This window comes from Vanellus vanellus, assembly GCF_965231255.1.
Source record: "Vanellus vanellus genome assembly, chromosome: 1".
Taxonomy (NCBI): domain Eukaryota; kingdom Metazoa; phylum Chordata; class Aves; order Charadriiformes; family Charadriidae; genus Vanellus; species Vanellus vanellus.
This window is the reverse complement of record NC_138905.1, coordinates 28,610,428-28,754,606: the sequence shown is the minus strand read 5'-3', so window position 1 is coordinate 28,754,606 and position 144,179 is coordinate 28,610,428. Positions and strand designations below refer to the sequence as shown.

The 144,179-nt window shown below is 39.0% G+C and overlaps 1 protein-coding gene across 1 annotated transcript; it reads right to left on the bottom strand.

The window, feature by feature from the left end:
• Window positions 1-34,090: 34,090 nt before the first annotated feature.
• Window positions 34,091-106,154, bottom strand: TFEC (transcription factor EC; the record flags this gene model as incomplete). The annotated part of the gene is given in 10 exon segments (XM_082484660.1): window positions 34,091-34,471; window positions 35,410-35,557; window positions 44,088-44,163; window positions 48,475-48,531; window positions 49,402-49,516; window positions 67,914-68,009; window positions 70,282-70,533; window positions 106,062-106,096; window positions 106,099-106,126; window positions 106,128-106,154. Coding segments are annotated over 10 exon segments (1,215 nt in total).
• Window positions 106,155-144,179: the final 38,025 nt, after the last annotated feature.

Here is a 144,179-nt window from a genome sequence, read left to right as displayed (position 1 = left end):
GATGAGGATCTCGCTCCAAAACACCCAGATGCCAAATTCTTCTTTGTGAGTTGTTTTTATGACCTTCTTCAAATTTTAAAAACAAATAAAGGATTAGCATTGGAGCTAACTTGTTTGCTTTAAGCTATAAATTCTCTGAGCCACAGTAGTCCTTGTGTTTTCAACTTCTCGTGCTTTTCAATCAGTGGATGAGTGTAGTTGGCTTGTTTCATCCATCCAAAAATATTTCAGGGGAGTAACACTGTGGACGATTGTTTATTTGAACTGGTAGTGAATAATCTGCAAACTCTGGGGCTACATGGTGCTTTTCCCTAATAAAGTAGAAAACCTGTATTCACTTGTTTTCTGTATTTACTCTGTCACTGTCAAAAGCAAATCGGAGAAGTACAGGCTGTTTAGGATTATGTCAGCTCATAGGGTGGAAATCCTTCAAGCTAATATGACTGAAAACTATGCACTCTCTCCTGATTTTAGTAACACCTATAATTTCACTGATTATTTCCAAATTCCCAAATGAATTAAAATACCACAAGATGGTTCCCAAAATCACAGCCAATATTTCTAATTTCATCCTGGAAAGACCTTCCCTTCCCTTCCCTTCCCTTCCCTTCCCTTCCCTTCCCTTCCCTTCCCTTCCCTTCCCTTCCCTTCCCTTCCCTTCCCTTCCCTTCCCTTCCCTTCCCTTCCCTTCCCTTCCCTTCCCTTCCCTTCCCTTCCCTTCCCTTCCCTTCCCTTCCCTTCCCTTCCCTTCCCTTCCCTTCCCTTCCCTTCCCTTCCCTTCCCTTCCCTTCCCTTCCCTTCCCTTCCCTTCCCTTCCCTTCCCTTCCCTTCCTTCTTTTCTATTTGGAGGAGAAAAAAAAAAATACTCATGCTAAAATCAGAAAACAGATCTTTTGCCAGTATATTCCATACATTTCACAACACCGCAATGTGAAACTCTATGGAAATTTCATAGGGTAGAGATCAGGTAGAAAAGTAATGAAAAACAGGCTAACAATTTAGACTCTTTTTCAGTTCACCACTCTTCTTCACTGATTCCAATACCTACGATGTTTTTCCTCAGCATTAAAACGCTGCATAAAAATTGTGTTACTTTAATCTTGAGTAACTTCCTACAGACCCCACTAGGTAGGGCTGGAGTGAGTCAGGGAATTGTGATTTTCAGGAATGGGCTAAGTCCCTGTAGACCAGTACTCACGCTGGTGGTACCTGGGACGCCGTGGCCCTTGGCGCTGCATCAAGCACTAGCCCACGGTACTGTAGAAGCAGATCTTCACCCAGTTACTCTACAGCTCCAGAGAGTTAACATGAATAAACCAACTGAGTGGAAAAGAGGGAAGAGTTACCTTCTGCTGAGTGTCGTAGCACAGCCCTTCACAGGGCTTTGCTATCACAGCCCTTCACAGGGGTTTGCTATCTCCATACCAAAATGATAAACAAGACAATCAAAAGGCCACAGTCCCAAAACTCTACAGAATTTGCCATCGTGGTGTTTCTATCAGATCATTTCCCAGGTAAAGGAGGTCTCTTCTCTCTCCTCTCCCCTTTGCTACAGAGCAAGCAGCGGGCTGTCCCAGTGACCCTCCAGAGCCAGCTGGCAGCGTGGACCTGTCTACGGAGATAGGGGATCCTCCATTGTGGCTCTGGGACATCTGCAGCTTCTCTGCTTGGCACATCTCCTCTGCCTCTGGGTCTCTCTGCACTTCAGCAGAGCAGCTCTGCACAAGGGGTACTTCACCCTTCATGTCCCTTTCTGTTATAGAACATCCCATCCTCCCCGAAACTGCAGTAAATGCTGCTGAGCTCTGGACTGAGTCTTTCTTCTGTTGCACAGTTACAGCTAAAAAGCCGATCTGCCATCATCTGCCAATCTACTTCAGTGTCAAGCCCAGAGAAAGGGAAGAAATATTCTGAAATATGTGCTTGCAAGGAAATATGTTTGTGAATACAATTCCAATATGATCTATTTTTTGAATTTGGTGTACTTTTTGAATATGATAGACTTTACTCTTCATTTCAGACCTCTGAGGAAAAGGGGAGAGGTGAGCTTCTCCTGGAGGCCTGAAGACATTTGGGATGTTTATGTGCATAAGATGCTAACCCCTGGGTGGCTTAGCATGTCTGCCCAGGAGTACTTATTACAACATGATACACTAGTCTCTGTTTCTAAACCACTAAGTATGATTGTAATACCACAGCACGTATCTTCACTTTTAATGGATATGCCCCATATATTTCAGCACGGTTTAGAGAATTTCCTCTTTCTCTGTGACTGAAAAATGAACTTGGTTCACTCTTCTGCTAGAAGAAAATAATACAGGACCTCAGTAATTAAGTGTCTGACCTAGTGAATTCCTTTTTCTTTCGTGTTTTGTCCACAGTCCATGAAAAATTGATGCTCTCTCAGGTAACATGCTTCTTTTTATCTACATGCAACACATTGATCCCCTTCCAATTTGGAGTTAGCTTGTTCATTCCACTATCATTCCCGAGGTAACAAATGATATTTTCATAGGCATGGTTAGTAATCAATATACACAAGCTACTGTCATTGATCTGAGTAAGACCCTTGATCTAGAAAATCACCAATTATAGCTATTTAAAAGAGATTCAGCTGGGTTAGCCTGAACCCAGAGAAAAACATTGTCTGGGCATTTTGCATAACGGTGTTAAAACTAAGGTGAAGTCATTTAATTAGATGACATTTACATAGTGAACTTTAGGCTTTTACCATCTTTAAAAAAGAGCTCTCTGAACAGTATGATATATGTCTTGAATTTTACTTATATATGTACAATTATTGTAGCCAGACACAGAAGCCTACACAGAATGCAGTCTAAATTCGTTCCTAACATTTTCAATTTCTACCTAGTACCAATAATTTAATTTAAATGTTGATACAATTTGGTACATTACAACCTCCTATACTGACAAGTGCGAGCTTTTGTTTCAAGCTTGAGCCTCTCACACCCCACTGCATTCTGCGTATTCTAGCTGCAGCTATCGGGCAAACACATCAGTTCCTTAGACCTGCACAGCTCAGGAAAATAAGACTAGACAACATGTATTTCCATAACCCTACACAGCAACACAAGTTATGATAAATCAGCTGCAAGTATTTAACCATATAATTCACACTCACTTTAAAGACCCTTTGCCCTGCCAAAGATGTTTAAAGGGGCTTTACTACAGCAGTGAATCAAGCCCGGTGACCAGCTGTAGCTTGGTATTTCCAAGCTTTTATCAGTTTTCACCACGGCTTTCATGTTATTTTTAGCAACCGGCTGGAATCAGAACTCTAGCCTGAAGTCTGGGTTTGCAGGGACTGATTTGGCTCCGTTCGCATCGTGGTTGCAACTAATGTGCCTCTGATTCTGCTCAGGCATCCGTCCTATCATTCTCATCTCTCGTGGCATTCTGTACCCACGGACTTGGTTCCAGAAAGGTTAATGGTCCCTGTTTCATTCACCACTTACAGAAGCCACTTTCTCCTGTTTAGCCGACAAACGACTGCAAGTTTGGACGCCGCCTCTGTGATCTGGATAGATTTATACAGCTGGAACATCCACACACGGTATCCCTTGCATGTGTTCCAATACAAAAGAAAGGTGCTTCTAGATTTCAGGGGTATAAAGGGACCACACAAAACACACAGCACCTTGCAAGACCGCGAAGGCTCTCTCTGCAAAGAGGGAGAGGGAAGTTGCAGGGGAACAGGCAAGTAGTTTTGCAGACTGAACCACAGGAAAGGAAATGTTTTCCTCTCTCAGTATTGCAACAAAAATTCCTACACAAAGCCCGGCCATAGGGGCTTTTTGCAAGTACGGGAATTTACCTATTCTCTCCCTTGAGCATTAAGTAATTCCTTAATAGGGAGTGGCCACTGCTGACCACGAGAGTAGTGGCCTCACTGTGAAGCGTGACCAAGGGAACAAGGAGGGTGTAAGAGTCTGAGAACTACCGTTCCCATGAGACACTCAAAACATGAAGCAGATTGATGTTGCCCGAAACAAACATTTGTTTCCGGCTGACAAACTAGAAACGGTATTTCAGATCAAAAATGTCAAAATACTTCAGTCAAAAAGCTGATAATTTAGGCAAATCTTTTTCTGCTGAAAGTTATTTATATATATATATATATTTCCGTGGGATTATTTTGAAAGAAAGCAAGAAAAAATAGCAGAAATTATTTTAGATCCTTTAGATCCTTTCAGCTATCTTAGATTGTCTAATAACAGATGCTTCCTCTCTCGTATTCTTTACCTGTCTTATAGTCTTAAACTGTTACAGATACAACAGCACAACAGAGAAAGTTAAACTCAACTTCTTGACTTAGACACAGGTGCAAAATCTAAATTGGGCTGAACAAGGTCCATCCCAAGTTTCCATCAAATTTCTATCCCAAAGCACAATGTGGGGACTGAGAAAGCAAGAGGTATACTTGGACCGCATGTGGAAATGACATGCACATCATGGAGATGATGTTGAACACTTATACAGGGCAAAAATACTTCCTGGGAAAATCTGCTTAAGCATCATCCCAAGTATTTTTACTAATTTAGTCTCACCATATCTGAATGAATTAAATGTAACCACCAATTAATTCAAAACTCATGAGTTAACCTATCTCTAGAGGTTTTCTGCAGCATGTCAGACTTAATTGTTTAGGGACGTTGCTACCCAAACAGCCCGGTCTCCAAGATGTTGACTTTCACTTTCTTCATTTCGAAGCTGTTGATAGGTGCATTTGTTCTACTAAAAATCACCATCATGTGTTTGATCTGCCTCTACTATTAGTGAGTTTATTAACGTCACCTGTGGTTTCGTTGCCACCAATGCACGTCCATTAGCAGCGGGCAGGAGGTGTGAGTGGGCAGCCAGCGGATTGGCATCCCTCTCTGCCACAGCCGGATCATGCTGAGGTTAAAGCACTAAGCTGAAATATGCTAACGCTCCCGATTGCTATTTAGGTTGGTTGGGATTTCACTGGTGTGAGTGGGTAATTAAAGGAAATTTTAGAAGGCAATTTTAACAAAAATGCCGGTGCGCAAAAGGCCTTGGCCTCTGGCTCCGAAGCGGGATATTAGCATTACCAATCAAGATCTCCAAAGTTTTACTGCATTGCAGTCTGCTTAGGCAGAAGATCTAATCTCTGAGTTTCCTTGACCTTGTGATCTTTTACCTCAAGTGAAAGTCTGTGTTCCATTTTAGAAATGTAAACATTATTAGTGCATATATGAAAGACCACCTCTGCTCTACAATGGAAGATAAATAAATCCAGAAGAAAAGACCAAGGCCTAGGCTGAATCAGCTGCATGTGGTGTGAGAAACCAAGTTACCAGAAAGAAAAAAGAATTGCCTTTGTTGGGTTATATGAAAACAAAGGATGGAGAGAGTTAAATTAAGAACATTGAATAGTTCAAAAATGTTTTATAAACTTTAGCCTAGATACTGCTTTCAAAAACCTCAACTGCTGACTTCACATATAAATAAGTGTACAAATTCTACGTGTTTTATACATACATATATATAAAATACCGGGTTTGGCCTGTCCCACGTTAATAAATTTATTGGTATTTCTTACTGCTTTGTGGCCCATCAATACATTACCACTAATGTAGGTGGGAAGTACATATATGTGCATTTGCATCTATTTAGCTATCTAGCTGACTGCTTACTGTAATGTAAATCTAATGATTGACCTGTTTTTCTAATAGCTTTTATTTCTTTACTCCTAAATGCATAACAGTGTACAAATTCTGCTCAACTCTGCCTAAAATAAATAAATAAATAAATAATTCTTAAATAATATCTAGGTCCCCAAACTGTGGGAAAGCACAGTCTCTCATGAACTGAGTCATGGGGGTATGGGGTCCTCACAGAGGCCACTCACAGAGAGCAGCTCTCCCTGGCATCCTACACCCGGAAGGAGATGTTTGAGGTGAAAACCAAATGTGTCTCATCTCCCTTCACTTCCATACAGGCAGCACAGTTCCATCTGTGCAACGCAGACATGTCAGCATTGCATTGTGGCTTTCTTCTCGTCCACATGTATCTCCCATCCCCAGAGGTCTGAAGGAGTTTGTGTGAGGTGGTGAAACAGGTCCTTGACCGGAGAACCTGCTGTGCTGTCCGTACCCCTTCCCATCACAGTTGAGGAGTCCTCACTGTGCACAGCACTGCAGCTCTTACGCTGGTGGTGGCTGTCATCTCTGAGCTCAGCTCTGCCAGCCCAGAGGGATAGTCCGGATTTAAGCCAGAAATAAAAGAGTAATGGAAGTATCCATGATTTTTCACATGCAACAACTCTTCCTAAGGACTTTTTATTCCTCATTTTTCTGATGCTCGTTTCCAGTTGCATTGCACTTACAGTATTCACTGACTTTTGAGTAATGGTGGAATGACTTCGAGCCATCAAGTTAAAAAATAACTGTATTTTTATACCATACTCATCACCATAACTGTATGGTGACAGTATCCCAAATCACAGTGTTTTCTACCAGTTTGCCCAAACTCAGCTTGGATTTATGGCAGCGGTTTGTAATGAATTTACAGGATGTTTCTTCAGTTATGCTGGGAAACACTGGGAAACATGCAAAATACTATAAATACTAAGTACGCACTAAGGCACCTAAGGTGACTGACCCACTGCAGATAGTATACATACCGTACAGACCTTGCTCGTTGCCGCTTAATACATTTCTGAATGTATCATTCTGATGTTACCTCAATTTCTGTAAGAATTGTTTAGGTTCAAGTAGCATTTGTATATTTAATTATGTCACATATCCTTGGTGCTTTTAGATTCAAAACTAATTAGACAACATATTTCACCAGTGTATCTTTCTTCCACCATACAAAGCTCTGCTAATAAAAGGCATCAGCTTGGGAACCTGAGAATGGAAAAATTGTTTTGGATTGAGTTTCTAACTTTTTTTCACTTGAGAAATGTTAGCAAATTGCCAGCTGAAGTATGGATTTGAAGAACAGGAAAACTGACACGGTGGCTATCCTACCTTATTTATTGGTTTCAGCTCCGTTGTGGAGGAGGAAAAAATAGCAATGCTGCTGTGTAAATGCCAAAGTTTGCCAGCCAGGTAAAGACAGAGCATTTCTATATCCAAAAAGGTTAATTTCATAAAATGTTTTGCTCTTCCAAGTGTTCTCTGGTCACTGGCAAAACCCAGAAATGTTGCGTCTCTCGCATGTCGTATTAATGAAGCCGAAAGCTTTGTGTGTCGAGCGGTGCGGGCTCTGAAATAGTTTGAAAGCTAAGCCCCGGTACCCCATGGTGCCAATTCAAACTGGGGGGAGGAAAGGCAGGCCACTCTCCCGTTTTCAAACCTGGAAATGTTTTCCTGAAGCAATGAACGGAATAAACTACTTACAATAAATGACTGCAGTGCTGCGGGAGTTTTCACTGATAGAGGAATGTGTGTAAGACACCCTGACATAAAAAATAAATCAGCTTTGGCTTCAATTATTAAGTGCTGAAAGTAAAATTCTCAGATGGAAAAGGGTGGGTTTCCTGCTTTTTAATGATAAATACGGATGAAAAAAAGAAGTGTCGCCATGGAAACCAAAGTCTTGCCATAGTTTTTCATACAGGCAAATGTTATAACAGCAACTTGCGTTCGTTGCAAAAACAAACAGCTCGAGACTGAGTCAAAGGTAGTGTTACAGCATTGTCAGCTTTGTCAGCTTGAGCCCCTTTGCAGTTCATTTTCTTTTATCCAAGTCTTCCTGTGTTTCCCATCTGGATTACACTGTCATACTTCAACCTGCTGTCTAGGTGAAAAGTTTAATATTTTTCCAGTTCAATAAAAGAAAAACTTTAATAAAGATGAAAGGAAGATAAGTATCCAAAAATGCTTCTCTTCACCTGTATTTAATCATAATGACAAAGACTACTTAAATCAATTTTAAATATTAAACAAACAACAAAAAAGGAAGTGAAATTAAGGGACTAATCCTACAGGCACAGTTCTTTGTGAGTTTAAACTCATGAATAACTTTACTGTTGTGACTAGTGTCTTTGTTATCAAGGAGATGTTTGTGCGAGTGTTCATTAGCGAGCTCAGGACTTGAATGTATGAGTATAGAAAATACATAGAAGCTCACAGATGTCATTAACTAACATAATATACCAAGAAGGAGAAAATATAAGCAAATGGGACTGTTAACATACAAAACCCACATTCCAAAATGCTGGCAAGGACTATGACCTCCTGTTTGGTACATTTGTCCCACTGAAGAAAGACAGGCTCTTCGGTAAACAGAGATGATAAAGCATGTGCTAATTTGGAAGCGGTGCTCTGGAGCAGATGCCTTTCAGCAGGTCTCATTTGCCAAGGCTATATGCCAATTTGCCAAAACACTTTGCCACAGCTGGGCAGCGCAACCTTGCTGCATCTCGCTTTCTTGGAGTCAGATCAGGAACGCATTGCCCACAGGCAAGAAACGCTATTCTCCCAAGGAGTCCCTTTGGCTTTAACAGAACTCATTGTGTGAATGAATAACCACAGAGGAATGTGAGCGAGAGGCTCAAAACCTGGCTGCCGAATCTCCTCTCTGCAAGCCAAGTGGACAGCCTGGGTAAGAAAGGGCCACTGCTGTCCGTGGCATCATTCCCCACCCTACGAACTCGCATGCTACAGGGCTCTCTAAGTATCTTTATGGTAACCTGGCTGACTTTCTATTACCAACTATTCTATTTCTTCTATACAGCATAAGAGTTCTTTGAATTATTATGGGCTATTATTTAAATGCATATTTAAATTCCTGTAGACAGGAGATTTTTAACCTCAATAGACTACAACTGCTCCATTAAATCTGTTTCAGCATTTCATGTCTATTTGGCTGCTGCACATACAGAGCAATCTGTGAGCAGTTATGAAATTTATTATTTTTAAAATTAGGTTGTGGGTGTATGTGTGTATGAATGACCAGTTAGAAAAAATATTAGTTATCTGGCATTTTCAAAATAGCCTTCAACACTTGACTGCCTTTTAAAGACTAATGACCTGCAAAATTTAATTTAAAAATATTTTTTTTAAGTTTCATAAGCTAAAAAAGGTATCTAATATCACACCATTCCAATATCTTTCATTTATGTGACATAACAACAGCTGAAACAATTTGCTTCCATTTTTTTCTTAGGATCAGCTGCATTTGACCTAAGATCCTATAGTTTCATCCCAGAAACTTCAGCCTTGGATGTATACAACATGCCCAACCTTAATTTTATGTGCTGGTTTGTCCCATTGCAGCTAGCAGGACTACTGAAACAGAGAAAGCCACCGTATTGCATTTACAGCCACGCTTAACTTCGCTATCAGGACGACTCTCAGCAGTCAAGTTAAGCATATGTATATGTGTGTTTCCAGGACCCGGGTCTAAGTCTTTTTTACAGGACTGGACTCCTAATGGTTTCATCATAAAAATCTGAATCGAGGAGTTATAAATGAAAAATACGACATAAATGTACCCGGAGTGGCACAAATGGCATCATCATAGTAATCACACTAGAGACTTTCAGGGAGCAAAACAATATAAAATAATTCAAATCTTTCTACTGAGGAAAGAAAAAAAAGAGTTAATTGAATAAAGTACTTCAGAGGATTGTAGCCCACTTATGTTTTCATTTAAATACACATTAAGATTTTTCTAAAAAGGCCAAAGACAGTTTTTGTAACGCCACATATGGATGTCGGCAGCATCTGTAAAATGGAGAGAGAACAGTTCATTCTCGTTAGGTTTAGTGCCATATTTTTCTAGGTAAGATCAGCTGTAATAGTGGTATTTCATTGTGATTTTGAACCATTAATTTGCTCAATAAAAAGTGCTGGATTTTTAATAAATGGAAACCTCAGAATACATGCGTGTTCATGGTCAAGTGCCAAGCATGATTTAAAGAAGGCTATTGTAAGTCTACCTTTATTGTTCTTCATAGACCACCAGGATCAAATAGTGTGTGGCCTACAAAGCAATTAGGCGTTTACAAAGGATTTGCTGCTGGAATAACATGCTCAGAAACAAAAGAAAATCCGATTTGTAAACAGCAAATACTTAAGGCAGGAATCTGTGCTACAATTCTGTGCTCATAGTCCGTAAAAATAGATGAAGATTTATCATATGAAAATGAGAGTGGTTATTGAAATTTTCTTCAGGTCGCATAACAGTGGAAATTGTGTACTTGATTACATTATTTTGTCTAGTGATGAATGCCTCGTCCTTGTGCCAGCTGATGACAGCGGGAAAGTTTCACCTCCCTTCTTCGCACTTCTCTCCAAGTTCCAACATCAGGCAAACCAATCTGAAGCCCAAATGCCGCTTTCCTCCGGTTGACCTGGGTGGCTGTACAGAGGAATACATGCTGCTTCTCCAAAGCCCGAACTAGTACACGTCATTCACTTTGTCACCCCTGGATTTGATGGTCTTGGCTCTCCCTGTTCAGCAGTTGACACATGGCCAGAGCAGGTACTGCGGACGTCTCTCGTCCATTTTCCCTGCACGTCTTTACCAGTGGCAGGGATGCTCCACAGCCGGGCTGCAGCCTCGCTGCACCTCTTAGGAGAACAGCCCCTGCCTGAACCAAGGGCCACATCCTTCTGGTGGTGCAGGCAGCAAATAAGGCCTTTAACATAGACTCTAAAGGGCCATCAAAAACTACTGTAGACAGACGTTACCTCAGGCACTGCTGGTAGTAAGCCCTTATTCCTTGTCACTGTCCCCAGCAGTGCTAAAGACACAATCTTGTCTCAATGGAGGAATTTCCCTATACAGTGTTCTCATTAACAGCAATGCAAGGGACATCCAGGTAAACCCATATACTCCCAACACCTTGTCAGGGGCAGTGTTAAGGTGACAGCTGAGGGCTGTACAGAAGAAACAAACCTTCATGAGAACTTGGGCAGCTCATGCTTCCTATTACTCTCAGTTAAATAAAGGAACTTTACTGTTTCTTGTAAACAGAGACTTGGAAATATAAAGTTAAATTAACAGCAATTCAAATCAAACAGCCAGTCCATCCAGTTGAGGACCTGCTCCAGTGTACACATTCTTTGAAGGCATACCCACCTTCAGGTTGAAAGGGCTGTTAGGGTCAGAATACATGTTATTAAGGTACCTTAGTCTGATATATGGAATCAAAGATGAAAATACATGTGGCTTTAAATTATTTATTTATATTCCTCCAAATTTAACAGAAACTAAGAATTTAACAGGCAGAATTATAGCTGGTATAAATATGTACAGCTTCACTGAGTGTTTTGATTTATATCAACTGGGGGATCTGGCCCACACTATTGCTCTGTCAAGGAAAAGATTTTGTGTTTGCTTCATCACTGGTACACAAAGTATTTTTTTATTATTTAAAACCAAAAATATCCCTTCCCGTCCCTTCCCTTCCCTTCCCTTCCCTTCCCTTCCCTTTCCCTTCCCTTCCCTTCCCTTCCCTTCCCTTCCCTTCCCTTCCCTTCCCTTCCCTTCCCTTCCCTTCCCTCCCTTCCCTTCCCTTCCCCTTCCCTTCCCTTCCTTCCCTTCCCTTCCCTTCCCTTCCCTTCCCTTCCCTTCCCTTCCCTTCCCTTTCCCTTCCCTTCCTTCCCTTCCTTCCCTCCCTTCCCTCCCTTCCCTTCCCTTCCCTCCCTCCCCTCCCCTCCCTCCCCTCCTCTCCTCCTCCCCTCCTCCCCTCCTCCCTCTCTCTCCTCTCCTCTCCTCTCCTCTCCTCTCCTCTCTCTCTCTCCTCTCCTCTCCTCTCCTCTCCTCTCTCTCCTCTCTCTCTCTCCTCTCCTCTCCTCTCCTCTCCTCTCCTCTCCCTCTCCTCTCCTCTCCTCTCCTCTCCTCCTTCCTCTCCTCTCCTCTCCTGTTGAAAATTTCCAGAAAGACAAAATGCAACTTGTAAATAATTTTTGGCTTGGCAAGCTCGCATGTGCACTAATGGTTTACATATTGTTCTGATTAGGCAAGCTAAACATGGTACTAAATATGCAGACGTGTTTCAACTCATGATGACAGCTTGTGTATGATTTACAGCAGTGGCTGCTAAAGGCAATTGTTCTGGTTCAATATCCCTATTTATTTATGCAGCGTTTTGCTGTAAACAAAGCCATTTATGTATCAGATGGCTACTGACAAAGAGTTTTTTGAAAGCTCAGTCCCAACAAATGCACAGATGTATATCCACACTTTAAATAAGTATGCTGGTATTCTTTATACTTTTTTGGGGTTGAAATCAAGCTCGAGAGAAATGTTTCTATGGTAATTCAGAGATTGGTTTTGTCTGATTCTCTTTCCTCATAAACAGAAATGTAATGCCAGCCCAACAGAGTGGTAATATCCCAAACATGAAAACAATGCAAATGAGAGGGCTGAAGAGTCTCCATAGTACAGTTCTTACAGGAAAGGAGCCGTCTCCAAATATTTCCCTTAAGTCAGAATTAATATTATCATGAGAATTTTGTTTCCTTAGACTCACAGTGGACCTCAGCTATAATATTATTCTCTTAGTAACTATGCAGACCTATACATAAACTGACTGATAGTTGATATGTCCTAGTGAAGTTACAAAGTTCAAAAGGCTTATAAGCTGCTGCAAAATATGTAAACTATGGGACCAGAAGGGGATATTCTGGTTCGCATAGGCCAGAATGAGTTTTTTCCGTTAACAATGAACAGCAATGAAAAATCTACCTTAGTGAGAAAATCTCTGTTACTTTCAGCAGAAGGGATGAAAATAGACTCTATCTCTCTCTTTTTTTTTTTTTCTTTCTTTTTTCTCTCTCTTGTTTTCCATGGGTATTGGACCTTTGGTGGCTACACAAGAGCTATTACACCTAGTGTTTCCCAGGCAAAGGAGTTACTATGTACATAGGCTTTTCCCTTTTCTAGGCTGGCAGTTGTAAAGCTTAACCCATATTTCAATAAGAAATTTGCCTACTCTGGGTAAAATGACCTTCTAGTGGTGCATACTGCCCTTCTCCACAGAAGCCATCCTTGGCCACTGGATTTTCAGACAATTGCGACCTTCCCCAGAAATCTCCACTAAAGCCATTGTGGGGTCTAACATGCAGAGAAACATCTTGCTGAAGAAGTAACATAAGATGGCAATTTGGCAAGTGCTGGTGCTAAAGAACATCGCCTATAAACCGCCCACACTGACCATGTATTTTTTGTCCTATGTGAATGTGAAAAAAACCCCACCAACAACAAAAAAACCCTACAAACCCTGCAAATCACAGGAGCAGGCTAATTGAAAGCTGTAGCTACTACTGACACCAGGTGAGGGGTCTGCAGAACAAGGACACTTCCAGAGATAATACAATCCTTTCTCATTTTCCTAATTTATAGTAATAGCCAAGCCAGAGTCCAGGAAAAGATGAACTAAAAATATTGGGGTCATGGGTCTATTTAATGCAGCAGTTAGCAGCAATGGATTTACGGGAGAAACTAAGGGGCACATACTCTGGGTCATGAGCTGAAGAAAATGCTGCTCTCTCTGTATCGCCATTACAGCCGTATCCAGCTCCAGCTAAGGACGTGGCAGCCCTTCCCCATCACTTACCAGGCTGGGATGTTTCTCCAAACAGGCGAGGCAAGGGCTCTCAGCCTTGGCTGTGACTTTGCAGTCCCTACTCCAAAGCAGTGCTGGGGGGCTGCTCTGCCCCAGGAGATAGGTAGGAGCTACACAGCTTATTGGACAGACACTTGTACTTAATGCATTTCTTACCCCTGACGCATGCCAAAGGCAGCATAGCCCAGTGGATGCAACGTGAATCGGGAAAACTGGGTTCAGTGTATGACCACTCTGTCTCTCTGGATTCACTCCCTCTCCCTTCAGAACAAATGAATAATGAATCTGGTCTTTCTTTCCCCTTCTGTAAGCCCTAGCAGTAATGACAGCCCTCAGGCTACAACGATCCGTGTGGAGCTACTGTAAAGCATGGAGAAATTAACTGCATTGAACGTCTACTAGGATTTCAAACAAAAATGGCCTCCTCAGGCAGAAGGAGAGGATGAAGAAGGTTTCTTACCTCCACCTTCCTCCTACATAATGGAAAGACATTTGCAGCCACTGGGGTCAGAGAACTGTGCAGCTTTCTCAGCCTCCCACGATTTACACCGGTCTGGGAAGGGGGAACTTCCCTCACCACACTGAGTCGGGGAGATGCTACCTGCTTGCAGGGAACCTCCGGGTTCAGTCATCTCGCTCTCCTACAGGCTACTGGTTTTACCCTAGCATTGTCCTCTCTGACTTCAAAAACCAGCTTCTTTCTTCACTTTGACAACAGAATTTAAACACGCAAGTTGGTGGCTACGCAATCGCCTTTGCCCTCTGCAGAGGTAAAACACGGGTGTCCCATCAGGTGCCAGCAGCTTCAGTAAAGTAGGCCAATAGTCCCGTAATACGTATAAGCCTACCTTCGTGTACTCAGGACGTCTGGCTCCACCTAAGTCATGTAGTAGTAGTATCGTGGTCCAAAGTTTGGTCTATTAAACATTTAAACAACATAATTATACTAAGCATTATAACTGCATGGTTTTCTGCTACCTAGCACCTGCATAGCTTTATGTGCTTAGGCAAAAAGGGTGCCAAGAGGCAAAACTGGGGAGGTAGCATTCTACACCCCCTCTGGAAAGGTGGGAACAGCGAGGCAGATGGAAATGGAAAATCACGCCCTTTAAAATCTTTAGGCGAAAGGGTTTTTTTTTGTTACTGAACAAGTAATTTGGAATCATAAAAGGAATACCGAGAATGTCCTTGCTTTTTAAGTGTGATCTCACAGGACTGTTAATAAGCAGTAACTCCACCGAGATTTCCAGCTGCACAACAGTGAACGTAGTGCAAGTGAAACCAGAATCTGGACCTACACTACCATTTTAACAATCCCAATATGATATTGTGGGGAGTGTGTATTCGTACTGTAACTCCACTTCACAGTTTGTTAGTGGGAAATAGGCTTCAGCTTGAATTCTTCCAGCAGAGCCTAAATGGTGTGATTATGGCCCCATAATATTCCCTTACGGTGCTTTCTTGCTCAATTTACAGTAATTTTTGCTACAGTGTCTTTTTTTCCGTAACTTTCTGGCTTTTTTTCATCTCCTAATTTTGGCCAGGTTGTATCGCTCTACTGCTATTAATTCAAACCCCTTTGTTTTCCCCCACTGTTGCACAGCGCCTACCTCTCCATTTAACAGGAGAACCTCTTCCTTCAGCATGGTACTGGCCTTGATTTGCTGGAGCATGTTCTTCTTTACCTCCTACTTGCATCTCCCTGTGCCAAAGAGATGGTCTCCATCCGCCTTCCTCCATCATCCTTGGAAAGTGGAAAATTCTTTCTATCCCATAGATACTTATAGTGCCTTCTAACTGGTATCAATGTGCCAAGCTTGCCATACTTTCTTCAAACAGTTTGCCTTGTTTATGAGGATGGGGTTCTGTTCGCATTTCGTTCATGTCCTTTGCCTTTATTAATCAGAAGAACGCAACTTTATACAAGTTGAATGATGTGTTTCATCTGTGTAGCAGTGTAAGGGAAGCAACACCCTACAAGACTTTAGAGCAGCAAGAACACGATAAACAAAGAAGTTTGATGGGGTGGTTTTTTTCATACTAATGTTACAATAAAAAAGGTTACTACCACACTTAATATCCCATGTTTTATTTAAAGAAAAATGCATGAAAAAGTGGAAGTAGTTATACACCAGGACTTTACTGTCAACTCATATGGGAAAATATGCCTTTTTTTTTTTTTTTTTTTTTTTTTTTTACCAAGAAGAAATAGAAATGAATGTAAAAGAGTTCACGTTTGCAATTATGGGATCTAAGTATGTACCAGATCCTAGGTGTCCTCAGGAGAGTTTGAAGTATAATGCCGTCTGTCTCTCAGTAGTAAGGCACTTTTTACTGTAGCATATTGTTTTATCTGGTCAAATTTTCAACCTTTTGGAAGCCAAGGTGAAAGCTCAAACTTCTTTGCGAGAGTATATCCATTGTGTATTAAAATATCCAGGATGATTCATTCAGTCAACCCAACATCTACTCATCAGCAGGAGAACAAGCTAAGGAGGCATTATATCTTTCTCTAGCACGCCACTTAAAGTGAGGCATTCCAATCTAAAAGGCAGAATTGTTCCTTTGAGTAAAATAATTAACGAGCGCGGGAGCGGCAAAGCTGTAACGAGAGAGACCTCTAGTGGCGTCAGCGCCGCGCCCTGCCCGGCAAAGGACCTTATTGTCCCCGCACCGCCACCCCGCCGCCCCTCCGCGCCCCTCCGCGCCCCTCCGCGCCCGGCGCTGGGCGGAGGGCGGGCTGCGGGGCAGGGGCCGGGGGTGGGGGGGGGGTTGGGGGGCGAAGGCGAAGGGACCGCGCTTCCCTGTGGGGATGCCCGCCGGCATCTTGCTGCTGTCGGGGGGACGGTTCGGAGAAAGAGGCAAAAAACCGCTCCGTTGCAGGCTTTAATTTACCGCGTTACGCAGCTGTGCGCTGGGGGACGCGGTAGTAAAAACTAAAATGTCGCTATAACTCCCAAGTGACTTCTTTTTTAAAAATATAACATATTTCAAGGTAGAGAAAATTGGGTCTGTTTTACTGCAACTGTCCTCTTTTACTTACTTAGGCGAGTAATTTGGAAAAACATAGGATTCGGTGATGCAATTGATGTTCTTACTCACCAACAAGAACCCACCCTCTGCTGTCACACCTCAATAATTTGGTATCTTAATGTCCTCTTACTTTATGGGAGGGGTCCTGTTTATTTTGTGTAGTTCTATGTCTAGTTCTCCTTAGCAGCGCAAATGGCAACTATTTGTCTCAAGTCATTTGCAGCTGCAATCACCATTTAAAGCCTCAGCTCACAAAGTCTTCTTTCTTCCTGGATGTAACGTTACTGCAAGTGGTCCCGTTGGTATCACGGCTGTTAGCACAGCGTCGTGTCCATGGGACGGCTCAACCGTCGTGCCCAAGGCAAAGAGTTTGCACAATTAGGCCCAAAGTGTGTGAAATCTAGCACAAAAAAATAGTAATAATCAGGGCTATTTTTTATATTAATAAGCAGATTCAAAATATGCAGGGGCAGAGAGAGGGGAGACATGCAGTGTGTATTAAGTGCAGGTTATCAAAAAGAAACTGTCTCTGGATTATGTACAGTTTCACTTGACTGAAGCTTCATGGAAGATTAAGCTTCTTTTGTTCTCTGTGCTGTTTCACATAGATCAGTTGATGATGTGCAGAATAATTTTAACCACATATTAAACAGTGGTTAATCTAAGATAAGGAGATGAGTAAATATGAATAGTGAATAGTGTTTTTAGTGTTAATTCTAATTAGGGATGGAGCAAGCAGTTCATCGGGAATTTAAACTCTTTGTGCAGGATTCTCAGAAATGTATGTACAAAGAGAAGGCCTGTTTACTATCACAATGTTTACCAGCCAGTCTCCTGTGTGGTACACATAATTTATAAAGGAATCAATCACCCCTCTCTGATTTATGGAGAATAATAGCGCTGGGGTGACTGACTTCTGGAACTGCTGCAGACATGGAAAATAAAATAGGCAGAAAGTGTTAAAATCCAGGACACTGTGTCAAAGAGTTGTGAGTATTAAGCTAGCTGGGTAGCATTTTTAACGGGAAAGGGAGGTGGAGTTGTGGGGTTCTGCAGCACATAAAAATAACACATTGTATTCTCCTTAAATTATGGCATTTCCAAAATATTACACTTCAGACTTTTGCTGGCCCCACAGGAGATCTTTTCAGTGCCTTTTCTCTTGTAAAGATTTAATTGATCTCTTTTGAGGCTAGGAAAGATCTAATATTTTGCAGATCTATTTTTATTTTCAGCTTTTGCCTTAATCCCCTTCATACACCTTTAATTTCTTCATTTGAATTAATTAAGCTCTCCTCAGATATGTGAAGATGATGAGATTTCTCGACCCCATTCATCACGCAGGTTATTCACAGTTCTTTCAGGAATTTTACCACCAGTTCTCAGCAATTTGCTGAAGAAACCTGTTTGTTACTTGTATGTAAGTAATTCAGCAAGCCCATGAATTGGACAACCGGCACTTTGGAATTTGTAGTGAAAGCATTTATCTTTTTCAATAGACTGTAATAGCATAAAATTTGTTCATATAGCTTTGTTTTCTAGGTGACAATAGGACAGCACTGGGGAAAGGAATAAGTACATAGTAGTTTAAGTAAGCAATGACATTACTAAAAAAGGAAGAAAAAAACTGATTCCTTCTTTCTGAATTTGCCTTTTTTCTTCTTTTTACCTTTTTTTACTTCTTGCTTTCTTTTTCTGTTTGGAAGACAATAGGTGAGTTAACGGTGCAGTTTATATGCTGTATTATCTCTTCTGAGCCACCCACTTTTGTGCTCCAATCACATTCACTCTTACATGGTGAATCTTCATTTTTCCTTCCTCATCCTTCAGACATCTATTGCATGAAAACAAGCCTTATCAATCGGTTTGTTGAATATATTGCTGATGGCAGAAGAACTGTGGGGACTACTTTAGTGAAGAACATCAACTTTGCCTCTTCATCTCTCATCAGATAGGTGCCTGGGCTATTTTTCCCCTGTAGGTGGACTCCTCTCTAAACATTATTTAGACTATTGCTGGAGGTGGTCTGCTGCAGAAATGTATTTGGCACTGCAAACTTTGTGCATAAAATAAGCGCTGATCTTTCAAATACGAAAAGATTCATTGCTAGTCCTGCAAAAAGGTAAAAAAGTTGAAGTGTACCGTATTAGGAACAAGTAGGAAGAAAATGGTTAACCAAACGTAATTTACCCATCATTCCTATAAAGAGAGACACATGGTTTCAATTTTCCTATTGAAATTGAATTATTGGTTTAGGACAGGTTGGCAGAGTAAAACCATTTTGCATACAGCCGCCCAATACACACTCCCTTTCTTTTTAATCTCCTGAATACATCTGGCAACTTCAGAGATTGTTTTCAAGAGTCAAGGTATCTCAAATTACAGAATCTTCTCACTGTGGTATTTTTTTCTCACTTTTTACTTTTCATTTTCTTATAATACAAACAAGTAGGACTTTCTAAGCTTAAGATTTCAGAGAAGCCTTTTCCCTACTTTTTGAGTACATCTGTACAGGCAAACAAACTCTATTCCTATATCCTTCACAGGAGAGAAATATGTTTAGGAGTATACTTTTTGTTGGGAATTAGGATAACCACGTACATCATCATTACTTGAATTATCAGGGAAAATAACTAGGAAATATTTTTTATCCTTTTTATCACTATTACAAGCCACCAGACACAAATATTCCAGTGTAAATGTGAAAGAATATCTCAGTAATCATTGAATTTATGTTAGTCTTACTGGACACCTAAATTTCTCTTTTAACATCTGGGCAACATTTTGTGGCATTCACAAACCTCTGCTCACCTGTCTCCCAGGTCTGCACATGCTTGCACCATAGTAGTGAGATGTTTGCTTGCAAGATATATGTAGCTGCTCCGTTTTTGAGGCTGATGTCACTCACCTGCAATACAGCCTCTTCAGCATTTCACTCCAGAGAACCTGGTTTTCCTTGCAGTGGAGTCCACCATCGGAGAGTCCCATTACGAAATCTGAAAGACGACAACCGATGACTAGGTTGCATCTCACATTGCTGTAGCCACTTTGCAAGCAAGGTTATGCCTACACACAGTTTCTTTTCATGAACATACACAAAACTACCAAAGTCTTGGTGGTCCTCAGTCTCTCAGAGCATCAGACCCTGTTAAAACCCATCTAGCAATCTCCATGTATTTGCCCCCCTCCAGTTAATCCACCAGTGCCAAATATCGTTAGTGCACATCAAAGCTGCACCAGGTGCACTTGGACAAGAAGACCATACACAGTAATTCAAAGAGCAGTGCTCTGAGGGTTCTTGTGGGATGGCTGAACCCCTAATGCCACTTGATTTGAAAGAGGAGCCTGATCTGAGGTCTTTCATTGTCAAAGAAGGTAGGCTGCTCCTACTACTAGACTATTATCTACAGTTGAGATTTTTTAATAACTTCTGCTGATCGAAGCAGTTCCATGCCCTATTAAAAAACAAAACAAAACAAAACAAAACAAAACAAAACAAAACAAAGCAAAGCAAAACAAAACAAAACCAAGCAAAACAAAACAAATAACAACAAAAAACACAACCCCCCAAATCAATTGGGAAGAGACCAATGCCTTATTTAAAGTGCTCATCGGTGACATGGATGAAAAAAGTGCTAAGCCTGACATTAAACAAGGCAAAACAAGTATTTCAAAGCCAGGTCTCTTACACTAGGGTTATTGTCTAAGCCACTCTTTTGCTGAGGAAGGCTTGGTGATTAGATCTTGTTCTGACTTTTCATCTAAATGCCGCTAATGCCTCAAGGAAAAATTAATGGCTACAACAGGAACAAAATAAATTGCATCACTCGGGCACAGAGAAAAAAAAAGTGGAAGTTCTGCCTTTTTTCTGGTAGGTTCCTTTGGTGTTGGTCAGTTGGTTCCTGATTCCCTACCCTGAGGTGCTTAATTCCCCCTCGTCTTGTTAGAGTGAGTTTGAGCTGGAGGCCCTGCGGACATCGTTGCAAAGCCCTGTGCTGGGTTCCAAGCCCAGAGGTGCCCCAGTCTGCTGGGGAGGGAATAAACGCCATGGGGAGGCAAGCTGAAAGCTCCCAGAGAAAGAGGAGAAAGGACATTGAGTGAGAATGAACAAATAGTGACAACTGATAAAGACTTCCCAGTTGGGGTCAACGTATCCCATAAAAGGAAAAGATCTGGCAAACTTACTAATGCACAGGGGTGCAGTGAGCACCATAGCTTTATTCCTTTACTCTCTTGACTTATTATGACAAATGACATGACAGAGCTGGTGTCTGAGCTCCAGAATACAAAAATAGACTTTTTTATGAAAATAAACAGAATAGAGCCAGGAGGAAAACAAGATTGGGCTCACAAGCATTAGATCAAAGTGTGAAGAGCTATGTTTTTCAAATGGGCTTCTTCATTAATGTCATTCCTTAATATCAATATGAATAGCTTTTTGTGCATAAACCAGGGAGTTACTGATTAATAACTTTCACTAATTCAATCTGGGAGCAGGAACAGCATCATTATATCTTGGCAAACAACCATCGCCATGAAAGAAATGCTGTACAGGTGAGGTAAAATGTGTGTGAATGGACAATTGGCTGAAATATGTTCTAATAATCCATATAAAACTTGGGAATTACAAATACGTCTGCAGAAACCAGGACTGTGAAATAATTCCCAAATGAACAAAAGCTGGGAACACATTTGTGACCAATTAAGCTATGTGGTTGGTTCTAATATATATTATCATTTTCCCAGGTAGCTTTAAAAGTATGAAAAGATGAACAAAATGACCGTTTCATAATAACATACTTCCTTAGCATGATGGATACCATTTATTATTTATTTCATCAAATACTTCATTAACTCAATGAATGCTTCCAAGTTCCAAAAATAACATTTCTCAGGGTTAAAGTCTTTTAGACAAAGGATCTGAGAACAAAAAGTGAGAGCAAGTACATTGAAAGTAGGAGAGAAAGTCGAAGAAGGGAGGGGTGGTGAATACGAGCCATACCACAGGATGCTCTCCCACAGCGGGTCCTGCTGCTTCTCTGAGCTGTTGCCATCACCCTAATGCTTTACCTGCCAGGCAGTCCCTGCGGGGATTTCTGGGTGCGAGGGTGCAGACATGCCTTGCGGTGCGCTCCTCTTAATTTTTTGCAGTATTAGAAAGTATTTTTTGCCTTAGCTAGAAGACTGTATTTCTAGGGAACTCTGTCAACGTTTGTTGTTTCTTTTGATTTCTCTAGACTTTTGGAAATACTGGAGAATTCATAGGTTGTTTATAGAGGTCTATTTAAAAATTCATATATTTTTCTGAATTATAAAGCATCCCCTGGAGTAGCAGAAAACAAAATTATTTGTAAAAACAAGTTATAGTGTATATTTTCAGTGAAACTTAGAAACCTAGATCATATATACTTTCAAAATCTTTAAGAGGATATTTTCCCTAAATGTCGAAGGAGTATTTCTTATTTTAACTGAATGTATTTACTGTAACAGTTTCTAAATTTAAATACGCTTTATAATCCGTTTGAACTATGATGAGCATAAGTCTAAGTAGAATTTGTTCTCATAAACAATTCCGTTTAGTTCATAAACAGTCCTGTTCATGAAGAGGATGACACAGACAAATAAATGCTGTTTTTGAAGCATGAGCAATTCAAAATCTGCTTTCCAGATTGACCCACAGAAACAAAAGTTCTGCTCTAAGACCCTTAGAGGGAAAATGGCCACTTGTTATATTACAGTCATGAGTATTTCTTATTTCCAGCCATTACTGAGAATGTTTAAGATACTCATGAGCTGTTTTGGCAGATACTTATTGATGCATTTTAAGTCTTTTGTTAGCTATAGTCTTTAGTCATTTTCGTACATTGAGAACTAATCTCCAAGTCTGTCAGTCCCATTTTGCATTACAAATCATTTGTAGTTTTATAACTGTCATTTCCAAGGACATCTGGAAAAGATGGATTTATGAAAGGTTATCGTGCATTGTAAGGAGGCCGGGAATTAGCATGACTTTGTAAAGGTTCTTGTAAATTGAGCAGCAGCCATCACTGGCAATAAGCTGTTTTCTGCTCTAGTCAAGTATCTTTATTTAAATATTAAGGAAGAGGTATGACCTTTGGCCTCAAAGATCACTATGATACAGCAATAGCACAATCTATTAGCTGTCAATGAAGTATTATGGCCCTGGCTCTCTCAAGACACCTATTTGTGGACAGTGTTATAATAACCCTTCCATTAGGCATCCCCAAGGCAAATAACCTTGGCTTTAACACAGTCAGTTTAAAATTCCTTGGAGTAACATTAAGAGAATATCTGGTTTGTGTCAGTTTAGGATCAACTACCAGCATTAGTCCCCTTCTGTAAATTGTAAGTAGCTGTGGATTTATTAGAATTATTTTATACATGCCCACAGGTAAATATTAAATACAAAGGATGTGAAAACTCATATTGCTTTCTACTTGCTACACGGAATATATATAGATATATAGATTAATGGACACCTGACAAGTCTGAGCATTTTAAAACAGGATCCATTTTCTACTGTATACATTTCATTTCCTTTGTTGATGGAAATTACACAGTGCCACTGGAATTAAATTGTGCAAAAAAAAAAAAAAGAAAAGAAAGAAATAAAATAAAACAGTAAATGCAATAAAAGGTAGTCTAGATAACATTCCTACGAGTTGGTATGTTGTCCTATATAAATAGGTACAGCTACGATAGGATTAGGGGACTATCTAAAAAGCCGAGAAATTCTCACATGTTGTGTCTTGTTTGTCTCCACTGCTCTTCAGGTATCAGTATGCTTAATACTCAAAGTTAAGTCCAAGACCGAGCATTTTTTAAACTTTTGGGATGTTCAGAACAAGTCTTTTCTTCAAGTCTCCTCTGTTGTTTAGAGAAAATAAGTCTGACTACTCTCCCTTAACATCAGCTGAAATGCTTCCAAGAATTTCCCTACGTATATAAAACCAGCTAAGGTTGTTTTTTGCACCTCCTGCAAGAGAACAGCTCTAAAGCCACCATCCTTCAGAGGTAACAATCAAGGTCAAACTCCATTTAAATACTTTGAAAAATCAGAGATGTCTGCAAGTATTAAAAATAAACTACTAAAAATCCTATTAACGTTTCAAGTATTTTGGCCAGTATACTGGTCATAGTGTTTCTTCTGAATCCAGCTTTAATATGTTATACAAATGGCTTTTGTTGCTGAAACACAGCAAACAATTGAATTGAATGTTGTGAAATCAGAAGTTTAGCTGGTTCTGCAAGCACAGCTTCTATACAGCTTTATCTTCTGTTGATTTTTAGCAGTAGTAGATCATTCCTTAGGCAAGAATAAAAACATTTGCGTGACGGGAAACTACACGAGCTGTCCCCCAGCGAGGTTCAGTGCCTCCACGTTGCCTCCCTGTCCCCAGAAGGGCTTTGATGGAGCCAAGACAGTGATGGATCCCCTCCAGCCACTGCCCCCAGGACTCCTCTGCTCAAGGAAGGTTTACACATTGCAGAGGAAGAAAGCACCTGAATTAAAATAACTCAGTACTAAATTGGCCGGTTCTCTCTGCTTAGTTTTCAAGAGTCCCCTTTCCAGCCCCTCACCACCTGCAGTTCTTGACCTCCTTAGAGGGTTTTATAGGAGGAAGAGGAACAAAGAGAAAAAAGCTGTGGAGGCAACAGTCTACTATGCTGTGATCCACCTCCTAATGGGTGCGTTGGGATTTGTCCCCTTGCCTAACGAAGGCAGAAGAGACAACTTCTACCTGGTTCAGGACTGGAAATATTTAAAACTCCGGTGCAGATTCATGCTACAGCCAAGAGTATTTGGCTCCTGTACAAATGCCATCACTACCCTGGGCAACGTGGGCTTCAGGACCAATCTTTTCAGCCAGGGAGCAGGTCCTGGCATGACATCCAGCTGCTGACGAGAGAAAGAAGCTCCTGAGTCAGACTGGGCAATGCCAAGATTTTGCAGCAGCTATTTTGGCCCCGACGGGGCTGTGGGTCCAAAAAGTACAGCGCAATGAAAGATGGCCTCACCTTTCTTGTGACCCTGACAGGCTTATTTCAAACCAGTGCTAGGAAACTCCACATAGTTTCAAAGCAAACAATTAAGTTAAGGATTACAGCAGTTGTTTTCAAGTGTTCAGTTCTCCCATATTGCACACTGTGAAGGCAATATTCGCTGTCAATAAAGGGCACTTGACTTCTGGTTCATTCTCCCTTTAGCACTCCTCTTACAGGGATATTGGATACAAAGCCATTTTCTTTCATAGGGCAATACATGCCAGAATCTAGGATGTAATTTAAGGGGCTCTATTGATATCATAAATTACAAGAAGTCTGCTGAAGCAGTTTATGAATGGCAGTAAAAGCCTGAAACTGAATTACATCATTAGAATCATGCACCACATACATGTATTATTATTTATAATACAGATCTAAGTATCCCTATATTTTATAGACAAGAAAGACACCACAGGACCTTGTGCTAGACAGGAATAGGACTTCCACAACCTCTTGCTAGCAGATGTGCTCCAATAACGGAATAAAAAAGCAATGTTTATGAAGTTACTTCATAAAGGAGGCAAGAAACCCAGGTCTCTAAGCCCAGGAAAGCGCAATATCAGTGCAATGCTTTCCACAAGATCATTTCCTTGTGCCACTCTCTAAGTAACATCTTTGCTCCACATACCAGAACTGAATTTGAGCAGGAGACTGAGGATCTTAATTATTTCAGTACACAGAATCTGTGTCCGTATTTCAGAGTACATATATAAATCTGATTTGGGCAAAAGCTGTCAATCAAATCACTGTCTCTGCTTTCAAATTCTCTGGCTGGTCCCATGGTCTAGCACAAGCACTTTAAAAATACAGTTACGTGAAGACAGAATGAATAATAAGAAAGCTGTAGTCTCACAGAAACTGTCTGTGAACTGTCTCAAATCACTTGCTCTCAATTTAGTTCCCCAAAACAGAGTAATGCATGACCTGTATTGAGACTCCAGACATCTGCTTCAGAAAGTGGGCTTTGAAGGGGAAAGAACACATAGGCACATTTTTGCAAATATTTTAATGTGAGATATACTTCTCTGCCTTGCTACACTGGCAAATTAGGACATCAGGCTGATAGCTCCAGTAATAAGCACGTTTTTATAGACCTATCAAAAAGATAATTTTGTAAACTCAAGCATAAGACCCCTTATTTAGAAGAAAGTCCTCAGTAAAGCCAATGGGTCCTTGATGTAAAGTCTGCTCCCACCAGCAAAGTTATCAAGGGCAAGCCACGTGCACCTCCTGGTGACGCTGAAGGTGCCTGGAGCCAGTAACCATCCAGTTTGGGATTTCACAGGCCTAAGAGAACCAAACATCTATTTAATACTGTATTTCAATATACTGAGCATCAAAACTAACTTAGTTCCTCTGAAATGGCAAGGTTTAAAGAGCAAATAAGTTTATTTTATTCCCATGCTTGGTAACACTGAGGATCAAGATATGTAGAAAAACATTTCTGGCCTTTTAAATAATCGTGTAATTACTCGTCATCAGTAGTGCATTGGCATTGTTTCACAGCTACCAACCTGTTTAACCACTGACTGATCTGCCAGGTTCAGCCGAGGCTGCAGCTGGTCTCTGACAAACAAGAGGAGCTGATGCTCCTCACGCTTGCACCAGCCTTCGGAGGAGGAAGAGCAGTAAGGAAGGGAGGGAAGAATATTTGTGTTTTATCCTCCAAAATTTGGCACAGTTTGAAAAGGGAGAGAATGATGTGAGAGGGTGGGTGAGGCGAGGTACTCATAACTTACCCCACCAGTAGCTACAAATACCCTGAAATAAGTTCCTTTCTTTTCCTGCAGGAAGGGACAGAGCCCAGCCCAGTACTCCTCTGCCTGCTTTTTAGGCTGACATCTGCCCTTGAGCAGAGATCTTCCTTCGGGTGTGCCAGATCCCATTTGTGACATTTTGGCATCAAGAATGTACCTTCTTTTGTTCTCCATGCTCCTCAACTTCAGTTGTCTCAGGCTTTTCTTTCACTTGCCCAAAGGGTGCTCTGCCCGCTGCAAAAGAGCGGGTCAGATTTAGTGTAATTTCGAGTGTAAATTCCTAAGTGGAGACAATGCCCCTCGAGTGTTTATTGCAGAAGTCGGTTCTCTGGTCCGTGCTTACGGTTGACCATGCTTACTTTACTTTGCTGTAAGACTAAATTGCTCTGTGTCGGTTTGTTTCTACAGCAAGCTGGCTGTGTATATTAGCTGTCCTGCAGTAGAAACTGTTTTCCAATGGAAACGATGGAATGGGATTTCTGCAACGACTTTGGGTATTCACTTTACTTTCCCAATGGCTCTGTAGCAAGGCAGGATTTTTTTCTTGGTGAGGTGGTGTCAACACCACGGATCAACTAATTGATAAAAAGATATTATATTAAGAATTTTTAATGCTGTCATCTTTTGTTTTAAAAAAAAACCACATTTCCTTTAACTCAGCCTACTCCTGGGATAGTATGTAAAATACTTAGCTAACAGATTTTTTTTCCAAATTCTGTATATTAAACATATTATTTAGAATCATTCGGTAACAGAAGGCAAGTCCATCACAAGTAAATACAACGTACAAACACATGTTTATGTAAAATGTTTAACCCCCTCCAAAAAAAAACCTTCCTGTCAACCACCATTCACAAAATCAATGTTCTCACGGGGTTTGTAGTGGGGAGAGCTCTTCGCCCCCACTGGGCTTTGGCTGCCTCCTTGTTCAAGCCCACCTCAGGCCCGGTGGGAGGAAGCCTGGGAGGTCTGCAGAGGAGCTCAAGCCCATTGCCAAATCCTTGCTTGCTATCATGGGCAACCAAATTGTGTAACCTCAGATTCGTACTGACGGGTTTTGAACCTGTTAGGTGTTAGCACGGTTGCTAACAGACCTGCTCTGGATTTGAGGCAGGATGATTAGGAGACCTGTGCCGGCTCCGAGGAAGATATCGGGTAGAAGGTGAGGCTGGGGAGAGGTGTCCCTCCCTGGAGAGATGGGAGGATGGTGGTGACCAGAGGCTTCGGCCATTTGACTTCTGCCGGAGGTGGGACTGGTTGCAAAAAAGAGCAATTGCCGTCACTGCTGTCTGTGTTGCACAGACACGCGGTCCTGGGACATCCCTGGCGTATTGTTGGGGGGCAGCTTAGGGCACATAAATGTTACATGCTTGAACTCCAGAGGCCTAAAAGAGAAAGTAAATTTCTAATCCAAGGAGTAAGTTTTTAAAATGCCAAAGCACTTTGGGAGAGCCATTACTCTTTGAATGGTTCCTCTTTTGCAAACTCAACGCCCGCCTATGTTTTGATTCCAGAAAATTAACAGATATAGTATCACTTGAATCAAGGCACTTCAAAGAAAACACTGTTTATTGCCTCCTTTCACACAGCAGGAAGTTTCCAACATTAATGTATCTGCTAATCGCAGCAATCTGTGAAGTAGCTTTCTGGATAACCTAGCACCAAAAAAAAATATTTTTTTAATAAGTAAAAATTAACATCTTAAGACCCACCTAGAAATGAAAGATCTTAAGTCTAGGATCTAGGTGCTGATGCAAGGACTGCTAGGTTTTCCAAGGAAGTAAGAAGATTAGGACAACGGCCCGTGGAAATATTTTGAGATCTACCCTGCCATACCCTGATATACTGCTGTAAAATAGGGGAGTAAAAAAAAGAGTCATGAAATTTTCTGAGGAAACTACATGGCTGGTAGGGATGCCAACATACTAAAGTGCATGAATGAAATGAATGTAGCCATGATCTTAGCATTAAGTGCATATACTTAGGTGAAGGGAACTTGTTTGGGGGAAAAATGCAGTTTGCAAAGTAATCGAGATGACATATCTGAATGACATTTGAAAAAAAATATTGGTTATTTCTTATGATTTGGGGCATTTCCCCTTCTTATACAAAGTGTTGTCTGTCAAACTCATAAGCATATGAATCTCTTTGACTATACTATTGTTCAATCTGCCTGTTCATAACTCAGCCTCTTATTCCATTATAATGCTTGAATGATTCACATGCAATGTTTCCAATCCACTTTTCCTATCTTGTGAAACTTTTTAACGAAATGTTAGCATTTGCAGGCACCAGATGTTTTGACATAAGGAGAAGCAATATGTAAATTTTAATCCATGCTAGGAACAATAGCCTGGAGGCACCTTTTTCTTATTACATGAATCATATACTTAACCACAATGTGGTGGATTATATCAAAATCATCACCACCCTGAATATAGAACATTTGTCTTGTGGTTGCCAATTAATGAAACTGATATATATTTAACTTGATGGGTACCGGTGATTTAACCAATAAGCCTTAGCATACTTCACTGCCGCAGCCTCCTTTATAATTAGACTTTTGGTCTGATTATTATCACAACTTCATACATTTTCCTCTAATCTCCCATTGGTTGTCAGCACAAATGATGCTGACATTAATTCTGTTTGTCTGTCAATTGCAAATATCACTACTTTTAATCAAGCAGTGTATTACATAGTGCTTTTCTAATCTCTGAAATAACTTGATTTTATGTTCTGATGCTGTTTATTTAATCGTTAAGTGTCTGAGTCTGCAACAGGCTGAGCATTGCCTTTCTTCAAAGTGAACTGAGGGCTCTCAGTCCCTCACAAAGGAGCTGAGTACCTTTTATGATCAAATCCTAAGTGCATAATAAATATGTAAAAAAGCAAAGCTTCTTTCCATGGCTAATCATTGAACTCTAAATAATATCTATAATAATATTCTGGTTTAATACTGATAGGGGTGTCTTAATGATTTGATGAAATAAAGAGCCTGGAGAACATCTTTATTACAAATAGAATGTTTATCTGATGTACACAAACAGTGAGCACTATTTTACATGAAACAACGAACTATTACAAAACTATAGCTGAAATATATATTACTGCTCAACGACTTTTGCATCATTTCATGTACAGAAAGCACCAAATATCTTCTAAAGAAAGCAGCACTTTTGATATTAGGAATTCAAAATGCAATACGAATCCTTACTTAATTCATTAAGTAAGAGTATCTTTTAGTGCCAAATGCTACCTAATTATCAGCTTTAAAAAACTGGTTTACGTCTTAAAATACAATATTCTGTTTATCCTAGATTGTCTGGGGAACATCTAGTACATTAAAAGGTTTTTGTAGAGCTTCTTAGTGATTTAACTGATATCATCATGCCTGCTAGCAATTTTGCAACATTCTGAAAACACTTTCCATAAATCAAAGCCTTAGCAGCAGGAATAAGCAGATGGCAGGAGACCGTATTAAAGAATGTATCAATTATTTTTATTAATGGGAGGCTACTGGATCATGATGTATCATAATGGACTAAATGTTTAGCAGTTGTGAAGTGTTTTGTCTGTTAGGTATCTCAGATGTTCTTAGCGGATGTTATTATACTGTCTTGTGATGGCATTCTTTGAGGGACCGGATAGTGAAGTTTCACAAGGGACATATAGAGATGTTTTAATTTCAGTCCTTTAATTGTGTTCATATAATAAACATAAAATACCGGCATGTATAAAATGTAATTTTAAAAAGATTGCATGTACAGTGTGTAATAAAGTACATTCTGTCTGCATACATTGACTTAGAAAACAAGATACTATGCGGTTAACAATGAAAAATAGCAATTATTATAAAAATATTCTACAGTCTCATAATAGTAATGTAAATGCCTTTACTTATCTAAGAGACTTAACATAATTTTAAATTACAATAATTTTACATCCTCCATTCATATATACAGCCCTATTAAAGTCAAAAGGTATTATAATAACAATGTTCTTATTAAGATTAAATGACTGAATTATATTTAGTTATTTTACTGTATAAAGCCGCTGTGTTCCTGTTTGTTAAGACTGTTTGCACTTACTGTAGCTTTTCACGCTATCCACGCTATGCACAACGAAATAATTTATGTTTCTGTTCTTAGTATAGTATCTATATCCATTTCATGAATTAAACAGGATGTTAATATTTCAACTCCCTTCCCTTTTGTGTAATTATCAGTCCGCTGTTTTGTGTATTCTGTAGGAATATGTCCACCAGCTTTGAACGGCTGCTACTGAAAACAAGCAAGAACCCCTCATTTAATACATCTTGACAAAAATAGCCAGTTGCCCTCACCCCCTGCCCTGCTTGAGGCCAAAGTCTGTAAGTCTTTAAACTGTTTTATAGGCGCAGAGCCACAGACATATTATGCATCTCTTTCGCGAGATTTCATTAAACAGATCTCTGCAGAAAATAGCTAAAAAGAGTATTTTGCTCGCACCACGTTTTAGTCCAATAAAACTCGCATGGACAGCGAGGGAATTCTGCCTGAGGAAGGGTGTCAGGATTTGTCCCTGTAGTCATGAAATCCCTTTCCTCTGCGCTAGCCAGTAGGACCGCGCTCTGCTCTGCGCAGTTCTAACAGTCCTCTCGGCTTCGCAGCAGCCTCACCAAACCTGGGGTGGGAGAGGGAGTGCTCACTCCAGAAAGTCTGGGCTATGGTTACCAGCACACACATCTCCTAAATGCCTTCAGTACCACCTATTCTTCCCCTGACTGTCCTAGCTTACTGCTTCTTGCACCCTGTATCACCACTTAATTTCAAGGGTGATGCTGTAATACAGGTTCTAGTCACTAGCTAAAATAGTAATTAAGATGACTTCCTACTAGAAAAAAAAAAAAAGAATTATGGTAGTGAAACAACATTGCCATAATATACACCTACAGGTATGGATACTTTTAGTGTTTTGGGCAAGGGGGTTGGGGGTCTTGTGTGAATGAAGACAGCTTGAATGTGTTTAATGAAAGATGCAACACAGTATATTTCAAAAGGAGCATTCACTATCTTCTGTTAAGTCTCTCACGCAGGAAAAAAAAAAATCTGGTGCTTCAGACTGAAGCAATTGTCAGAAGAATGAAAATCAACTTTAAAAAATTTAATGGATGCACTATAATGTTTTTTTTAGAACAGTGCTTATAAAAGTGATGAAATTCAGGATGTTATTTAAAGTCAATATAGTTCAGAAGTATGGTCTAACTCCTGTGTAAAAGTTCAATGGGAAAATCATGTAATACATTCATATTTAATTTCTTTTTCTCCATTATGAGCAATCCACACTGGTGTATTTAAAACTAATGTAGTAGAAACTACAGTACAAGGACAAATGCCATTTGATATCAACCAAGTATCCCTCCTTTCATCAGCTGAAATGGACAACACACATCCTACGCTAGACATAATGTGGGCATAAATGCTACTTTTAATTCATCATATTTTGTATTCAAATGTCAATATTAGCTAGTTTTTGGCAAAACTATGACAAAGTGGTTCCTCTTCTAATCAGCTTAATTTATAAAAGCACTCCAATTAAAATGGTGATCAATTCTATGTTCATTTACCTTTGGTTAATACTGATTTGTCTTTCCATTCCTTTCTTCCATGCTAAAAAAATAAAAAAAAATAAAAAAAAATTACCAGTTGACTGTTTGTTGTTATTATTTTTAACCATGCAGTGGAAGCATATCAGCTTCTTCTGGGGGTCAAGTGTGTGCTGGGCTGTCTGGGACCCCGTGCATATGCAACACAATCAGTTCTGCTCTGTTCAGCTTACATCCAAGTAGTTTGCTTAGGCTCATATAAATCCTTGGGTTTCCTAAAAACATGAATATTATTGTGAGATTGGATACTCCATCATCTTTCATAGCCAGCCGCACATAATTTATTATCCCCCTGCTCAGTTTCCAATTAAGAATCTATCGTGACACTATCTGGGTTGGTCAGGAATGGGCTACCGCCCTGGAGGAACACAAACCCCACGAGGACTGTGAGGAGGACCCAGGTACCAATAATAGAAGAGGCAATAAGATGAAATAATTGTTCTGTTCTTGGATAGTATGTTTAAATACATTGAAAACATTCGAGCAAACAACAATTCATCGTAACTCTTCTTACTGTTTCCGATCCTGTGACAGCTCTGGCGTTAGAGGCAGCCTCAGTGACAGCAAAACTAACGTACACTTTTGAAACATATTTTAAATAGAGAACTCCCTAATGTGATCTTTTAGCTCTGGTTGAGGAAGAACTACGAAGGACCTGTGCCAGCTTATTTTCCCATGTATGAATATTATAATTAGAACGATTGCAATTAACATCCTCCAGAAATATACATCACTCTCCCGAATTTCACTGTTTATAGAAATTACATGCCTTCTACCTGCCCTCTAACTGCCAAGCCTTTACTGAGTCATCAAAAACCATTTTCTGAACGCCCCTTCCTAGCAAACTAATTATGAGAAGCAATACATCACATCAACACTTCTGAATATCCCCTTTGGTTTGAAAAGTCTTCCTTCACAGCTTTTCTGTAGTGAATCCAAAGCCAAATTTGAAATTAAATTCTCTTTGTTTCAAGTGTATGCAATGGGTATCTTGTGATTTCTCTCCATTTCCAAATGGATCAAAGGCATGCGTATGGATAAAATCCCTTTGGAAAAACCTTGCTGTGCTGCCAAAGGACACTGAAAGCATTGTCCAGAAGCACACTGTTGTGTGTCTGAATTCTGATCTCTTCCACACAAAAAAGGACACAGTTCGAATATTCTTGGAATAAGCAGCTGACATAGCACTGTTACCAATAGTGCTTTTTTTAAATTGTGCTAATTGTAACACGGAGAATCTTTGTTGAGTCTGGTACAACCACACAGTCTTTCTGCTGAAATGTCATATCTTTTTCTGTCTGAGTTCGTTTGAGTCTCTGTCATTATGTTAGTTTCCATTTTTCTTATGTATCATCAAAACATATATTAAAAGTCTGCTCTTTTTCTACAAATGAAATTTTTAAAAAAAAGGGATTCCACGAAAAGCTTAATGGATTTTCTCCTTTTAAAAAGAAGCCTACACAGTTTAAATTTCATGCTCACTTCACTTGTGCGAAAGCATTACCATCTGTTTTTTCAGATTTTAAAACCTGTAACATCTCTACAATTCCCAGCTTAAATAGTTCCCTGTTGCTTCACGTTTTGTAGAATTTTTAGTTATATAAGAAAAAAGAGAAATTAAAAAATTACTAAAATTCATGTTGATAGCCGAGAATAGTGAATACAGACTGAAGAGGAGTTTCAATACATTTGTGTAACATGGGTATTGCTTTAGTGGTAACCATTTTGATAGTGCTGTAAAAAGTCATGGAACAATAGTAAAAACATTCCCAGTGAAGAAAGGTTTGTGCAAATGTCAGCTGTGAACAGAGGGTGTGAATCTGGGGCAAAGTCATATGAGTTCATGTCCATCTGACTTTCCTGTGAAGTAAGGGCTGACTCGAACCCTTGTCATGTAGTAACTTATCTGCACAGTGGCTCTCCTTATTTGTATTTAAAATAAGCACAAACACCATGCTTACGTTCAACTTAGTCTTTTAGCAAGCGATTGAGAGAAGTGTGAGGCCCTTTCTGCTTTTACAAATCATCTCCGTCATCTGTGCTAAAGCTGCTTCTCCTGCTGCTCTCTTTCGATGCGGCCGGGGACGTGGAGGACAAGAGGGGGTCTGTTCCAAATGGCGACACCGTGTCATCCAGTAAAATTTCCTCTAGCCGTTGCTCTTCTTTTAAAGCCGCGCTGAAGGACAAATCCGTGAAGTGTGAAAGTGGATCAGAAAAGGCTGTAGACCCATCGCAAACGTCAGAATTTGGTCCATGTGCCAGAGGCATTTGTTGAGAGTAGTCTACAGAGTTCTCCTCTGCATAAGACTGTTGCTTGATGACCTGTGCAGCTAAATCGACAGCACTGAGTGAAGACATGACTGGAAGGCCGTGTGCACGTGCCTGGATCTCTAGTTCCTAAAATTTCAAACAAAACCAGTTAGATAATGACTTTGAAAGACAGAACAGTGTCTTCAGAACTATTGCAGTAAGCATACAGACAGTACATGCAAATGAATTAGGCCTTTAGTCCAGCTGTGAGACTGCATTTTAAAATATGGAATTGTTAAGCTACGATAATTTGCCACTCGAGTGTTTTTCTTTTTGTTTCCCCTCCTGTCCTTAAGCAACTGTCCTACTGGAACATAAGAGGTAGGACAGACAGCCTCTCTATAGCCATTGCGTACCGAACCCAACAAAGGGGACAGAAAAACGTTGCAACTTTCTAGTTCGCTATCCACAGCTATCAAGAGAAACAGAAGACATTTTACTTATTGATGTTTATGATATACAGATATATGTGTAAATCATCATATATAAGATGATTGATTTTATGTCTGTCTGTCTGTCTGCCTATCCATCTGTCCATCTTCTCACCTTCATATGTGTCTGTATTCAAATCTCGCCTTTGCAGAGCCATATTCTGCTGCTTCATGTCACAAGCAGATGTAATGTGGCACGCTATACCCAAGGAAGTGTAACGTGTGAAATGGTTACAAAGGGAAAATGAAAATATCGAAGGGAATTTTGGGTCCAGTATTGATTTTTGGCTGCAGAGATATACTTTTTTGCTTCTTTTTTTGTCTTTCTCTGTCTCTAATACATAAATAAGGAAACTGTTTGTACAAATACTTTATTAACTTTCCATGTATTCCTCTATGTAAGGTCTTATTATAAAAGGAATTCCCTAGAAATCTAAAAAATACTCCCTCACCAATATACACAGCAATAAATAGGGAAAGCCAATTCAGTTTTAATAAATGCCATTTGGGGAAAAGTGATATAGATGAATAAAATTTGGTGAGGGATAAGTACTGAGAAAGCTTTGTAGTTCATGGCGAGGCTCTTACACACACCTGAATTCGGAGTAGAAGTCTTCTGTTAGCATGCTCTAATTTCTTCTGCCTGTGTTCTAATTCTCTGGCTCTCTGTTGTTCTTTTTGTAGCCACTTGATGTACTCCACTGATGCTTTTAAAATAGTTCCTTTGTTCCAGCGCATATCACTGCAGAATGTAGAGATAACCTTTTCACAATTGTGCATGTCAGCAGAATTCATAAGAACTTACAAAATCTTTTACATTAATATGAAATAATGATTTACATGACTATTATTCACTCTTAGATATTATTGCTTCTGAATGGAAATTTTAATAGAATAGTTAAGAAGCCCTTATATAGTAAAATTAATCCCAGAATGAAAATAAGTGTCAAAAGAAAGTAATAAAGTGACTTTTTGTGGGAGAGCTAAATGCAATATCATGATTCTACCATTACAGTTTTTATATTTTTAGTGAAAATTGCTTTTATTATTAACTCTAAGATTAAAATCTATGTGCAGTATTTCTGCATTAATGAACTAGGAAATATACATTACTGAGGACTTAAGCCTAAATTTTTAAAGATCATTTTGAATATACTACTCCTTTTACCTGACTTACTAATGAGGTTGCTTTTATGCTTGTTGAGAAAAAAATGGTCTGTGCTGAATGCCACTCCTCATTGATGATAGATCAGACAAATCACACTTTGGTAACCATAATGGCTATGCAAAGACAAAAATCCCATTCAAAAATCTTGAAACAATATAGACCAAGTTAAAATCCGCAGCTACATACGGATCCCAATTCAAAATAAAAGCTTTGCAAAAAAAAAAAAAAAAAATTAAACATGTCCATCATTCAGGAAATTATGGTTTAACTTCCATCTTACAGACAGTCTTACTAACAACAATACACTTGGCCAAATGCATCTGTTTGAGGATTTACATGTACCCATTTATCAGCTTTCCATGTATACCTTTATGTAAGGTCTTGGAGGCCCTGTAACACAAATGAAATTTGTTGAAAATGTTTAATTTCTAATAAAGTTCAGTGTTTTATGATACAGGATAGGCCCACTGCATTAAAAATACAGACAGAAGAGTTTATCCAAACTATCCAGTTCACTGCAAGGTGGCTTAGACCGAGCAGAAGATTGGCAGAGGTTCTGGTCCTATAAAGCAACCCTGAGAAGGAAAAAGCTATTTAAACCAGTAAGAATCTGAGGTTGGGAGTGACAAGTAACCACCTTAGCAGGTTTTTTCAGTACCTGTTCCAAATACTTATACGCTGGCATTTATAGAGTCAAAAAGAAATATAAATTATACTCCAGCCAATCATCACTTTCCATTACTCCTTGGTTCTTTTAGTTAATGAGCTTTGCTTCTACTCACATGCTCACTTATGGTGAGTAAAACTGTGATCTGGAGTGGATTTAGTGCAGCAGTGTCTGTGCTTTACATTCAGTCTCTCAGGGCAAGTGCCTAAGAAACCTTGCACCTTACTCCAAGCTCAGCCCCCTTAGAGATTCCACCGAGGCAGTTGTCTTTCTACTGAATGTACAGGGCAAAAGCCACACTGGTACAGGATTTAGGGACCCAGACTACCCGGACTTTCCTGACGCACTGTACTAGGGATAAAACCTTACGGAGCTGATAGCTTTAAAGACGCTCAGAAGAATATGCAAAATAATTATTTCTGATAAAGCATCACAGTGCTTAACCATATCCCAGATTTTAGATCATTTGCTGGAGATTTGGGAGAACCAGCTTTTTGATGGGAAAGGGCTCGAATTCACATCCCTGTAGTCTGGGCAGCACACAAACAGCACTGCTCCAGCGCACTGGGACCTCCCCTGGTCTCAGTGAGGTGGGCCAGGAATGCTCAGCTTTTTGGGATTAGTTGAGGTGGTCAGAGAGAAAATAATTATTGTCTCAGACCCTACTGTCTGCAAAGCCAAAACATCAGAAGCTGCTCGCTGAAGGGGGTATGTATCCTCATCTAGAAGTTTCCTGGTCAAAAAAACTAAAGCAGAGGTGGGACTGGGAGCCACCAGCAGAACCTGTCTCCCTCACGACAGCTGAATCACCTCTCTCCAGTCCCTCTGCCTCCTCCTTCCTCTCCCCGTACTTCTTACCCAGGTGGGAGGACAGAACATTTTCCTGCCAGCATCCCATGGACTGACTCCCTCCTAGGAGAGGACTTTCTCCTCACATGTGGGAAGCCTATGCTCAAACTGTAAAGGTTAAGGAAGTTTTTAGTACACGTGATGCTGATTTTCTGGACAAATTTTTGACTGCCATCACCACATTATAATCTTGTTTTCTTCAGACCTTGCTAGAAAGTTAGGGAAATACTGAGAGGTCCCTATTTATAAATGAATTGCAATGGGGTTTAAAGGCAATGAGTCACCTGTCTGTCTACACCAGAGCACTCCTGAATAAATAGGAGCAGAGAAGTTATAAGGACAACAACATTTCAAACTGGGAATCTCCACTGCCGTCTCAGGTATGAACTACATGTGCCATATATAGCTCAGAATCACAGTAGGTTTTTGTTCAATTTCAAGTGAAAAAGACTGATTTAGGACATTTTTTAGAGACTTTATAGATTTTAAAGACTTTTTTAGGACATTTTAGCTGGGGAAGGACTTTTTACTAGGGCATGTAGCAATAGGACAAGGGGGAATGGCTTTAAACTGGAAGAGGGCAGGTTCAGATTGAACATTAGGAAGAAGTTTTTCACTTTGAGGGTGGTAAGGCACTGGAACAGGTTGCCCAGAGAGGTTGTGGATGCCCCATCCCTGGAGGTGTTCGAGGCCAGGCTGGACGTGGCCTTGGGCAACCTGGTCTAGTGGGAGATGTCCCTGCCAATGGCAGGGGGGTTGGAACTCAATGATCTTCAAGGTCCTTTCCAACCTAAACCATTCTATGATTCAGTGATTCTATGATTTTCATGGCAACTTTGAAAAGTGCTACAGGAATGAGAAAACCTATAGCATAAACCCTGGAGAAACACAATCTGCCTAGGGAAAGGGGGTCAGCTCTTCCTAGCATGTAATCAAGACAAAACTAAGCCAGTTTTGGACTGGTGGTCTGAACATAAAAATGTATCCTTATGAAATTAGAATTAATCCGTGACTGGTGAAATGGAAATAATTAAGATATGTAGCAGCAGGAGAAAAATATGCATATATCACATATTTGGCAAATATTTAATAGTGATTTCACAGATAATTTCATGTCAGTTATAAAATGTTATGAATTCAAAATCAAATTCAGACAAAAATACTTTTTTGGTTAATTTTTCTGATTGACGTATGAATAAGCCATACATTTATGACTGTATTTGGAATCTTTTTGTGATGCAATGCATTCATGTCGCACATAATTGACAACCGTTGTGATATTGCTCACTTTTATGTTTATGTTGCCTTAATAGTTCAATTTTTTACATATATGGCAATGATATTTTTTCTCATAGGTTGAAATAAATCTTCACAGGAGGACTAATTCCTGGATTCAGACTGTGAAAGAGATGGCTCTGGTCAGCTTCTGCATGAGGTACATATGGATAGATATCTCTTGTGGTAACAATTACAAACTTGAGAGGCAAAACTATCATGGAGGTCTAGGATGAAAATGCTGTGGTTATTATTATCATTTAAGAGACTTATTTTATGTGTGTGTGTCTTTGTGGATGCGTGTGTATCCCACATACTTTCTACATCTCCACTCATATACACATATACTGGTTGGTGTCTTATTAAATGGGGAATGTTGACGTTAAATATTCCAACGTCTGAAGGAAACACAACAGAGGATCGGCTGGTGACCTTAGAAGCCAACATGTCTTTCATTCTATGTCTCTATTTATACCAGGAGCAAAACAAAATCCTGAAGATGTCTGTGTTGCTTCTGCATCGTGCTCTCCATCCATTCTAACCCTGAGCACCATACAGCAGTCACAGGACAGTGCTATGGAGAAACAGAGGCTCTGTGCAGATGTGCAGGGCTGGAAGAGCAGCGATATAACTTGTGAGGAGGAAGGCAAATGGGGGGAATAGCACATGGGAGGTGCCCATATAACAATAGTCTGCAATGCATCTAGCTCTGCTTAGCAGGCAGGCAAGCAGATTCAACTATGATAGGAAGGAAAAAAACATCTCAGCATTTGAAGATGGTTTAAATCCAAGCACAGCATAAGAAGACCATATGAAGAATTCTGAAATTCTCTGATCAGTTATTGGTTTTCTATATTTCTCTGAAAATGCTGAATTCCAAATTGGGTGCAAATAAAGTTATCTGAAAAATTATAAAAGTGGCACTAGGAAACTGTGGGTTTTGCTTTTTAGGCATTTATATGTTGTGCTTGCTCACTATATACTAGAGATAAAATTTGAAATGATGAGGCCTACAGCCATATTTGAGAACCTTTAAAAACTGAGCAGCTACTGACAGTTGTCAGTCATTTTATTGGGAACTGCTGTATAAAACCAGACAAAACAGTTGCATTTGTAACTGATTTGAACCTACAAAATTTTATATAGATCAACTTGTCTTTGCAGATGGCAGGAATTCTTTTTTTTCATTTTACTCTTTCCCTGCCTATTAATTCCTTTCTCCCCCCCCCCCCCCCCCCCTTATTCTTCATTTTTATTGTGTTTATGTAAGGCTCCATCTTGTAAACACTGAAACACATGGGAAACTCTACACATGAAACAAGTCAGTTGAGTGCAGTAAGAAGTTTTGCAGGTCTTTCACATCAGCAACAACTTCTGCAAAAGAGGATTGTGTGTGCATGTGGTACAATAATGTGAAATTTTTAGCAAGATATGCACATGTTATCTAATTTAATTAACAGAAGTCTACCCCACTTCACATGATTTGCATGGAAAAGTAGCAAATAAGTACAAAACACATTATATGTTGTTGGTCTCAGAACTCTAGCTCCTCCCAACTCTAACAGCTGAATCTCTACAAATCTCAAATGCCCAGACCAAAATACGTAACTCTCGCCTCAGAGAGTTTCTCATTTAGGAGAAAAGAAACATAGCCATGAGACTGATCTTCAGCTCATTTCCATTGAGGTAACTTTGTTGAAGTCAAAGGAGCTCCACTAGTTTACACGAGTTCAACTCTTGCAGGAAGGACAAGAGCACCTGACCATCTAAGATTAAAACTACTTAACAAAAACAGAGTTTGGAAGAGGGTGATAGTCACAGAGTTTGGCAGCCACAGAGCAGTTACTAATAACAAATCATTTGTATGGTTGAAACCTTTTGCAGACCATTTCTTTCCCTGTTTCTGAGAAATTATCTTTAAGCTATCCTTGTTCAAAGAGATACTTTGAAGGACTTTGTACTTGTTTTGATGACCTACACAATTACAAAGTGTATTCTTCTGAAAGGGGCAGCAAGTTTGTATTTTATAATAGCACGAGTGTACACAAGGTTTTTCCTTTACAAGAAACGGGGCAGTGTTGGCCGTTAGAGGGCCTGTCCACAGACAACAGACAGAAGGTCAGGCACAGGCAGATGCAAAGGGAGAGTGAGAGCAACCCACTACTTCTGCCCAAATCCTCAATGGTTCTCTTAACATCCCGGTTCTGTAAAATGACTGGAATTCTTAAAGGAAAGATTTTATTTTTTCTTAGTATTTCTGGCAGTTCTTGTCGGCTACCATGAAACAGTTCTTGCGTAGGCATTTCTGGACTCTACCGCAACGTGAAGTCCTGTTAATCCCCTAAAACTGGGTTCTGAAAGGCTGTACACAGAGGAACCATGAAGGGAAAGGTAGGCATATTTAAATGTGCAGGTTATGAGTTTTTCAGCAAAATATGACTGGGTATTTTGGGCCTTTTTATATTCTATTTTTGAATTATTCTGTATAACTGTTTTGCATTTCTGAATCATCTACTGCTTGGATATCTAAGCATTGAAAATTAAACAAAAGAGTCAAAGTTCTTTGCAACTTCTACTTATCTCCATTTTCTAAGGCTGATGAAGTGAACTTAAAACACCCATTCATTTAAGCAATGTAATCCACACTTTTCATCATTAAATTAAAAAAAAAAAAAAAGTGAAAAGAATAGGGGTTTAAGCCAGTCAAAAGAAAGTCCCTGCAGAAGCTCTGCAGGAGCCAAACAAGTTCACTATATAACTAACAAAACAAAAGTGAAATAAAACCCCCACACAGCACTTCTAAGAAATATAAATCATAAAAGGTTTCCAAATAGCATCAAAAATGTCCTTTTCTGTTCCTGAGTCTGAATGTAATCTTCTTGAAGCAAGCCATCTGGGACAGGCATGCTAACCACAATGGCTTAGTTATAGTAGTATTTGCTCTTCAATGCAAAGGCTGATTTGTTTCACTGTCATTAGTCCAAGCATTAGTGAGGTTTCTCCTTTTACAGCTAAGTTCCCACTATAAGAATCTTCTAAAATCAATATATGAGGTGAAAATGCTGTGCGTGATAAAATGTTACAGATAGATAAAGTATTGTAAGAGATGATACATCTCATTCTTTCAAAGGAGAAGAGGGCAGATTGGGGGCACAGCAAGGTGTTATGAAGGAAAAGGCAAGAACTGAAACAGAGGGTAAGGACACTGAGTTATGATTTGGCAACACAGGACCATACCAGAAAGAAATAATAATTTTGATCTGCTCAGCCAACAAAACAAGATGGTCAAACTAATGTGTTTCTACCCTCAGATGTTAAAAAAAAAAAAATGTTTACTCTTCTTTGGATTAATTTAACCTGGCACCAAGCTATACCAAAGCTACGTTATAACCTAGTTTTTCAAAAGTGTCCTGCACCTTTTGATGCCTCTTTTTTTCTTAAGATTAACTTGAAAGTTGTTAAATAGGCCTGTTTTCAGAAGGAGTACTGAATACCAGCCTTTTGAAGACAGCAGTTGTCAGAATGTGAGACGCATAAGTTCACCTCATGCTTTTGTAAACATAAGCCACTCGGTGGCTGTAACTGTTGAACTCAATCATGAGTTCGCAGACTAAAACAGGAAAAGGGGATGTCTTCAGGATCTATACCGGAAACTTTTTAATCAGGCAACAACACAAAAATCTGTGGGTAAAATCCATCATCCACTTGCTGGAGCAAAATTACAGGCTCAGATCATTCATTTTAAGAAGAGCTTAAGTGATTGCTCTAGGTATTAATGTTTTGAATACATTCATAAACTAAAACTGAATCCAGACCAAAACATGTAACTGAAACACCTCTGCAGGCAATCAAAAATCACAACTGGAATTTGTACCTCGTGCCCATTTCTAATTGCTGTGTAACTTCCTTCCATTATTGCTTTATAGCTGCAAACCAACAGTGCCATCCACTGTTTTTCTGAGAAATCTTTCAATTACTTGCCCAAATGGTCTTGAATACTGAAAGATGCACCAGCAAAATTAAAATTCTTCTACCCGTCTGTGCTTGCAGCAGATCACATGTGGCCAAAACTTTATTTAGGTACTTAAAGTGCTTCTCATTTTAACTCAACTGTAACACATAGTTCTATATTAATTACAGTAACATGCCAATTTAGCTAATCTTGAGTGGATGCTGTAGAAGGAACCGAGTTTGTGAATTCTCTAAAATGGATGCGGTATGTTAACTTTCCCTCTGGTGATATCGCTCCAAGTGGCTTGTTATGCCAACCTTGTACTTATGTAAGGCTCACACAGCTTTCTATTGTTACAGGAATCCTTAATATAATCAAGAGTTTCTTAGTCCTAAGGAAAAAAAAAAAGAAAAGGCTGAAATATCAATAGGAGTTTTCATTTGAAGTATTATGCAGGTCTGTATTGACATGCAAATGATAAAGACAAAATCTCAGTAATCAATTTCATGCGAGTCACAATCATGCTAGTGCATAGTCTTAAGGCTTCCCCGAGTGACATGAGAAATCTAAGGCTGAAGTTCAGCATTAAATATCACACTGAACTGTTATTGCTAATCCTGCAATAGGCTTTCCTACAGAGATGGCTTTTTTCATATTGATGACAAATATAAGCTTTAAGGGAATGCAGTTATAGTTTAAGGAATATGGATTTTTTGTTACTGTAGGTATATGCATTAGAATAAAATGCTATTATTATAGCAATTATAGCAATTATTATTTTTATCCTTGCATTTTAGGATTTTTTTTTTCCTGTGCTGAGTGGAGGACTTCGGAAAAATGCTCAGTCTACAGACTCTTAACCTGATTTTTTTTTCTTAGGGAAAGGGCAGAGAGTGACAACATGCATTTTGTTTTATCCCACTAGAGGGCCCGTGGCAAGGGCTGAAAGCATCCCTCCTTCCTTCTCCAGAGACGCCACACAATTGCTCCCAGGGAGAGAGAACTGGACTTGCTGCTGTTTGGCTTATCTTCTTTTTTTCTTCTTTTTGATTTTGTTTGTTGTTTTGTTTTTGGTTTGTTGTTTTGGTTTGTTTGTTTGTTTGTTTTTTCCCTGATGTGGAAGTCTCCTTAAACACCCCGGAATTGCTTTCATTTTATTATCCTTTCACATAAGTTTTCCCAACAGGCACTAATAATCTGTCAAAGGTTTGTTACTTTAACAGCCTGATCTGAGCCAGTGACCTGACATGGAAGATTTTGTATCCCATTACTCAATCCTATAGGCAGTATATACAACTGGCTTTTTTTTCCCCCTGTATTTAAACTATAAACATTATTATAGGAAAGACTGTTGAACTCACGGATCATTAGACTTGGGGATGAGTGTGCCAAGCTCCTTGATTCGGTAATTAATATTATACCTTCTTCTTCTCTCAACTGTTAAAAAGAAACAATTACTATTTTTATGGTGAAATATTCTTGGAGACATTCAACATAACACATTTTAATTAGTTAAAAACAAGTCAGACAATGCACAGAAAATTTCTTCCTCAAATAGAAGTCCCAACGTGATCTCTTACCTGTCTCTGACTTACTCTCAGGACAAACTCCATGATTAGTACTACCTCTGTATGTTACCCTACCTGCAGGTTTTCCGCCCATTTACAACTAGAGTCCCGGAGAATGAAGTAGTCACACATCCTCTCCATGTGAGCTAACACTTCTTTTTTTTTCTGATGTTTGTGTATCCTTTCTCCGCCCTGCTCCCGCACAACAGAGTTTTCAGCTTACTGGAGTTTTGCTGATGACTTCAACAGGGGCACAAGACAACTCATCCAGCATTTCATATTTTGGCACAACTGCTACACAACACAGTTAACAGCTTTGCTATCTCTTATCAGCTGTTATCAGCGTTGCAAACCACAGAGAGGACATATCTGCAACCACATCCCTTCACTGAAACTGAGAAAGGCTGCCTACCAGAAATATTTCATCCCCAGCACTTCGGTTTCCTTCGATGATACAGCACAAGCGTATTTACAATAACTTTTAAAATACACAGAAAATTTTCTGTATTTAAATTTATGCTCCTCCTAAGACAAAATATGTATGGTATCTTTGTTTACTTGCAGTTAAGCTAGAAAGGAAAGAGAGAAGATAAGCCTCTTAAAATTAGTTCCCCCTCTCCGTGCTTTCAGTCCACTTCATCAGCACTGGACTGGTATCCAGGCTGGAGAGTATGCCCCTTCTCTGTGCTTCCCATTTCACAAACAATTAGAGACAATTCTCCTCTGCTTCCTCACCAATTTTTCTCCAGCTACTTTTTCATGCAGAAACCTCACATTTTCTAGTGGATATGCCCAAAGGACATCTCATCTCTTTGGGGTGTTTCTTGTATGTAATTGTGACACAGATAGTATATGCCGTGAGAACGTAGTCCCGGTGTGGCACTGCTAGCTGTCAAAGACCATCACTCATGGTCTACTGGTGTGAGCTCGCTCTCTTGTCCACGCCCTCCACGTTGCAATTTGACTCAATCTAAACCTCCTGAATTCAGGACAGGATTCAGCTTTGGTCCATCACTAGCATTGCATTGAGCTGTTTCTGTTATCTGTTTCTTCTTGGAATACCTTACCTTGGGCTCAATATGCTAATGATGCTATACCCTGTCAGACCAGAGCTGACCCATGCAGGCCAGCCTGGAACATAGGCAGAAGGGACACATGCTCCTCTCATCCGTATATACAGGTGTCCACTTAAAGTTTGACGTCCTGATTTTTAACGCAAGTACAAAAAGCCTCTTAGAGCCTGGTAGTGCTAAATTAGAAGTGTGCAGTGGAGGGAGGTGTAGTGGGTCTTCCTACGCTGCCTTCAACCTTCTCACAGTCATACAAGCGTAGTACTTTCAGTCTCAGCCCCACCACATAGACCAAGTTTAGTTCTTTACTTCCTCCAATACATAAAGGTGTTTTTTCTTCCCATCTGTGCGAGGCTCTTAGCTTTGTGCAGCAGTCAGTTATTTCCTCAGTGATTCCAGCTCAGGGAACTCCCTAGGTGTTATTTACCCTGGCGAAGTGCTCTGCTTTGGTGAGATGTGTTATCTTGTCTTACTGTCTCTAGAAACAGGAATTTCACTCAACAGATGAAAGCGTCTCAGGTTTTGTAGTCGTATTCAGGAGACAGGTTTATAATCCTCCTGAGTGTGCTGTTAAGTGACCCCTTGCATCCCATTGGCATGAATCTCTTCGGAGAACAGAGTGTACCCGAGCACAGAGCAACTGAGCAATTTGAAAGATGTATTTCAGCTATGTTGGCAAAATAATAGCAAAGCAAACAGAGTTAAAGAATGTGCATTAACACTATGGTCTTATGGCATAATAGTTGTTTAATTAATATTTACAGTGTGGAAAAGCTCTGCAAGATGCTCATCAAAAAGTATTGAACTGAACATTGCCTATAAAACAAGGCAAAGGAAAATATTTCTTTACAAGTTAACACTAGAATTTCCTTACAAGTAGACAACAGAATTCTTTTTATTTCTGGGTTTTTTTTTTTTTCCAGTTTTTCCTGAAAAGAAACTTCCAATGGTTATGTTAGTGAACTAGGTGGGAAATTTTGAAGCTTGGAAACACATTTCAATAAAGCTTTGCTGATTTATGTCTGTTACAGTTTCATTGGTATCCTGAGTTATCAATAATATTTCAAATATGAAATCATACCAAAGCCAGACCAGAAAATGATTTTTTTTAAAAAAAACAACCAACCAACCAACCAAACAAACAAACAAAACCCAAACCAAAACAACAACAACAAAAAAAAGCAACAAAATACATTTAGGAATGGTTTAAACTCTTCCTGTTACACGAAGAAGGGGTTCCATTTCTCAGACCTAAATCGTTTTTCATGGATTCGTTGAGGACTTAACCTTTCAAAAGGAACTTTTTTCTAGTTCCTTCTTGGTATGAGGAGGTACAAGATCATTTCTGTAATATGTGGATCTTAGTTTAACCTGAAACATGAATGTATAATTCTGATCAACTTCCAAAACCTGATTTTTCAGACAATCTCTAAAAAGGTGATACTCATAAAAGAGTAAATCACACTAATAAAGCCTTTATATGTAATACATTAATATGTCCACACCATCAGATAGTAGAGCTAACTCCAGAGAGACCTTGAACTCCGAAGTATGCACCTGGAGCCAAATGGGAAGAGATGTTACATGTCTGTGCGCTATCATTACGGCATACAGCCCTCAGCTCAGATGCCAGTGGTGAGGGACAATTCTCAGACATGTCTTCTGTGTTCAGGAAGGATGATCTCAGAGCCAAAATAAAGACCTGGCATCCCTAGTGTATGCTTGCTCCCATCTTTCTTCTTCTCACCGTTCCTGACAACTCCCACCCACCACCTTTCCTAGTCCAGCAAAAACTCCTCGTTCCTGCCCAAATGAGATGGGCAGAAGCAGCATTGGCACTTCAGAGAAGATGTGTTAGCAGCAAGCCTAAATATCTACATGGTCTGGCTGTAATCCACAAAAATGTACAGGCAGAAATAACGACGCCTTCTGGAAAGTCTTAGCAGAAAGTTGTCCACGGTGGTTGCTAGCACACCATTCCAGTGGATTTATACTTCCAGGTACATCATTTCATACAAGTAAAGCCATAAATGGCTCTAAGATTACGGAACAGCCAGAGAACAAAGAAGTAAATAAGAGAAGAAAAATATAAATAGTGGCTATTAAATAATTACCAATTTAAGTTTAAATTCACAGACTATTTCTGCTGGAAAAAATGTGGAAAGGAGAACTGGAAGATATAATTTCTTTATTCAACAATTTCCTTATTCAACAATTTCCAAAGAGAATGCTTCAGATTTTTTGTTTCAAATTACTCTTTAGAGGGAAAAAAAACACCTAATTTTACAGACAATCTCTTTTCAGAAATAAAAATTATTTGCTTTCTATTCTGGATAAACCAAATTTTTTTTTTTTAGCTTAACTTTTTTTTTTTTTAAGTTTAACATTTAGACACCGAACTATGAATTTCCTTATGTTCTAAGCCTAAACTAAAGACTTTTCCTTTAGAACTGAAATGCTTAACATCTGTAAGTGGCTCCACTGTTCTTCATAAAGGGAACAGAAGTGCATCCCACCCTACAGAGGTCGGGGGGGTTGTGTATCAGAGCAGAGTCAGAGCACCGTGTGTCTCACCCAGTCCTGCCCTGATCTCCTTTCGTGACATATGATTTCCACAACTTTAAGTTTGGAAGTTATCTGATATCCTCTGTAAATGATTTTTTTCCTTCCCATCATCCATAGAGAGATACAGTCTCTCACTTGGATGCTTCAGCAAGTAAGGTGTGAGGAGGCTGGATCTTTGCTGCTGTTTTTTTCATGATCAGCCTCCTTTCTTGTCTGATTTTCACTATAATTCTTAAAGACAACATCAAATAAAATGGAATAGTGTAGGATACATGTAAAACTAGAATAAAAATATAGGAGCAGGAGATGATATATAAAGAAATTCATTAAAATATGCAAAGTATTTTGAAAGAAAAAATAAAGACAGAAATTAATTTCAGGGAAGAAAGCTGCATGGTTGGCTGTATTTGCAAACTGAGTTCAATTTGATTACCCTGGTAAGACGCTGATCTAGAAAAAGAATAGAGACATGGTAGCTCACGTATATTATTTTTGCATTCCTCATACATTCTGTTTAATGAGATGAAAGAGGAACATATACTTACTGAGATTGTGGTTATCCTTTTTCTGTCTCTCCTTTGCCATTGCTCGTGTATCTGCTTCTGACAGAAAGTAACATTTATTAAAACAGTCCTTTAAGTTGCAATTCCAGTATTTCTTTCACCTTTTCAATATGGCCTCTTGTCACAAAGAGCAGGCTTCTAGTCTTTTTACTTCATTACTCTTTTTATTATTAAACAAGATCATAAGCAAATCTATATTCTACAAGTACTGAATTTTTGAGCAAGTCTGGCTGGTTTCTTAAGATATTTTTATTGCACATTTTTTTATTTAAGAACATAGAAATGCTACAGAGGGGTATTTTTCGCCAGTTTGCTGTATTTTACATCAGGATAAAACTTACAATACGCTAATGTGAATATGGATTTGTATATCCCATAATGCAAGAGTTAATCAGATTTGTAAGATATTGAACAAACTCACTGTTTCCTCTGAGTGACACTAATAAACTGTACACGGTTGTTAGCATTCTTTGGATTAATTGAATGTAACTTTTAAAGTTGTTAATCCACTAATATAGATTTACCTTGAATAGCCTTATTGTAAGCTTTTAAAAGAACCATTTGTTCTACTCTGGAACAAATTTAATGGATGATAATTTATTTATACCGTTGATCAGGAGCCAATATGTGGAAGAATCCACTATGTTTCCTAAAATAATTAGGTTTATTAGAAGCATGATATTCATAAAAACCAGGGGGAAACGTGGTTTCGGAATTTCTAAAGAGGAGAACAGAAATAAAATATTTCTCCTTGGTTGTTGTTCTTTTCCCTAAATGAAACTACAAACTTTAAAATTCTTAGGAAAATAATTACGGAGATCTGTTTAACAGGTAAGATTTATTCAACTTTTAAAAGAAACATCGTCACTTCTGAAATTACGAAATACTAAAATCTCGGATTTCTTTTACCTGTGAGTTCCCTTTTTACTGGTAGATTAGCTGGGCAAGAAGCATTTGTGAGACCCATGTTAGCTGGTGCCATTCCCTGGTCACTGTTATATATATCCAAAATGCTGCTAGATAGCTGGATGGGTAGGGGGAGGAAAGAAGAATAAGAAGAAAAAAAAAAAAAGTTAAAGACTTAAAAGATGAAAAAAATCATAAATACGAAGAGCTAACTTCTTTGATTATGAGCCTGTGCATACGTGCCTAAAGGGAAAGTTTGCCTTTACGTGCTATTAAGTAAAACTGAAAGTGAAGGGTCACAGCCTGCCACTGTTCTACAAGCAGCTTTCTAAGTGCCGTTCGTGTGGGTTTCAGGTCCAGAGCGATGGCAGGATACGGCCCCCAGTGGCTGTTTTCTAGTTACTTCTATACCGTGTTTTCCAATAACAGGATTACCACAGCTGCACTTCAAACCTGAATTAGGTTGAAGGTAAAAATAACCTTGCTGGTTTTGATCCACGCCCCTGTGATTTTTTTAACCACTTCACTAAATTCTGAATTGGTACTTTATAGTGTGCCCAGTTTAGCAGCATAAAGATTCAGTGACCCAGTTAGATGCCATAGTTAAAATCAGAGTGGACGGAACACCAAAGTGTACGTTTTAAGGAAAGAAACCGTGGTGTTGTCAGGATAGACCGGATAACCTAACGGTTTTAACAAGCATAATGTATATGATCATGTATATGATCGTTATCCTTATTACCTTCCAAAATGTAATACAACTTTTTTAAAATAAAGCTATAGAATACACTTAAAGAGAAGTAAGGCTAAAGTATGTTTCTATGGATTCCACATAATTACAAATTCCAAATATTACTTTTACTTGAATAATTTTACATATGAAATAACTGTAAAATACATAGAAGTTTAGTAAAGAACAGTTTGGGCTTTGTTTAGTTGCTACAACCATATAACCAACCTTTCAGCATTCAGCATTATCTTATATATTTCTGTATGTTCATGTGAAAACAGCTGTACAAAAAGAGTCCAAGTCCAGGTTCACAAAAAATATTTACATTCCCGTTGCCTTCTATGGCAATAAGAGCAATTTATTTTTTTTTTTCATTTTATCATGCATATAACGTTTATGCAGATATTTTTTTTTTCTTTTTTCTGTGGACAACATACAAGGACTCAGACATTGAGTTTAGGCCCACCTGGGCAAGAAACAAAAAGGAGGAAAAAGCGAGTGAAAAATGTGAGGAAAATTGTGAGTGAAATGACTGACTTGAGACAGAAAAGCATGGAAGGAAATTAGGAGTTATTTAAGAAAATTATTTTTCATAGACAAGAAAACATGTTTTTACAGATCTGCCCTGCACCCGTGGATCCTGAAACACCCTGGAATTTTTCAGGCAGGTAGCTGAGACACCAGCCACAGGTCTGCTGGGAACCAGCTTTTGTTCAGACGGATCATTTCTCTTGTAGAGACTGTGAGCTTCACAAGTTATTTTGAATGGAGACCCTTTCCCAATGACCCGCTCAGTGTGAAATTTTTCCATGCCAGTACTTGCTATACTTTTATATTAAATCTGAAATTGTAAATAAGTTTTATTTTTAAATAATAGTTTTACTAAATTAGCTAATAACTTCACTAAATCCTCTGAGCACCTAGTTTGTGTTAAATTCTCCTAGTTGTATAACCCCCAAGGAGATGAAGCAATCAGGAATCTTTTTGAATACACGTAAATAACACGCTCATTTTTAAAGTAATTTGCAGAGGTTTATTACTTAGGAGAACTGATAATTCTTAAATACCATTAGAAATCACAACACCAAGTCAGTTTTGAAAATCTTCTTACATACTTGATCTCTCAATGAAAATACTTTTTTAAAGAATGTTTGGAATTCAGTTGAGTATTACTCAAGAACAAGCTATGTTTAATATGCAGGATTTGAATGCTAAGCGCATTCACACGTTAAGCACCTTTGTTTCATTCCAGAGTGGTAAACTGACAAGTATTACAGAATTCACTGCAGCTTTACCTTTGCATTTCTTTGTTCCAGGGACAGTATAACTATATTACAAGAGTGAACTCATATTAGCTCTAGACACATATTTTATGACTTCCTACATTCATGTAAATGAAATTGAAATGATATGAAAACAGAATTTTCATATTCAGTGCTGATATAAAAAAATGAGAGTCAGTGTGATTCCTACACTTATTCTAGCAGACTTTGGATAAGGCTGTTATGTGGTTTAAGGTACCATTTTTGTGAAATATTAGGAAATAGTAACCACTGAAAATCATATAATAACTAATCTAACAAATGAGAAATGCATATAATCTATCATATTTTACATATTTCCCACAGCTGTGCATGTAAGTTCAATAGCTTGCATGAATCTGATGTAATCTTTTTAATTTATAAGATTATCAATACCACTAACAAAAAAATCAGAACTGTAAACATCTAAACAAACTGTAAACAGTTTGAGACAAACACATGAGATATACATCAAAGACTACTTCTCATTTTCAAGCAGCAATTCATCTTTATCCTCGAAATATAGTTAAATTTCTATAGTCTGTTCACAAAGGTGTGAATTCAAAGAACAAGTCCCAAATCCAAGAGAAAAGGTCATGAATGGCCAACTTATCCGGTAATGAAAAAATAATGCTAACACATGTGAAAGTTCAGAAGAGGATGAGTAAACTCAACTTAAAGCCAAAGGTAGGCATTTCAGCTGAATTTGGTTACACAGTTGATGAAGGTCCTTCCATCTACCTCAGTTGCCACTGTCTGGAGTGATAAGAGTTCGTATGCCTCCTTCCACCAGCAGAACTGCTGGGGCAGTGTTATCCCACACAGCCAGGGCTGCAAGCGAGTATCTCTCCATGGTCTATGTCTGGCTGCACAAATGCTTCCGTCGAGCAGCAAAAGGCATGAAATATTTCCTCAAATGCCCCGTATCATCTTTGTTTCACACAGATGGTCTCCAGTATTTTTCCCCTCATTATTTGGCAATTTTTATCAGTAATTAGGAAAGCAGAGTCATAACTCCCGTGTGGAGATGATGAAAATGAAACTCAAACCCAAGTCATTCATCTACTGATGGCTACAATCCTATAACCTCACGAATTAGAATGATTCACACATGTGTTAATCACTAAGTGTCAAAACCAGCGTTCTGTCACGCCATTAAAGAGAAACTTTGATTTAATGTTAACTGTCCTAAATTATTCTCCAGAACATGGACATCAGAGAATAACCCTGTTGAACAGCACTGCCACAGAAAGCCTACAAAATTATCACTCATTTACCTATCTGAAAGCACTAATTTCTGGGCCTCAGCCTCTGTCATTCCGACCAAATCATTCACAGGCGTGTAAAATAAAACCATTTTTAACAACCCACAAGTACGTTACTTTTTGGGAATAGAAAATGGTAGGTTTGGCCTTCCTTAAGTCTGCCATCATCTCACTCAGTGTGCTGAAGGATTAGATAACAAACAGCTTACTCATCTGGCCATGAAAAGGACACGCACAAAAAAGGTTCTTTTCTTCATACCTGCACCCCATCCAGACTGAGGTTTGCTGTGTCCCTTCAACATTTGTCTGGGTGACCCTGCTCAGCACAAAAGCAGTTGTGCCAATCACACTATCAACTGCCTCTTTCTTCCTGTGCATTTAGTAGAAATCTCAAGTACATTGTATTGGCCACTATGATGGATAAGTGACTTCTTTGCGGATAGAACCACTGATGATCTCCCTTTGACACACTTCCTTCATTCTCAGTTAACCAGCACAGCATTTTTACACTTAAAGTAGGGCAAAGTGGGTACAAAGCACCAGTAAATTAGAGTACCTTTGACAGTTGCTTTGTTCCTACAGAAATGGTGACACATGGAAAAATCTGATATGAACTAGTGTGTGAGGAATAACTCTCAATGTCAGGATTCAGGATCAGAAGAAGAAATAGGGGGCGATTAATCTGGCCCTTCTTGGACACTTAAAGTGAACTGAATCACCTCTGTTTCTTCTTATTGACTCTAAAGAAAGCCGGGGGTGACTGTTGCAGACTTTCCATATGTACCTCTCTTGAAACCTCACTGTGCTCCTAATGCAAAAATTTCCAAATAAACTCTTATTTTAAAAGTCACATTAGAACAACAAAGCAAACCAGACTGGATCTTTCTTGATAAATATCCGCATTTCTGATTATGGGGGAGTTTTAAAAATACAAATCAAAAATGCATCAAAGTATTCTGTTGAAACTCTTTACCCAAATTTGCCCTGCATTGATATCAAGCATGGAAAATCCCAAGGAATTTCCTTGCTGACGTTACTGAACACTGAGAAAAATCTTAAAATAGAAATTGGCCAATTTTGATATAACATGATCAAAGATAGGGTTTTTTTTTGTCCATCAGAGTAGGAAGCTCTTTTAGAAATTTAAACACCTGGGAAAAAAACTGATTTTTAAATTACAAAATCAAAATTAAAATACATAGCACAATATATTATAGAAATTGTGTGTCAAAATACATCTAGTTGTTCGGATATGCTCTAAAACTCCATACACCATAATGCAATTTATTTCTTTATGTCGTGCAAGCAGGGAAAGTTTTTTCAGTACTGAGGCTTCAAATAGCTTCCAGTTCTACATTACAAGATAAATCTATACATTGACATAATCTTACAAAAATCCAATGCAATCTTACTAAAAGTACAAATCATTTGCAATGGCATAATTACATGGTATGTGTACAATGATGATCTTACAATTACATAGCACTGTCAAATCTGATGAATCCCAAAGCACTTTAAAACTCCAGCTGATTACACTGCATCAAAAGCATCTTCTTCCTTTCGGTTTAGAGAGGTGGAAACACAGACATTTGGGTATGAAAATTCATAAGTCCCAGGAAAGGATCTATTTATCCTGCAGGTGTCATGAGCTATATCGTTTCACACCTGTGTGGTTCTGAGAAGTCCTGGTAAGTCACAGAATTTCCAACCTTTCCATTCATGATACACGTATTTATGCATGTGTGTCTGAGAATTTAGATGCAAGTGCCTCGTAAGGGGTGAGCATACACATAGTAAAAATAGCAGTATATAATTAGCCATTTTTCCTGCTTCTAAAATGCAGCCAGCTTTGGACAAAAGATTAACAACCTTTAACACAGCAAATGGTTAAGTGGGAATAACCAGTGACAATGTGGTACAGGAAGAGAATAATACCATATCTAATTAAAACTGCAAGGAGAATTAAAGAAAGCAGACTGTAATTAATGAAGCTAGCATTTGGCAAGGACATTGGGGTTAACGTTCTTCCTTTTGTGTAAAGTGTCATGGGATCTTCAATGCCTGTGTGCGAAGACTGGAACATGAGAATTTCCATTCACGGGGCTCAGTCCTGAAAGATGCTCAACTTTGAAGCTTAGACCAATTATAAAAGCAAACTTCAGCTGAAGCACCTGAGCGAGTGCCTGGCTTGAGCACAGCCGCACCTCACAGGAGCCTGTGACCTCGTGCTTGCTGGCAGTGTCCAGGACAAGTACTGTAAAGGCCTCATCCAGAGGAGCTTGTTATAGTCAATACTTGGGTCTGAACTGCTATGCAGGCAGGATTGTGTGGCAAATATTAAGTGTCCGTTACCCACATGGATGTTTAGCAGTGGACAGCTGTGATCACAATGTGCAGTCTCTAATACCAAATCATGTTTCTTTTTAAAGGAAAACATTCCTAAGCCAGGAAAAACTTCACCTCATTAAGGGAAGTGATGTGGTGTTCCAAATCCTAGAGCATGGCAGCTATTGGCTAATGTCATGTAATTTCAAGGAAGACTTAAACCAAACATTTCCATATCTTCCATTAACCAAAGAGAAGGATTCTTAATATGGTAATAAAATACGTGGGTAAGGGTTGTCTGTGCCTGTTCACCGGTAGTCCCTAAACAGCTCTATGTCACGATAGAGTTCCCCTACATGACTACATGCTATTTAAGTATTTTTCCACTTTGGCTAATCTTTGCATGCTGTATTTGTATTACACTAACATTCAAGTCTGTAAGGATCATGGCTCTATCACAGTCAGTGTTGCACAGCTAGAAAATAATAGCTCAACCCTGTTGCAAAGTCAACAAGATTTTTCTTCGTTTAAAAATTCTGCTGAATGTGGTGATGCCCAGACACAGAGACCCTGGACTAGAAAGCATTTCCTGGATATTGGGCTCATTTAACATATCATCACATAATCCATTTCATAAACCAATAATGTTCTGTCTTAAAATCAAATAAGTTTCACATCTCCAGTATTTCTATTTGGAGTGTGTTCCAAAGGTTGAATGATTGCAAACTATTGTTAAAAAGCTTTCTTTTTATTTCTATTCCTAGACAAATTTTATTTTGGTTTTGGGTTCCTTTAATGTATAAAGTTCATTCTTTAACTTCTCCATGTAATTACTGTGAGTGACCATAGCTTTCTTAAGCCTTTGGTTTGCGAAGTTGAACAGGCCATGCTTTTTTAGCCAGACTTCCTATGTTATGATTTGTCCTAACAGGCCTCTCTCTACCTTTCCTGCTTTGAATTAGTGTTTCTGATGGGTGGACAACTTTATTTACCCGCAACATTCTCAAAGTTTTGTAACCAGTGAATTCCACAGCGGATATTTCCTTGCATCTCTTGGAAATCTCTCTCGTGATGGATCCTGAGATCATATTTATCTCCTTTTTGAAGTCCCATCATTTTGATGGCTTATAGTCTTCCTCTGAGCAACTAATGTAACCAGATCTTTCTCTGTCATCTTCAGTTAATGAGCTCTCAGCTTACTGCAGACATTCCTGTTATTAGTATTTAAATGAATGACCTTGCACTCAGTACTATTACATTCCTTCCATTTATACTATTCTGTCATCACAGTCATATAATTCTTCCTCTACAATATCCTCATCTTCCTTTGTATTGGCAATACTTTCTACTTTTGCTACCTCAGTAAATTTCATCAGCATAAACGTATTTTTTGTACCAAGGTCACTAAAGAAAATATTAAATAAACTGAGACTGAGGGTTGATTCTTGAAGACCTTCATTAATATCTTCTTTTTTAACAAAATCTTTGTCATCTCTTTAGCTTGCCCCTTAAGCTGAAAAGAATCCTGTTCAGTTTCTTTCTATACAATCTGTATCGCATTTTACTAATATGCATTCATAAAAGAAGGCTACAATCAACAAACCCTGGATATGCAGGACTAGCTAGAAAGACTAACTACAGTAGCAAAGAGCTCTCCATACATCCAAAAGGATGTCACTAATCATGGAAGTGACAGAGGGTATGTACATTTTTACAGAGCAGAAACCTTACATGTTCTAGTACCTAAAAAGGCTAAATCCTAGGATAGCAAGAACTTTTCACCAAAGGCACCTGGACTGTCCTGACAGGTCAGAACAATGCATCAGGTAGCGAGCTTTCCCTTGAGGGACCTGAGAACAGGCATCAGGATGGACTGCCCTGTTGGTGGAGGCTTATTTCCAGCTGCCATTTCTCCCAGGGTCTTAGTTCCCCAGTCACATTCACGAGCCCAAATGTATGACCAGAAAATGTTCCCAGAAAATACCGGGGTCCGGATCAGACTGCCTCTGCCAGAGGTCTTCATTCTGCACCAGTTGGAAGAGTCTATGAAAAGAGGGCAAGCGGGAAGGAAGCTGCAGGGATAGTCCTGCTAGCGGAAACTTCCTTTGCTATCCTCTTTTCCAGGGTTAATAATTGCAGACACGCAACTTGCCAAGTTTGTCTACATGCCTATATTTCCTGCAGTAATAGAAGTATGGCACACATCCAGAGTAGCTGATGTGCAGTAGAGACCATTCTGAGGATCGTCACTGGCCCTATTACACATGGTCAGATTGCTTGTACTGCACCTACAGACTTGGCAAACTCAATAATAATAGGGAAGCAGAGCACGAGCTGCTTTATTTGTCACAAGAAGAAACTATATAGAACCTGAAAGGTCGGGTACTACATCTGCAAAAGCAAATTTCTTTTGGTGCTTAGTAAAAATTAGTACCCGCACAGACTGCATCTAGATTAAAGTGTTCACATATGAAATATTAGTACAATACTTCATTCTTTCCCACCCCTAAATATAACCCACTTAAATAATGCTCTCATGAACCTAATTGATAGCATCACTTCAAAGAACAGTTTTGTAAAATGAGGGTACTTCTCCCTCTTAGACACAAAAAATATGTTAGCACCCATCCATTTCAATGTGGCTTTTCCTTATTCATTTTAATTAAAAAATCAAAGCAGGGGTTTTACAACGTTTTTATACCAATATCATATGCATCCCAAATGTAGGAATCTATGTTTGGAACTGTGTCCACAGTTCATTTTACATATCAAGTAAAATTCAGTTTGTTCAGTATTTGTATTACTGGGATACAAAAAAATAAAAACCACATTCTTATTTCCATGTCATTCCTTTCCTGTTTATTCAGGTAAACAAAATTATTTTGCAGTCTTTGAAGTTCACAGGTGAACTCCAAAATGTGCATTGAATTTGGCCAACTAGGGAGTTGATCAATAAGTGTATCATAACCCCAAACCATTTTCTACATTGTAATATCAAGTATTTCCAATTTTTGACAAAGGGAAAACTGAGTTAATTCTTGCGTCTTCAATGCATGTTTTAGTGAATTGGGACTTTTCATCTAGTTCACAGGTATTGCAGACAGGATGACTAATCTTGTGGGTCAATACAAGTCCTGTACTCAGAAGACACGGGTTCAACCTCTGGCTTTCTTTTACAATTGCTGTGTTGCTTGAAGAAAAGTGAACAGCAGAAACCACGATATCCTTTTTCTTTGTAAAGATGTGTTTATACCGTCAACTATCAAAAAAGCTGTAGTATACTGTTTTCAGAGTCTAGAACAAGAAGATCCCATTCACAGCGAAATGTTTTAGGTCCTTTTGTAATTGCAATGCAAAATACCCGTGTTTGAAAATAGATGGTCTTTAGTAACAACTAACACCCAAATGTTCCACTTCATCTTTTTATAATCTAAAGAGAACAAGAGCAAAGCAAATGCTTCCCTTTTCAGACTTGTTTTCCTTAGAACAAATTGTATCTCCTTCTATATTTATCTTTAACATGGTTCATAATTACACACTGCTCAACCAGGGACTTAATGTTCAGATATATTATAATACATATTATATATTATGCATGAAAACTGGTTCATTTTTTATCTTCAAATAATGATCATCAAGCTGGTTCATTATTCATCAGAGAAAAATGAACTCTGTTCATATCCCCAGTTACAGTACATTCCTGCCCTGATCATATACATAGAAGTCCATTGTCTAGATAAATGTCTGATCAAATATGACCAAGCAAACGAATTTTCTGGAGAATCAGCCTTTTGCTGACGAGTTCTGTTCTTTCAGTTATCATCTCTTAACTATACATTTTTATCTTTTCTTGGTTTGTTTTTTTTTTTTTTTTTTTTCTGGTTGCAAAACTAACATAACAGACACAGACCAAAAGCAAAGTGCTGTCGTGATACTGTCATTATCCAACCGGCAGCTGGAAATCAAATGTCACAAGAGTACTGCCCCACTAATCTCCAGGGTCTGAAACGCAGAGATGACAATTACATGACAACACTGTTAGCAGTTTTACTAAGATTATTTCACTAGTAACACAGGCTAATGCACTAATTCCTGCTTCCATCCAACAACTTGTGTTTCTCTGGCTACCACCTGTAAATGTGTATACCAAATAATTAAAACCCTTCCTCTAAAAACAATGAACAAATGACAGCACAAAAACATAAGAAAAGTGAAAAGCTGAGGCTGAGAGACAAATGAAAACTAGACCTTTTTTCAGGATTGAAGTATGGGAATTTTTTTCTTAAATATAGATGCTAACATTACTATTACCAGTATTTATATTATGTACTTTATATATATTATATACTTTATATCATATCCTTGTATATTCCATGTATTACCTAAGTATCTGAATACATTACAGCAAGCTATTTAACTATTCGTGTGACCTAGCGTATTAAGATTTATTGACATGTCCCACACAGAGTTTCATTTTGGTTGTAATTCCTTTCTGTAGTGGTTGATTTCTGCTATATTCAGGAGTGTTTACTTATATAAATGCATAGTAAACCACTGTACACATATAGTAAAGGTCACAGAAGGCCTTGGCTGATGGAGAAGGAGGTGCTAAGAAAAGCAATTGTATCTTTCAGGAGTTTATTTCTCAAAATGGCCTTCAAGAAATCTTTGTGTTTTCCAGAAGTTAGCTTTATCTTGCAGTAAGAAGCTTGACTGTGCCTGGAAAACAAAGTAAGCGGCCTCTGTTGTTCCCTCTGAGCTCACAAGTCTTTTATTCTACCTATGTAAATGCCATTGACAGAAATTCATAAAGTTTAGCTCCAGAAGTGATCATAACCTATACGTTACAGACCCAAAGGAGCTTAATGTAAGCTTCTCTATTATCTGTCATCTGTTACGGACTTCAGGTCTTGCATTGCTTCATACATACAACAACACAAGACATGCGGCAGAGGCTGGGCACCAGGGCTTTGGGCTAAGACAGAATCTTCCTGGTGGCCCCAAAGAGCTGGAATTTACTTGCAGATCCTGCTGCACAGGAGCATAGGATTAGCGAGGAGTGCTCAGACATTAAAAAAATTTATTACCCATCAACAAAAGCAAACTGTAATATGACAACACACATTCAGAATTCTTTGCTTTGTCCACCACTTCAGGATCTACTCCAAAATGCTGATTTTTATATCCTTAGGTACTGTGATTTCTTGAGGAAACTGAGGTTACCTATAGTGAAGAAGACAGAAACCTCTGTTTTGTGTTCAAGAAGGGAAATATAGGCTTCTTCGGTGCTACTCATTCCATACTAAATGTTACCTCTAAAATCAGTGAGATAAATTGCAGGCTGGAGTTGCCTCTGTATAGTAACCGAGACAAGAGTTGAGGCGTTCAGCTGCAGAAGAGTCAACTGAATGTGAGTGGGTTAGGTGAGATGAATTCATCCTCATTTGTTGGACTACCAGTTAATAATGAGATAAAGTTAATCAAATGTTGATAAATCATTGATTTCTGTAAGAGTAACAGATCCTAGGTTTGTATTTCTGCAATAAAATATCGCTGCCACGTTTCCTCGGGCCCAGCTAGTTCTTTCAATGAGGGAGCACATAAGCCAATATTGATGTCAAAGTTAGTGTAATGCTAAAGAGCATTAAAATTTGCTTATGAGTTGTTTTCAATGTGGAGAGTCTACAAAGGCTTTCAGAGATATTCAGGGTATCTAAAAGATCAGGATATGTTATCAAAGGACATTCTTACTAAAAATAAATGAGCATTTTAGGAGAATTAGAAACGTGTTTTATCTATCCTTTTCTCCTACCTCTGTTCAACATGTGTTAAGCTCTGAGATGAAGACCATGTTTGTAAGAGGTACTGACTGTATATTCTACAATATACAAATAACTGTATATTAGAGAATAATATTTCCATTTATGTCTATGTACCTTTCCAAGAGAGAAAATCAAAGAGGAAAAAAGGAATCTTTCCTTCGTTTCATAATTATGAAAAAATTTACTCCAGTTGCATGAAGCCTGAGAGGTCTACCTTCAAAATAGAGAAGGGTTGTTAGACATTGTGCAGTCGCAGTGTTAGAGACAGAGCTGAGCCATCTGGGCTTTTTGCACAGCTTTTGAGTGCTGCAGCTGTCTAAAAGTGGACCAAAGTTCTGCTGACCCAAAGTATTGCATGCTCTGTGCTATGAAGTCCTTTTCTACAGCATGAGGTAAATTGCAAACACTCATATACAGTCTATATGGAGTACTTAGAGCACACTAGAGAGCTGTACACTGCCCATTTCAGCCTCAAACTACTATTTTGTGTGAAATACTGATAACAAACCTTCATCTGGCGTCTGTATGATCCAAAACGGCAGCAGCAGTGATACCAAAAGACACCTCCAGCTGCAGAAAACAGACCTGAGGAGTTCTCAGTTTGTGCATTTCATTGTTAGCTCTCTGCAACTGAAAGACACAATTTCCTATCTAGTACCTTTATGCTATCGAAGAAAGACAAAGAAAATATTTGCTCACCAGTTTTATTTTTGAGGAGTCTATTATTTCCTCAATAGCTACCGACTGTTCTTTCTCCTTCATTTTTCTTTTTCGTTAAACTTGGAAATGATACCAGGGAGTGCTAGACAGAAGTTTATATACTTAGGTGAACTTTGATTCTTCCTTGGACTTTAAGACTAATCTAGTGTAGAATGTGATTGACGAAGCATTTTCATTGATGTTATGCAGCCTTTTCAAGTTACCCAACCTAAGCAAATGAGGTGGTTAATGTTTACTCTGGCCCTTTCTCTAAAATGGTTTTGAACTTTAGCAGATTTTATAAACTTATGAAGGTTGCCAAATGGCATTGGTATTCACTAAATAAAAAATGCTTATGATTATGCAGCAGGGGGCTGCCTAGATCAGCAATACTATATGCACCTCTAATGGAAACCTGGTTTTACTTCATGATTGAATAATCACAGCAATTATTGAATAAAATACTTTGGAGGATACCTATTGAATTTCTTTTTTCTGTATGATTTCTGGGAATGGGGCAGACAGCAGTTTTTGTAATCCATCCAGATGGTAGCCATCAGTATTTGACAAATAATTAATACAAATACAAATTATTAATGCCATGATGAGAAACTGTGACCTCAAAGACCTTGTAATAGCAGTGAGATTTCGCAGACAGACTGCACTGTGCTTTTATCAATAAATAGTGTCTCCATGAAATCAAATGCAGAGTTAACAGATTTAATCAGAACTTTATACCAGCTGTAGTTAACAGAATCATAAAGATTAGAGAAGGAAAACATCTATCCTGTCCTGTCCTGATCTAACCTCTAGTCCATGCCTGTAAAACACAAGGTTTTTTTCAAATGTCAAAGGAGCCAACTGAATAAAAGTGAACCACAGGGAACAGGATTTTCTCCATAAGCTGTTTTCCTGCAAGAGTGACAGAAGTGGAGCAATCCCAATGGAATTGACTCCAAAGTGGACTGGAAGCAGGCCGTAGCTCCCAATCTTAGTGACATAGTGCGCTGTGAAGATCTGAAACGAAGCGATGCAACTGAAGTGGCGAGGTCTTGTGGGACCCCTCGAGAGGTGCCCACCAGCTCAGCCCTGACATCGAGCACCCCACAAAGGCCCTGCCTTTCAGCACGCCCAGCTGCTTTTGCTTCCCCTCTCCGTTAGCAACACCTCTCTCTCCCCCCCAGTCTTTACACCCAGCCAGTTACAGAGGCCTTTTAATGATTTCACTACAGAGGCCCCTTTATCTTACAGACGGCCACTTGAGTTCTTGGAGAGGGAGCAAAGTAGATGCGAAAGCTGAGACGAATCTCTGTACACCTTGCCTTGTTACAGTGGTGGGCAACAGGGAGCTCCTTAGCATGCAGAGGAAAAGAGTGGCTGTCTGGGATTCAGAGTTGTATGGATTCAGCCCAGCAAACCAACAAACCACGACAGGTAGTTCATTCTTTCTTTTTACCATTATTCAAACCCAGAAGTACAAGACAAGCCAGACCTCTGCTGTTCTGTTTCTTCCTACGGCACCCAACGAGGAGATGACTAGCAATGGGATCTGGGTGATCTGCTGCCCCTTAGCTATCGCTTCTAATCAGAACAAATAATAAAAGATTATTATCCAATATAATGTTTTAACGTTATGTAATTATTCTCTGATCATCTGATAATTAAACCAAGTTTCAAGTGAGGTGCAGTACCATTTCATTAAAAAGGTACAAACAACAATAACGTTTAGTTTGTTGTTTTAATTTTTCTTTTTCCCAGCATATAAATACCAGGTACATCAAGTCACATTCAAAGGACTGAAGAAATTTGGTTGGATTTACAATAGAGAAAGTTCCCAACAGCAGATTCATTGCATGTGACAGCTCTAAATCTCTGAGGTGATGTGAACTTCAAAGCGCCAATGACACCATAATGATTTCAGCATGCAGTTAGAGCTGGAGCTGCTGAAGGAACTAATGCTGTTTCAAAACTTTAAAGCGCAGAACAGTTTTGGAAAATGCTTTGCAGATATTTTTTTTAAATAACTTGTTTTAACAGCTATTTTTTCCAGCTTCATCTAGGACTACCAAGGCTATTCTATTCCCTGAGTGAGAATAATTCTTCAGATCACGCTTAGGGTACATCTACCCATATATAATAATAAAACCTGTGCTTTCCATTGGTTAGAAGCCATTGCTTTCAGGAAATTTTCCTGCTGGCAAGCTCATTCAGGGAAATAATTGAAGAAAACGTTTCTTAAATATTATGAATAAATCAACATAGAAACATTTTTTCTTGGCTCTGTTTATTACTGGACATGGTAAAAAAAACAATTAATAGGTTTTCCATAGAGAAGCGTTACATTTTCTCCCAAGCAATCTGAAAGTAACTGCTCCATTGTGTTTTGTCATTCCGTACCTACTACTCCAGTGACAGCGAGCCCACCTGATTCAACAGATCACCAGTTGGGCCACTGCAGTGGATTTTTTGAAGTCCAGTTTTATGGTAGTGGTCTGTCCCAAGCATTACTCGGCACTACCCCTTAGTTCTCACCACTGGCCATCTAGCGGCTACAGAGCTTCTCTCCCAGGGTTTCTTCAAGAATATTTCTGAAAGGTTCTCTTTTCTTTTGCTCCAGAACAAAAGACAACATAGAATCTTTGGAAATGTTTACAAAATCAAATTATTTTCTGGCCTGTCCCAGCCAGCACGGTGCAAGAGAAGCCTGTGCCCTTGCCGAACAGTAATATCCTCTCATTTTATTCTCATTCCAAGCCAGTCAATCTCCTAATGCTTTTGATGTAAGTTTTAGTGGACTGCATGTCAAGCAGAGGACATTATCCCAGTAGCTGTACAGTGATTATCTGGACTACAGCAGTTATTTCTGAATGAAAGTACTGGTAAAATGCCAAGTGTTTTCACAGAGATCGCTGTTGTGCTTGCTAAATTACTGGGTTTTCTGGTGAGTCCTAGGGCTGTATACATATATTAGCAAAACAAAACAACATTCAGTAGCAAGCAGAGGTTCACTAGGTCACACAATGTCAAATCCAACCCTGAAAAGCACAGAGATTCTATTCTTTAACTCTGTTTTTTTCTGGTTGTCTTCACTGTGACTAATGTTCTCCACATCTCCCTTAATACAGCATGTTTCTTAAACTCCATTTTCTCACATATTAAAAGGAACATAGACCATAGCTTTTCAGAACTTGCCCCAAACTGTTAATGTTGGTGTCATATACGCTTTATATTAACAGACCTGCACATCTACATTTCCTATGTTCTGAGCACTTGGAAGTTAATAAACTTTAAATTCATTACAGAAGGCTACATAGACTCTGAGGATTTTGAATAAGAATGAAAGTCTGATAAAAATTAAAAATGTTTACTTTTCAAATGTCTGTCACTGTATCTGACATACCTAGCATTATTTAGCTCATATTCACTCATATATTTGTTTCATTTTTTCAATGTTTCCTATAAGGTCAGAAAAAAACCTGTCACTCCTGATATATTCAGAGAAGAAACTGATTTCTTGCAATACAGATAAATATGTTGCTCTCTGTTAATAAAGAGTTTCATAAGACTAAATTATTGTGATGAGGAAAAATTACTTTAAATTGGTGTCATCTTCAAGTTTTCTATATTAAATCCTACCTTCTTCATTGTGAACCAACAATTTTCATCAAGTGATAGTTCATAAGAATAATTATGATTTGATTTCAGCTATGCTTTCTGGACAAATATATAACTGAGTTTAAAAATACTTTCAAAAGAATCAAGACATCTTGCATATAGGGAGGACCCAGTCTTAAATTTTAACTCAACTTCTAAAAACTAATTATAATAAGTAGGTTTCTACAATTATGGTACTGTTAAGAGCAACAGAAACGCAGCCAGAGAATTTTCTTCTTTGAGTAATGCTTAAGTTGCCACCCAAAACCAGAGAGTTTTGTAAAATTATGAATTTGGGGCCAAACACACAAAAAGACAGACAATCCACTCTTCAGAACCTGTAATAATTTTAATGAGAGATGGAGAGATGTTCTTGTTTTCACTTCTCTGATTCTACTAATACATTACTGTAATTCATTAATTCAGGGTCAGACAATGAGCCTCTGAGCAATTATTCACATGAGTAGTCTCACAGAATTCAATGTCCTCAATTAATGTGCCATTAAAATGGTACATGGGTGCATCTAACTAAAGCAAACATTAATTCACTGCAACACACAACAGGTAGCCCTGTAAAGTCTCTAATCTCAGCCACTATCTATTGAGAAAAATGAGAAAAGAAAATGGCCTCATGAATTTGGCTTGTTCAAGAAAAGATTTTGCTGAAAAACCTCCAAGCCTTATACTCTATTCAGAAAAACAGGAGACTCAGATTTTTTTCAGAATTTTAGAGAGACAACTTTGCACACTTTGGACAAATTCCAGGCAATGCCAAGAAGGGAAAAATCTAACATTCAATCCTAAAAATACTTAAGCATTACACTGGAGAAGTGTAAGGAGGAAGCAAACACCAAGTCAGCCAGGCACACGGGCAACTCAGACCCATTTGGGATCTCACTTACTCTATGTTAATGGTGGCCACCATAGCCAGGCACCTTGTGCAGAAGTACATGAGAAGGAATATGAATCTCCATTTAAGTATAGCAAAACCCCAATTCCTCTTCTCAGGGGAATTAGATGTTCTCTCATTCCTGATCATGTCTCCTAGCGCAACACTGTTGCAATATACACATTTTAAACTCAGATAAATCAAATATCATTACGTTTAATGTGATGACAAAAAACTGGATCTAAAGAACATATTTTCTACCTGCCTTTCTATCTTTCTCTATCGCACAGTTTATGGCCAAAATTTTGCAGGCAGGTTTAGGATGTTGCTTGAAAAATGCCATAACCCCGAGTCACAAGTTACATGCCTGAGATCACCCCCACCTGCCTATTTCTTTCATATATTTTTGGAGTACACATTGCCAAAAGAGAAGAGGGAAGAGACAGAGACACTGCTTGATTGCTTCCACGCTGGCACAGTTCGCATGCCTCGTTGAAGGCAGGCTTCATTTTGCCATAGTAACACACTGAGAGATTTGGAAATACGTGCTGTTCCCTGGCTTACCTAGCAGCCTGGTGATTTCCTCAGAACAAACAAAAATCTAAATACAATTACCTGGCCCACAGGCCTTGCAGGAGTCTCAGGTCTTTGCAAGTAAGACACCAGCTAGGCCTAAAAGTCACTACATATTTCCATGCTTGCCAGGGTATTCAATACATTTTAGAGAGATATGTCCTTCATGGCTGAAGATAAAGGCTAATGAGGCTGGAATTAGCATAGATTAACATCATCCAGTTTTAAAAGGTGTTGAGGGAGTGTGAGCCTAATCCAAAACCCAGAATTCATGCCTCTCATCGCCATCCCACGGTACCACGTCTGAAAGGATCCTCCCCTGCCTCCTGCTAATTTGAGCCAAAATATTAATTCACTCCCCAGGGAGCATTTCTTTGCTATGTTCTGTACTGAGATATGTATAAATCAGACTGACGGTATCAGTTCTGTAGCTGGCACGCAAATGCCAGGTATTCCTGGAACTATTAATTGCCATTAACACCAGACTCTGTAGTGGGCAACACAGGGGCGTAGAGATCTTATCTCCTAATGTATTTTTGCAGCCAGTGATGTTCTGTAGTCAGAAAAAGATGTTCCTCCAGTGAGTGATTAAGAGCAAGCACCTGATTTTGTATTCTGAAATGAACTTTGTAGATTGTCAAAGCCTGTGAAAACCCTGCAGCCTGCACCAGAGTGAAGTCTGCCTTTATCAGCACCCATTTTAAGGACAAAATCTGTGGGAAAAGTGTTCCCAGTATAAATCAGTGTTGAGAGAACAAAGAACACCCCTTTTATAAAGTGTGTTGCATTACAGTTATTGATAGGTGTTATTTTCACAAATAATAATGCTTTATGTGTTGTTGTGTCCAGAAAAGGTCCATCCTTCCTCTTCAAATGTGTAACATATACAGAATTGTAAGTAGCCTTTATTAATCCTCTGTCATTTCTTTACAATAATAATATCTTTACAAAAAGATATTACAAAATTATAACAGTTTGTTACTCCTGCATGGCAATTAGTACCTCCAATGGGTTATGCGCCAGACCTGATGTTGGGCCAGAATCCCAAATGCTATTCAGACCACTTAAATCAGCTGTGTCCTACCACATTGGAACCCTTTCCTGTAACATTTCTTGACAAAAAGACAAGCAACTGAAGAGTAAGGAGAATAATCCACTGACAGTATTGTTTTAGCCTCTGAAGTGTGACGTGTGCTTAAATCACTCAATGAAATTTTCTGTTACAAACAGCAAGATGGAATTCCACAAAATACTTACAGTTCTTTGCATTAGTAGAGGAGTTTCAGAACAACCTATCCCTTCATCATTAAAACTTGATTCCATATTGATTATGTCTTCAATCACCTCTTCCATCTGATAAAAAAAAATATTTTAAGACAAATCATTACAAATAATAATGGAAACAATGTTACTCTGAAAATACAGAAGAAATAATCTTGACTATTAATTACATCAGTAAAACTGAATTTCAGAAGTTTATGTCTTTAAGTTGAAATAAGTCAAGCACTTTTGCACAATATTCACTTTTTTTACTTCTTGTGAAAACAGTTGTGGTTTAACAAGTTACTTCTTCCCTGCCAAACACCAGCCCATTCCCCTTTTTTAATCCCTTATTGCAACACCAAGATCAGATGACAGGAGTGCTTTGCTAAATTGTAACTGTGATCTATCACCTTCTCTAAGTGTGTCACATCCACAGTGTATTGTTGCCTTGGTGCAGGAAGGCTGAAAGGAACCTGTGGTTCCGCAAAAGCATGAGTCCCTCAAGATTTGGTGTTACACGCTGCTCTTGAGATTCAGCAGGCAGAGGTTTGTGTTGTGTTTGGCAGTAGACTGGACACGTCTCCAGCCAGCCTTCTGGTCTCCCTTTTGTTCTGATCTGAATCAAAAACTACTGAACTAAGTGGAATCGCTAATTATTTGCTTGGGATGAAACAGTGAAGACTTTGCCGACATATAGACATATACAGATTTGGACAAGATACAGCATGAGTGTTCAATGGTAATTTTGGTCTAGTTCCATTCACAAAATAACTTTGGGACAGATCTCATGACGAACCTGTCATTGTTAACTCTACCATCTGCGGGAGCAGTTGAATCGTGCTCTGAGGCTTTTCAAGCATCTCTTGGGAGCTGTCTGAAGAGCTGTAGCTGAAGGAAATGCAGAGCGTCCTATGCAATGAAAGAAAGCATCACACAGGCCAGGGACCTTTCGATGCAGCCTTTTAGGCCACGGGGCCCAGCACAGCTCATACATGTCCTCCTCTCCCTCTCCAAAAACCAGACACGTGCTGTCTAAGGACTTGTGCCCACACTTATTTAGGAAAGTGCTATCTGTGCCAAAAGGATGCCAGGAAGCACAAGCAATTAGTTGGTATGAATTAATACAGTTCAGTGCACCAACCTGTACATTGGCTCTGTGTTATCTACTAATATACCTACAGCCTATACTGAACCACAGGGCGCATCTGCAACCAGGAAATTGCACCGTGCCAGGCATCTCTCTGAGGCTCTGGGATGGGATTATCCAAATTATTGGAGTGATGCCTACAAAGACTTTGGCCTGTGCCAATTATCACTGTCCCAGTCATCACCATGCACAGCTGAGGAGAGTGGTTTGCGAGCAGCCGTCTCACTCTCAAGGACAGAGAGTGGTACTAGGGCGGGCATCGGTTGTTCCTGGTCAGACACCCAAAGTGTCTGAGAATGGTTCCAGCACGTGGTACTTGCCAGCACAGAGGTGACCACAGAGGCCTCCATAAAGCCATCTGAAACAGTCTTTGCATACTAGTGGCACCAATAATCCATAAACCTGACATAAAATGTCAGTTGTCAATGCAGAAGGAATAGAGGGGCCTCAGATGAGCTCTCCAAGAAGTTTTGTTGGGTTTATTTTTTTCAGTTTCCCCTGTAATGTCCAAATGCTCAAAAGGGTCACAGTGTATTTGTAAGATTCCCCTGTTCTGTTAAAGCCCAAGATATTATACAGCGTCTCCATTTTTTATTTCTTTAGGAATTCCCCTTTTACCTAATAAGCACTCTCTCTTGAAATCTATTGAAGTATTAAAGGCCGTAATGATCTACATCTCACACTGGCTGAGAATCTGACATTGTATAATAGCTGTACCTCTATTAAAATCGATGGTGGCACTAAAGTTAGCATATCTACACCAATTTACCCAAGATAACCCATATATAAATATATCAGCTAACTGAAAAATGAATGAGAGATTCTTTCAGTTACGTCTTTAAGGTAATCCGTATTTAACTTTGTTATGCAGCTAGGATAATACTTTTAGACAGAAATAACTCTCCTCTGAAAAAAAAAAAATTTGCATTGCAAAGCACATATTCAAAAAATGTACAGCAATATATGACACATAGATAAAAAGATGCAACTGGCAGCAATTTAGAAGCTTGATCATGCAATAAGCTATTCGCAGGCGTTCAAGGGAATCACCTACGTAATCCAAAAGGATTCAGGGTGCAAGTGCTGCAACCAAAGGCCCCATGAAAGTAAAGAAAGTCATCTCTTGCCCACTACCAATACAGCGTGGGTCATGTAACGCTTTTGTAGAAGTACGCGAAGCCCATTTCCCCGTTCCTTTCACCAGCCCGGCCCTACCGCATTTTCATGTTCTCCTCCAAGGGCCAGCAGCTTGGTAACGGGGCTTTCTGGTGTGCCAATGTCGCTGACAGGAGGCATGTGTCCGTTTCTTAAAATGGAGGTCACTCCCGTGGGCTGGATTGTGTGGGAGTGGGACAGGGAGAGCGTCTGGCTGGACAGCTTGGTATCGAGGGTCAGGTACTGCTTCACCTGGTGCCTCTGGCTTTGCTGTAAGTGGTATCTAGACTGATTTTCCAAGTGTGTTTGTACCTGGGAAGGAATGGAAATAATTGCTAAGTTTCAAGTAACTGGTACAAGCATTTTCCCATATGTTCACTTAAAAAGCTTCAAAACAATAGATTCAGCTTTAATAACACTTGGATAGGTATATTCTTGACCTTAATTTTTTTTTTTTCAGTTTTGCACACTTACACATTTCTTATTTGTTTACTATTTTCCCCTAACACAGCTGAATAAACCTTCTGAATAATTATGAAAGAAAAATAGCATTAGAAAAGATAAACATGATCCTGAGGAATGACCAGAACTATGCTACACATTTTTCTCCTTTCACTTAAGGATGATCTCTGTTGAAATCACTGTTCATTACAATCAAATCTACAAGTATACATGTACTCTAAAATTAATATCACAATGTATTTACTCTTTTGTACTTAAAAGAATAAATAAATGTATAAAGAAGAACATAATCCAGCTAACTTCAAGTAATATCAACAGCAGCAGTCACTCGTACCTAAATCCACATTTGGCTCACCTTGTAATAAGTACAGTCAGTTAGATGAGGCATAGCTGCACTTTTGCAAAAATAAAAAAATAATAATAATAAAAAAAAAAACAAACACAAACACAACAAAAAAAAGCAAACAACAAAACCACCAAAAATAGAGAGTCCAAACTATAATCCTGGATGACTGCTCACTGTGCTCAAACCACGCAGGCTTCTTGAAGCGCCTCTTGAGGACAGATCACTTTTTGAGTTGGTAGGACTTTATAAACTGAGTGGTCATGCCAAAATGGCTAATTGAGTAAGACTTTGGGCCATCCTTTGATTACAGAGATTGACAGTTGCTACTTCAAACAGCTCCCATTTCAGATCAATGTCACATTCCTGCAATTTAACTACCAGAGGAGCACTGCATACACAAACCTTACTGTCATTTCAGCCCTGTGGCTCTCTCCTCTTTCTATGGCATGACTGGTCACAAATTTCTTGTAATAAATTTTTCTCAAGTGGCCTCTGTGTAAGCATGATTAATATATGTTAAATAATAGCAAGACTTGCTTTGCAGCCCTTTTTTCTCAAAAAAAAAAATTCAGTCATTTAAACAAACTTCTTTTTAATTCCCTTAACATACATAAGCAGAGATAAATAGCCCATAAAGGGGGTTTGCATTTAAATTAACTACATTTTTGTACAATATTGCAGTAGCTACTTTATTTTTAATCATGTTATGGCGGCATGTCTAGAATTATTTTAATTATGTTTCTTTAAACTGATTTTCTAGTCATGTAAAAAAGACTATGCCATGCAGTAATAAATATAATATTAATTTTTTTAATGCAAGCCTTAAAGTTATTTAATAATATTGCATTAAAATATTGATATAAAATCTTAAATACACTGTGTAGATTTTCCTGTTCTATATTATGAAGGTACGCATGCCATGTAAAGCCTTAAAAACTACATGTGTATTTGGGATTTGCTTAAATCATGATATCACTTGTCTTAACTGAGATCTTTGTGTTTGTTTTAGAAAGTGTACGATGTACTGTTAATTTAAGCTCTGATTTATCATGTGTAAGGATACACGTAAAACCATTCCAAATCATTCAGATTATTATGCATCTGTTTACTCCTTCCGCTTCAGTAAGACTTAAGTTCATATTGAAAGTTAGACACTGAAGCAGTTTCTTAAATTAGAATCCAAACATGAAATCTACTGCATGCCAGTTTAACAAGAGCATCGATCTTAGGCAAAATGCAGTGTGTTGAGGGAAGGAAAATATGTCCCATTTAATGGCCAGAGCAGGGGTTTGCTGTGCAGCCTTGTTTTCTGCTGCTGTTCCAGAACACCCACGGACACTTCATGTGTGTACCTTTTGCACTCCTGCACTGCCTAAACTGATGAAGACCTCTTTCCAGAAATGCAGAGCACTGCAGTCAACAGCTTTGAAGGCACAGTTTCTTCGCGTGGCATAAATGGGAGTGGGATCAAAGTACAGGCTACAAATGCATCTACTGCATTTCAGCCCAGCTAGTTTTTTTCTTTTAAATGAAGCTGTTGATCACTCCGTAACGAGCAACAAATTACTGTCTTACGAATTCTACAGGTCTACCTGAAGCACGAAATCCAGAGTATCAAATATCTTCAAATTAAATGGGAAACATAAGAAATTTGCAGTGTCCAAAATCTATACTACCTCATTTTAAAGTTTGTTTTTAACAAGGAATTTTAATAAGGAAGTGGGTTCTGCCACAAGAAGATTGCTGAAAAGTCAGTGGTTTGTTTTTTGCTTTCTCTGGACTTCAGATTGCCAGTGGCAGACTGAAACCACTACACAGCCCTATTTTGTAGTGAACCACCACAGGACCATCCCATCCGGGGGTGAGGGGACAATCTGTGAAAAACGATCAGCTAACTGTTGACTATGTCAAAACTCAGGTTTGTCACAAAGTGTTTATTTTGTATGATATTATTTCAGTGCTTATATTGTGTCAGTACTGACTTGAACTTCCACAAACAGGAAAAGAATTTAAAGCATCACTGATGGGATCTGTTGCTACGGTTTTGCAAACCTCTCCATCCCCTTTACTCTGTCAGTCATTACGAAGAAGAACCATTGAGGCTAAAAAGGAATCTATGCCCCGATTTTCAAAAAGTAGCTAAAGTTGCAATCCCTGATCATCTTTATGTATCTAAGTAAGTCTTAGAAGTCAATGCTAATAATAAGTAGTAAAGCACTTTTGAAAATCAAATTACTATGTAAAGGCAAAGCAGAGCTGGAATCCTATTTTTATAATCATACGTCTACTGTATGATAAATGGGGGGAAAAAAGTCATGCTATATTAACGGAATGCTAAGATTGCAAGTCAAGACCTCAAAGATTAGACATGACTGTTAAAACTGCTCACGCAACATGTGTGAAACAGGAGCAGAAACTCAAAACTTAATAATTTTATGAAACCAGATAGTCCAGTGTCAAATACCAAGTATGATTGCTTTATTCTCCACTGGGATGCTAGATGACTTCTATTATTTTATACCAGTAGTATTAAGCTAAGTTTCAATTTAGGTTTTCTGAAAATATTAGATGATGTAAACTCTTTTAAATAGCGATCACCATAACTACAAACATTAAACATGGATTTGCTTTTGATCTTCTTTTTAACCGTGTAAAAAGAGTGGCTAAGCACTGGCACAGGTTGCCCAGACAGGTTGTAGAAACTCCATCCTTGGAGATTTTCGAAACTTGACTGGAAAAGGCCCTGAGCACCTGAGGGAGCAAAAGAAAAGCAGAAATAGCCAGGGAAATTTGAATTGGTAGTCTAAATATTGAAACTCTGGATAATCATTACTAAATCTGGGAAAAAAAATGGTATCAGGTTAGGGGTTCAGTGAAATAAATGCAGAAAGCAAAAGAAGCACTTAGCTGCTTAGAGACCTTCACCATGTGCATGTCTTAGATCCACCAGATAAGGTCCTTCCACAGAAAATTGAAAAAAAAAAAAAAGATTTTTCAGAGTAGAAACATCCTTATTTTCCTCAAAAATCCCAGTATGGTAACTTACAGTAGTCTTGGGAGACTAATTTTTTAATTCCTCGTCTTTTGAGGAGTTCACATAATCTGTGAGAACATTTTGTCAGAGACTATGTGAAATTTTAAGGTGGGGGTCTCTGAATCTTTCCAGTCTATGAGTCTTCCCATATATAAAATCATTAAAGCTTCTTTGGACCAGGGACCTGCAATGTTGATACTGCCACAACAGTCTGAATATGGGGTTTCCTTCTTTTTTTTGCCTCTCTCAGGGTCAAACATTTGTTTAAAGCAGAATAGCTTTAAAGGAAGACCCTGAGACGGTTTTCAGGGTAGAGCATCCAAAAAGCTGGAGGCTCCGTAGAACCTGGGTTCTCACCTCTGATGCAAAATAAGGAGTGTGATTTGATAAAACATATCTTTCAGCTCTCAGCAGACCATTTTCTATTAAACGCCTCTCTGCCTTCCTATTTTGTTGTGAAACGTATGACCTTACTTGTTGACATGCCTGATTTTGGGAATCCCTAGCAGGAATGGGCAGTAGATCCTGACTCAGATAAGCCTCGGACACAGCTCAGGACTTAGTATTGTCCTACTGGCACATCTTACCTAGCTCTCAGTATAGTCAGTGACCTGACCCTTCCTGCCAAGTGCTCCTGAAGTTATATAGTCTCTTTTGACGATTGTGTGTGCAAGAGGTAACAAGGTGATGAGTTTGTGCAGATGAAGTGCTGGTTCTCCTCCCAGGCGTTCTCTTGCAGTGGCTGTGCCCATGTACTTTAAATGCTAATTATTTCAGATTATTTGAGGAGTGAAGGATAGCATAAAGTTCAACAGTACATAGACTATCTGCTCCCTCCTAGGCACTGCTTTTATCTATTATCTGGCTTTCCTAATCAAGGTGAAATTGAAGCCTATTCAGAACCAGAAACATCAAGCGTGCAGGGAGACAAAAGCATTCAGCCCAAACTCAAATATTATAATTCCACCAGAACAAGCTAGAACAGAAACGAACACTTTGAGATGGATTTTGTAATCCAGAAAAGATCCAAATGCACATGTAACTGACTGTACCTATTTCTATTTTATATCTCACCGACAAGCCAGTTCTGAGAACAAGAACATAACAGCCTTTCAGAATTACAGTTGCATATTCAAACTCTTTCAGCTGCTCTTTCTAATTTGAGTGCATATCATCATGTTGTAAAACTGTGGTAGAGTTGTGTAACATCTTTTCCCACATTCACGCTAATTTTACTTTCATTTCTAATATATTGCACAATGGCATAACTTCAGTAGTTTAATTCCATAAACTATTTTATTTCCACATTTGGTGATGAGATTTTTTTTTCCATTAATAAAAGAATACCTAGCATGCCAAAAGTAAGAAAGAGAGCATATTTAAGGGCTGGAAAGGAGCCATGAACAATGATGTCAACGATATTCCAGTAAGTAGCAGTGCTACATCTTGTATTGATATTCTGCTGAGGGCAAGCAGGTGATACCTGTACTCCCAGGCTGCTTAGCCCAACATCAGTCCTGTGAGAAATAATAGGAAAACTGGAAAGAGATTCAATTAATAAATTATTAAAGGGTAGGAATATAATTAATGCTAGTCAACATAGTTCTGTGCAAAATAAGCCTTGTCAAACAAATCTACTTCTATTCTTTGATGAGATTTCAAGTCAGGTTGCCAAAGGTAACGATGTAGGTATAATACACTTCAACTTTTGTGTGCCTTTTGACTTAGTATCATTCAATATTCTAATTAAAAATATAGCACTACACAATATCAATAAAGCATGTTTTAACTGGATTAAGAATTGGCTAACGAACATGCAAAAGAAAGTAAACAGCAAAAGGCTCAGTGTCAGAAAGAGAGGCTCTTTAGTCTGGTTCTACTCAACATTTCCCTCAGTGATTTGAGAGTAATGAAAAATAAAACCGACTAAAAAGAGTAAATCTTTTTTAGAGCAGTGATCCCATTGAAAGAAAATGTGTTTGCAGTCAGCCGAATACACATCTGCATGTGCTGGAGGAAGAAACACGGGATGCAACAATGGAGAAAACTGAATGGAGAAAACACTGGAAGCAACAAGCCTGTAAAGAATTTGAGGTCATAATAAACCAGCAACTCAGCAGGAGTGTCCAGGTGATGCCACAAGAAGAAAGGGAAAATGGCATATAGGAAGTAGTGAATAGGAGCCTGGCTTTACTCTGCTTTTATTTATGGCTCAGGAGAGATCAATAATGGAATCCTAAAAACATTTCTACCTTAAACATTTTTAAAACATTGTTGAAAAAATTGGAAGGATGCAGAAAAGAACTATGGAAGTACTTGAAGACCAAGAAAAGGGTGTTTAAATGAAAGTTTAAAAAACCTCAGCTGTATTCTTGTTGTCAAAATGGTAAATTATGAGATCTGTGGGAGACGCTGAATGTGACAGGGTCTTTTAGCTACCACAGAAAGCATGGCAAGAGCCCCTGGCCACAGACTGATGTTAGGCAAGCTCATATCAGAAATTACGTGAGGAAATAGTGAAATACTCAAAAGGAAATGCTGCAACTGCTGTTTCCTTCAAGCTAAGGGTCGATGACTTTCTGGAAGAGATACCTTAGCAATATCCAAGATACACTTTTATCAAACACATTCTTGGACTCAAAGTTGAGTACTAGGATAATAACTGAATCGAATACAAAAGTCTGTGATTTTAGGGGAATTAGAAGGAGTGGTCTAATAGCCCTTTCTGTGTTTACATTTTATGAAGGTGTGGATCTGAGAACAGCTATTATAATAGAAACCTTTTCTTTGATGAAAATTCACTCTGAATTTAATAAATGTTTAAATCTCTGCTACAAAATAATATGCTTAAATAGGGCCATAGCATACTGGACAGAACTCAGTGGACTTCATTACAGTTTGCCATTTATGCTGGATGTTAATTTGTTCCAGTGTTTTTAATAGCTTTTGAAGTAAAATTTCTCACTCTGATGGGATCGCATGATTTATCATTAGTCCTGAACGCAACACCTCTCTGAAACTGTTTGAGTTATGGGGCTTCATGTTCTTTTCAGCCACTGTACCAGAAAATAAGCATCTAATTATGAACTTTTTAATTATTCAAATGTTCTGTAAGTACCAAAAAAGTCTAATTCCATTTTAAGATAAGAAACACAGTCACAACACAGACTATTTTAGCTCTATTTATGAGGAATTTCAAATGGATTTTGAGGGTTAGGAAAAAACACACTTTTAGTGATTAAGTAATCCTTTTTAACTTCTATTACAAATGAACATCAGTTGTTTGTTTGTCCCACTCTTTCTATTAAACTTTTTGAGAAAAGCGTATTTGTGAAATTATTTCATAATAAAATGAAATTTCAATTTAACTTAGCAATTATACACTGCTGTTCTATCTTAAAAACTATCACCAAATAATGTAGCTGTTCACTTTAATGTTTAGTTTATAAAAGCATGTGTGATTATGTCAATTAATAACTTAAGCTAAACACAGTAATTAACTTTTTAATGTGAATATTTTTCTTATTGGAACTTTGATCTGACTAGATGAGACCTTCTCCATTAATATGCATGGAGAAAGAATATAAAGCAAAAGACATCCAGTCTGGCAACTCACAGCTGCGTTTAGTTGATGCCTTACAGTAGCTTTCAAGTTAAGAAAAAATTCTCATGTGACTCTAATGCACTATTTTTCATCTTCTTTAACCTTTGACATCATATTCATCAGGAACTTGTGAATGTTCTTTCAAGGGTGAAGGGACTGAAGAAGAAACATTTTAAAGTTCTTTGACAAAGGCCGTGTCTTCAACAATGACTGCTGCTTCTGTATTTTGGTATCTCAATGACTAAAAATAGCTGCTAATTATAAATGTTGGGTAGGATGGGAGCAATCGGAAATTCTCCATCACACTGGCAACCGTTGTGAAAAGCAAGAGGAATGCGGGACCAAAAGAACTGCGGAACAGACGTTGCAGAAACCAGAGCTGGGTAAGGAAACCTTCTGTGCACAGCGTAGGCAGCAGAACAGCGTTTCTCTCAGGGAGAGAAAGGCAGCAGAGCTCCCGGGGCTGGGGCTATTAGAGGCTGGATCCTAGAGCTTGCCATTTGCTGTCAAATCCCGTGCAGACGCAGGGATTTTGATAGCGTTTCCCCATTGTGGTATTCTCTCGCGCTCACTGAGCATTGATGGAGCTCAGCCCTTTCAGGTATTCTTCTGTGCTAACCTCCTTGTGCAATCAGAAATGAGTTGGGGGAAGCCAACTACCTGCACTAAGCAGCTGCGGGAACATTATCAAAGCAAGCACTTCCATTTGCGCCAGTATACCTGAGACACTCTTGGCTTCTTAATTGAACTCCTGCAGTTGAGATACACACCGCTCTGATGGCTCCTTATCCATCACCGCTTGACTTCTGAAGAAAGGATCCCTAAGGTCTTAAGGTCAGCTTGTCATGTTTTAAAATAACAATGAGTCTCGATGACTTTGTGGTCTTCGCTGGCAGAAAAGACTCAAGTTTTTAACATTGCACTACAAAAACAGCCTATAAAGTTAAGCAAAGCAAACTACAGGAAGTATTTTTACAAAACTATCGCTTTGATTTAAGTTAGAATTTAAGCTGAAAATCTAAACCGTGAATAAAACCAACCACTACAGTTAATAGGCCACACAAGCATAACAGCGGACCACAATCAAATTATGAAACCCCAGCTAATATCTTTATTTTGACTCTGCACAGTGACCTTGTCCATGCTCTCATCAATTCATGAGATCTGTGAATATAATAAATCTTTACTGTTCCAGTTCCTCTTTATTGTCGGTGTTATTAAAGGACAGCGAATGTGACTCTGGCATTTGAAGAATGGAAAGAAACTTTTTGTACGGCTAGCTATGTTTAAAGAGCTAAGACCTGGTACCTTTACTTAACTACTTGGCTCTGTCTCCAGAACTCATTCAAATTAGGTCAGTGAATAAGATGCCGTTAAATGGAGAAGAGGCTATCACACACGTATTCAAGCAAAATCAGTTTTGAATACGGAAAGTACAATTATCTGGCTTTCAGTTAAAAATCCTCTGCTAATGAACTTTCACCGGTGCAGTTTGTTCAGTCCATGTACAAGAAACAAAATAGCAGCGTCAAAAGTTCTTCCGCATTTGTCAGCTGCAACAATTAACACAGATCCATAAAAATTACAGTTATAGCAGCATGGGAAATACGTAACTAGAATCATGTATTACATTCAGAGGTTCAAGATTTTCTGAAAAATATCATACATCAAAAAGAAATCTATTCCAAAATATAGGATTCATATAACACAGGCTGATACAGGCATCAAGAATAATGCAAATGCTTGCAGACATGAACGTTTATATTTTAATGTCAGCATTTTTAACTATTTAACTTCAGATGAAAGCACTCAGAATAGCCAAAAGATGACTGTATTAGGAAGATCCATATAGTCTATTTTGTTACCCGTAAATAAAGTCTGGACTATAGGTCTAACATAGGAGAGAACCAGTAGGTATGTGTACTACCTTTATGTGCCGATGAGAAAGTTAGGTGGCTGAACTTCAAAATGAATGAACCAAAAGAGGAAAAATCACTACTACTTTAGTAAATTCCTGAATAGTTTCAAACTACTCTGATTTTTTCTTTGATTTCTAATTGTTTTCATGTGACAACTACCATTTTCTCGCTTCTACCTCACCGTAAAGTTTAAGAGAACTCAGAGAGAAGTCAGCCTTAAAAAGTATGAAGAGGGAGCATGAAGTAACAAGTTTTTCATTGTTTGCTACACATTTTGTCTGGCTCCCCAGGTGAGCAGATGTTGTATCATTTGAGATTCAATGATGGCAGTAGTATCCCTCCTGTTCAGTTACAGACAGCAAAGCAGTCTTAGAAGCTAGAGCTAGAAAGCGTGTTTCCCTGTTACGTATGGATACGGACATCAATATAATGTGGAAAAAAGTGCTAAAGGTAAAATCGTAAGAGAAAATAGTGCTTTGGCATTTGGGTATAACTGATATTTTTTGGCATTTGGGTATAACTGATATTTTGGGTCAGGGGAAATATCTCTTTTTGTCCTTACTTCTTCATTCCATTGGACAAGTAGTGTCTGCACACAAATAATAACATTTATAATACGCTTTCCAATAACTGTCATGTTTTGGCAGCACAAGCTAAAGAAGAAAACGACAACACATGAACACAGAAGCCTACCTCTGGCATGCTATTCTTCTTCAAAAATAGAGTAAGTTCAAAAAGTTTAGTGATTTTGGATAAAACCACAGGTTTTGCCTATTTCTAATACGAAAGATTCATGACGGCATGCCAAGGGGACTACACCAATTTCTCCCCAAAAGTGAAACCCATTGGTTGAAAAGCATGATCGGTTTGTTAAAAGTGGTAACAATTTCACCACCAGATGACAGCACTGTTTATTCCTAACCCTTTTTTGTGTGTTTCAGTCCTCCCTCATTTTGAAAACAAACTGTACCGAGGTGTGCACCCCCCAGCCCAGGCACTGCAAGAACGGAGGAAAGAAAGCTGGTGGCATAAAGGTGGTTTGGTGAGGTAGTCACATCAGGGAGGCTAATCTGTTCGACAAGTTATTTTAAGTCTGCGAAGGGTGATAGCTTCTGTAAAGACACAGACAAAACCAGCTTCAGCCTAAGAAATACGTTTTCTATTGCTTTCCTCCGTCTCGGAATGATAAAGAGGGCAAGGGGGGAAGCTTTCAAAGTAGGCATCTTAGGTTCAGCTTCACAACACGATTTTTGTGAAATCAAGGCAGCAACATCATTTTTGAGCCAGCTTAGGATCTGGCCACAAAGTGTGCTTTCATACCAGGAGAGCAGATTGGGTTAGCTGACAGCAGTAGGTGACATTTTCCGTCAAAAACAGGAATGGCACATCAAGGACAGCTATATGAAAAAAAAAAAAAGCAACAAAAAATATTTCATATCAGTTGTTACGAGCATTTTGTTTTTAAATCCACCTGGTCCATTTTGTCTTCAAATATGTTTTATGGTTGTAAGTGGCAACGAGCCTGACCGTGCTCATGCTTCAGGATGCTGTCGACATGCTGTTCATGGGGTTAGCAAACACTACTTTCAGTACTTGAACACCAGCTACAAATCTGTATATTCTCTCGGCAATACACTTACACTTACGTTCTGAGAGTAGTAACAGTGGATTTGCACTGCAGTAATCATGTGGTTCTTGGAATATTTTAATAATTTCGTAGGATTTATTTTTGCCACTATTCTTACAAATAAGATTTCAATAAAGAGCCTAGTCATTAGTGAGAAAACACCAAATATTACCAGAAATTATAATGAATATAAATTTTTACTTACAATTTTATAACTTACTTTCATGAGCTTTTTATGAACTATAGTTTTGCATGTTTGAGTCTGAAAAGATACTTTTCAGCCTAACAGACAAATATCTGCTAAAGAGGAAAAGGGAAGCCGAGAATTCATTCAGGGAACACTTACAGAGTGCAAGGCTCCAGACACCTATGTTTTGCTGTACTCCGCAGTTGACTGGAAATCTCACAAAAATAGCGTAATTGGTACTTTCAGTACTGAACTGAGCACCCTGCCTTTTGACATGTATTTAAACTAACCTTAGTCCACAACACGTTCCAGTCAGCAGTAACTCAATTGGCCAACAAAAAAAAAAAAAAAAACAAGAGAAGATATTAATACCAATTTTACTGTACAACAGATCAAAATTCAGTTCTTTCGCTTAAATTCTGAAATCAGCCTTTAAAAACCTTTAGAACAAGAACTGCTGTGAAAACGCCATAAATAGAATCAAAAGGCAGCCCAGCAGAAACGAGTACAGGTCCCTCAGTGTTAAAGTTGTACTTTACAGCATTTCCATTTCAATTCAGGTACAACAAACATTTGTGCACTTAGATGACAGTACAGAATAGGAGCCGGAGGAGTGATGTTAGGGTAAGCTCAAACTACTCAACAGCTTTCAGCCAATATCCACTAAATAAAAACATGTTAATTAACAAAAGATGATTGATTTTTCTGGGATTAATCAAGAGAAACTCCCACTCAGTTTAAATGAGAGTTCTTTGTGAATATGGAATTAAAGATTACGACTGGTAAGTCATTATTAAGAGCATTAATTATAAGCTGTATTGTACAGAGCAAGTCTTTCAAATGCAACAGTCCTAATGTGGAAAGGAATGTACAAGTTAAAAATAAGTTAAATTAGGATTCCTTGGAAAAATGATTGCCATAGATATTTATCTGTGTGAAATCTTTCTGGCCCCCAAATTAATTGTTTTAGCTGAAAGTAAGAATATTTAATAATGATAACAGTATTTTAAAGAGTCTTCCGTGTGTTGCTACAGAACTTGCACCAGGAAAACATGTCACAGTGTTTGTACTGCAACAGAGTGGTGTGCTGGGAATGTTACCATGAAGATATAGTAAGTGAGTTTATTAGTATTAACAAATGTATTTAATTATCAAGTGAGTTAATTAACATTTACTAGCATAATCAGTAGGCCATGTTATGGAAAGAAGGCAAAGGGTAGTCTCTTTGTTCTGCATTAAGAAGATGGCAGATAAAACCGTGATTCTGCCACACATGCGAAATAAAGCCGGAATCGATCAGCCTGATTTTCATCACACAGTTAAAGTGCAGAAACACTGGTTTGCCACCATAGCTACGTACCGCCAGCAGCTGCGTTTCTATCAGTTTTACCACCTCTACAAAACAGCATCGCCCCAAAGCGCAGGTGCCCAAACACAGCAGGGCACACAAGAAAAGACCAGTACAAATCAGGCCATGGGTAATGTATGTCACTGTTTGTGTATATCCCAGTTGGTTCAAAGGACAAAAAGGAGAAGTGGTTCATAAGGGTATTTCCTTAACTCTGACTGGAATTTCAGTTACAGAAGAAGAAATGATACAGCACTTCTAAGGAAAGAAACCTCTTATCTGTGTCTTAAGTGCATTATTAACTGAAGAATAGATGTTGAAAGAAATCAATAGCATAATAGTATGACCATGTTAGTAGTTTTCTTCAATCGTTTTCTCATCCTGTCATCACTGTTGCCATTCAAAAGGCCACAAAGCCCAAACACAGAGGCAGAACTCTCCCTATTGCAGTCTTCTATTATCATAATCTAGAATGAGCTAATTATCTTCAACATCAAACACCAGGGTAATTCTCAACCCAGTTTATTCAACACTGTTTCAAAGTAGTTTAACAACACAATTTGCTGAGATTTACTTGGACTCATCACCTTTTCCTTGGCTGTATGCAGAGCCTATATATAAGATGGTTACACTTCGGTAATACCTTTACTTTTCTCAATCAAGTCCAGATTTTTTCCTTACATTGGTGTTACTCAGGACCATCCCACTGAATTAACAGATGCAGAAATGCTTGCCAGAATGGGGAAGGCTTTCTTACAGAAAGCCAACAGAAAGGACAGCATAAGGAAACGTGGCCTCAGGCTGTAGCTGTGCTGGTCTCTAAGCTGTTTGTCTGCCTTGTTCCTTCTTCTCTGACCACAGCTGCATGAGTGCACAGCTCACTGTTACAGTCAGGATGGTCTCTATAATGGGCAAGAGTATCCTTCCCTAAAGATTACAAAATCCCACTACTTGAAGTGCAGAATTCCCGCTGTCCCTCCCCACAGCTGGATCTGCAGTAGAGGAATGTAGCTCTTCACATTTCTCCATGAGTCTCCAGCCCAGCTGAATTTAACCTGCATTTTCAATTCCTGAAGCAAGATTTTCTTGTCACCTACAAAAGTTTCGTTTTCACTTCCAAGGGTACACTTTACATTCTTGCAGATTTTAATCTGTTCAAAAACATTCATAGCGCAGTTGAGTTGAAATTTACATTTGACAAGGAAAGTGGAAAGGTCCGTTCAATTATATTGTCATCCCCCTTTTCTCCTGCACGAAGGTCTCTGTAAACCTTGAATGAGAAACTAAGCACTGCGGTATCAGAGGAGAATACTGAGGTCACCAGATATTTGCAGATGGCATTCTTCTTCTGTTTGCTGGACAGCTCTGAGACCATGTTCAAAGTAGTGGGAAGAGCAGGAAATACTACCTGAACATGTGCAGAAAGAGAACTGGGTTTAAAATGATTACAAAAGAGGAAAACACTATGACTAAGAAAAATTAGAAAAGTTAGACCAACTGGCTAGATTAGGCTGATAATGTAAGTAGAAAAAATTAGGGCTGGATAAAAAGCTGTCAGAAGACTAAGCGATGGAAAGAACATTAGGTTCAGTTTCTACTTAGAAGGTATTTTGGGTGTCCCTCTATTTATAGCCAGAACACTTGAAAGCAAAAATAAAGCCCTTCACCGAGACAATAGGTAGAATAAAACTGTGAAGGAAAAGAAAGATGAATCTGTCATCATAACGAAAACTAAACAACCTTAAAACAAGAAAAGGAAAACCAAGTGAAGGCAATTACACAAGGTGAGAAATGGAGAAAAAAATACCAACCAGAGAAAGCTGGAACATAACAAGAAGAAGAAATTTAGACCTTATTCCATTTTTCTAGTGGATAGTTTACTTAGGTTCCAAGTCTAAAACTGGCCCTGGCAGGAAGCAGCACGAAGCAGTGCAGTCATAATAAACATGAAGGATTGGAGTTCCCAGTTCAGCACATGAAAATGTCCTGGATGCTTACGTAGAAGAGATGTTTAACAATTAAAGAAAACAAAGAAATAGAATGTGTTCAACATAAAAACAAGCTTGGATGCAGAAAATCCTGATTAGCTCACTTTCTGTATTTGCACAGAACAAAGGATCCTGCTGTAACAGCTGAAGCTGAAGAGATCACAGGAGTACATCAGTCAGAAAGTTCTTTACCAGCATGGGCTGGGGGTCATACAAAAGACTACCAGCAAAACAAGAAACAGCAATACTCCCAGCAGGACTTTTTGATCATCTTATGGATCCAAAGTAGACCTGGTTGGTTTGTTGCTAGGGTTTTCATCAAGATGGAAAATTTTGGACCAGACACTGACATGGCAGGCAAAACATTTAAAGTTTTAGCTGCTTCATTAAAGCAAATCCCAGCAGCCTATCCTCCCCCATAGACGAGAAGGCAGTACCAGCAGCATAGTTTCACTGTTTTAGAGGATGTACACAGAAAATTATTTGAAACAGACTTTATGTCAAAGTGTTCAAGGTGTGTGTCCACTGTGCAAAAGCTGCCACAAATGTGAAGGGAAAGGAGTCTTATGGAAGACCATCTCCGAGCAACAGCTAACTTGGTTACTAACCACACTTCAAATACTGAGAAGCGAGGGACCTAATGATTTTTTTGGCTGAGGATTCAGTAAGAGCCAGAGAAAACTCCGTTGTAAACATTTCTTCTCTCAATCCCAGTATACAGATCTCAATTTCAGTGTACCAGTGTCCAGTAGTCCTAGGATTTAGATTTCAATAATGAGTGTGTTACAAGGGAGATGAACATGGATATTAGTTTCCTAAATCTACCTTTAAAGCCCACCATCTGGGAGGTCTGATATAAGACACTCTGGGATTCCCTTGATGTGGCAGGTACAGAAAAAAGTCTTTGCATAGGAGCAAGGCAAGTTAAAATAACTCGTGGTACCAGTGACTGCTGTGCAGTAAAATTCTAAGTTTTTTTACTGCAGACTTCAGGACTGGACACTGTCTTTGAAGATTAAGGTAAGCAAGACAAAAGCTGGGAAGAAGGTGAAAGCAGAGGATTACAGCAAGAAGTGGCCTGCACAGGACTAGGAAATAGAAGTCTACATATATAGAGAATATATATATAGATAGAGAGAGGTCTTTCTATATAGAGATTATTCACACTCTGATCAACTGCATAAATTCCAGATTCTGGTTTACAGCTCTACAGTAAAATCAATTAGTATTAAAACAGACCATACAGAGTATTGCAGATTAGAAAAAAAAGAGACCTTTTACAGTTGTGACTTTCTCTACTAGTGATCAATGGAAGTTAAAGGCCATGTCTCCATCCTCCCAAATCCAAGCTCAGTAGCTTTAACAACACAGTGAAGACAAAAGGTGGACACAAAAGCAGTAGTTGATTTGAGGTAGGGTGAAGAAATAAATGTGCTTAACAAATATTAATTCTCAAGAGTCACTTGGTTCCTTCCAGTTTTTGGTTCCTCTAGAACTTTTGTGGTCGCATAGTTTTTGATTATACAGTTAAATAGTTTTTATTTAACCTACTTATTTCCAATTCCCCAATTTCCCCTTAGCTAAGTAGGAGCTTACTTTGTCTCTACTTACTTCCATCTCATTTGGGGAGAGGGTGAAAGTGGGGGGATTGTTTGGGTTTTTTTAATCACTGCTTATTGGTACAAGAATGTCTTTATCCTTGCTAATACCTTTCTAGGCCCTGATCCTGCAACTACCTACACTTCTCCCACTTTACCCTATGAAGGGCTTTCACTGGTTTCAGGGAAATACTCACGCAGACAATTCCTTGTAGGACTGAAGCTTTAAGAAATAATTGTCAAGGGCATCCTGCATTAGTGAGCTATGAAACAAGTCCTTAAGACATGTACCACGCTCCGGTTGTGTGACAAACAAGTCTGATTTTATGCCTATTTACATTACTGAGAATTGATCATAAAAACCTTTAAAAAGGATTTGCAATTTCAGTTTATAGCTGTAAAGTAGTATGAGATCTCATCTTCTGCTGTTGAAACCAGTAAAAATTTTGACTAGCCAAAGGGCATGTATGTCTTGGAAGAAGCAAGATGACAAACTGGCATTTCTTGGCTTAAGTTAACATTCTTTAATCACCAGACCATGTTGTGGCTCCACTACACCGGGTTCTTCCTGAATGCAGCAAAACAGTAATGCCATTCATAGGAAAACCACTCTTTCCACAACATTTGGCAGTAAATATAAATTACAGTGGATTGGGACTCAGAAGTTCTGTGTATTCAGTCCCTGCCCTTGCTACGTTTTCCTTATACAGCCTTGAGCAAAAGATTTAACCTGTTTTCCCTGATAAATGTGAATTGTAATATTTATTTATCACTGTTATGATACATTTCTCATTTTGGAAAATCTTTGGGGCAAGGATTATTTCAGTCCCACTGGGACAATGACACAACGTCTTCACTGGGACCTTTAGTTGAAACATCTCTTCTTCTATTACTGCTACTACTACTAATCCCTTACTTAGTCCCAGTAAAAAAAAAAAAAAAAAAAAAAAAACAGACTAAGGAATTTTATCTTTCAAGATAAGGCATATGGCTCTGAAGCTAAATATCAAAATTCAGTCTTTTCTCTTGTGTGATAACCAGTTAATCCCTGTTAGTCGACCGATAGTTTATGGACAAGACTAGACATGCAAGTATTTTCTTACCAGTATAAGATTTATTCTCCCGGAGTTACTATAACAACCTATTAAGAAATGAATTGTTGCATCACAAGAAAATTCACTTAGCTTTTTTTTTTTGTTAAACTAGTGAAATGTATTTACTCTAATATGTTCGCAATGTAAACACCAATACAGGGTATTTTTTCATCTATAAGGGCTTGACAAGTGTATATAAAAGTCTGGATATACCTTCTCATTTTGTCTTTTTATTGATAGAACTTGATGTTTCTATCCTTAACTAGAAATGTCTTGCCTGCTCATGTTTATGCAAAACAGATTTTTTGGAAGAGAAGAAAAAAAAAAGCAGGTACTGTAACATCAGAAGGAAACATCAAAGGACTGGTGGAAACATCTTAAGGCTTTTATCAAAGTAGTGAGGGAATGCATTAAAGCAACAATATATGTAGCTTATGTCTGATGAACATAGAGGGCACGTTTTACATGCATTCTTTGTTTTAAAAGAAAGACTCGAACAGTGGTTTTGCTTTCAAAACTATGAGAGAAATATAAAAAAATATTAGACTTGGGTCTTCAGGTTGTGTCAATCAATGTAGATGCAGTGGAGTCAAAGGCAGCCAAGCCCACTTACACCTGATAAGTTACACTTTTACATTTTTAAGTCAGTGTCTTCAACACAAAAAAAAAACCCCAAACATCTATTTGGGGCTTTTTATTTCTCTCCACTTTTGTAGCTATATGAGAGTTGAGGAACAGCACTGGGATCTGGCCTAATGACTAAGAAGTGTAGATAGTTCTAGTAACAACTCTGTTATGAACTAGTGGAGCACGTCCACACGGTATCTTTCTGTCAACCCTGCTTCCTAAATGTGCTTCAAGAATCTCTAAGGTCGCGTCACTTATTAGGAAAATGTTATTCATTGTTGCCTATTTTTCCCTAAAACTTGTATTTAAAAAGTTTTGTTTATACAAGTAGCAGAACCACCACCATGCTAAAATCTCCAGAACTGAATGAATTATACACAGCCTCACCTCGACCCCAACCTCTGTGTGGAGCACAGTTGCCTATTCTGTTCAAATTTATGGCTTTTTCAGCCTGCTGTAGGAAAAAAAAAAGTTATGAATGTACCCCAGGAAGACATGGCTCCTCTTCCAGTCCTTGCAGCCGAAGTTGGCTATGAGTCCCAGCTAACCCCAGACCCAGACACAGCAACTTGCACTCCCAGCAAGTCCATCGACTGCTCTTAATATTTCCCTATTGCTCATTGCCATTAATATGCAAAAAGGCTTTATACTTTAGGGGATAATATCCATTCACCAGTTTTACAACTAAAATAACTGGGAGTTCATATAAAGTTAGTTCAGACAGAGCTGGGATTCAAGACAACGTACAGAGAGGTGTGGGAGCAACTAATTTCCATAATAAGACATCTGGCCATTTAGTTAATGAGAACAGTACATGTTAAAAAATGTTCTGGATCTAGTTCTTGCAAATTATTCCTGCTGGATCATTGTTACAGCAGTTATGTTTTCTGGAAACATTGAACCCTGGTCAAGAAGGGCAAAGAAGAGATACGAAATGTTGAGCATCACTATACTCCCTCTGCACATCTGCTTCACCCCCCAGTGATGTGGTGTCAGTGTGTTGCTCCATGTAGGGCTATGTACAGATGCTAAGCAGCTGCTTTCTATTGATTTGCAGCTCTTACGACATGTTCTGTGGATCTGCAGGCTGTAAATTCACAGGCGCCTCCTAATCCATGTGGAGGTGAAAAGCAATGGATAAAAATTAGCATTGGGACATGGAATACTGGACAGAATCACAAACTTCAGCTGCAGGAGTTTTATTGCAAAGCACAGAATTTAGAAAAAAAATTATAATTAATCTTTACTGTGTCATTTTTATTTGCTTTTATATATGGGCACTCTCTTTCACTATAGGATGTGGCAGAAGTAGGGAGTATTTGAGGCAGTCAGCAGTGCCTGTATGGTCAGAGAGCAGAAGACACTCTTGGGGCAGGAGGCCAAAATTCCGAAAGTAGTAATTATTCTTGAAAGCATAACTCTGAAGCTCATGGGAAAACCAGGACATTTGCTTCTATACAGCAGGTCCCCAGTCTGATTAATGCTCCCTACAGCAGAGATTTATGGATCTTTCTTTCTAATAGCTCTTCCATGAACCAAATAGAGGATGATTTTTGCACATCCTAACTCTCTCATCATAAGCTCTCCACCCATTTATACAACTTCAAAATGTCAGCGGGCCAAAGCTGTCCATTATAGCTTATTATTATTTATTAATTGCATTATAGCAGCACAGAGAAGTGGTGGTAGAGCACAAGCAAGGAATGAAATGAGGTTCCAGCCCATCATCAGTACTTATATCTACCTCCTGACATCTTGGCAGCCCAGCACCTGCAACCTGCTTGATCCGTGCAGCTGCACTGCACACACGCTCAGTAACCATGTTGTTCCTAACAGCCTGTGATATACCAGAAACCCCTCAACCTATACATTTTGCAAACTCAGAACAAAATTTCAGGCTATGCCTCACGTCACAGGTTGCTCGGGAGACACAATCAACAAATAGTTATAACCACCAGCTTTGCAACGTGCCAGATTTCCTGCTTTTTGAACATGACTGGAAATTTTTGAGCTCCTGGAGGGCAACTCTGATTTTGAAATAAACTCTGAAAGTCTTGTTTCTGTAATACTGTTAAAAATCCAATATATAAAAATCTCTTTGTTAAAACTGAGGAAGTCAAAAGGGCTGAGAAATTTGACAAACACCTGTTTCTGTCTAGCTATTGGAGAGCTCGATTAGGATCTCACAGATATATGAAAGAAGTAATAATAAATACAGCTCTCAACTAACAAGAAAGAGAGCAGAAACGAGAGATGGGGAATACACATTCATTGCCTATTAATTGCCTTCTTACATGGTTCTCCGTGCTTGTGGGAAGTCATGTTTTAGAAACATTCATGCAGACATCCAGCAGAGAGCACGATACTCTTTTCAGTAGGCTTACCCATACACTTGCAACAGCTAATGAAATAATGTCAACTTTTTATGAATATTCAGAGTGCTTTTGTTAATAAAAAAAAAAAAAAAAAGAAGGCACTACAATAGCCAGCCATTATGTAGGCTGGCACCAACTGTTCAACTTTTCTAGCAGAAAAAAATAATTGTGTGTGAATTGTATTGCTCATGAAAGTGAGACAGATGTAGGAAGAAGGCAGGCAGACACCGCAAACACTTGCATCCCACCTCAGGTCCACCTGGAACACCGGTTATTGAATTACCAGGGCTTACCTCTACGATCCCTACAACCTCATGCAGCATTTGCACAATAGGGCCACATGGCTAAGGACTAGTTAATAAATGCAGGCAATTTTTCAAAACTACAGCAGGTTTGTAGCCCTGTCTCTGTCAATGCAGGAATTCCGAAACAATAGCACTCAGGAAGACCGAGACCAAAAAAATAATGTTGGCTATTTACGGGTTAGTTTAGATCCAAAATGTTATGTAAAGTCTTACATTCCTGCAAGAAGTATATCAATAGGGGTAGGGATTCTAAATATATCTAAGAGGTATGGTAAACACACAAAGGCACCGTGACAGACTCCTACTCTAGGTGTGGCTCCTACTCTTCTAGAGAAAGCAGAGTGGCTAAAATGCTGTTTATGAAAAAGGCTGTCTCTCGCAGTCTCACTTGCTCTGCAAAAGGTGGGTTTCATTTTTAGATGAGTTTATTTGGGTTTATTAACATTAGTATAGATATGGGTTTATTAATTTTTCTGAATTATAAATTCAGATATATCAAGGGGTGTAGATATCATACAGCTGAGCAGACAATGCCTAACGTGAAGACATCTGCTACTCCTTTCCCCCTCCACCCTCCTTTCCAAATGAGACCTCTGTCCCTGAGTACAGAGCAAAGGCAGACAGACATTTAGAACATCCAGAAGACAATTTTTTTTTCTAATTGGATTTTTATCAGAATTCCTTCTCGTGACTGAGTGAAAAGAATTAAATTGCAATGACATAATTATGTAATATTTTAGTCATACAAAAAAACAACTAATAAACAATTCTCTATAAATGAAAGTGTCTGTTATTATTGGTGGGTTTGTCTCTTATTCTGACCTTTTTGACAAGTATTCCTCCTGTACAGGCCCTCTTTTCAGATCCAGCTCTACCATGGCATTGGAAACAGATCCCTCAATGGGAGATGACCAAGTTCCAGGGCAGGTAAACACAGCTGGCCTTTACCCAACCGTAAAAGAGAAGATCTCGTTCTCATCTTTTGTTCAGTAAAGAATGAGTAACTGAAATGAGAACCTTAAATGGTAATTTATAGACAGTATCTATGTAATATACAACTATATATGCATGTATTTCTCTCTCTTTCTCATACATGCCTTCCTATAGATGGACAAACACACTGAGCTTTTAAAGCAGAATAAAGGGCTTGCAGTTGGTCTCAAAACTCTCCACGCAATTGAGTTTCTCATCTCATTACATTAATTATTCCTATTGGCTTCAACATGTATTTTTTATATCCTGAAATGAAAAAGTGAGGTCTATTATGATTACTGATATTTCTAAATTAGCTTTTCCCTCAAATTGAGACAAGTCTGCCTTCTTTCTGCGCTTCAAATTATGAGAGCTTAGTTCCATGCTCACTCTCACCACTTTTTTATCAGTAGGACTCTGTAGACAACAAAAGCTCTCTCAGAGCAGGGCAGCCCTACAAATCAGTTCATGACCACAACTAAGAAAGCTGCAGAACACAGTTTTAATGAGCATAAGACATATCTAAATAAGCCACACCCAACCCCCTGAAGTAAGTACATAGAGCCACTAACTCCACATGCACTCAACATTTTGAGGTGGGTCAAGCACTATTTAAATTACTACCAGTTGAAAACAAGACACAAAAACTTCAACAACCCTAATGAACAGACTGAACAGATCACAATGGGAATGAGATTTTCTTCTCCATTGTGGAGTTTCACAGGATGCAAGCACACTGTTCCTTTTTAGCATGCATTATACATGGGGCAGGACACTGGCTGACACTTGGAAATAACAGTCCTGACATCACTTCATCAAATCATTGAATCATAGAATGGTTTGGGTTGGAAGGGACCTTTAACGGACATCTATCCCAACCTCCCTGCAATGAGCAGGGAAATCTTCAACTACTTCAGGTTGCTCACAGCCCTCTCCAACCTCACCTTGAATGTTTCCAGAGATGGGGTATCTACCACCTCTCTGGGCAACCTGTGCCAGTGTTCCACCACCCTCATCATAAAAAATTTCTTCCTTACACTTAATGTGGATCTGCTTTCTTTTAGTTTAAAACCATTAGCCCTTGTCCTATCTCTACAGGCCCTACCAAAAAGTCTGTCCCCCTCTTTCTTATAAGCCCCCTTTAAGTATTGAAAGGCCACAATAAGGTATCCCGAGAGCCGCCTTTTCTCCAGGTTGAACAACCCCAATTCTCTCAGCCCCTTCCTCATGGGAGAGGTGGTCCATCCCTCTGATAATTTTTGTGGCCCTGCTCTGGACCCATTCCAACAGGTCCACGTCCTTTCTGTACAGAGAACTCCAGAGCTGGACACAGTAATCCAGGTGGGGTCTCACGAGAGCAGAGTAGAGGGCCAGAATCACCTTCCTCGACCTGCTGGCCACACTTCTTTTGATGCAGCCCAGGAGATGACTGGCTTTCTGGGCTGTAATTACAGATTGCTGGCTCATGTCCAGTTTTTCATCCACTTTCTGAAGTTGCAGATCAATGCACTTGACACATGCGATGGAGTAAAATATTCAAACTCACATCATTTGAAAGTTATGTTTCACTTTTTCTCTAGGACATTCAGTGCAAATGAACTGCTTCTTAAAGTATGGAAAATCACCACCATGGAAAGCTGTATGGTATACAAAATACCATAGACAGCAACCACTCTCGGGAGCACTTCTATCTAGGTTTCTAAATGTGAACTTAGAGAGACAAATCTAGACATAGCTCAGGCATTAAAGACTACGTGCAGACATGGAACATGAAGCTAGCATTAAATAGAGGCTTCTGCTGTCCTAGACATCTATTCATGAACCTGGTCAGTAGGTGTGTTTTGAATTTCTTAGTCAAAATTAAGTTAATTAGCATGCTGACTCTCATAGATTCAAGCGACCTGTAACATGAATTGCATGATAATATTCATTAGATTTTGTTTTGGTTTAATCCTGCTAAACTTCATAATATGCACACTTTGAAAAAAAAAAAAAAACCAAACAAAATATAGCATTGACATTCAAGTCAGAGAACAAAGGCCATTATAGGAGAACAAAGTTAGGATCAGTTTCTGAATCTTTTTTGTCCTGGATGCAGGTAGCAGCTTCGTGTTCCGTACAGACACAAGTACTTTAAGGAAATGTGAGAGCAGAAAGAGGAGTTGGGTGTTGTTCTTTACCATGCAAAGAGAAGTGCGACTGATGCAGACTGATGAGAATTCCTTGGGCTACTACATACAGCGACTGCCCGGCTTCAGTGAGCTCTTATGAGTATTCTCAATCCCGCTATTAGCTTTTATGAGGATTGCAATAGTTCAGCAATTTCTTAGTTCTTATCACATTATATTATCTTGTTTTTTGTAGAAGTAGCTGACATATAATTTCCACCAATTGTAATTATAATTTCTAGAGACGTTAGTGTAATTTGAAGAGCAGTGTGTTTGTCATGTCCCATCACCAGAACAAGAGAGCTCTATTCCATGCCCTGGTTGGATCACTCCTTTTTAAATACTTATTTTTTTGTGGAAGCCAGTAAAAAACAAATCCTAAATATACCCCAAACACCATCGTGGATCTGTGTTTTAATCCTGTCTCATGAATTAAATACCTATATAGCTCTCTAATCAGAATTTGGTTTGGTCACTTAACCCTGAATTCCTACAGTTTTTGGACAAATCAGGCTCAGTTTAGGCAGCCTATGATAACATAACAATTAGAAAAAGCAGTATAACTTATCTACTTGTCTCAAACGGTGTCCATTTTCAGGTATTCAGGAAAAGGAAGGGAAATTATATATGGGGTATATATATGAAGTATATATGATGGGATTCACTGAGCTGAAAGTTAGTGATGGTGAAATAGGAAGTTCTGAATAGGAGGTTATTTTATGTTTCATAACATTCAGTTATGAATATTCCTCACTTGCACAAAATCCGAATATCTGTAGGGATGAATTCCACAGGCATTTAAAGTTATGCTCAAAAATCTTAAATAACAACATTTATAAGATATTTTTAATTTCCTTGACAGTTTTCCATGCACCTCTGACAAAAAGAAGAAAAAAAACAGTGGTATTCTAGATTTCAGTAGCTGCTGAATATGTATGTCTTTGAAGCTATCTTATTTAATTTCATTTAATAAAGTTGTTGACATTTTCCAAATATAAAACTGATTGTCCTCATTGTCACAGACTCTTGGCACAGCTCTCTAACATACAAATGTAACATAATTTCTCCTCAGTTAACATTTAAAATAAAATCTAATTGCAGTGGTGTGAATTCAGAAATAGCAGTGTGGAGAAAAATAATGAAGTCAACAGAATTAACATGAAAGAAGATCTTGAAAATTAAAGTCCTCTGAGAAAAAAACTGATAGAAAAATGTTTGTTCATAAAAATAGTCAACTTTAAGCAATATTCAAACAAAGAGAAAACAAATTGTTTCAATTATTTTCTGACATAAATAATTATGGTAGTTCCAAAAACTGAATTTACAAGAATTAAGTTTTATCATTATGTATGAGGTTACATTATTAAATGTAACAGGAAATCCACAGTTTGGATCTAACCCTGTAGAAAGGCTTTTTATCATTTAAATATGATTTGAAGGAGGGGGAGACTCTCCTGCATGTTACTGTGTTCTATTTCATCTTTAATTTAACCCTTTGAGCATTTTGCAGAATGAACAGGGGTCGTGTACATCAAAGAAAAAGATAAATTTGATTAATTCAGTTTGGTTAAAAAGTAGGAGTACATCACCTTGCTATCATGTTAGTCACTATAAAGATAAATTAAAACTCCTGTTGCTGTTTATAATTGGTTGGCCATCTTTTTTCAAGGACTTTTTTCAACTATAAAGCACGAGAAGCTGCAGAGCTGATCAAGCATCCATAGGCACCAAGGTAACACATACGCTCCCTTTACCTGTGGGAGTCACAGGCACTTCCAGAATGATTTACTCCTCAGGGGAGACAGACAGTATTCAGGTTCTGGCTTTTACTCAGGGAACCTTTTAAGAAAGAGAGACTTACTTTCCAGCTGCTGAATAGCTCATGGGTGCTCTAAGCAGCACCACCATCATCCGCTCTGAGAGGGAGCAGAAAACACCCAAAAGCATTTGGCAGAGTCAATTCCAGCTGCCTGTCGTTCCCTAAATAGACTGGGAAACAGCTTCTTTTTCTGTGGTACCAGCCTCACACCTATCACCACCCACCTCGAGACACCCCTTCTTGAGTGGGCTCTCAAGCACCCAGATACCTGCAGTGGGAATTATGTTACCCCAAGGGTCCTGCAACATTTACGGAAAAAGAACTTGAAAATTTCCCTCACTGCGGTGGAAAGGCTTTGTTTTATCATCATGAAACACAGGAAGGCCAATGAGCTACAGATGCTGTCAATTATAAGGTCTTGGAGTTATCTTACATGAGTAAGGTAAATGACCATCCTCATCTCTGTATGCTGGTCACATTGGCTGAGATCATGACTTGCTATAACTCATTTCATTAAATCCTGAGATATGGTAGCTGAGTATCTGGATCCCTTTAATTAAAGTTTATATGGCATCATAATTTATACAACCAAAATTTCAGCTGTCTTTACCAAAGTTCTGCAAGAAAGATGGCCTAACATTAACAATTAAAACTGAACAAAGGCCACCCTTAGTTTGAGTTGACAGTGGACTCTAAGAAAAAGTAGTCTGAGTCATGCTGTTATTGCTCAAAGTCATTACATTTCACTGTCCTATTTTTAGACTTTTTTTTTTTAAATAGATGTTAAGCCCAGAGACTGAAGATTGTGGAAAGTTAAGATGGAAAAGAACATTGAAGCTTTTCATAAGAAGACTCATTTTAGAACAGAGAGGCAAAGTTTACTTGATTCACAGGTTAAATTTTGTTTAAGGAAACCTCTGAAATGCTGACGTTTTTAAATTCAATCAGTGTCTTTCTTTTTATTTCATTTTATAAACCATTCTTAATTCAGATCTTTTGAGTCTGCCATCTCATTCATGTTTCTGTTGGGTGGTGAACGGTCTGGTTTTGAAACTATTTTCATTTTATTTCTGCTTTCCCTCCTTTTTTTTCCCAGGGTGGAACACATTTAAAGTTGAAGACTGTCAATATTGTACACTGACCCCCTGTATTTACATTCATGTACCATCTATGATACAGTTCAAGCAATTGCATTTCTGCAAAATACAAGATTAGAATAATATTTCACACTTATCAGGCATATTGATTACATTTAACCAATGGAAATTAAGAAGAGAAAAAGCGCAAAGTGATCTGAAAGGTATTTCCACAGCTCCAGCCCACAACCCACGTGCTATAGATTGTGAATTTCCACTTACAGCACTGTCATCATCAGTTTATAAAATAGTCAGAAAAAATAAAGTTTCCTTTGTTTATTGGGCCATTTTCGGATCAGTACAAGTGAGAGCAGCTGCAGTAAAGTCCTGTGCTGAGCTGGTTTGCAGCGGAACTGTGTTTGGCTCACTGCATCCATGAAACTGGCTCTGAAACTAGCTGTGAAACAGGCTGAACCTTATTTTAAGGGTCTGATTATCTTGCAAAACTTTCTGCACTTCCTTTTTCAGATTGGGCTGCGAAGTGTGAGAAGTCTCCTCTCATCCTTCCTTCTTCCTTTCCCCACCCTCAGGCTTTCAGCTCTTGCTTAAGACTCTGACTTAACATGGAAGTTGAGAGGAACATGACAAAATTAATAATATATGCTAGATTAAAATGGATTCAAGATATATGGTGAAGAACTTTGCCTCAGGACAGCAAGGGTGCACTCCCATGCAATGACTGGGGAGCTGGGTCATTTTGGCCAATTTCTGCCACCTCTCTGTGTTGTTCTTCCACTGCCTTTTTGCCTGCCTTCCCTACGTAAACAATAAATTCTTCAAGGCAAACCCTATTTCTTGCCATGCATTTTTACCTGACAGGATTCATCTCGCCAAAATTTAGATACTTCAAAGTTAAACATCTCTACCCGAGACGATCCTCTGACTGGAGAGAAATCTCCAGGCGGTGATTTGTTTCACCGACCGTAGACAGCTGACTGAGGACTGCACAGAGGTCTCCAGAGTTCTCTCCTCTGCTCTGTTTGTTACGAAGGCAGCCTGGCACTAGTAACTCAGGATAAGACATACGACTTCTGGACACGGACAAGAGAGGAGATAAAGTCTCTTTATTACTGCCAGTGAGGCCATTTATACACTTAATACAACCCTAAGTAAAGTATTATCTGAATTTGGTTGGATTTGCTTTATTTGAGCAGATTTACTCTGCATTTCAAAGTCACAATTCATTAAACACGCAAAAAGGGGAAAATTATTTTGTGCTGCAATATCTCGCTTCATCCCCTAAAGCCGTTGCAGCACATCCAGCCACGCAGGGAGCTGAAGAGGGGGATGCCACTTACACAAAGGGGAGCAGCTGGACTGAACACCTTCTGAAGAAGGGAGGCTTTGAAACATCGTGCGTAACTGAGGAAAACAACAAGTATTTCCTACAATATGTGTAGCCTGAGACTTGAGGAGCAGCTTCCCCTTAGCCTACACTTAATTTTTTTCCTGAAGGAACATCAGACCAACAGGTTTTGAGCACACCTATATAGTCTCTGCCAAGATGAAAAGTTAATAGATCCCAATGGGCACGGCTGCTTGATCAGCAAGGTTATTTTGCGCTTGGCTGTGCCTGGTTTTGCAAGCGCTCCGTTATTGAACCGTGGTATAATTATCACTTGCAGGAAAGAGTTTGTTCAGTTCCCAGCCTTGTGCTGACAACAGCCTGCAGCCATGTGTTGCTACCCCTGCTTTCACAACTCAGCAGAATCTGTCCCATTGGAGCAAGGCCAATTACAGACAGATGTGACCACAACACTGCCCGGCCCAGTTTACCTGTCATCTAGGTGGGCGACTTACTGGTACAGTCCCAAGAAGCTGCCAAAAGTAACGGAATGACCATGAAACAAATCCTGGGCCTCTGCTCACCACTCTACTCTTCAAGGTTGCTTTACAGCACTCTGGTGACACAGCCCTCTAATGCATTTGTGCTAAAGGATCCTCATAGAGATGTTCCCTTTCTCTTTTGGTGCAGAGAAAGTAACTGCTAGGGAAATTTAGTCTCGTGCACTGGAAATACCACTCTATAAAGGTTAAGAATCTGAGAGCGATGGATTAAAACACAACACACCAGGGCAAAACAGCTCAAGGGCAACCTTGCCTTCAACTCCTCCAGTTTAAAAACTTCTAACATGCACCTTCATTTGCTTAAAAACATTTGCATTTACAATTGTGTACACCACACTTGCATTCACCCAATGCGACCAGTTACCCTAGAGCGCAGTATGTGAGTCCATCTCTAGTGAGCAAGTGTTATTCCCCAAGACCGGTGGTCACATTTGTCGTCTTCCACTCAGCAAAGGTGTTGGGCATTCTTGTGGTTGGGATGCATGCAGTAGGTCAACATGAAGAGTACAGAATGGCTTCAAATTTAACTTTGTTACTGTTTTGTTTGGGGTTTTTTTTGCTATATTTCTTCGGTTACAGAATATGAGTTTTGGATTAAATTAGAGAGTTGTGTCCTGGTTACTTCTAAAACAGGCAGGTTGATTGCTCTGTGTTAGCTCTTGTTTCTCCACACTGACAACTGGCTTAGCCCAGATGTCAAATTTTTGGAGCGACCCAGATAAGAAGAGCTAACTAGGAACAGCTTTAAAATACGACTTCGGATAAATTATTCAGGGTTTTTTTTTTTATTTACCTTGATTTAAAATTATGCATCTAAATTAGTACTCTGTCCTGTCAGTTGCCATAGTAGTACCAGAATACCTTTGTGTATAGCTCTCCAAAAGTCAATTGCTCCCCTCGGCATCACAAGGAGCGTATTGACTTTGATGTGAAATTATACGTTCAGGATATTCTTGTGAGAAACAAAAAAATGACTCAAGAAATCCAGTCTCCACTGATCTTATTGTAGACCATGCTCTTAAATCACTTTCAGGCTTTGAAAATTCGTCTGTATTCTGGACATCCAAATTTGAGAGATTTGTCCATGACCGTGGAGGCAAAAAGACCAAGAATGATTAAATTCCTTAAATACCAAATAGTAATTATAGGTTTGGGGGACAGAGAGGCATTATTGTTTTTTTTTTTTTCCTTAGATCAGTGGGGTTTCTTTTCCTTTCCCTTGGGGAGAAATTGTCTATATTTAGAATCAAGTTTTTATGGTGGAGAGTATAATTATGACTGAATATAGCTGTCCATATATCTATAAACACAGGCTTAGCATCTGTACCTACATGACTGTTAAAGTCCCTATAGTTCCAAAATTATTTCATAATTAAATATGAAGTGGATGAGGGGAGGTGTAAGCTGCATAACAGAGAAGTGCGGTGTGATGTAAATATTATTTGAATACTGTCTTGCTCTGAATTTGCCAGCAAAACTTCCAGTGAATTCAATAGAAGCTTTGTGTAAATAAGTGGTAAAGAGCATTTACTGTTTTATATAGTACAACAAATTTAATTTTAGAAAACAAGGAAATGAAATCTTCTTGTCTCCTCAGAAAGCTGTTAATTAAGTTAATGGTTTAACTTAAACCCAGTTAGCTATGGCGCAATGTTATGGCTATAGAAGTATAATAGTTTAATTGTAATGCGGTCCAAATCCAGATGGCATTGAAAATATCCTGTTAACCAACCAGTTCCTGCCACAAAAGTACACTGCAAGTTCAATGGCAGTTAAAATACGAGCGTTAAAATCGATTATTAATGACTACACAATTAAGCCCTGTTGTGCAGTTGCTGCTCTCGCACACCCCCGCCGGGAAGCGGGGTGCTGCCCGCCAGGCTGGCATGGGCACTTCGGCTCTCCCCAGGGCTGCCACCACCACTGCGAGGCCCCGAACTTGCTCCTGCGGTCCCTGAACCCAGGTTAGACCCTGCTAACTAGTTGTCCCCACTTCCAAGAAGCAGAACAATCCCCGGAGGCAGGTACTTGCCCGTCCCCGTACTCACCCTATCTCCTTACCCATACCGCGGGTGGCAAATGTGGCTGGCTGGCTGGAGGTCAGTAATGCCGAGGGAAGCAAGCACCAGGGGGGTTTCACAGATCCTGCTTCCCTTCCCACGAAGGGTGGGGACAAGGTTCGCCTCTTAAGGAACTACTAGAAATTTGGTTCTATGTTTGACTTTCGACGGCTGTTAAAGACAACTGCTCACGGCCAAGTTTGCGTAACACCACCTTCCTCTCGCAAACAAAACATGTTTTTTTGGAAGTGAGGTGGAAATTTTAGCTATTACTTCAACAGCTTTAAAATTCTCAGAAATATACGAGAAAACCTGCCCCAAAAGCTATAGCATAATAATATTCCATGTACCGAGACAAAATTAATACGAGATGAGATGACTCTTTCATCACAGCAGGGAGACTTAAGAAAAAAAGCCCTGAATATGGATCAAGGTTTTGGGTATTTAAAAGGGCAACTCAGGTGTATGTGGTGTCGAAGACATGTTTATCTTGGATTGAGATTAAAAGTTCTGTAACCAGGATAGGCTCTTGTAATGCAACCATTTCCTCCAAATTATGAATATCTTGAAATCACACTAAGTCCCCTAAGCTTTTTTTTTTTTTCTTAAAGTAGTGCCTATATGCTAAAGCCTTGAGGGAGGCAATTTTGTCTCTTTTAAGACCAGTTTTTATAGCTGCTGTAGCTGCTGTGGACATATTTGAATCTTCAGATTCAAATACTTTCAAGGGTGGGAGTTACATCCCCGAGTTATATTTGGGAAACACCCATTTCTCTTACACTGTCTTATTCTCTGTGTAACATTAGAGTAAAGGATTCACCCAACCCTTCATGAGAAGCAAGAATTGGGATACCCAAGCAATGACAGACGAGCTGTAACTAGCACAGTATTTTCCTGTTTTAATTATTCTTTGCGTGAAAGATGCTGAAACAGTTTGGAAGGTCTCACACTCGCAATCAAGTTTTTGGTGCATTGCACAAACCCAAAAGCCAAAGGGGCTGAGGTTCAAAGAGCAGCTCACAATTTTTAGTAACAGTACTGAAAGAAGTTAATAGTATCTCTGATCACACCAAGCAAGAAAGAGGTCCAGTATGGCAAAGAGTTATACAGGGACAAAACCATCAGCCAGAGATAAACCACTCAGACACTGTCCACCTCAGACAGTGAAACAGAGCTGCTTTCTCGTAAAGCTGCTGAAGATGCCACTGCAATTCTCACAGCATTGCAGAACTTAAAAAAAAAATAATCATGGGACGTGCACCTGCCTTCACCTGAGCTCTGTCTGCTCTAGGCAGAGATGTCCTAGCTCTCCATGGGGCACTTGAAAGGCTGAGATGGCTTCAAAGCCCTGCAAACAAGACAACCCTCCCATAACTTTTTTTTTTTTTTTTTTCTTAATGAGAAAACCTGCCTGGACCTCTAGCCAGAGAAAATTCTGGCAAGTGATATAAAAATCATCATAGAGGAGATCAGGGTGGCAAAGGGGACAGAAATAGGCGGCCTGTCCTTAGGGGAGAGAGGAGAGATAGACTAGTCACTTTATTTTTGGTTGGTCGACACATTAGCAGACACGATACCTATTACATTTTCCTCATGTGTTCCCTGTTGTTTCTGGCTTCCAGCTCACGAGAAATGGCTCATCAGAACTCTTTGTTCAGCATCGCTGTGCCCTCCAGCGTCCTGCTGCCTTTATCCCTGAGATCCAGAGGTGATTCCTTATTCATTTGTTTAAGGAATGCATTTTGCGAGAAGGTACAAACATTATTGATAACAGAGGTCAGGTCCCTCCCCAAGCTACGAACATTTCCTTTCCTTACTGTTAGAGAAATTATTAAATTAGAATGTCATTATTGCAATATTTCCCTGCTATGTAAACCTTTCACCTGAGAATCTCAAAAGGTTTTGTCCTGTTAAATATTGTAATCTTTGAGAGATTTGGTAATAAAGTTGGCACATGACACAGTTTAGAGATAAAACTCAGAAACACAGATTGCACTCCCTGAGTCTAATTAGGGCCATCCTATGCTTTTCCTTTTCTGGCACCTAAAAATTTGAAAAAAAAATATGATTTTCTCCCCAAGACCCCTTTAGCCTATATTTTACTAATAGTCTCGGTAAGGCACTGTGCAGAGGACAGCAGGCCAAATGAAACCACACCAAATGGAGATAAAAAAATCACCTAAGAAGAATCTGAATTTTGCTAAGTTTACAGCCTTTGAGATATTCAAGCACATAATATCAGCCAAATGATGACCCTGCTTTAGAAAGCATCCAGTTTTTAGTCAAAGACACCTAAGGGTATGTTGAAATGCCTTTTTTTCAGGGAACAGTGTCTTGAACAGCAGCTCAGCACTTCCCTGACCACAGGCCAGCATGGATCCAGCCCCTGGGACCCTTCCTAACGGGAACACTAGGCAGAGAGACCTCTTTTCAAAGGAGGTCAGCCTTTGAAACAGGAACTGACCTTCAGCCACCAACGCTCCCCTCTCCTTTGCAGCCTTCGTGCGCCTTCTATTAGAAACCAACGCAACGGGGTATATTCTAATTCTCATCTGCTTAACGTCCTTAAAAGCCTGGACTTGTTCCTGTTCTCACTAAAAGACAGGAACTGAGCGCATTTGAGAGACAGGACTGTCCTTCGGCTCCTCTTCCTCTGCCTTTCCCATATATGGTTAGTTCTGCTGTCAAACCTAATCCATTTTCAGTGTGTAAGAGTAATTTTGAACATCAGGGGTAGAAAGTATGAGCTCCCTGCGTGTTTCTGGGCAACCTCCCGTGGCATAACAAGGGTCCAAGCAACTGGGAGGGCACATTCGGCTCGCTGACGTTTCTCCGGAGAGGAGGAGGAGTGGATGTCAGGGTCAGGGGTGCAGCTGCTTGCAGGATAGGAGGAAGGGGAGAGGGGAAGAGCCTTCTGCTATTGTCATTTCCAGGAGAGAGGAGAAAAGCAGGGGTAACTGCTGGAAAGGGCGCCCTCAAGGGGGTCCAGATCCCACATCCCAGCTTGGGACCCAGACTTGTATCCTGCTGCTACAATCAGAACTCCTACCCTAAATAAATATAGACTTTTTTTTTTTCCTTCCCACATAAAGGGGAGCCGTTTAGATAAGCCCCACATCATAAATGCATTGTGATACTCAAAGTGAGAATAGTGCTGCTCCCTGCAAGAACAGCTGCTCTTTTATGGAGGTTGATAGGTGAGAAAATGGAAAAGTTTTACATTTCATTTAAAATTGAGCCACGGAGCTTTCTAAATCAATATCGGTGCCCTCAAATCTCAGACCAAAAAATACCTGTCAAAGGAAGAGAATGACTGTTCTCATCATTCCAGCCATCAAAGTTATTTTGATCAAGTCTGTGTGTATTTTTAATAATGATTTTCCTTCTCACCCAAAGTCTTGTTATTCACTTGAAGGTAAAATTATACAAAAAGAGGAGTAACTTTCTGAAAAAGTATGAGAACCTCCGGGACAAGATCAACCAGTATTTTGTCAACTCAGGATCTTGAATTATATGTGTGACAGAAGGCACTGTAAGTATGGCTTTTCACAACATAAGTATTTTTAAAATATTTATTTTAACAACATATAATAGTGGCAAAACTAAAATAAACAGCAGTTTACTAAGTGTTTGTTTGCCATCTTTAACATTAATTGTGGAGACAATATATTTATGGCCTCCATGTCCCAATGTGAACAGGTGGAAAAGACTTCCTCAGTGCTATGAAAAGCCTCCATAAGAACTCGAATTTGAACTAAAAAGAATGACAATCCTGAAATTGTCTCAAAGTGTTTCATATATTGTCTACATCATGCCGAGATTTATGCAAGGAACCTCTACCAAAACCAGCTGGAATCAGGGAGAGGGGAAAGCAAACATTCTGACTAACAGCTTTGACACACCAGTCATGTACCAGTGTTCCCAGTGCTAAGCAGTGTCCTACTACAAAAATTAAAAAAATAAAATAAAAATCTAAGAAGTGTTACTTAAAATTTATCAAAACCAATTATTCAATTTAGAATAGGTGCTAATAAAGCTTTTCCAAACGAGAATACTTTTGTCCATGCCATGGACAAATTATGGATAAGGCGTGTATTCTGATGGATGAATCTGCATGAGAGAATATAACAACAAAGAACTACCACACACAGATTGGTGACAATGTTATTTTAAACCTTATGAGTGCATTTAAAGGAAGGGAGGCTGCTGGTCATGCACCGTTTTATAGCTGTATTTACACACTGGTAAATCATACCTTTATTTGAATATTTCATATGTATTTGTTATTCTCAGAAACATGACTAAGATCAAAATGAAATACCACAAGTTGTATCAGAAACTTTCTATCTAACTTTATTATTATTCAAGATTCTACTTTATGATTTCACAACTACAAAACACAGTCCTCTTGAAATTAAAATCTGCATAAATTTTGTTCAAGTTATTTCAAAAAGAGAGTGATTGAATGGAGATCAGAATCTGACCTATAACAGTTAAGCAGCCAATAGCTGCACCAGCAGCTACCTCCTAACAGACATGTCAGAGATAATGGGAAGTTTTTATAGTGCTGTCCGTAAGAATATGGAGCACAATTTGGTGATTTAAATATTCACAGCATTTTGCATATTAGCTACGAACCCAAATGCAAAATAACGCCTCTTAAATAATTTTGCATTCATTTGTGCTTATAAGCATGCTTCTAAAATCCAAACTACTCCTAATATTTCTCAAATCCTAAACGAAAAGGGCAGTTTTTAAACATAGTACCTTATAGTTTTTAAGTATAAATGCTATCGTATTTAATGTGAACATAAAATAATAAATAACTTATGTTACAGCCTGTAAATAGGGAGGAATAATGATGGTAAAGTGAAACAGCAGAGCAAAAATACACATCATTCACCCATTGAAGATGACTGCTCTAATATTCTGCTGCTTTTCCCATTCTTTATGAAAAGCTATTCTAATTAATTAAATACATCCTCATCAGCTATATCAACATCTTACGACAGTATTTACACTAGAAACAAAACAGAACAGTGGAGATTCCATTTCTGATTTTGCCCAAAAAGCCCACAAACCCTCTAGCAAAATTTTGCGTATCAGAAAAATACTTCTATGGATTAAAAATAATCAACTTTCCTCTTACTACAATGCCTCCAAAACGGCAGAAAAAAGCCTCTAAACTGTCTCCATTAGTATGCAAATAATGCCATGTACATGTGACACATGATGTCAAGAATTCTATTTCATTTCTTACAGCTGAAGGAACAGAATATAGATGCTGCTGCTATAATAGGGTTTGAAGTGGAGTTATACATACCTGCCCATACCAACTGTATTCCAGCATTGTAACCTCAGTGAACACCAAGTCTTAGAAAACTCAGAGCAAATTCGTGAATACCAACTGTTTCATGTAAGACAAAGCCTGTGACTATGCTGCTACTTTCCCTTTCAAGGGAGTGTGCTACAGTCTACAACTTTTTACTTAACCACCAGCACTGCTACAATCATAGCTTTGTTGAAGTGTTGTGCTCTTGCAGCTAAAACCTGTTGATAATGAACCTGAACCCATTATTTTGAGTCAATGAATTGAAAGAAATAGGGCAAAGAATGAAAGCCACAGGGCCAATTACCAGCATTCTTTGATGTATTACTTGCTAGCACCCACCAAATCACTTTGTGTCTTTGTCTTGATCCCCTCTGTTATTCATTAATTATTCTGGAAGGGTTAGAGTTCAGATAGCTAATTGCACAGACAGTCTTACTTGGTGGGGATTCTCCCTACACTGACACTTTCCCCAACTGTGCCCAGCCACCTTGTATTATGCCAATTAATCCAATTCTTGGCATTTTTGTACAGTTCTCCAGGTTCTTTTCAAGCTTTGCCTAAAATGTTTTCACTCAGGCTTGTACAACAGAGGCAGAAGAAGATTTATGAACTGGATAGATAAAGTTTTATAGTTCTCTTCTTCGTTCTTTGTGGAGGTCACTGGCCTTAGCGACCCTTTCTTCCTCCCATGCTTGTCTCTTTATTACAAGCATTATGTCTAGTACTTTTATCGCATATGTAGAAATGAGAATTATTTCACAATATTTTATTTTTCCTCTGCCTGCCTCTCCCCACTCTTCATTTTTGTCAGAAAGAATCTTTATTGAATCGAGAGGTAGGTATTGCTTTGTATCTTAAAAGACAATTTCTAGGAATAATCTTGTAGTTAAGAAAAAGAAAATACCGCATCTCTTTGTTGATATTAGCACTAGGAACACTTCCATGTCCAAAATTTCATAAGAAAGAAGGAATAAATTGTAATCCTGAGAACACAAAAAAGGGAGATAAAAACTTTCTGTTCTGTGAGGTCAAAGCCCAGGGTCCCGTTCACAAACTCAGTAACTGCTCATGGCCTTCTAATTCCAGAAAATGAGCGCTTAGGACTCTCTACATTTTCAGCCAAAATGGGAAGGAAGATGTCTGTCTCCTGGGTTTGGCCACTAATTCCATGTTTGTTATTCTGCTGCCACAGATACCCACATTCCTGCTCATACAACCCTAGAAAATTAAGAATGTGGGACAATAGTTTGGGGGCACAAATCAGGAGAGGCACAGTTAGGACCAAGCCTATTCTCAATTAGGTATACCCTGCTTGTTAAGTAGTCCCACTGCGGGCAATGTCAGTCATTTTACGTCCTCGTACTGTCATGTGTCTGGGAACTGTGAAATCAATGGCTCTACCTGAAAAGCTGGAAGCTAACAAAAAGAGGTAAAACTGGGTCCTCAGAGAGTGCTCTGAGATTCAGGATGCACAGACAAGGGGTCCTTTAAGAAAGCCGTTACCAAAATAAACAGAAAACAGCAGCCACAGAGAACATGCTCTAATTGTTTGAAAACATAATGCTGAAGTACCAAAGTAATTACCCAACTACGCAATTATCGTTTTCAGAGATACCGGTTAGTTTATAACATTCTACTGCAGACATTAGTGCTTTGTAAAATTTTACCCAGGGAATGCCATCCTCAAATTACACTGAACAAATATTACAATGAGTTAAATGTGAATATTGAAGTCCAAGTCAGGGAAAAAAAAAAAAAGATTTTGTAATAAATCTGTGAAAAAAAATTAGCTGTGTTTTAGCACTTCAGGTGATCTGAGTGCTAATCTCCATTTGCAGATAACAGAAATCCAATATCCTTCAAGCAACCAGGTCAAAAGAACAGTTCAATAATTACAGGAGTCTTATATAAGAATCTGTAAAACACCCAGGAGCATAGGGTAGTTGAGGAAGATTAAAGAAAGAAAGTTTGTTTATAGATTTCATCTTTCTGCCACAAGAATCTAAATAAGCTTAAGATGGTGCTGCTTTCCCTATACAAAATCCAAACAGAAAGTTATTAATCAGGGTTCTGTGAAACATGTTACACTTTGCATATATATTCAGAACCACTCAAGCTCCATCTTCAGGTGAATGGTGTGCAAAATATTTCTGTTAGTCTAAACAAAATACTATCTCTGACCTCACTTCTTAGACTGACCTGTTGACTGGACTAATGCAAAACTATCATCCATGAATCCATACTTATTAAGTGTTCAATTTCAAACTTGGTTTCATAAGCTACGTTATCATCAAAACTAAAAAACAAAAAGTTCTGTGAAGTAATTTATTTTTACATAGTTGTGTCCATGCATAAAATATGGATTTTTCACACTCTGTGACTTGACTTCTTCCTTATTAAACAGAGCAAACATAAGGTTTCTATTTCATTGATATGTAATTCAGGCAAACAAGATATCAAGTCATTTGTCTTCAAAGAACAGTAATTTTTTAATATCTGAAAATGAAAATAGTTTATAGAAATAAGAGAATATCTAACTCTAAAGCAGAAGAATACCTTGACTCAATGGTGCAGAGGTGGACCTGTGATACTATAAAGTTAAAAATTCAAAAGGCTAAAATATTCCCAAAGAATTGCTCTTTAAAAGAGATACGGATTTACGCCAAATCCACAAATTGTCAAAACTAGTTTTGGAAAATCTAGCCTCCGATTTCTGAATCCCTTGATAATGCTGAACAGATCATGCCAGAGAGGAAGCCACCAAATATTGTGTTACCAGCAGCTGTGCTGAGGAATACCTCCACCAGGTAGAAGAGGCTAAGAGGAGCTCTGGTCCTCTGGGATCTCACCTCAGAAAGAAGCTCACAAAAGACTATCCACAGCTTAACGTGTGCCTGTTTTCTCCTGCTTGTTTCTCCTCTCTCACTTGAAAAGCGCAGCTGGTATGACTATTTACATTGCTGCTAAATTAAGGCAATGTCACACAACCCTCAGCTGTGGGATCATCCAACCACACAGGCTGATACCCCACTGTCCTCAACCTTGTCACAGCATTTAAAGCAGGGATGAAGTAACCCACTCTGGGACAAGACAGTGGAGATTTTGCAGACTCTGTGCATCAGATATAATTTCTGTGCATCAGTTTCCTAAATTTTTAAACATTGCTTTTCTGCACTGAATTATCCAATAAAAAATACTTTGCAGAGTCCTAGCTTTTAAGGAAGATTTCATTGTTACAAAAATATTTCAGAAATAACTCCCAGCCTCACTCCTTGAAATGAGCCCCAGAGCTGAGAATAGCTCTAATTTCAGAGAACAGTTCTTTATTTTGGATATAGCTCCAACCACTTTTTTAACGTAGAAAAGTAAGATGTTGCCAACACCTCTTAAACCAACATACAACTTAAGTATCTGCATTGAACGATTACCGCTATCCTCTCCACTTTTTTCTGTATTGCTGGATTTGACATTGAGACTTTAGAAGTCTAAGATGTGCTTTCTGTCAATAAAGTCCTTTTTAGCTGTAAGGCCCTTAAGGAAGTGGTTCACTGTGTCAGTATAATGCTTTGCACACTGGGGCACTGAGCTGGTTGAAGAAATCAGAATTATCCAATAACTTCTGACTACAAACTCTTTCAGTCACGGCTGAGGCTTCTGAAAGTGCTCTGTGGCTGAGGTCAATAGCAATTCCTTACAACTTCCACAGGAGCAGCCCAGTGCAGAGGTCTTTCAGAAGTCCCAGCTCAGGTGTGGTAGCTAAGTTTGGAAGTCTTCTCGATTCCTTTCTCTAATAAATAAAGCGGTATGAAACGTAAACGATTTCCTCCTTGAGTAATCAGGAAGAACAGAAATTCATATGTGAATAGGCTTATTACAGTTTACAGATTAATATTTAACTCCTAATTCAGAACGCTTTAATAAAGGGCCTCCAAGAGCCGTGACATAAGCTGAACTTGCACCAGATATGCAGTACCGCAGAGAACAGAAATAAGGGTTGATTCCATACAAGAGCAATTGCTTTGAACTTGAAGAAAAATGCAAACAGCAACAAAATTGCTCAGAGAAAAAGTCCGAGTTATTCTCAGCTAGATTCTTAACTGTATGTAAATATAGATTATGTTGCCCTGGTGGACTTAAGCCTGAGTATCTGAACCCTGTATGAACTGAGCATCATTAGGCTGAAACCACATTTTTTTCCAAGGTGGTAACAAATATATTCTCAGTAATACAATAAATGAGATACATTAAGAATTATGTCAACCTTCCTCTTAAATTCATTTAAAATGCTGCAGTCCGAAGTTAGCTGTCTGCTAAATACAGGAAGAATATTATATGATTCTGAAACTAGTCACATTAATGCATCTTTCTTCTTTCAGCAATGCATTTCAGAAATTGAGCTTTTTCCCTGGCAATTGCGTCTTATTTTTAGATCCTCTCTCTTAGCTAACAAGCAGTATATCTTATTTTAACAGTGGGAAAGGCTTAACATTCTGCTTTTAAAACATTGCCATTGATTAGGATCTTTGAATCATAATTACAGGAATAATAAAAATTATTATTATTGTCATTATTATTATTATTACCGTTTCCACATTAAAGGAGCTTATGACATTTTCCACAAACTTTCTGCACTGCACAGGACTCCGATGAAGTAAATGAGGCACCTCAAGTTTTCAGAGGAAAAGGATGTCTATTTTCACACGTGGAACATTGTCAGCATAGCAGCTAAATAGAAAACCTGGTTCAAAATTCAACACACAAGTCAAGAGCATTGATTTGTTACACTACCTGCAGTACAAAAATAGACACAGACAATCAGCCCCAAAATGAGCATGAGCTGAAGAAATATGATAAACAAAATGTAGCAGTTGTCTCTTTTCTCATGACAATGTTACACATACACAAAATAATTTGAATGTTGCATATTAACAAGGTGGTCCATGAATAGCAAAACCGATACAGCGCTGTTTCCTATGGATTTCTGTTATATTTCCCTTACAGCTTTCTTTCCCAGGACTCCCAGTTAGCCTATTTTGGGTTGTTTCTCGTTATCACTACACTGCACCTTCCAAGGGTCGATCGCATCTACCACCTGGGAAAGGAGATTGCAGCACATGGGCTCCTGAGCCAGAGCCCCACCTGAACCCAAAAGCCCACGCACACCAGCTGCCCTTGCTCACAACTCTGCAGAATCATTAAGAGCTTTCCTTCCCTGTGGTATAATTTATGCTTTTTTCCCTACCCACCTGTGGATTTCCTCAAGGCACTTCAGTTGAAATTGGCCTGCAGGTTCAAGAACTATTGAGATGGAAGGAAAGAAAGGTTGATGATGAGCAAGCAGATGGCAACTGCCATCAAAAAATGCCACATTTCTTTAGGAAGCCGTGTTAAAAATGATCAAATATTGCTGCCTTGGGAAAGTGATGGATGCCACTTTGAAACTGAGCCTCCTGGAACACTGCTTCACTATGAGGCGTATTCAAAAGTTTCTTATTTATTTAATACAAGACAACCTGAAGAAGCACCACAAACTTTATCCCTGCGGGAGATAACAGAAGAAAAACTGTAGTTCCATAGTATGCTTCTTTACAAAATTAAAATCAAATAAATTTATTTAATCTGATTTTATAGAAATTTTCAGGGGGGTTACCCAACATAAAAAACTCTCAACTGATTTCAGAGAAGTTACAAAGTCACCATGGACGCCTTTGAATCCCAGAAAAACAACAAGCTACAAGACCACATCTACAATGATATGAAGGTGAAACAATGCAAAAGTAATAATCCTCTTTAAACAGATATTATTCTGAAAAAACACTGCATTTTCTCCTAATGTGAAGAATTTTTGTGGAACAACTCTCTAATGTTAACGTTAACTGAAAGGTAAGAATAAATATGATTGAGAATATAACTTCAGTGTTTTTAATACATGGGAAATAGCAGTGAGAAAAGCTGGAAAAGGTTTTAGACAAGGGCATGTATAGGAGAAGAAATCTGATGCCATAAAACACTGATATTAAAAATACCGGAAGAAAAAAAAATCAAAAAAAAAAAAACTCAAAACCCAGATATGAATTAATCTACTCTAAACTGGATTTTCAAGCTGGTGAATGGAAACTCAAATCTTTCTAACTGTTAAGTTTCTGAAGTATTAGGGTTTGTTCAAACATACCGTCAGTTTCTTGTGTAATCCAGTTGCTGACTAATAATTGAAATTATAGTGACTTGCTTACTGAAACACATGCCTCAAAGATGTATATTATATTTATTGAAGTCTTGAAGAGCGCCATTTAATACTTCACCTGGGAAAGCTCCCTTTTCAGTGAGTATTTCTAAAGGACTTTCTGAAAGAACTAACATGCATGATGAACTTAGGAGCTGCAAAGAAAGCAAGTGAACCGAATGGCTGCATACGGCCAACAATGGCAGCAAGGAAACTGCGTAAGACACTAAGAATATGCTTATATTTAGAGAAACTTCATAAAGCTATAAAGAAAATCCACTTTCGTCTTCCAACTGTGAAAGAATTAAGTGTAGAAAAAAAAATAATTGGGAGTGTAGTTCAGGTAAACTCTATGAACGCTGCTGACACATCACAAAGATTTAGGTATTGCTGTTGAATGAAGAAGATTACATATTCATTTGTTTGCTGCATAATGTGACACTCATTCATTAACTGCAGTCATGGAGACTGCATTTCTAAGTCATGTAGGCATTTTTGAGAATCTCATCTTAATGTGCCTCATCTAAGCATCTGATCTAGGAGTTTAATTTTGAATGTCTATCTTCTGCAACAATAACTAGTGGGTCAAATCTAGCCACTTCCTTTCTTTTTTTCAATAAAAGTGTGAATGTAGTAAATACTGTATTGCAACCACCTTAACAGCAATCTCATGATACTGGTTTGTTTGACTACCGGGTGCTATGTGTGAGGGAATCCTTATTTTTATAACGAAACTCATGTGGATCTGTTAGGAACAGCCAGAGATTAGACTCTTAAATAGCAGACATTTGGGGCCTGAACTGACTGCTCATATGCATATTTACTATGTCTTACACAATGGAGTGACAATGGACCACTCCTCATAGTTTCTGACTTTTATATTCACTTCCACACATTCACACAGGAGATATTTTAAGCAGATATATGTATGGGTGGAGGGGGTGACAAATATATTTATATATTTGGTAATACCAAATAATAATAATAAAAAATGATTGGCAAGAGCCTATCACTTCTAGTATATTCTCTTTTTATTCTTTTGTCATTTTTGAAAATAAGGTCCAGTTAAACCTCATTTCTTCCAAATCCGTGTTCCACAGAGAATTGTTTTAGTATTGTTTCTTGAATCAATGGGCATAATGCAGAGAAAGAGGATTCTATCTGCAGAGGATCATCACATTTTTAGAAGCAACGCTGTTGTTAGCACAAGAGTGGCCCATTAACTGTAGCACAGCATTGCAGGTATCACTTCTGAAATGTCATTAGCACTTCTTTTGGTAGAAAGTGTACTTAAAACAGCCCTGTACACATGGAGGTCTGACTTGGTATAAAGATTTCAAATAAGAGTACAGAAAAGTTTCATGGGTTTGTTGTTTTGTTTTTTTTTTTCTTTCCTTTTGTGTGTGTTGAATTTTATTCACACAGACATGAGGCTTTAAAGAGCTGGATTCCCATTACGTTTTCTTACCTATGATCCAAAATAATATCTTCCATAGCATGTTTTTTCAATAGTGATTTAAATACAAATCAGCAGAATGTCTGATCAGGCGCACCTCTCTTGGAAGTATCACTAGCTGGAATGCTTTCAAAATGTTTTCAGAGTTATTTTTTCTTTTTGAACACAGAATGATTCTTCTTGTAACCCTAAAAATGCTGCTTTTGTAGACTCAAAGTAAAGCTCAATAACATCTGATTGTTTTCAGTGGGCTTTGGAACTGGTTCCAGGTCTTTCAGTTTGCAGATGGCAATCCTTAGCCAGCCTGCAGGGAAGCTCCATTTGAATTGCTGAACTAACTACTGCAGAAAACTTTTTTATATTGAGAATATTCCACATAATCAACATACAGCATCTAACATGAAATACTTTGTATTAGATATTGGAAGACATCACGTTTACCAGTTCATCTTGTCTTACTTCTACCAGTAGCTAGCACCAGAGGAGCAGAAGGCTATAAGATGAGCATACTATCAGGCGGGTCATAAAGCTGTCCGTATCACTATCCTAAAATATGAGCTTTAGCATCCCATGGTCATTTGTGGAGCAGTATTTGTTGTAATAGGTGCTGATCCTGCTGTGAAAGAATGAAGTATGTATTACTGACTTGAAGGGAAAAAAAGATTTTGTGCTTCACTTGGATATAAGAGAAGTGGATAGAATCTCTGGAGGAAGATCATCTGGGTTGCAAGAAGAACAGCTCAGTGATTACCTGCTACATAAAGACTTCAGAGAGTCTGGTGCAATTTCCTACCTGAACATGGCTCCCTGGATAATTTTGAGCATTCATCACAAGTGGCATTCATCTCTAAGAGATAGTTTTCTAGTCTAAATTAAGAAAAAGTCTGTCCTCTGGACAATAGCAAGATAAAGGACCTCCAGAAAGTGAATCAGATACCTCTAAAAGACTCTATAGAAAGGCAGGGTTTATTTATTTATTTATTCATTTTATTCCTCTGGACAAGCCTATCTCTTGTCATTCATCACAGAGGGAGACTTGGGCAACTAACTTTAATTAGACACCTATTATTTGCATGACTAAAAAACTGGATCCATTTAGGTATTGGTGGAAAGTAAGCCTTATACTATGAGGAGCTGAATTTGTGTCTCTGTGTCTTAAATTTTCACCTGTAAAATGTGACGCCTTCCTTACAGTGAGACTTTGGGGGGTAAAACTTTAAAATTTATATGATGTTGTCAAAATGTCAGTGGGGGACAGAAAATTGCTTAAGATAAATAGGTGGAAAAAGATGCTGGAGGCAATGAGCCCCAACCCCCAAAAGGTATGAACTGAATGTTTTTATTCTAATGTTGTTGGCATTTTTACTAACTAAAGGAAAAATCTAGAGACAGGACTACGTCTGGAGTTTGAATGAACTGTATGATAGTTCAAGCACTCTGTATCAAATGTCTTTTAACTAATAAAATCACTTAAGCCACAAAATCCACATTTTTTAGTAGCACAAAGTGGATGACATTGCTTATTTGTATGCAGTCCCACTGAATTTTTCAAGGCAAAATTCTCACTAAGTCAGTTGGAGGTTGTTGTAACAACATTCAAGGACTTTTTCATTCTCTGTGTGTTAGATACCACAGCTTATCTCAAGGCCTAATGCAACGTATTTTTAATTTTCCACACCCTTTGGTCTCCAACTGTAATCTGCCTCTTTCAATATTAAAAAGGCAGGACACTGGTCAATTATTTATGGTTTAGATATGAAGAAAACATGCAGTCTGTTCTTTAGATATAAGTCCATGATTCATAGCAGCACTAATGGAATTTACGAGCTTATATTTATCATGTGGTTCCAATCTAGTTTTAGTTTCATAATCTTGTCAAAAAAAAAAAAAAATAACCAAAAACAAACAAGCTCAAACCTTTCCATTTGTTTTAGAAATCAGTTGAGATCTGTTCTGCCTAAGGAATTGCCTATGACTACAGTTGTATTAATCATAGAATCATAGAATGGTTTAGGTTGGAAAGGACCTTGAAGATCATCGAGTTCCAACCCCCCTGCCATAGGCAGGGACACCTCCCACTAGACCAGGTTGCCCAAGGCCACGTCCAGCCTGGCCTTGAACACCTCCAGGGATGGGGCCTCAACAACCTCTCTGGGCAACCTGTTCCAGTGCCTCACCACCCTCAAAGTGAAAAATTTCTTCCTAATGTTCAATCTGAACCTGCCCTCTTCCAGTTTAAAGCCATTGCCCCTCGTCCTATCACTACATGCCCTAGTAAAATGTCCTTCCCCAGCTCTCCTGTAGGCCCCCTTTAGGTACTGGAAGGCCGCAATAAGATCTCCCTGGAGCCTTCTCTTCTCCAGGCTGAACAGCCCCAACCCTTTCAGCCTCTCCTCATAGGGGAGGTGCTTGAGCCCTCGGATCATCCTCATGGCTCTCCCCTGGACACGCTCCAGCAGGTCCTTGCAAAGTTACTATACCTGCATGGACCCCAGTTCTGGTCAACCTTGCAAGGTCTTTCAATGCAACAAACTCTGCAGTAAATTAACATAAAATATTAATGGAAAACTTGGCATATAAATAGACAAAGCTTTGATTATCTGTACATTGGCCTGAAATCACAGTGCACAGAGCAAGTGTTTAGAATCAAATATTTCACTCTGGTATCAGCTTTGCTGCCATTGCTAGTTACACATTTTGGCCAAATGACTTTTTTAGACTTTCTGCAATGCTCATGTGGTGGACAACAATTTCAATAGAAAAAATAAGCAGCAATTACCACATTTTATGGTGTCTAATATAAAGTGAATGGTGGAAATACAACATTTTCAGCTGTGTCTTTTTTGCTCTGCTGTTTTCAATGTTTTTTCTCTCTGCCTAATTTTTCAACTCTTCTTGGCTTCCTCTCTATGTTTTGATCTCTTTGCTTGTTTACTCTGACTTCCAGCATTACTTCTTATCATTTTTCTTCCTCTCAGGCACCTTTTTTTTTTTTTTTTTCTGGTATTCGTGATATTTCAGCAAGACACAGTTCTGAAAAATACAGCTGCTACTACTATGCTGCTGGAATGATTCCTGTGTTGTGGTCTCTATCCAGTTTGATCTGAAATCATTGATTATAGCAGTCCCAAGGGTATAAAGGTGAATATGCACTATGGGTATGATAAAAGCATAAGTCTGTAATTCCCAATGAAAAAAAAATCAGGATAATAGAGAAAATAAAACTTACTTAAAGAAATTCTTTGCTAACTGTTTTTCCAAATATTCTTTAATCAGCAGGTAAAAAATATTTCCAAAGCCATCAAGTCAATGGCCATTTTTCTTGTAATTTCTTTGACCTTTGAACAAATTAACTATTTGTGTCTTTGAGCAACTCATTTTAGGCAAACAAATGTGCTTGTTTCGGGATCTGAAATCAAAGGGGTGGTCTTTGTCCTGGGTGGTCTTTGTCCTTATTTTCAGTCATAAGCAATTAATCCAACATTGTGTGCATATCTTAGGACACGTTCTGCTTTAAAATCACACTCATTTAAAAAGTACTCAAATCCAAAACATCATCCAAAACTGGCACACTTTCCAGTTATCTGCAAAAGGCTCAATGGAAGGTTTGAAAAAAATAGCTCCTGGGTTAGAATCTTGTATGCTGTATTAGCCCTGAGCAAAATTCTACAGTGCGGCTACTTAACCTACAAGCAAAATTTCATAATGGGAATACTGAGAGACCTGTAGCTATAACCAGTACTACTGGGCACCAGTATAATATTTCATTTACACTTCTTACAAAGCAATTTTTGTTAATCTTGCTGCATGAATGAAAAATCTCATCCCATAGTCTCCAATTCACTACCCTCATGAACTCATATAAAGGTCTTTTAACCACTGCTGTGATTTTCAAGTGGAAATAATAAAATGGCAAGAGTTAAATATTAATATTCAGTTCTTGCATTGTGCCTTTCTTTGATACCAATTACAACTTGAACTTCACCTAACTCAAAAAGACTGCAGACTTCACTCAATTAGCAGTAATAGGATTAAAACATAGCTTTGGAACTGAAGATTTAAATAGGAAAAAAAAAAAAAGTTGGCAAATGTACACTACATGTACCAAATTAATCTCAAAATAAATATGCAGCCCTGGGTGAAATAAGTGGAATGTGGAATGCTAGAGGTGCGGGGGTTATTGCGGGTTTTTTGCTTTCTTGACAACCTCTGCAGGTTGCATTGCTTTGAAAACTATCATGGCTGTAGAATAACAGTATTTTTTCTTCCTTTAGGTTTATGGACACTAGAAAAAGTTGCTTCCATTCACAACAGGTTCTTTTTGAAGAGCACCAAAGCCATTTCTGTCTGTTACCTTTTTCTACAATACTAAATTTGTATGGTTCTCAGCTTTGTGAAATTTAAGCAATCCCACAGATTCAAATTATTGCATTCAAATAACTGTCTCCTGAGAAAGGAGAAATGTGTTCATTTATAAGTGAAGTGTTATGGGGACCAAAGCTATGTTTCTATACTACAGATTTGAACAGCAGGTAGCTGAATTTATGGAAGAGAATTCTCGTGTTACTCTACCCATGCTGGAGTTGTTTGTGGTTTATTTTGTATTTGCATTTGATGGGCAATGAACCACTTCAATTTCACTGAATTTTGAGTATTTGCCTCTGCAGTGTACGATACAATGTCCCAAACTGAAGATGCTTTTCATTTTAGGGAGTACATTTGACCTTTGAGATAAAACCAAAATGTCCTAAAATTCCATGTTGAATCAAAAATTGCCTGACCCCATTTATAAAGAGCTGCTTGTATCCTTTTCTCAGAGGGAAATATGAAAAAATCACACCATGTTTTACTCATAAAAAACTCATATAGCAGGGCATTTGAAGTATAGCTAAAGAGATCCAGAAACAGCTGTGAGTCAGGACAGATGGAAGTGACACACGTAGGGTTTTTTTATTTCCTTCCAACTAGTGGAGAAATCAAGCCCAAGATTGGCCACAGGTTTCTGTTGACAATAACCATGTGCTTCATTTCTGGAAAAATGCCCTTCAGGAAATACCAGAGAATGACTAAATGCCCTTTTTTCAAAATACTACAAGAAGATGTTCCAGAGATTTGGAAATGAGCATCCGCGATGGTATATTTCCAAAATCTGGCCCTAATATTATGACAGACAAGAAGTCCACACAAAAAAAAAAAAAAAAAAAAAAGAGTAGTATTTTCATGGGTGAAGCTGATTACCCAGGAGAGTTGTTAAAGACTGCTTTGTATTTGAGTTGACTAATAAAATTTTTTCATGGGAGTGGATATAACAGCAATCAGTATGAGGAAAGACAGTGCAGTCAAGATCACAACATGCCAGAGATCAATGAGAGTTTAGAAGAAACAGGGCTGGGAATAAAAGGAGCAGAAACACCATGATGGAGATACAGAGAGATACTTGAACTCATATGGGCTACCAATTGCAGCACTCCAGAGCACCAAGAAAATGGTCTGTTCAGCTCCAAACCTTCAAAATAAGTGAAAAGTGTGCAATCTCTTGAATCAGATTGGCTTCAGCCTCTGTTGTTTTGCTGGACTGCAGGTAATCACAGATAAATCATGATATCTTGACACTATTTCAATCATATTTCAGTCTGATTTCAACTACCTGTAGAGGCTATCTGGAGTTTTCATGCGTTTCAATCTCTTTGCCTCTCACTCCAACAAAAAGTTAGCCTAAAATCAATTGATCTATAAATTGTAAGGATTCGGTCTGGTTTTTGCAGCAGACATTTTTAATGTCCTGCCTCTGAATAAGTATTGCTTTCCTAAGTTTTGAAGTGCTGGCCTCCACAAGTCCTAGATCTTTGCTCAGAAAATAATGTACAGAAGCTAATTTAATTACAATATGGCTTTAAATGAACCTAACCCTGTCTAACACCAGTCAGAAAGTAGACAGACCACTTAATTAGACAGGATCATCTGCCTTACAGTAAAAACATACTGAACTTTTGTGGATGGTGGTAAATAATTTTGAATGAATGTGTGGGGTGCATTGCCACCGTTACAGGGCTAGTAAATGGCAGCTGAGATAGTGAAATTCCACCTTTACACAGCCAGATCACACCATAGCCGAGAGATCTCTGGCATATCCAAAGTAAAAACATCACTATCTTCTTTCTAGGGTTTGATTTAAAATGCCCCCTTCATAAGGAAGAGAATCACCTAATCACCTTCTCAGACCTGTCCAGCTACAGAAGTGACCAACACACGAAAAAGACAGGCTGCAGAAGTTGATGTGGACAGATTTGGAACTGATAAATCCCACTTTGATGAGGAGGGGAGAAGGGGAGGATGGACACACAACACAGAGACTCCAGCCATTTAGAGATGGTTGTCATTCTTTACGAAGATTAAGGGACTTGTAGCTCTGCATTCCTATATTAATCCCAAGGCCAGCCATTGCACAAGCTGCCAGAGTACAGGCTTCCAGACACTGCGCTTGTGATCAGAACCTTGAGCTAAATGGACTCCCATTTCCATGCTGGATTTTTTTCCAGCTCTACTATGTTACCTTTACACGGCAGATAAGCAACAATCGATTGCAAAGATTTTTGGAAACCATTTGAGAACAAAAAGAGCAATAAATGAGGGCAGCTGAAGAGCAGTCTCTTGTGCAATGGCCACTTCACTTGTATATTGGAAGAATATAACCACATGAATATTTTTCAAAATAAGAAAGCTCTTATACTAAGAGATAAGAGTCAAACTGTTGGACAACTTGCACATCTGATTTGCTTAAGGAGATCTACGCAAACTGCAGAGCAAACGAAGGCTCACAGAATAATGCATGAGGACACGAGGTTTTTTATTTTTAATATATTAATACGGTTGAAAAGAAAATAAATAATCCTGATTTTTCTAGGGAGGTAAGGGAATCATAAACACTACAGGGACTTTGCCCCTAGCATCCCGTGATTTACATATTTTTTATAAAAGTCAGAGTTGGTTTGAAGTCATAGGAAGTAGACCAACCACTGTTAAAATGATTACTTTTTCCCTGTTATGCCTGGGTCTGGTCTATGCCATCAGATTCTCACTTTTATGAGCAATATAAAATTCAGACACAATTTCCAGTTAAAAAGGAAACCGTTTCTGCCGGATCTTCGTAACAACCAACAGCTTCTTCCCTTAATTTTTTTTTGTAACTCAGTGACAATTCTGATATCCAAAGTGGCAACTAATTGCCCTGACAATTAAATGGTATTGCCACAACACAGCCTTTATGCATTTGTCCTAATAAATGTCAGATGAAGCTCAACTGCTCACTTCAGCAGATGCTAATTTAGGCTGAATACCGCCAGCTATTCAGAGAGAGAATTTTTGCTTTAAATAAGATTAATCTCACAAATGAAGTGTGGGTTTCCTTCTTATAACAAAGGCCATTGGTTATTCATTAAATCTGAATTACAGGTTTAACAAACACTTGCATAAGAATCATGAATATCATCTGTTACGTAATTACTAATGCAGTGTATAATGCTTAATATCTCAACAGTCAGGTCTCTTCAAAATTCAATTACTATAGCCCTTGTCACAGAGACTAGCACTGCTGTTTCAAAGCTCTTTTTTCCCTAGTGACCCTTCAGCTTGACTACTTCTTGCTTGGCTGCCGTTTGTCAGTTCATGAATAGTATGACTGTCAAGTCAAGTATAGACTTATATCGGACTCCTAACTCCCATCATAGTTCCTACCTTTCCACTGAAGTCAATAGGAAGCTGAGAGTCCTGTTATGATGTTAATCCTGGGCCAGCATTTCAAATAATGCTGATCTGCTTTGCAAGCGTGTGGAGCTGATTCATTTTCTCTGTTGTAGGTGACAAGAAACCGAGCCTCCTTTCATTAACACTGGAAAAGCCTGCACACTCTCAAGGTAGGGCCAGCAGTGTTTGCATTATCGTTCTCTACTTCACAATTGCAAAGCCTTTGTTAATTCCAGTTGGGAACATTCCCAATGTTAATATTCCCCATGGAAAAAAAAAAAATAAAAATTGCTTATCCTTTCTTGCAAAAGGGTTCTGCCCCTTTTTGCACCACTCATTTTGAAATATACACTGAAGAGTACATGGCTGTCAACAGAGAATTTTTACAGGACCCTCTCAAGCTATAATTTTATTTATAAAATTGATGGTCTTGGGAATGGTGGTGGGTACTGAGCCCAGAAATCATGGAAGAGCCCGTAGTAAATTCTTTGCCAGCTACATCCCTGGAAGTGTTCAAGGCCAGGCTGAGTGTGGCTTTGAGCAACCTGGTCTAGTGGGAGGTGTCCCTGCCCATGGCAGGGGGGTTGGAACTAGGTGATCTTTATGGTCACTTCCAACTCAAACTATTCTATGATTCTATACAAGAACACAACTATTTGCGAAATGCCAGTTATGAACTGTCCCAGGATCCTGTAACTTTCAGACATCACAGGGAAAGCAGTAGTTGGCATAGACCAAAAACTGTGCCAAGAACTCTTCTAAGAGTTGCTGAGAGGATGACTACCTGGACGTGTTCTGGACATACTTAAATGTATGAGTGTGGACAGACAGTTCACTGCTGCTCGGGGTTCTGAACTGAGAATACCTGGGAAGAATTCAGGAGGTCCTGCGATTAAAGCATGACTATTTTTCTTCTTAGACATGTCTTCCACACTTCTTGGCCTCCTTCATACAAAGAATCACATTGCATTTTAGCCTGAACTGTCCTAACAGTAGACAGCTTCAAGTCCTTAGAGAATTGTTACCTGTGATTCTAATTTTGAGTCAAAAATCAAATATTGATCCAGCATTAACGCTTTCTTCAACTGATGAAGGTGATGGACCTGCTGAACTTACTCTCTCAGTAGCAGCAACATCAGTGATTTCCGTGCTACAGGAATTATCACACAGAAGTAGGTCAACAGCTGTGCTCAGATGTGAAGAGGTGTGTGCAAGAATAGACATAGCAAAAATAAAAAGGTCTGAAAAAATGACAAAAAATGATGAGGTATATGGGAGGAAGAATGGAGACTGTGGACTTTACACACTGTAAGGTTAAAAAGATGAAGCCTGTGATGTTTGAAAAGGAGAAGAGATATTATAAAAGTCTACAAAATAATGAGTGAGCCTGAGGATCCTACACAGATCTCTATTTATTTCCCACTTACCCGTATCTTTTGCTCTCCATTCTACTCCTCCTCTTTCCAGATCTTCCAAAACGTATTTTGCTCTCCTTCCCATTTCCCTTTCCCCTCTTATTTCTGAACTCCTTCACCTCATTTCCACTTTTCCTCTTCTCTGTATACTCTTTGTCATTATGTAAATATCAATACTCAATATAAGTTATTATTAATATTAATAAATGTATTACATTAAAAAATTATAACATTATAGTCCATAAAACTAAAAAGTAACATATTTCAAATGACTGCCATGAAAATAATCTATGTGAATTTGGCAAACACACAGACAGCTGTGCTGCTAGAAATCATTTCACCAAACAGTTCAGGAAGACTTAAAAAGCATAATATTCTCAATTACTTTACTTGTAGTCATTTGACATAAAATTAAATTTTAACCCTCAAGCATCAGCTCATAAGCTAATTTTAAAGTGGAATCAAGGTCTGAGACTTCTATCCTTTCTCTGAAGCAAAAGACAGAGGTGGAATTCATTTGACTTTACGTGCACGAGAAAATGAAGATGCCTACACCCAAGCTAATTATCTAGACTTTTTTTGAGTCAACAGGGAGAAAGAAGGCACTTTGAGGGTGCGATCCATCTTACTTGAAAGTAAATGCCCAAAATAAGCCAGATAAATTGGGTCTTAAAAGGGCCTGCTTTCCTCACTGCCTACAAACAGTTGCTAAAGTATCTAGTTCAGATTTAGACGATTGTTTCAGACATGGGGGAGATCCCAAGGAAGGCATTCTGAAATAGATCATTGAGCTATATGGACAGCTCGTCTACTGTAGCTCAAGTATCTTTAGGTTCCTGTGTGCTGCTAATATTTCATCTACACAGGAGTTGTGGCCTGGAACAAAACTCTAAGATGGTATTACAGAGCCTACAGAGGCAGATGAGATATATACCTGGAACGGAAATGGATGTTCTTGGATATCCAGGGCATCTTCATGCTTTCAAATGATATATTTTTATGGGAGTAGTAAGACATTGCCATTCTGTTTCATATTGTCCATTCAACCCTTTCATACTGTCTCCTAATCTGTCAAAAGTCTATCAAATTATGTGTTTATCCACGAATAAACCAAATTTGCTTTAGGAATTGGTTGCACTGTTGTCTGGGGAGTCCCTGCAACCAACAGAGGACATCAAAAGAGGAACTGGAAAGATGTAGCAGATACTGGAGATACTGGGTAAATGGGAAATATAAAGCAGGCAGCGCAGGACTTTTAAGTGTAACAGATATTTGTGATCATCAGAATACTGTAAAAAAGCCATGACTTCCCCCCTAGCAATGTCTGGACCAGACTTACTCTGGTTTTAGATATAAATTTTACCTACAGAAACGTTCTAAAATTGTAAGTATTGTATTAAGCCCCAGCAGCTTTAAAGCAACTATTTCCAAAAGCAATGTAACCATTTATAAACAAGTTTGTGAGAAGCTTACCTTCAAGCTTCCTCAGTGTCCCAGGTCACTGCAACAGTATTATTCTCCCTAGCCACTCATATCGAAGTTCATAGTAGGGCAGGGATTTTAAACTGGTTAACAGACAGACCCTTATGCAGAGCTTTTCCCAGTATATGTAGGCAAGCATCGCTCTGGCTTCACTAGGAGATATGGGAAAGTATTTATGAAATATCTACCTTGTAGGTACCTGAAATCAGCTGAAAAGATTCTTATCCAGCTTCAGCTTCCAACCACTGTCCCTTCCATTCCTTTGCTGCGTATATTGGTGAGCCTGTTCTCAACATTTTGGGATCTCTACAGCTGTTAGTGGATTTTCTGCAGGTCGCCTTTAAACTTCATTTCACATTAGTTAAACAACAGGGTGCTCCCCAAATCTTCCACAATGATTTAGATCTTTTTATACTTTAATAATTTGCTGGAGTCTTTAACTAGTCCTTACCTTCTTACCAGTTTCCTACTGGATCTGGGGAGATATGAATAGACACAGCACCCAGTAATGGTCAGACTAGCCCCAGATACAGAGGTACACCAGTATCCCTGGTCCTATTCAAGGGTTATTTATTTATTTATTTATTTACATTTTTAGATATACAAATTTGATTAATTATGTTGCTGCAATGCTGCTCTGGCAGCTCATTTCCAGTCGTTCAAGGTCTCTGACTCCCAAGACTTTGACAAAGTTACAGGTTCCCAGGATAAAGTCCCCCATCTTGTTATGGCCTGATAGCGCTTTTCATGTTCTGGACGTGCAGGTTTTGTACTTCTTATTAAAATACACATTATTTAGTTGTGCACACAGTCTGACAGTTAGAAAAGCCCATGCTATATTCTATACCAATGGGATTTTCCTCCACTCTTTTCCACTTCAGCAAAGAAGCCACTTACACACGTAAACTGTTTTCAGTAGTGGATAATATACTTATGTAGCACTGGGCCATGAGCTCATTCTTGTGTTATTCCAAAGGACTATGTTGAAATCGGCAATGATCCCCCATTTCCAAATCCATTTTCACATCTGTAAGTTATTTAGTTTATTAATCCAATTATTGCACAAAAAATTAATTTGCCATGGGTACTAATCAAACACCTTGAAGAATTCTGACTATATTATATTAACAATCTTACCTCTATCAACCAAACTTGAAATCAGACCAAAACAGATACAAAGTTAGTTTGACAAAATCAGTTTTCCATAAGCCACATTATCTTTCTTTCATTCTTTGTTAAACAAGTCCTCTATCAGCCATTCTTTTGCTATTTATGATGAATAACCTGTAAACTCTTTTGAAATACTTCCATAACAACAGATTTCTTCCAGACACAACACCTTCTCACTAGGGTGTATATCTTGGTTTTAATGTTTGTATTTTAGTGATTATTTCTGGTTTTAGCAATGATAATTACTGTAACATAATACTTCTCTTTTAACCTAAAAGTCACCAGTGGTCTTTACAAAGAACACGCACGATACTGAACTTGCGAACACACGGTCTATCACTGACAGCAAAGAGGCACGCTGTGGAGAAGGGAGAGGCTTGAGAAGGAATATACATATTAATTAAATAATTTAACCTCCACTCAAATATATCCATTACAGGATGAGAGAAGGAACAAGATAAGTGGCAACCTGAAATGCTAAATAACTAGTTTGCTTTGATTGATTGCTTGAAGAATAAAAGACACTAAAATTTCCCCTAAAACCAATATTTGATAAAAGTCATTCCTAAAACCTATAAATTTTCCTTCAAAGGGTGGTCCTAGTCATTATCTAAGCTGAACTTTGACTAAGATACTGGAACACTCCTGAGAAAAGGGCAGCAGGGCATAAACAGAGAGAGCAGGAACCTGGCCTTTGCCCACTAACTGAAGGATGGCATTTCTCACTACACGTTGCCCTTCACTTCATCAGGCATTCATTCAAGAGCAGAAGTCACACTTTTTGAGTCACGAATGGCATCCTACTTTCCTCTGGATTTTCTTTCAAAATCTCCAATCCAGATGTTTGCTAAAGCCAAAGTTTCTTATTTTATAGGGCTTACAAATACTGAAGGAGAAAATCTAATAGCTCTTTTACCACTTCTGGTATTGCTATAAGTTAAACCGTCCATGCTGGACAGTATAGGTGACTTGATCAACACAGAAATTCATCTGGATACAGGTTTTGTGTCACAAGAAAAGGAGTCAGCATGAGGTCTCAGATTTTGTACTCTTTTTCTTAGACCTTTACTACTGTTTTTCTAAAATACCAAACTAACTCTTTTTTGTTACCTTTCCAAATCCTTGATCTCAAAGACAGTGTTCTCAATAGTATTTTATGGTAAACTTTCACTCAAGATGGATTCTTCCTTAGTGCTCAGTCTCGGCAATGAAAAGCTAAGATTTTTTGTCATTTGTCTGCCATGCAAACGTGCTACACCTGTCAACACCAGAACTTCTGGGCATGCAAAGAGAATGTGGGACTTTCAGAAAGGTATAATGGTCTGTCCTTACATGCTGTTAGCCCCAAGTTCCCACCTCAGACTTTATAACCCCTCAGAGATTTATAATTCCTCTATTCTTCCCAAGAAATCCCTTTTCACCTTCCAGACAGCCAACAAAGGACAGATTGGCTGTGCTGTGAACGCGCTGGTAGAAAATCTACTCAATCATAAGTCTTGCTACAGAGCAATGACTGTCAGTCCTTAATGGCTTGCTGGCAGCCCACAAACGGGTGAAAAGGAATCATGTCTAGAAGTCAACCTGTCTATGGGAAAATAACTTAAACCGCTGCTACTTAATTATGGATTGGGCATGATTTCTTGTCTTAAACTTGAAACTTGCCTTTGAAAAATTCCCCCTGACCTGACTTCTTTGATACCTTTTGGAGATGTTTCTTCCTGTCCAACCTGATTTCTGCATGGGAATATTTTTAGATTTCTCTATTTTTTTTTTCTACTTCTAGTATTTACCTCCAGTAACTTTCTGCATCTTTTTTGTCATTACTTTCTTTTTCTTTTTTTTTTCTCTCCTTGTTTGGTTTCTTGCAATTTTTCGTCAGTCCTTCCAGTTTCCCTGTCTCCTGTTTCTTTCACCATTTCCCTCTCCTATTCCCCCTTTGCTTTACTTTCCCTCAGCCCCCTCCTTACTTTTTCTCCACCTTTTCCCCCTTCTCTTTTCCTTGTAGTTTCCAACCTCCAAAGTGCTGTCCCTACATGCTCTTCAGCACCCTTTGATCACCTGCTAGCCTCTGCAAGCAAGCTTCTCCAACAGCTCCACCTGCCCCAGTTAACCCAGAGACCCCACAGGGGTTGAGAGGGACTGGCCTTCCAGCAGGAGCCAGGGGAGGGTTAGCGCTGCCCTGAAAGTCGAAGCAGAGAGGGTCAGTTTGCCAAAGCGGGGAGATTGGCAAGAAGACATGGTGCCAGCCACACGCCACCTCATTTATGTTCCCCCAATTAAACCAGGCTGTAGGGAAAGTAACATGCAACAGCCGTCCGTGCACTGGTGTACTGACCCCTCTGAGTGCTTGTTAGCGCTCACCATACTCAGCATTTCCTCGCACTGATTGATAGGACGATACGTGTGTGTGTGGCAGAAAGCAGATTCATTACAGCACATTAGCCAGACAGGCAGACAAATGCCCACAGGGGCAGAAAAGCTGTAAGGAATAAATAAAAACTTTATTATTTTTCTTAAACTTCTTTTCCCCAGGCTACAGTGAGAAATGCTGGAGAAACAGGAGAGTGGAGGGAGCCCAGAAGAGAAAGGGAGTGGCAAGAAGTAGAGAGAAAGTTTATTAGCAGTCAAAGAAAGGTTTAAAATATTCATTGTTGGATTCAGAGTTTGGATAGTTAGCTGAGTCTCTACTTATCTTTTATTTTCCTTCTCACTGCTAAATAAGAAAGGGTCAGCGCATCAGATACCAAGCTATCAGAACATTTCTGATGTAGCATCTCTGAAATGGCTTCCTGGCTGCTCCACTCACTGCAATTAAACATGCCTCAGTTTTAAAAATGAAAAACAAACTAGTATCAGCCTTTATCAACAGCTGCCACCATGTGGTATCTGAAATACCACAGTTACTTCCCATTTGAATAGAGAGAAATATGGTGGCGCCATCTGATCTGTTCAGTGATGGTTTTTAAGCATCCTTTCTGTAACGCACGGCTCACATGAGACAAGCGTGGCTGATGGATGGTGGCTCTGCACCCCTGCACAGGCCCTGCTGAGGCTGAGGAGTGGGCAACCTGCGCTGCATGGCCTCGACACCGTGACCACTGTACCAAACCACATCCCCATCGCCCATCCTTGGAGCTGGGAGACTGGACCACAGTCCAGGGCTGCCCCAGGCTCTCAACAGCAGTGTTTTAAAAAAATGTATTCCCAAATGGCTGATGCCAAAACCACATCTGCAAGACACAGGTGTACCAGGAGGGAGCACCCTCTCCTCCTGTGTCATGAGAAGCTGCCCTGGGAGCAAACATGGAGCTGCTGGACCCTGTTTTCTGCTCCCTTCTGGCTGGACCTCAGCCTGTCTGCTGCCTGGAAATATGGCGTGATGTCGAAAGAAAACCCCGGAGACGTTCCACTATCCAAAGGGAAGATGGAGGGTAAGTTGTCAGCCCTAGATTGTTAGAGAGTTGCTCCTAAGATTAATAATTCAAGCAGCATGTTTTGAGGCGGAATGAGGACAAAGACCCATTAGCTGATACCCCGGCATTTGCTTGCTTGAACCCTATGTATTTTTTAGGACACATTAGCTCCAATAGCTTCACCCCTGACCTCTCTTCTGGGTTTCGTTTAGATGCACTTCAAAATGAGCTCATTATGTTACAATTAAGAATAGCTTTCTACAGATAACACAGCATTCAGAAAACTGCTTTGTAAATATCTGTTGATAATTTAGGTACCTCTGAGATTGCTGGAGCTTTGTCTGATGAAAAGTTTGTCCCCACCGGAAAAAATCCATTGAACCCAGGGTATTCTGAAACTGGCATATGACACTGTGAATAATGTGCATGGGCTTCTTCTCGAGGGTGCTTGTCTGTCCAGTCTTGATCCTGTAGCTTTGCTCTGAGCTGAAACTGTAGTCCAGTCAGTGCTTGCAGCATTGCTTTATTTCTTCCCTTTCCACTATTAGCAGAGCTGAAAAATATCACTGTAAAACACACACACAAAACAGAAGCAACAATTTAATTTTTTGCACAATGTACCTCTACTATTGAAAAAAATACAAATTCTTAAATATAAAACCAAATTAATGTTATGGTTATAAGGCACCCATAAGGACACAATCCCTAACATACTACTGAAAAAAAAAAAAAAAAAAAAGATGTGAAGAAACAGTTGGCATTCAGTTAACAATCATGTTTGGAGGTTTGTGACTGACTTTGTTATTCCAAGGGAAGCCAGGTACCAGTCTCTTGGGATTAGGTACAAAGGCGAGAAAAAAGTGGACATGGATGAATCTCAAAGGTGACTGCTGGGTTAATAAAACAGCCTGTTTTCTGTTCACCCACTCTTCCTCTCAGTGTGCAAGTACATTAAAATATGTCAAAAAGAAAGCCATTTGCTGGGGAAAAATAATTCAGCTAAAAGTCAAAATTTCCAGCTGGTGCATTGCCTTGGTGTGTGCAAGTGCGCTAACAAAGTGACCCACACATCTCACTGGATGAAAGTTGGTATCCTCATTAAAGTAGAAACAAACACTTGAAAATAGGAACAACTGCCAGTTAAAAAAAAAGGGACTGCAATTGATATGAGAAGCCTTCATTTTTCCACATTCTCTTTCCTACTTTCTCTATAGCAGATACGGTATATATTTAAGTAACCTCTTGAAAAGTAATGAAAGTAAAACTGATTCTGTATGCAGTAACCATTCCCGTTTGCTGGAGGAATTGCGTGGCTAACAACCATCCACATTATCATTCTATGTTTAGAAGAAGAAATATTTTCACAGTCCAGTTTCTAAACTGCCACATACAACACAAGGATTGGTTCCTATGAAGAGTAACCCTTTCAAAAGTGAATAGCTCTGGGGAAGAAAACTTTATATCAGAATTACTCATGCTAGAAAGGGTTTGTAGGATCAGCCTCCAACCCTTTAAAATAAAAGCACATTTATACTGGTGTGTACTGCCTTTGCCCCCGGGAAACACAATGAAGCTTGAACACCATCACTAATTCACTGGAGTGTGAGCATTTTTTGTAATATGAACAGCATGAGACATGAGATCTCCTGTTCCTTGGCCCAGGCCCTGGCAGAAAGTATTATCAGATAAACAGAAAGCAGAACGAGGGACGTGGCACGCTATGGTGTGAGCTACCTTTTGTTTACTAATGGTATGATTTTCTCTGGGAGGAAAAAATAAAAAAAGTAAAGTTTTTCAAAATCTCTCATGATCACAGCAGATCGTATTAGGATTAACTGTCTGAACCACAGAATCCCATTGTGGGTGAGGTTTGAAAGGATCCCTAGATCATCTAGTCCAACCGTCAAGGGTCAACCACAGCACATTGCTCAGGGCCATATAGAGTTTTAAATATCTCCAAAGTCAGAGACTCCACAACCTCACCACGCAACCTGTTCCAGTGTTTGACCACCCTGACAGTAAAAAACTTTTTTTATTATAGGGGAATTGAAATTTCTCCCATTTCAGTTTGTGTCTTTTGCCTCTTGGCCTGTCATTGGGCACCACTCAGAAGAGCCTGGCTCCACCTTTTTTACTACCCCCCCTCCAACAGGTATTTATACACATGAAGAATATCCTCCTGAGCCCTCTCTTCTCCAGCCTGAACAATCCCAGCTCTCTCACCCTCTCCACGTAGCTGACATGCTCCAAGTCTTTCAGCATCTTTGTCATCGTTTACTGGACTCGCTCTCGTACCAGGCAGCCCAGAACTGGACCCAGCACTCCAGCTGTAGCCTCCCCAGCCCTGAGAAGAGGGGAAGGATCATACTCTTAACCTACAGGTGATGCAAAGCTGTTCCTGATGCACCCAAGGAGAGGCTGTTGGCCTTCCTTGTTGCAAGTGTGTGTTGCTGGCTCATGGTCCACCAGGACCCCCAAGGCCGTCTCTGCAAAGTAGCTTCCCAGAGGGTCAGCCCCAGCCTGCACAAGTGCATGCACTTATTCCTCCCCAGCTGCAGGACTTTGCATTTCCATTTGTTGAATTTCCTGAGATTCCTGTCACCCTATTTCTCCAGATTATCCCTCTGGAGAGAAGCGCAATCATCTGGTATAGCAACCAGTCCTCTCGATTCTCTGTTGTCTGCAAACTTGCACTCTGCAATATTGGACCCAGTATTGACCCCTGAGGGACACCACCAGTTACTGGTCTCCAGATAGTCTTTGTGATGTTGATCACAACACTTTGAGCTCAGCAGTTCAGCCAAATTTCAATTTACTTTGCCACCTACTGTCTAGTCAATAATTCATCGGTTTATCTATGATGATGCTATGGGAGACAGCTTCAAAGACCTTATTAAAGTCAAGTTAAACACCATTCCCTCCCCTTGTCTACCGAGCCGGTCATCTCACTAGAGAATCCTATCAGGTTGGTCAGGCATGATTTTGCTTTTTCCTTAGTCTGCATTTTGCTGTTGACCTACCTGTAAAAACCCTTCATGATGCCATTCATGTCCCTCTCCAGATTTAACACCAAAAAAACAAAACAACCCCCAAAATGGTCAGGCAGTTGTACGAGATGATCGTTGTAGGTCCCTTCCAACTGAACTATTTTGTTCTGTTCTGTACTATTCTATTCTATTCTATTCTATTCTATTCTATTCTATTCTATTCTATTCAAATGGAATTTATTAATTTAGCCAATGTTTCAATGTATAGTAACAGGACCTTTTAAAACGTGTATTATGTTTCTGATGCTTAAAATTCCTACTCCCGTTATGTAAATGCCTGCTTAGGGTCTTTTTAAAAATGCATTTTACGAAACTGTTAAACCAGAATAGCCATTCAGTAGTTGTTATGAGCGAAGATGTCAATACATATTCAAGAACATAACAAAAATTTGAAAACATTATATAAAACATTTTTGGTCCTGCCAGCAGGAGCAGTGGAGAAGAAGAAAGCCTTGTAGATTTTTTCTTTTGATCAAGGCTTTTTCAATGCATTTGTTACTGGCTAATATGCACTAAAGAGGGGATAACTAATTGAATCCAAATGTAAGTTTTAACACTCCAACGTCCCCTCTTTTTTTTGCTCAAAAACCAAACATCACTTCTAAAACTTTTTCCAGTAACGTTGACCCCTGCAATTCTGCACAGAGCACTGCTTGGGTGTCCAGAATAAATGTCAGGACAAGGCCCTGGCTTTGTTCTTTCAAAGCATCTTCAACTGAGGCTCTGATGTAAATACATCACAAAAACTACAGCACCACTTCTCACAGCAGCCTGTTCTAATAGATGCAAGCAAGAGGGAAAGCTGAGGAACAGTTTAGCTAACTTATCTGCGCTGATTCAAAAATAAAGTAAGAGCAGAAAAGTGCTGTATCTCCTAACTGGTAACACTGCCCCTTAGCCACAAAGAGTAAATGGTTAGTGCTTTTGTACGCAGCCATTGATCTGTTGTGCCTGGGTTAATTACCTGCTTTGCAGGTACATGCATAGTCGTACTAAAGCTCACCAAAACACAAAGTCTTTGTATGTTCCTGGAAGGTCACCTTGTTCTTGTGTCCCAGCACCAGGCTGCCTCAACCATGGGACTAGCTGGTGTTGCTTCCTAGCTATTCTGCAGTGTCAATGCTTTCTCTTCCTTCCCTCACTGGCCCTCTCTCCTGTTATGGCCAAACTACTTCAGGGTGAATACCTGCAAAGTCCTGAAATATGAAAACTGAGAAGATGGCTGTAACTTCCCCTTCCTGGTCACTGCAGACTTATCGTGTCTATTTGCTGGTCACACTTGCATACTAAGAGCCTAATCTTGCAGTCCGTTTGCGAGCAAAACTCCCCATTGACTGCTATGGCTTTGTATTGAAAAAAATGCTGGATATGCAGAGCAGCAGTTCTGAACAAAGGAATTTAGTCATTTTTCTTTTAGTTTTCCCCTTCAAAAATGCCCTAAGGCAGTCATCTATTTCAGTCAATAGAAGGCTGAAAATGTTCAATCAAAAAAAATCTATTTTTGAGCAATAGAAACATAAAAGACATCTAAACCCACAAATATTATTTTCGTACACATTGAGAACCAGATTTCTTCACATTTCACAGAACTTTTTGTTAACTCTTTGCTTGCCAATTTTTTGCCTGAAGCAACTTTTGCCAGTGAAGGAATCTTTGTTTATTAAGGAAAGCATACTTATGATCCCTTAGGTGTATGAGAGGGGAGGAAGAGGACAGTCACATATACAAATGTTATGTATAAAAGACATACAGACATTTCAAGTATACTTCCATTTATAAAAGTTTCATTTATCTCAGCAATTGTACAACTTAAAAAGTAAAAAGTAAGTTAAATTAATATTTTGAAACTGAAAATCTAATGATTTGCACAATAGCTTCCAAATAGCTAAACAAAGTTAATCCTACTTAATTTCTGCAGTCATTTAAAATACAATTTGCCCCTTCCCATGCTGCTTTCTTCAGAATTGATCAAGAAGCAGCACCAAAAAAAATCATGTAATAACATTTTCATATTTTTATTTTTTCTTGATAGTTTGAGGCTTTAAAACATTTTTAGTCAGACTAACAAGTCAAACAATTCCATTGGAAATAAAAAAAAAAGTGGTGTTAAAATTAAAATTATCTATGAGTTATTTAAGTTATTTTAAAATCATAAAAAAAATACATGAGGATTTTGTTTAAATGAAAATACATATACACTGGTTTAAAAATACTCAGTGAGTTTATCCAAAGAACCTTAACTCTGATCTGTAGCAATGCCGAGCAATAGCTGTATATTTATGTTGATAACAATTTAGTATTTGCGGCTTCAGAAAAGATTAAATTGATTTTTAAAAATTCAGTACAGTTTATGTAACTCAAAGTTTGGCACAATTGTTTTTTTATTTCCAGTTTGACTGAAACATAAGATACAGAAATTCTGCAGAAAAAAGTTTTGTATTTTACAAAAGGGCACGGGGAAATAAGTAGGATGACTTAGAATACTAAATGATGAAGATAATGAACAAGTGCACTTACTGGAGAATTGGAACGATGATTCACTAAAATAGAATTTCAGCAGTGTGTAAAAGGTATATTGGTGCAATAAAAGACAAGAATAAGAACTGGTCAGAGAGCTGCATTAAGCTGTAAAGGGGGACACCCAGGATATTTGGAATTACATATCCAGATTCATCACGTTACTACTGAGGCAAAAGCCTTACTGTAGAACATTAACACCTGAGAATCACATCTAGATTAACCTAATGAGCAATACATATATTTTTGAGCAGCCTATATCAGAAAGATGAACAAAGTAGAAGGAAATTAAATGCAGGCAAACAGCAAATATCGATAAGGGGGTTAGGAGCTGAGTGACGAAAAAAGCTGGAAAGAATTACATGGCAAATACAGCGTCTTTCACATGACGCATGTGAAAAATATGAACACCAAGAGAAAACAATTATTACAAGAAGAAAATTAGTTATCCTTGTAATTATGGTGATATTAAGAATATTAAGTAGACTATCGTAACGATTCTTCATGAAGAATACAAAGCAACAGGGATATATTGGCCCAAAGAAAGTGGTATAATCCCCATCATTTGATTCATTTAAATTGAGACTTGGCAAAACATTAGTGAAGTTATTGTACAGTAGGTCATGATCCTATATTGGCAGGGGATGGACAAAATGACCTAGCAGGTCTTTTCCCTCTCAAACTTCTTTGATTCTAAAAGGCTCTAAGTCAGATGCTTCCATCATTTGTCTACGAGACCGGCAGAGCTCAGAGCTACCACAGGGAGACCCGTAAGGGTGAGAGTGAATGTAGACTTGACTAATAAAATATCAGAAGCCATAACAGTGAAGAAATTCTTTCTCTTTTATTGTTATAAATATATATGTATCTTCTTTTCAGGGTTCAGTGTGAATGACTGTACAAAAAAATAAATTTTAAGACATTGAAAGGCAAAATAAGTGTAGAGGTCACCACTGCAGAGGGATCAGGCTGGAGTAGAAGCAAAAGAAAACGTACAGTCCCTTGACACCAACTTTTTGAAAATTCAGGTCTCAAAGGTAAGACAGTAGCAGTATTTCACCTTTTTTTTTTCTTGATTACTATTCACATAGAAACAAGTTTTTGAAGAAAAGCTCCTGCCAAAATCTTCATTGCTGCCCATTTATGCTGTTTCCACCCTTTCTTTAAGAATTGGCAGCAGTAGAAAGTAATGTTTGAGAAATAACCTAGAACCAAAGAAAACTATTCAGGTGTTCAGGAAAGTGTTCAGGAAAATCAATACCTCGATGACAATTACAGTTTCTTGTTATGAAGGCAGGAGGTGGTGGGACAGGATAGCAACTACTGGTTATAAAGGTCTGTAATGCCTGGGTCTGTTGTGACCATAGAGTCTGACCATCTGCCCTAGATTTCACTGAGGGCTTCCTACCTCCACTCTATATCAGCAGTCTGTTCAAATGCATTGGGTGTCAGCCAACCAGCATGTGAATGGGACAACTCAGTATAGAAGTGTGGCCAGCAGGTCAAAGGAGGTGATTCTGCCCTCTACTCCACTGTCATTAGACCCCACCTGGAGTGCTGCATCCAGCTCTGGAGTCCCCAACATAAGAAGGACAAGGACCTGCTGGAGCGTGTCCAGAGGAGAGCCACGAGGATGATCCGAGGGCTCGAGCACCTCTCCTATGAGGAGAGGCTGAAAGAGTTGGGGCTGTTCAGCCTGGAGAAGAGAAGGCTCCAGGGAGATCTTGTTGCAGCCTTCCAGTACCTAAAGGGGGCCTACAGGAGAGCTGGGGAAGGACTTTCCACAAGGGCATGTAGAGATAGGACGAGGGGCAATGGCTTTAAACTGGAAGAGGGCAGGTTCAGATTGAACATTAGGAAGAAATTTTTCACTGTGAGGGTGGTGAGGCACTGGAACAGGTTGCCCAGAGAGGTTGTTGAGGCCCCATCCCTGGAGGTGTTCAAGGCCAGGCTGGACGTGGCCTCGGGCAACCTGGTCTAGTGGGAGGTGTCCCTGCCTATGGCAGGGGGGTTGGAACTCGATGATCTTCAAGGTCCTTTCCAACCTAAACCATCCTATGATACTGCCTACACCACCACGAAGGCTGTGTGTCGTGCTGACCTTGTGTAGAAGTGGCCAGCCTAAAGCACAAGCATAAAAAAGCATAGAGAAAGGGCAGCATCAGTAAGCCTCCAGCTGGTGACCTACAGAAGTGGAGGCGTCTGTGCATGTAGCCACTGTATCTCCCCTTCTTATGAAGCTGAGGAAGAGGCCTTCTGATTTTCTGGCAGCTTCCCTTGAGGGACAAGTTTAGTGTTGTTTTTCTTAAACTCACTGTACGTATGGATCTGATGTTCATGCCAGACAAACTGTTAAAGTTTTAAAAGGGAGATACTGTTAGACACATGCAATACCTGTAACAATATAAGGTGATGGAGCTGATTTGCTGGAAAAAAAAAACCTGCCTTGCAAATCTCTTAAATTTATTTAAGGCAATCGCCAAGCATGTGGAAAAACTGGAGGTAGTGTGTACAGTTCACTGGGACTTCCAAAAGTCTTTAGAAAGTTCTCTCACCAAAGGTGGCTAAAGAGGACTATAGTGCAGAATAAGAGAGCTCCTCATCAGGTTAATAGCAGGCTGAAAAACAGGAAATAAAAGGGTGGGGATACATGGTCAGTCTTCTCAATAAAAGCCATTAGCAAAATTGCAGAGGCATCACTGGATGCTCCAAGTATTCAGAAATAGTCTCTAAAAACTGTAGAGGAAAGTAACAAAATTTGCTGGTTAATGAAAGTTGTTTAACTGCTGAAGGGTCTCATGACACTGCTTGAACACTTAAAAAATGGCAGATAAAATTCACAGTCAGCAAAAATTACATGATGAACTTGGGGGAACACATTTCTAATTTTATACACTATTGGCAGAGGCTCTTATTGAGCCAGTTGTTACCACCTAGGAAAAGGTTTTGAAGCTAAAAAAGACAGTTCTCTAAGATGGCAAATCCAATGGTCAGTAGCAGTGAAACTAGTATATACAATATTAGAAACAAATCACACAGAAAAAAAAGGTAATGTCATGGATTAAATTCACAGTGTATCCATACCTGAAATATTATGTCATTCTTGTCTATCTGTGTAAAAACATGACTGTGGAAATGTGAAGGTGTTAAAAAGAACAGCAAAGGTGGCTGAAGAAGTACCATGACTTCTTCATGAGGATCAATTAAATAGACAAAATTCTCCATCCTGGAGAAAAGACACCTCAGGCAAAACAGGATACAGGTATGTGTAAAACGTTCATGGAGTGAAGAAGGTGAAAAGAAAACACTTCATACTTTTCATTAGTTAAGAAGTAGGGCTGTCATGTCCATGATGAAATGACCACAGGACAAGCTCAGAACAAACAAAAGGGAAAAAAAATCACTTATGTCTAAACAGTGGTATTTTTTGTCAGAGGATTACGTACATAGGAAAAAGTTACATAGGTCTGAAAAGTCACCTGATTAATGAAAAAACATCAAGGGCTATAAATTACAAAATACCATATCTCTGGCTCAGGAATTACCTGACTCACAGACTGCTTGAAGCTGGGATTGTTTCCTGGAGACGTATGATTGCTTTCTGGAGATGTCTTTTGACTCTTGTCTAGGCTTCTACTACTACCGACTGCTGAAGACTGGGTACCGACTGAGCCAGAAAGATGCCTGGTGTGATCCACTATGGCCAATTAATACATTCTTCTCAGGAAACACAGAAGAGCATCTCTGGGGAGATGGGATTGTTTCCTGTGCAGTGTAGATTATCAATACCATTAACAGCCAACTGTATAAGGCCCCACTGCACCAGAACAGTGCTAGCCTTACAAAAGTTATTCATGTATCCTTACAGCTACAGAAAATCAGGCACCTAGCTGTCGTAAACTTCATCAAGCTTTAACAAGACCACTATGACAAGAAAATAATTCGGCTTCTCTTCCAGACTGAACTTTTTTTCAAACCTGTAGATTCTTAGCAAGCCAGGCAGCTCCCATGATCTCTGTGCCATAAAAAGAGGAGAGAATTGGCTTTGACATAGCTTTCAAAGACCAGAAAAATTGTTGCACAGGAGTCACTGAAGCACAGAGAAGTTAAAAATAAATGTGTTTCTTGACTTGTGGCATTAATGGTTAGCAACAAACAGCAAACACATCAGAAGACTAATAGGCATTGTAGCTCAAGAGGACATCCTTAAATGCTTCCAAAATTATTTTATTTTCAGTGATTCAGTAAGGGTGGTTTTCATATTGAGCGTAATGGGGTCCAGCCCCACCCGAACTTAATAACCTCACTGAAATTTTTCTTTGTGCTCCTGTCATAGCTACTGCATCTCACTATTAATGACATGCAGTAGCAGCATCACCCAGAAGAAATAGCATGTAAGGAAGAGGTAACACAAAAAAATGAAGGCAGCTCGTAACAAGTTATAACATGTTACAATACATAGCAGGTTTTCCTAAATTATTTAGGTTTCAAACTAACGCTTAAAGCCATTGCAAATTTCTCGTGTATTTGAGAACCTGCAGAATAGCCTCCGGGGGTGTTTACAGGCTACCTCAATCTTGCAGAGACAAAGATGTGGCAGCTTCGGCTGAACATGGAAAGGAGTCCACAGGATAAAGTCACAGTCTTTTAGAAGGTAACAGCTATTTTTTTCTGTTTTCCAATGCATAACAATTAGATATTCTTGCCTTTATTATCTCAATAAGGAATAGCCTATACCCACTTGTATTGTATGAAATTGTTCTCTTCGACTTCTGTTGTGTTTTTTGAAAGCATACATGCACACTCATGTAAATACATGCACATTTTCCCCCCAACTTAGAATGCACTGGAGCCACCACTGGTTTACAATATGAACTACATTTATTAGCCAACATAATCTTGTGGTGTAATTCTAAGAAGAGTGTTTCCATAGCAGAAGTCTCACTGCCTTTTAGTAGGGTACGTGCTCCTCAGTCAGCAAGGGGGTTTGAAAATTCCGCATCTGTGCCTCTCCCTGCCTTCAGCCTCAATGGCAAATGCAAGATTACAGGACATAGAATCCCGATAATTTATTCAAAGGAATATTTTAATAAGATAATAGACATCAGAGACTATAATGGGACAAACAGAGAACTTCGAATCACCAGCTCTGGATGCCTTTAGCTGTCAGAGCACTTGCCAGGGTGGAGTGTGTTCAGAACCTCCCAGGAGTTTTAGTTCCTTAGAGCATTTGTCCCTGAGTCCTTGATATTATTCCATTCTCTGGACTACGAAAAAAAAAGAAGAGTTTTTTCTGGTTTTCTTTTAATCAAAGACCATCTAATCTCTTAGCCTAAAATACATACTAAAATGTCAACAATCTCTTTTTTTTAACTTATTTTCTCTATTTTCTTCGATTGTACATCTGCATATATTGTGTCTTTGCAACAATTTCACAAATCATTTCTTCATATCATACAGACCAGGAACAATCCACAGTTCACAATTGGGAAACATTGCCTTACAGCACTCCAAGTGGAAAATAAGACAGCACATGGCCAATTAGTATATTTAAATGCTGATTAGTACTGTCAATTTTGTTACTGAAAACTTTAGGGACTCTGAATATTAGGTATAGGCATAGTCATATAAGTATAGGCTAAAATATTATAGCTGTTATAAATGATCAGTCTGGATATTGACACTGAACGTGTAGTTTTCACGGAATCACGGAATCACTGAATAACGGAATTTTCAGAGTTGGAAGGGACCTCTAGAGATCATCTAGTCCAACTCCCCTCCCAAAGCAGGATTGCCCAGAGCACATTACTCAGGACTGCATCCAGGCAGGTCTTGAAAATCTCCAGAGAAGGGGACTCCACAACCTCCCTGGGCAGCCTGTGCCAGTGCTCTGTCACCCTCACTGTAAAGAAGTGTTTCCGTGTATTTGAACAGAACTTCCTATGTTCCAACTTGTGCCCATTGCCCCTCGTCCTGTCACTGGGAACCACTGAAAAGAGTCTGGCTCCATCCTTCTTCAACCCACCCTTTAGATACTTGTACGCCATAATAAGGTCTCCCCTCAGCCTTCTCTTTTCCAGGCTAAAGAGTCCCAGCTCTCTCAGCCTTTCCTCATAAGGGAGATGCTCCAATCCCTTAATCATCTTAGTTGCCCTTCGCTGGTCTCTCTCCAGCACTTCCCTGTCCCTCTTGAACTGAGGAGCCCAAAACTGGACACAGTATTCCAGTTGTGGCCTCACAGTGCACAGCAGAGGGGGAGAATGACCTCCCTCGACCTACTGGCCACACTCTTCTTGATGCAGCCCAGTTTTATTTAAGAAGTTTCTTTTTAGATTGGGAGGAATCTGTTTATATGCTGAGATTTAGGTTTCCGGCCCACAGAGCCAAAACCAGAAGATGTCGTAATTACCAGTACAATGCCAGCTCTTCTGCATGAGGGCTTCTGGAGGAAAGATGATCCCACTATGCTGGGCAGTTCAGGCCTTGGGAAGGGGTTACTCAGGGCTATTTGAAGGAAGCAAATTTCACCAGCAATCTAGAGTCCAGAGATTAATGATGTAGCTTTTCAATTTATTTTATTATTTTCTTTCATTTATATAACTAACTAATCAATACAGCTAGTTATGTTTGAAAATATAAAAGCATGCATATTAACAATTCAGCCTATGAGGATACATGCTTAAGGAACTCTGTAACTTCATAAAGTAAATTAATGGTCTCCAGCAACAACAGTAAAGAAATAAACACACAGTCCTTTGATTGACGCACTTGATACTGTCAAAGCAAGAGTGTCCTCCAAACAGATGGAAGAAGTAACCTGTCTTTCCTTACTTTGCTTTGGGGCACCACATCATGAAGTTCCTGACTCAGTGAAGCAGCAGGATTAGTTTATATTAAATGTGTGGGGCTATATATGGCCTAGAGATGGTGAGGAAGGCTCCACACAGCCCTCTTCATCTTCATATCCAGAGCTTAGCTCACATGATAGTCCACCTTTGCTGAGAGTCTGCATGCATCCTGATCAAAACTAGGTGCATTGTCAGAAACTCTGATTTTGGATCCCTGCGGGTGCCTGCTTCAATGCTCAGTTGACCATGTACAACCTGCCCAGCCCCCCCCCAGCCAGACACTGGACACCTCCACACTGCAAGCACAGTGATGCCCTAGCACAGAAGCATGTCATTAAAATCCTATGGCACAATACCCTCTGGATTTCCCACTTCCACCCCGAAGCAGTCACCCTTGTGTTGGTGTGGATGCCTTAGCACCATGGGGACAGGGACAAGCTGCTTCCTGATCCAACTGGGCCTCATGCAGTCCTTTGTTTTCCATTCAGTAGGGACCTTAGGACCTCCTGGGCAACACAATGCAATGTCCTTCATGATCTGTGTTAGAATAAGGGTCTTTCAGATGAATGAAGAACAAATTCAAGTTTCACGGACCCTCTAATGAAAATACATTGTATCCAGTACAGAGTACAAATTCAGATCAGATAAGTTTGACAGTCTCTCCTTATCCAAGTATATCTAAATCTGTGTTATGAATCCATTAAGATCAATAACCGTATAAAAACACATGCTATTTCATGAAATTAAAAAAAAAATAAATCTTAGTTTGGGTTTAAGCTTCTTAATTCTTCAGATATTTTTCTCTCTCGGAAAACCCTAGAGGTTTTTTTGGGAGAGAGAATGTGTAAGATACTACACTATTCACAGAACTTGAGACAGCAAGGCATTAAGAAAAACAGAAAAGAGCATAATACTAACAAAAATACCTAAACTGTATGTACAATCATAATATTTGTTAGGGGTTGCATCTCTGAAAAATAGATATGGTTGCATTTTTACACCAATTACTAAACTTTGTAAGGCCAACTATTGATGGACAAGGTGAAAAGGAAGTAACACATTCAATAACCGGGCATATAGAATTGATAAAACCTGCCAATGACGTGAATAGTTATTCCATGAGGTGCCAAAGAGACCTTGCACTCTGATACATTGAGAGTGACCTTTGTGCATGAAAAAAGAACAGGTCATCATGCTCTAGACCATGGGCAAGCCTGGCAGCAGCCAACCACATAAATTGAGAGCAAGGCATACTCCTGTCATTCTTAACATTTTTGCTGAGAAATCTATATAACAAGGTGTGCAGCAGACCTGCTACCAGAAGCACAGTTGCTACATATTAAATTAGATGGAGAGCATAAAAATTCTTCCAGCAGACAGCCTAAACTACACAGTGTGAATACCTGCTGGCCGGTTTTAAGTTCCTGACATTCTCCAGCTTTTCAATAGCTGACTTTTCTGCCTCTGTGTCCTTCTCCATCTCCCTGTCTCTGTACCAAGGGGAGTCCTAGAAATGAAGCTGTAGCATCTCTTTGATGCTGTTTTTGTGACCTCCAGCAGGCAAAAGATCAGCTGCGCAAAAATTGTTCCTCGGTCTCTGTAACTATATGCTGCAGCAACACTCAAAGGGCTACAAGAGTGTTGTTGCTATAGTTTAACAAACCCCAAGAGATTATGTGCAACCTACAACTATTGAATGTGATAATCTGGGATTTTTCCTTTTTTATTATTACGGGATTTTTACATATATAAGAGCTTTCTGATCCTCCATAGCCTGCTGGGCAAATGTAAAGTACCATCTCCACCTCATGGTAGCACAACTACTTTTCAAACAGAGAGCTATAAAAGGTTTTAACATTGGTCTGATGTATTTTTTCCATAACCTTGCTCTCAGAAATCATGGTGCTATTTCTACAGAAATTTTCACATGCACATAGAAATTTGCCTGGGGCTATGTCCAGAAAGGAGAACATTCCAACACAAACAGTTAACAGTTCAGAAACAAGCACATGGTTAACAATTTTAGACAATCTAAACAACAGGTGTTGCTGTCAGGTTCACCAGAGTACACAGATATTTTTAAATAACTTTTAATGCAACCCAAGTATTTCCTCATGTATGTTTCAGGATAATTTGTGTTCTAATGCAACAACTTCAGTCATTGAACATAACATCATTCTCTAAGGGTGCCCTATTCTGACAAATATATTTATTTGTGATGTCTTTCTTTATTCCTCAAGATTTCTTTTCTCTCGTGCTAGGTGCTGGTATTACAAGGGAGGTGGATGGATAGACTCTGTGTTGAGTTATGTTACGGAGTGAATGCTGATATATCTTCCTACGTTCAGAGTTCCCTTCTCCAAACACTTGATCTCTTAGAACTCTACTGAGATCTATGATGTTGTAAAAATGATAGATGCTATTTTGCAGCTACCTTGCTAGAAAGTTATAACATCTGCAAAAACTGTCAAACTTCAGCCTGGACAAGATTATAAATATCATTTTGTGCATACAGCAAACAGCTTTAGAGGGACAAAAACCTGATGATTTTACCCTCCTCTTGTTGCACATGCTTCATTTTTGCCTTCTCAACTCTGAAGATTCACGGCATATGAATAGTAAAGAGTTCTCCCCAGGTAGCTGAAAAGACTTAGGGACTGTGGATACTATATACGGTTTCTCATTACTCATATTCAAAGCTTCGAGAGTGAACAAGGCTTTACTTGCAGGGCACACATCCCAATTTTAAAACTAGGATACATGTCTGCAAGTCTGAGAAAAAGAGAAACAGAAAA